At 42.7% G+C, this 121,896-nt stretch overlaps 4 protein-coding genes across 4 annotated transcripts; all 4 read right to left on the bottom strand.

Annotated features, from left to right (window-relative positions):
• Positions 1 to 1,651: 1,651 nt before the first annotated feature.
• On the bottom strand, positions 1,652 to 11,149 carry KGD4 (alpha-ketoglutarate dehydrogenase subunit 4). The gene is made up of 4 exons (XM_065406014.1): positions 11,058 to 11,149; positions 9,140 to 9,203; positions 3,346 to 3,548; positions 1,652 to 1,939 (listed from the first exon to the last, which is right to left on the bottom strand). The coding sequence occupies exons 1-4, from the start codon at positions 11,094 to 11,096 to the stop codon at positions 1,922 to 1,924; spliced, it is 324 nt and encodes a 107-aa protein (XP_065262086.1). The 5' UTR covers positions 11,097 to 11,149; the 3' UTR covers positions 1,652 to 1,921.
• Positions 11,150 to 17,890: 6,741 nt separating this feature from the next.
• On the bottom strand, positions 17,891 to 37,615 carry CENPH (centromere protein H). Its single transcript, XM_065405936.1, has 9 exons — positions 37,464 to 37,615; positions 34,347 to 34,402; positions 33,738 to 33,786; positions 31,973 to 32,047; positions 27,808 to 27,864; positions 27,148 to 27,211; positions 25,345 to 25,396; positions 24,332 to 24,495; positions 17,891 to 17,983 (listed from the first exon to the last, which is right to left on the bottom strand). Exons 1-9 carry the CDS (start codon positions 37,613 to 37,615, stop codon positions 17,891 to 17,893), a joined length of 762 nt encoding a protein of 253 aa, XP_065262008.1.
• Positions 37,616 to 41,075: 3,460 nt separating this feature from the next.
• Positions 41,076 to 45,480, bottom strand: CCNB1 (cyclin B1). The gene is made up of 9 exons (XM_065406356.1): positions 45,460 to 45,480; positions 44,954 to 45,109; positions 44,761 to 44,874; positions 44,116 to 44,298; positions 43,307 to 43,465; positions 42,565 to 42,801; positions 42,004 to 42,144; positions 41,554 to 41,664; positions 41,076 to 41,186 (listed from the first exon to the last, which is right to left on the bottom strand). The coding sequence occupies exons 1-9, from the start codon at positions 45,478 to 45,480 to the stop codon at positions 41,076 to 41,078; spliced, it is 1,233 nt and encodes a 410-aa protein (XP_065262428.1).
• A 21,945-nt stretch (positions 45,481 to 67,425) lies between these two features.
• On the bottom strand, positions 67,426 to 92,361 carry SLC30A5 (solute carrier family 30 member 5). Its single transcript, XM_065406013.1, has 16 exons — positions 92,288 to 92,361; positions 91,502 to 91,624; positions 89,533 to 89,599; positions 87,933 to 88,018; positions 86,558 to 86,645; positions 85,612 to 85,699; positions 84,220 to 84,296; positions 82,985 to 83,155; positions 81,963 to 82,251; positions 81,370 to 81,578; positions 78,528 to 78,685; positions 77,586 to 77,715; positions 75,243 to 75,474; positions 72,236 to 72,462; positions 70,411 to 70,539; positions 67,426 to 68,231 (listed from the first exon to the last, which is right to left on the bottom strand). Exons 1-16 carry the CDS (start codon positions 92,359 to 92,361, stop codon positions 68,061 to 68,063), a joined length of 2,319 nt encoding a protein of 772 aa, XP_065262085.1. The 3' UTR covers positions 67,426 to 68,060.
• Positions 92,362 to 121,896: the final 29,535 nt, after the last annotated feature.

Below are 121,896 nucleotides of genomic sequence, written 5' to 3'. Positions count from 1 at the left end.
AGTAGCAGCCAACCCCCAGTTAGAACTGTTCATATTGACACATTAAATAACTAAGGCCTTGTCTACACTTGAAAGTTATTTCAGATTAAAGTGTGAATTTAAAGCACAAAAGAGAATCCAGAATAGCTCACTGTGTGGACAAATTTATACTGGAGTAAGTGTTGATGTGGGGAAGCTATTCAAATTAATTCTCCCAGATAGACAAACCTAAGAGTTTAACTCTCTTTTCTTTGTCCATGTGTAGGTAATGCATAGTAATAATATGAACAAACTTCTCTCATCTTTGTCTACTATACTCTGCAGTATGTTCTGGCACCACCATTTTGTACTTTGGGAAAAGAATGGTCTGTGATGAGAGCTCATGACTGGGAATTAGGAGATCTGGCTTCTATATTCCTTGTTCATTCAACCATTGTGTGTCTCAACTCCCCTCTTCAGTACATTTATTAGTATTTTTCTGTCAGCAATATTACCATTATCACTGTGACAAAAAAAAAGTATTGTTGTACAGTGTACACAATTCACCAATACATTTAAAATTCTATGAGATAGTTGGGAGAGATGGGTCTCTAGGAGGACTTGAAGATGCATTAAGACCTGGTTGTAACTGAATATTTTATTTCCTGAACAACGTTGTCAGTGACAGTTTAAGTAGTAAGACAGACTGGTAGTGAGTTGTTGGGCTTTTTTTGCTACCCAAAGAGAGCCGATAAAGAATTGCCCATCCCTATCTGTAGATATGGCATATTATTTTAAAATGGGTCTTATTTGTCAGCAACTACATTTCAAGGCTTTAGTGTTTAAAATTACTGTGAAACATACAGAACCAGTTAATCTGATAGAGCACTCACTGGTCTAGTTGGCAACTGAACCTGAAAACTATACTCGGATACAATCTTGAAAAGATAGGAGGCAAGCCCTTTCCCTAGCATGAGCCTGCAACTTTGCAACTCTGCCCCTCACGCTGTTTTTGTATCTTCTAAGAAAGGACTGAAGTCCATTTTTAATAGGTTAAAAGGTATAAAACAAAAGCCTGATTTCTGCACTAGTAGGCATCAAGGGACTGAAGGGAAGTTCTCCACCTTACTGGGCTAGTGGTGTAGTTTAACCTATTAAAATTGCTCAAGGCACAAGGAGTACTTAACAGATGTGGCACTCAAGTTAATTTTTTAGTCTCCCTTGTACCCAGATTATGGTTAATTTGTCGAAGAGAAGTAAAGGCTACCTGTAGTTCTCTTCTTGAGGCCAAACCCATCAGCCCCATGATATACCTGAGCTCTAAAGCTCAGGAAAGCAAGAAACAGTTCTGAATGGTAGTTTTCTCTAAAACTGTAGGCAGATGAGTTTAAGATCTGTTCCAAACACAATTTTAATTACTAAAGTTAGTCCAAGAATAAGCTGATAACCTCTATCTTAATGCAGTTCTCACCCTAGGAAGCATTTAAACTGTCAGGGCAAGCAGCCACCATGCAGCTGGATGCCAGAATCAAAGCTTATTTTTATATAATATCTGTCTGAAGTTAAAAAGTAGGAACATTAAGATTGCTACTTTTTATTATAAGAACTTTACAATGCTCATCTTATGGGCTTGAGAGATTTTGCACTAGATCTGGACCTTTGTTCGTGGATCAACAACAGCTACAAAAGTAGATATTCTTGACAATTTTATTGCTTAAGTTACATTTTAATAGTGTAGGTTTCTAAAGGGGATTCAGACAATTACCTTAATCAGCCTTTAACAGAAAAGCTGGCCCAGAAACATAAATTAGAAGACAAGTGTCTAAAGAGTCAACTTTCTCACCCCTTTATACAGGGCCATTATTAAAGCTATTAAACTGTTTATAACATTCATAGAGTGAGGAAGGCCTTTAATGTGAATACAGTAATTCATTCAGCAGTGGTAAACAAGTATCTTCTGTAATTATTCTGGACCTCCACGCTGTAAAAGAAAAACAGACAATTACATGTCTTCTACTAAAGGAAAGGGAAGCTGACATGCTGGTTTGCACTTTGTTACTGAGTAGGGAAGTACTGTTTTCAATACAGGGTTATTTGCACATTTAAGAATTCTACTTTTTATTTCTTACTTTTATGAAGGGACACAAAATTTCTACTGGTCTTAGATGATGTAAAAAAACTCACAAAATCTGAGAAATGTTTGTGTGACTTTTTATATAGGTCAGTGTAAAAATTAACACTGCAGCATTACACTGGTGAATAAAAGCCTGCAAAAGAAACTGACTAGTTATTTTCTTTGTCCAAGTTCAAAAGTGCAAAGAAGACAGTAAAAAGCAAGCTTCCTGTTTAAACATTCTTTGTTTTAATAATCTAAGGTGTTCAGCAGATGTTTCCACTGTTTCCCCACTAGACTTTTACAGCTTAATACCTCTCATTGCTGGGAAACTTTTAGGCTGAATTTCACACCTTCTTTAATTCCATTACTCCTAGTTATATCCCTCTTTCCACCCTATATAAAAATTCCTCTCTGCCATCAATGTTTATATCCTTTGAATACTTGTGGACTTAATCATCACCTAATCAAGCTATACAGATTTAGTTCTTTTAGTCTTGCCTCAAACCCATCCCTCCAGCTCTTTAATATTTTTGATATTCTTCTCTAATCTCCCAATTTGTCACGATCTGGTGATGAAATGCTCAAAACTAAACAAATTACAAGTACAATGCCATTTTGTAGTCAATTAAATGTTCTGCCTCTCATGTACTTGCATAATGCTGCAATATTAGTTTGCAAACACTATAAGGGAGCATTTAAACTCAATTTGTTTTCAGTGAAATAAATCATGAATATTTGTGTCTGTAATTTTTATTCTTAAACACACAACCTATATTTTGGGCATAAGCTACCTGTTCAGCCTCTTCAGTCTATGAATAAACTCATAATTGAAAGGATCAACACTTTGTACATTGTATTTCTATTAAAATTATATTTATTTATATTTATTGCACATTCTACAATTGTAAATACAATAGGTAATGACATTGAAGCAACATGGTTTAATGGATTAAGTGTAGTCTAGCACTTCAAAACAAATTCTAATCCTGATTTTGTCACTGGCTTTCTGCGTGACTGTGGGCAAGTCACAGTCTCTCTGTGTTTATCAGTATCCCGAACTGCCAAATAGGGATACCTTATCTACCCAACTTGTGTGTTGAGGAATATTTAGTTTGTATTTACTGCAAATTAAGTTGTAACACTCGATGTAAGTGCAAAGTTAACAAGAGTTTAAAAGCAAGGATATTTATCATGTTGTCCAGAAGTTGTTTTGCAAAGTTTTCAACATAGTGAATAACGACAGAGGACATATGTAGTAACAGAAAACTTACTTGAATGTATTCCATCTCCTCATCTGACATCAGCTTTCTCCTGTACTTTTGAGGTAATGTTTTTACTAATTCTGTCGTGTCTGGTGTGCCTTGTACTCTACTAATGGATGAAATGTTTTGAAGGGCTGGTGGTCTGTCTCCTACAGACATCTGTGCTGCTGAAGCATGGAGTGGTGGTACCCTTGCTTGTAGAGATTCCTGCACTGAAACCCAGATTTCAAAACCATGTATAGAAGTACAGAGAATATTTTAATACCTTAACGGGCTTGAGTATAGTTATTCATTAGTGCAGTCAGTAGAAGGTACTGGTCGTGCAGTTGAATTTTTCACTATAAAGCTTGCATGAATTAAAATCCCTTCCTTCTCACCATATACTTTTATTTTCAATTTTAGGGACTAATGTATCAATGTTCTCATTGCTATAAAATTTTGAGAGTAGGAGGAAGCACAGATAGAAAGGGATAGGACCTAGGTACTGATGTTGCAATGGTACCTAAACCAGTACATAGTTTTACAAATACTTACATTGGGAAGCTATAACTGCAGATTAAGAACATACAGCGCCTCACAGTGTATTTGTATTTATAAAATGCCATAAGTGTGTGGGATTCTTTAAGGTTTGGTCATTATATTTCTACTCAAGTAGTTTACAATACAAGTTGTCCACAGACAAAGGGACAGGTCTATGGGAGGATAAAGGTTGTAACTGTGAAATATTACAAAATGTGGTTTGTATTATACCCATTTTTAATGTTTTGTTTGTATTTTTAATTAATTCATATACTATAGTTTGTAGATAACATCCAAAATGAAGGTCACAGGGAGGCTAAACAGGGAGTGGAGGTCAGTTGCTGAATGCTGACCAAAATGGGTGAGTTTTGAGGAATTTGAGATGCACAGGATCAGGAACAACATTTCAGGCATAGGAGACAGAGAAGGCATGGAATAACTTGTAGAAAAGTACAAAAACAGCCTTAAGTATAAATAAGCACTTGGGTCATGAGCTGGGGGAGTAGGAAACTAGGTGTCAGAAGGGCCTTGAAGCTGCAAGGATGGAAGATTTTGAACGTGATATAAGTCAGCATTGCACGGCAATGCAAGAACTTGATGATGAGGGCTAGATGGTCAAAACAGCCAATAATGAATTATTCTAGTGGCAATGTGTTTATATTTATATAGCATTCATCCCTCTGGACAAAAAAAAGAACGATAAGCATAAATGATTTAGACTTGACAACACAGTAGACTACAAAATTATAATATCCTGTGGAAGTAAAGATTCCTAATTGAAGTCCCAAGTCCCATGGGAGCAACATTTCCCAGCCTATTACACCCCCCAGCCTCAATTTGCGGACTAGAGTGAATGTAATGCAAAAGTCAAGGAAGCCAGAGATGAGGAGGCTGCAGTAGACCAACGTTTAAGCAGCAGTGATAAGACAGTTGCAGAATAAGCAGGTTTCAGAGTAGCAGCCGTGTTAGTCTGTATCCGCAAAAATAACAGGAGTACTTGTGGCACCTTAGAGACTAACAAATTTATTAGAGCATAAGCTTTCGTGGGCTACAACCCACTTCTTCGGATGCATATAGAGTGAACCATATATTGAGGAGATATATACACACACACATACAGAGAGCATGAACAGGTGGGAGTTGTCTTACCAACTCTGAGAGGCCAATTAAGTAAGAGAAAAAAAACTTTTGAAGTGATAATCAAGATGGCTCAGTACAGACAGTTTGATAAGAAGCAAGTGTGAAAATACTTACAAGGGGAGATAGATTCAATGTTTGTAATGGCTCAGCCATTCCCAATCCCTATTTAGCCCTGAGTTGATTGTGTCTAGTTTGCATATCAATTCCAGCTCAGCAGTCTCTCTTTGGAGTCTGTTTTTGAAGTTTTTCTGTTTTAAGATAGCCACCCGCAGGTCTGCCAAAGAATGGCCAGACAGGTTAAAGTGTTCTCCCACTGGTTTTTGAGTATTATGATTCCTGATGTCAGATTTGTGTCCATTAATTCTTTTGCGTAGAGACTGTCCGGTTTGGCCAATGTACATGGCAGAGGGGCATTGCTGGCACATGATGGCATATATCACATTGGTAGATGTGCAGGTGAACGAGCCACCGATGGTATGGCTGATGTGATTAGGCCCTATGATGGTGTCACTTGAATAGATATGTGGACAGAGTTGGCATCGGGCTTTGTTACAAGGATAGGTTCCTGGGTCAGTGTTTTTGTTCAGTGATGTGTGGTTGCTGGTGAGTATTTGCTTTAGGTTGGGGGGTTGTCCTCGCTTACAGACAACCCCCCAACCTAAAGCAAATACTCACCAGCAACCACACATCACTGAACAAAAACACTGACCCAGGAACCTATCCTTGTAACAAAGCCCGATGCCAACTCTGTCCACATATCTATTCAAGTGACACCATCATAGGGCCTAATCACATCAGCCATACCATCGGTGGCTCGTTCACCTGCACATCTACCAATGTGATATATGCCATCATGTGCCAGCAATGCCCCTCTGCCATGTACATTGGCCAAACCGGACAGTCTCTACGCAAAAGAATTAATGGACACAAATCTGACATCAGGAATCATAATACTCAAAAACCAGTGGGAGAACACTTTAACCTGTCTGGCCATTCTTTGGCAGACCTGCGGGTGGCTATCTTAAAACAGAAAAACTTCAAAAACAGACTCCAAAGAGAGACTGCTGAGCTGGAATTGATATGCAAACTAGACACAATCAACTCAGGGCTAAATAGGGATTGGGAATGGCTGAGCCATTACAAACATTGAATCTATCTCCCCTTGTAAGTATTTTCACACTTGCTTCTTATCAAACTGTCTGTACTGAGCCATCTTGATTATCACTTCAAAAGTTTTTTTTCTCTTACTTAATTGGCCTCTCAGAGTTGGTAAGACAACTCCCACCTGTTCATGCTCTCTGTATGTGTGTGTGTATATATCTCCTCAATATATGGTTCACTCTATATGCATCCGAAGAAGTGGGTTGTAGCCCACGAAAGCTTATGCTCTAATAAATTTGTTAGTCTCTAAGGTGCCACAAGTACTCCTGTTATTTTTGCAGAATAAGCAGTAATGGGATTTAGCAATCCTAAATGAGTCAAAATGTTCAAGGAGTCAAATGTGACACTATGCTTGCCAACCCAGGCGGATGATGAAGTTGCTGATAAGGTCAGAATAAGAAGCAGAGAAGATTAGTTTTTCAATTTTAGCCATGTGGAGTTTCATCTGATTCAAGTATATTGAGCAAGAGATGTGGTACTGAACACTGTGGGTGACAGCAGCAGCAGGGAGACATATTTAGGAGTTGACAGTGAAGAAACTATACTTGATACCCTCAGTATAGGTAAAGCTTCCCAGAGACTGAGGGACCCAGGAACAGAGCCCTCAAGGCCAACCAGTCAAGTATACAGCCAACCACAAAAGTATCATGTGATGGTAAAATACAGGCTATCATATTCTAAATCACTACAGGATGAATGGATTGAAAGTGTACAGAACAGTCTTGAGGTGACAAAGGCATGGATCAAGGTAGGAAGGTCTATATCTATCTATACACACACACACAAAAGAAAGAAAAGTCACAACCAAAGCTAGTCCAAAATTTTCCAGGGAAGCTGAAGAGTCATGCTGGACCACAGACCCTGGGAATCCCAGCAGGGGCTTAATGAAACTGACATTCAGTGAACAGCATTCTGATTAGTTTCCCATATTTCATTCCACAAACACCATGTTTCAGTGTCTCCAAATTGAAATTTTGGTTTTGTTGAAATATTTCAACAAATTTGGTTTGGTTATGATGAGAACAAACCCCAACTTCTGAAAAGCTGAAATTTCTCATGAATCAAAAATTGTGAGTTTCAGCTAGCTCTAATCAGAACTTGCACATCAGATTTAGAAGAATAAGAGATGAGAAATGAGTTGTTTATTCAATCATTGAAAAAGATTTTCAATAGAGTAGATGGGATGGTATGATGGGATAGCCTAATTTTGGCAATTAATTGATCTTTGATTATTAGCAGGTAAATAAGCCCAATGGTCTGTGATGGGATGTTAGATGGGGTGGGATCTGAGAATTCTTTCCTGGGTGCTGGCTGGTGAGTCTTGCCCACATGCTCAGGGTTTAACTGATCGCCATATTTGGGGTCGGGAAGGAATTTTCCTCCAGGGCTGATTGGCAGAGGCCCTGGAGGTTTTTCGCCTTCCTCTGCAGCATGGGGCACGGGTCACTTGCTGGAGGATTCTCTGCACCTTGAGAATCTTTAAACCACGATTTGAGGACTTCAATAACTCAGGCATAGGTTAGGGGTTTGTTACAGGAGTGGGTGAGTGAGATTCTGTGGCCTGCATTGTGCAGGTCAGACTAGATGATCATAATGGTCCCTTCTGACCTTAAAGTCTATGAGTGTTGGAACTGGATACAAATTAGATGGTGTGGGCAAACACTGACCAAAACACTGCACAGAATTCTGTCAATATACTTCATTTTTTAACAAAAGTATTCAATGGAAATTCAAACTCAGGTCAAAACCACCAATCAAGCCAACCAATAGATATTTTGTGGCATTAACAGGAAAACTAAACTCTCAAGTCTCAATTGTGATTTAACTGGTATTCGAACTCAAGAGAAAGGCTAGTTTATTAGCAAATATGTAGTACTACTACTCAAGTAAAAAATGTAAATCAGTTCAAAGTAATACAGGTGACAAAAATGCAGCTGCATAATTAAAGTGGCTTCCAACTATATTTTGCAGGAAGGCCATCAACTGAAGATCAATCTCTTGTACAGTCACCAAATTTATTTATTTTTTTAAATAAAAATATTTTTATGGAGTGCTTCCAACACCAGGGTTGAAGCATTAGATTCCAAGAATTAAAGTTCTCATTTTTCAAAATTCTATAGTATTGTAATGTTCATTATATCTACCTCTACCACCACCAGTGAAAAACCTTAAAATGAGTAGGTGAGCTCTGGGGACATCAACAGGAAGGGATCCTTTAATTTTAGATGCGCTGAACAGTTTTGACTCCAATATTTAAGAACAGGTACTGAATTAAAAGAGGAATGAACCAGGAATTATCACAGCCTCCAGACAAAAAGTGAAGTATTGGGCCAGAATTTCATAAAAACATCTCCTATTTTTGTTTCAAATACTTTATTGAGTCAAGAGGAATGTTAGTCATAACAATACACAATCCCATTTTAAAGGAGCAATATGACAACTTTGATGTCTACATATGACGGTGATTGGTATCCTGTAAGCATCAATGTAGTAATATACAGATATACAGTAAAGTCAGATTGAGTACTGTTTTTTTAAATATAACAACTTTTTTCCTGTATGCATAGTGGGAGTAAACTGCCCTCCCAGGTACCATCAGGATTTTAAATACGTCAGACAAAGCAAGGAAACTTCATTGAAAACTCATGCTGCTTAGAAGTGAATTTAGCACAGCCTCTCATAAATGGAGATTAGTGTTTGCAAAATGAGCTCATAGTATAAGATTAAAGTAGGAGGATAAAAATGGAGATCCTCAAAACTCTGCCTGAGCAATAGAGGAAATAAGGTAATCTCAGTTTTATGCATTAAGTATGGTCTGTTTTCTAAAGCGTAAAATCAGGCAGCTGCCACCAAACTAGGTCAATGCTCAGAAATAATTGAGCCATATAAGTCAAAAAGAAACAATGTGTCATGGTCCTTATGTAAATATTAAGGCAAATAAGTACGATATGGTATAAGTTTTATTTACAAATGAAATACTTACTTTTAGCTTTGGGACTATTTTTTCTGTCCGGGAACTTGATTAAGGGTGTATGTGGCTTGACTACCTAAAACAAGACACAGCAGTGGAAGGAGGCAGGGGAAGGGGAAGGGGGGGGAGAGAAAAAGTTTGGGTAAATAAAATGTAAAAGTTCATGAGATTTTCATGGCAAGAATGCTACACACTAAGCAATTATTTTGACCCTGTTGCTTTGTGCTTTCATTAACACCAGATTTGGGAGATTTACAATAATTTAAATTTTATTTTTTAATCAAGGCTAAGACTGTCCAAGTGACATTTCAGATTCAAAGTTGTACTAGACTGTAAAGCAAATGCAATGCTTTTTTAGTTTCCACACAACTAACTATGGCTTATAGAGGAGTAACTATAACTGCAGTATAAATTGGATTCTAATGTTTTTGTGCTATGATCATGGGACCTTTGGCTCCTTTCTGCCTTTTCACATTAGCTCAGATGGAGGGACAGAGTTAACTAGTCTCAGAAGTAAACAGTTATACATTAGTAGGTGTGGAGTTCAACCCCCATCTGCATTAAAATATTTTTTGCATTGATTTTTCAAAAAGTTTATTTCTTTAAAATAATTTTTTTAAAAGGGCTTTCCCTCATTCCCAAGAAAAGCAATTTTTGAGTTGCAAATAAGCATTTATGGGAAGGTGACATTTTGAGGGTGCATAATCTCCTTCTCATGAGGGCTACTGTAAGATAGGCAATTTGCTGGCATCCCTATAGCAGTAGGAATAATACCACAAGAGAAGCAGGCAATTGAGCACTGGGTCCAACAGACCAGGTGACTAGTCAACAGGGGTAGGGAAGAAACGGATGTGAGGACATCAAGACATTGGAGAGCCCCTACTTGCTTGGTCCATGAAGCAGAAAAGCAAATTCTACTACATATCAAGTGCTGTCAAAGGCACAAAGGAAACAAGACTGGAAAAAACAGAAAAGATTTTTTTTTCTCTCAAATCTCTTTCATGTATCTTAACGGTTACTTTTACTAATAACAGGTGCTTATTTTTGACAGAGGTGTGATTTGCAAGCTGGTGTCCCTTAAAGCGGAAGCTGAAGACAATTAGAGCAGGCTGTTGCCCACATAGCTAAACCAGAATGGAAAGAATTGGAATAGAGGCTCTTGAAGAAAGAGCAGCGAAGATTTATTTTCTCCCTCGGTTCTGCGCCCTCTCTCCACCAGCTCCTCCGAGTCTCTCGAGGAAGCTCTCCCAGGGTGATGAGGCGCCGCCGGCATCTCCACGTACCGCACCCGTGCGAGCCCCCCCAGGGGCTGCTGTGCGAGCCCTGCGCGCTTCCATGCACCGAGAACGAAACGACGGGTCGTGCGAGCAGAGCCTCGGGCCTTGCACCTTAACGCATTGCCGGGCTGTGGAGACAGGACAAGGCCCGCGCGTGGGGCGGCAGCAGCTCTGAAGGGAGCCTGGCTGTAGCCACTGCATGGCAAGTGAATATCACCCATGGAAGCCAGGATGAGCCCGTGGGCAGCGGCAGTCCGGATTCCGTTCCGTCCCGACTCCCTCCCGCCGCTGCGCGGAAGAGTCCCCGCCCCCGGGCAGGTGAGGCCCCCACTGCTGTCACTCACCCCCAGCGCGCGCCCGGCCTCACTCGCGTCCCCCCCCGCAGCGTCCCCCCAACTCAGAGCCGCTCGCCCCTTCTCCGAACTCGGGTCCAGATGCACTTCGGCCCGCCACTGCCCAGAGCCCCCGCCAGCGCCCCGGCTCCCCAACGGCACCTCCAGGCCAAGGGCATCAGCCCCGGCCGTCCACGCTCTGCGGCTGCTTCGGCGTCTCCAGCCGCCGGCGGAGGTGGGCAGACCCCACTAGCCTCCCCCCGGGCGGCCGAACGCAGAGCTCCGGGCCCGCCCCCTTCGCGGGGAAACAACTCTAGTTACCTGAACGACCCTGCTGGCAGCCGCCATCTTGCTGCCCATGGTGACCCGCAGCCAGTTACTGCATCCTCCAGTCCGCGAGCACGGCGCCGGCGCGAGAGGCGGGGCCACGGCAGGGGGCGGGGCTAAGCTGGAACTGCCTGGAGGGCGGGGCTGGAGTCAGGATTTCTGCGGGGGCCGGGCCAGAGCCTCTTGGAGGGCGGGGCTCTGCCGCCTCCTGGGTATTGGTAGCTCTCTGAGGCCAGCGTTGTCCGGTCTTTCTTCTACAATTGTGGCAGCCACATACACAATATTTATGGCTGTGTTCGTTCAGTTAGCAAGCAGAATACTACGCTGAGTACAATCTTATGCTGTACACAGAGATGCTGGAACAATTTGTACAGTGGGCTGCTGAGCGCCATTGAACCAAACTGTAAACCCTGTATATGACAGAAACCACTTCAAACCAGGGGGTGCTACAGCACCCCCCCTCCCAAAACCCCTACTTCCAGCACCGATGGCTGTACATTCCCTATTAGACCCGACCTAGGTGTTTAAATACACTGCTCCAAGGAGTTGTGAACTTTCTATCCCAGCAAGCTTGGCTTCCTTGTCTGAAGTATTATTAGAAGGCTAAGAGGTGATGTTATCATGTGCTTACACAGGGAGAGGCTATCTGGTAGTAGAATGCTTGTTAGTCTAGCAGAGTTAAGGTGACCATATTTTGCTGGGTACATAATTGGCATGTTAATATTTCCATAGCCACAATCTCCCATATTTTTGAACCATTCCTCTATAGTTGGACTATTTTTCTTTTTCCAATGAGATGCTATCAGTAGCTGAGCAGCTACTAGCAAACAAAAGATCAATTCATTTCCTTTTGTGTGATCATTTCCAGTAGGAAGCCCTAGGAAGTTTACCAAAGGATCATTTGGTAATATATCCACCAAATAGTGGTAGTTGGTTACAGATTGCATCCTGTTGCTCTCCAGTGACTGGACAAGTCCACCATATATGCATAAAATCTCCTCTTTTACCACAATTTCTCCAACAGTTATCCCTATTCAATCTCTCTCTACATTTTAACGTGACTGGTGAGAGGTACCATTGAAACAGTATCTTAAATAAAGTGTATTTTATTGTGCTACAAACTAAGGTTGCTGGCCCTCTTTTCCATGCCTCTGGAGTAATTTGTCTATACAGGTCCATTTCCCAGTGTCATATGTGGACTTTTGTTAGAAAAGTTGTAAAGATTATCAATTCAATATATAAATAATTGATAAGAACACTGTGTAGCTTGGCTTGACCAGACGGTATATGCCAAATAAGTTATAATGCCATCACTTCTGTTAAAGTTATCTTTCTGTATACAATTTTTTGCTAGAAAGTTGAGTCAAGCATTATGTCTCTCAAAAGTACTGGTGCTACAAAAGAGTGGGCCAGTTAATTTTGATCTCTAACTAGGTTAGAAAAGTTTCTTTACTGAAGAGCTGGCCAACCATATGTATTCTATGGCTCTTTGAATCTTTAAAATGCTCTAGTTTGTCACTTGGTTAAGATCTGGATTATTTAAAAGTGGCATGGGGAAGGAAAAAAAACAAGAGACAAGATGTAATATATCAAAACCATAGAGTTTTTGCCAAAAGATGTGTATAAATTTCTGGAGGGTGGTTGCTTTTTTAATTAATCCATGGTAGCCTAGTGAGGTTTACACTGGCACAACTTCTTTGTTCAATAAAGACCCAGTCTTTGGCAGTGTTAGAGTGCCACCAATCCACTACTGCTTTGAGCTAGCTGGCTTTCATAGTACCATAGAAGATTTGGAATAGCGAGTCCATCTGCACTTACTCTTGGTCTTCTCTTATTCCATATACATTCTAGCAACATGTTCTGTATTCCTGCTAGGGTTTTACCTGAGATGATTACAGGAAGATTTTGAAACAAGATACTTAGCAAAATGTTCATTTTGACTGCAGCAATTCTTCCCAACCAAGAAATTGCAGACTTTCCCCAGCAATACAGATCTGTTTTAATTTGCTGAAGTCATGGTTTGATATTTAAATCATAGAGCTTTTATAGTTTGTTTGAGATTTGAATTCCCAAGTATCTTATAGAATCTGTTACCTATTTGAACCCAGATATTTTCAGGAAGAGTGACTTTTCAGAGTCTGGAAAACTTATAGCTAGCATTTCAGATTTGGTATAATGTATTTTAAACCCAGACATTTCCCCAAGTTCCTGGATTTCTTTAGAAACTAATTTGAGGGAAATATTTGGCTTAGATAAAAATATTACATCATCTGCATATAAAACTATTTTCTGATGTGTTCCTGTCCAAGTTTTATTCTTATGACACATTAACTGTTCCTTAGCACCAGTGAAAAAAGTAAAGGAAACAGTGGGCCTAGTCCTTCTGTGTAATTCAAATAGGGGAGACTTAACCCGATTAACTCTCAGCTGCTTTTGGGGTGGTGTAAAGAGCAGTTATCCATTTAAGGAACTGAGACCAATGTCCATGTAGGACAGGACTTGAAACAAAGTTCCACGCCATTCGATCAAAGGCTTTCTCTGCATCAAGTCATAACAAAAGATTTCTTTTTGTTCTGGCATTATGGATGATTGCAAGTACTTTCTGAATGTTGTCTGACATGTGTCTATCCTTAATAAATCCAGTCTGATCTGGATTTATATAAGGTGAGAACACTGATTGCAATTGGCTAATTAGTAATTTTCCTAAAATCTTTGTCATGATGCAGCAATGATATGGGTCAACAGGAGCTGCATAACGATAGGATCTTTTCCAGCGCTAGGGAGAACCACCACAGTAGCTTCTTTCATAGGTTGTGGAAGTTCCTCCCCTAATAGAATGGTATTGAAGGTTCCTCTCAAGGGACCCACTATTACCAGGAGCTTTACCACTTTTCACACCTGCTACTATTAAAAGGGAGGTGATAATCAGTGCAGTGCTCATAAGGGTAAAAAAAATGCTTTGTTGAATTTTAATTTTAGCCATGTACCTTAGTAACATGAAGAACAGAAAAAGAGACAGTTACCTTTTCCATAACTGGTGTTCTTCAAGATGTGTTGCTCATGTGTATTCCACAATAGGTGTGCATGCTCGCCACGTGCACCAGTGTCGGAAATTTTTCCCCTAGCAGTACCCGTAGGGGAGCGCCCCTAGCAACCCTTGGAGTGGCGCCTCCATGGTGCGGTATAAGGGGCGCTGCGCGCTCCCCCCACCTTCAGTTCCTTCTCACCAGACAACTCCGACAGAGGGGAAGGAGGGCGGGATGTGGAGCTCCTTGATGTTTATGTGGAGGGCCAGGTCCTGTGCAGACCACAGACCTTGGGTCTGAAGGTCCCCCACATGGGCTCCCCACGCCAGAGCTGATGCATCAGACACCAGTTCCATTGACGGGGGCCTGCCTCTGAACGGGAACCTGTGTAGCATGTTCCCTGGGGAGGACCACCATCGTAGGGAGGTGATCACCGGTTCAGGCACAGTGAGGACTTTGTCCATCCTGTCTCTGGCCTGGGAGAACGCCATGGCCAACCACAGCTGGAGGGGCTGCATCCTGAGTTTGGCATGGTGGATCACATACGTGCATGCAGACATATGACCCAAGAGTTGGAGGCACGCTCTGGCTGTTGTCAATGGAAACCTTGTGACCGTGTCTATGAGCCCTTTCAGGGTCTCGAACCTGTCCTGAGGGAGGATCTGGCCGACGTGGCTTCCAGGACCACCCCGATTAACTCTATGCGTTGTACCGGGACTAACGTGGACTTGGTGTCGTTTACCAACAGGCCCAAATTGGCGCACATGAACAGAAGGAGCGCCACGTGATCCCGCACCTGCAACCGGGAGCTGCCCTTGACCAGTCAGTCGTCCAGAGAGGGGAAGATCTGGACCCCCCGGTGCCTGAGGTAGGCCGCTACCACCGAGTCGGAGGCCTAGAGGCCGATGGGGATCGAGGACTGCCCAACACGGGTCTAGCTCTGCCCCAGATTTACTCCAGTGCCGCGGTGGAGAAGGCCTCTTCTTGGCACTGCTCCCTGTCCACGGGGCATGCTGATTAGTAGCTGGCGCCCAGGGGTCGCCGCGCACCGACATCGTGGTGCCCGGTGCCGACTCGGAGCAGCGCGCCTCAGTTGGGGTCAACGCCAACTCCATGAGGATAGCCCGGAGCCTAATGTCTCTCTCTCTCGGTCCGAGGCTTAAATGACTTGCAAATCTTACAGCGATCACTGAGATGAGTTTCACCCAAACAGCATAAACATTCCGCATGCAGATCACTCACTGGCATCAGGCACCTACAAGTGTCACACGACTTAAAACCCGGGGTGCAGGGCATGCTCCAGCCCGGGCGCACTAGCTAAACTAAACTAAACCAAACCTAATCGAGTACTAACTACAGGTCACATACACTGAACGAACAAGAGTTCTGGGACAAGCTACAGCAAAGCTGGAGCAAAGCAGTTCCGAAGCACCTTCACTGGCGGCAAGAAGGAACTGAGGGTGGGGGGAGCGCACAGCGCCCCATATACCGTGCCATGGAGGTGCCACTCCAGGGGTTACTAGGGGCGCTCCCCTACGGGTACTGCTAGGGGAAAAGCTTCCGACACTGGTGCACGTGGCGAGCACGCACACCTATTGTGGAATACACATGAGCAATCACTCGAAGAATTTATCTTATGCTTGACAGATTTAACTTAGTTAACACTTCCCTCTTATGACAAGGCTTGTGCATTTCTTCCAGAGGAGCCTATGGCTAGAGGGTTTATGGCTTCTTCTTCTTCTGTGAAGCAGTCGCTTCCAGAGGGCTGAGAGAAGTGAAGCCTTATTGCCGTGAGCATTGGGCCAGTTTCCTTTCACAGGCCCTAACCAGCAGTAGGGTACTATACTTTCTTTCAAAGAAGGGTGCCCTGTTGCCACAAATGGTGACAGCTGCATTTTCTCTCTGATTTAAGGAGGCTATTACCACTGACAACAGTGTTTTCACTCTGAGGTGGCCTTGCTCTTGCAGGGTGAGAATGTTGCTGCTGTCCCTGCTCTGCAATCGTGCTCTTCGAAGGGGCTAAATCAGAGGAGGCAGATACCAATTTAGAGTGCACAGGCATGCTAGTACTTCAAAAAGAAGTGAACACCTGTCTATACCAGAGGCATGAACAAGGATACAGGTGTGGGATAGAGGGGAGAAAGACTGGAGGTGATGGGAGAATAAAGGACCATAAGCCAGACTGGTAAACAGCCTTTTCTCTCAACAGAAACAAGGTTGGTGACTGAGGTAATATATATTTTTTTTTACTGGACCAGCTTCTGTTGGTGGAAGGTATAGGCTTTTGAGCTACACTGAGCTCTTTTTCAGGTCTGGGATCTTTCACCAGAAGACACTGGTCCAAGAAAAGACATTTCCTCACTTACCTTTTCTCTCTCATATCTTGGGACCAACACAACTGTAACAATGGAAGATACTGAATTTTCCGTCAGCAGTCACTTAAATATAAACTAACATGCCTGTCTGAGTCAACAGAAGCAAGGACAGAAGGAAGTCAGTAAGCTCTAAAATAGCACCAAGTCTTCCATACATATTACTTCACATGGGAACATTAAAAAATACAGACCATTTTCTATATTATCACCAATTCTGAAGAACTCCAAGATTCATGAGAAGACAAAGGGAAGCAGTCAGCACAAGTCATTTTATTGAGGTTATTACTAAGAAAGACTTTAAACTACAGTATATAGTTTAATCTATTTTTGCATTTTGAAGCTTAACAAAAACAGAAGTCACATTCTCATCTTAAGAGTTTTGTCCCCAACTTCAGATCACCTTTGACTTTGTTACCTGCATTTTTATTTAACTAAATGCATTTCCCCTATCCAAAATGTTACTTTTTACTTAAATTTTCTTTAAGTGTGGAATGAAGTCCAGATACAAATCTGTCAAATTGTAAAGAATGAAGTTAAAACTAAGTTCAATTGTATAGAAACTCAGGTCCTGGCCTATATAAAAATCCCACATGCCTTCTGCACAACCCCCATTTTCTCTATATTGGCTGTTGTGATTCAGGATAGACAACTTTTATTGAAGCTGGTTTTAGAGAGCTGCAGTAGCAGATACAGCACAGATGAATTGGTTTTGATCATCATTTAGTCTTTTGAAGGCATACAAAATAAAATGAGCTCAACTTTTAAAGAAGTTTTAAATCATACATAACCAATGTAGCACTTTGGCCAAAAGTGTTATCAATGGTAGCCTTTGTAAATGACTACACAACCTTTGTACGATTACTATTTTCACAATGTGCAGTACTGGGACATGTCCTTAGGAAAGGATGCAGAGGAATAAGGGGAGTGAGATGCTGCCTTACTCTCCTGCACAGGCTATCCCACAGTGAGAGTCACACTTCAGGGAGGAACAGCACCAGGGGGACTGCTACTCCCACTCCCAGGCAGGAAGATGGGGGAAGAAAGCAGAGCCTTGTTTCCACCCTTCAATATGCCAGCCAGTAGCAGATCATTGTGCTCCTTGGTGTAGAGGTACAGACAGGACTTAGACAGCTGCAGTTCTTTCCCTGGACAGCTCCTGGGATTGAGCAACTATGCACTTACCTCAGGTCAGACTGTAATGTTATAATCTAAGTCCTTAAAATAATGATTCAGTTTTGCACTGTGTAATTGCACATCTGAATCACCATAGCAGAGGAAATGCACTTGTAGAAAGGTCCTGTTTTCAAAGTCTCTTAAGTTGTCTTGCTATTGTTACCATTATTTGTGTCAGTCTAGTTGAACTCCGGTTTATTGGTGCATATTATATAAAAACTATAGCTTTAAAAAAGAGAGTATTGTGGCTTATTCAGATACAGTTCACATTTTTCTCAAGCTGTAGAACAATTGCCTTCAAAACTGGATCCTCTGCCCAGTTGACTTTACTTCCAATAATGATGCCCTGTAATAAGACAGTTATCATTAAGTTAATGCCATAGGAAAACCAGTTTAACCCCCCCCCCTAAAATGTTAAAGCACTATTTTAATTGTCACTTATTAAGAAGTTGCCCAAGTTGTTGCCTTTTTTTTTTTAAAGTTTGAATCAGTACATAAAGTACATGAACTGAAAAAAAAATCTCTAGTTTTAGTAACTCCAAACACAAAAAATGTGTTGTTTTAACACCATGCATATGATTTTGGTGCTGAGAACAGGAAGTATTAATTTCAACCCAAAGGATATCTCCTCTCAAGAAATAATGACGTGCTTACAAAAATGAAGGTTACTTACATGTAACTTGTACCTAGCTCAGTATATTCACACTTAGGGGTACTGCGCCACCTTGTGGTAGCAGGTTTCAGAGTGGTAGCTATGTTAGTCTGTATCACCAAAAAGAACGAGGAGTACTTGTGGCACCTTACAAGACTAATCAATTAAGGTCGGCTATTATCTCCTGCTGATAATAGTCCACCTTAATTGATTAGTCTTGTTAGAGTTGGTTTGGCAACACCCATTTTTTCGTGTTCTCCATATATCTATATATCTATCTTCCTGCTGTATTTTCCACTGCATGCATCTGATGAAGTGGGTTTTAGCCCATGAAAGCTTATGCCCAAATAAATCTGTTAGTCTCTAAGGTGCCACAAGTACTCCTCGTGCCTTGTGGTAGAACCTTCTAGCAGTGTTAGCTAGAGAATTCTCATCCCATTCCCCCTCTCCCCCCACAGTGTCACTGATGTACTGAGGGCAAGGCTATATAGGAGGCTGAGCTCCCTCCCCACCTCAGTTTCTTCCACCACAAAGCCAGAGGGACAGAACGAAACAAGGACTCCAACAGAGAGGTAAGCTGGGTGGGAAGTGTGAACATGCAGAGCCATCTTGAACTCTGGTTACAAGTAATACAGAAAGGTTAGTAACCATTTAACTGTTTTTCTTTGAGAGGTGTTCCACTGTAGGAGTTTGTGTGCTCCAGTGCACAGCTGGAGAGTTTTTACCCTTAACGGTACCTGATGGGGAGGCCTGAGCACCCTCTGCTGTCTCACACACACTGCCCAGGCATAAAGGGCTGAGCTACCCCGACCCCCCTCAGTTCCTTCCTACCAGATCAGCTCCATTAGAGAGAGGACGGAGGGTGGGTTGTGGAATGGACATGTGCAACACAATTCAAAGAACAAGTTACAGAAAGATTAGTAACAGTTTTTTCTTGTTTGAGTGATTGCCCATGATCATTCCACTGTAGGTGACTCAAAAGGAGTCCCATCTGGAGTTGGATTTAGAGTCTATTTCAACAGGGACGGGTGGTCCACTCATCCAAATTTAGCATAGTCTCTAGGTTGCTGAGAGATTGCATAGTAAGAGGCAAACGTGATGTGTACTGACACAGAGGTGCTTGGTACCCGAACTGAGGTAGATGACTCAGATGGAGGACGTGGCACCAACGCCATCAGCAGATGGAACGGGGCTTAAAGCCCTTACAAATGTCACACCTGTCACTCACATGAGCCTCCCTCAAGCACTTACAACAGCTGAGGTGAGGGTCACTATTAAGCATTGCCTTATCACAAGAGTGGCAAGGCTTGAAACCCGGAGAGTACAGCATATCTTCAGTATCCAAACTAGGTGCTGGAACCACAGAAAACAAACAACTTAAAAAAAAAAAAAAACACCTAACCAACCAACCAACCCCCCACTCTAATCTACACAGGTACTATTTACAGATTTTGACTAAAGACTTGTAGAGGCAAGGATAGGGAGCTCCAACAACTGTCATGAGCAGTAGGAAGGAACTGAGGATGGTCAGTGACAGCTTGGCCCTTTATGCCTGCTCAGCATGCATGAGACAGCAGGAGGTGCTTGAGCCACCCTGACGGGTACTGCTAAGGGTAAAATCTCTCCAACAACTGTGCACTGGAGCGCACAAACACCTACAGTGGAATGGACATATGCAATCACTTGAAGAAGAACCTTCATTATTTCTTTGTCTGGCTCTGCACATTTCCATTTATAGGACAGACTAATAAGACCAGGCACAGAGAGTCCTAGCTGAAGAGAGGCTGAAGCACCACTTTGCCAAATCTGGCATCTGCCCTAAAAGCCAAGTGTGAACTGAAGTTGAGGTTGCAGCTTTGCAAATTTCAGCAACTGGCAAATAGCAGCAGGTACCGGAACTTTTGCCAGCATGTAGCATTCAGCAATACATTGTTTAATCCACCGAGAAAGTCTGGGAAGAAACTGCATCTCTCATGGGGTTCTTGGCATAAGACAATCTAGAAGAAGATTTACAAAAACTTTTAGTCCTGTCCAGATAATAGGTGAGGGCTCTCCAGGCATCCAAAGTGTGTAGGACAGATTCCCCCTTATTCGAGTGTGTCGTTGGGGGAGGGGGAGGGGGAAAGACAACAAAGTAACGGTCTAATTGATATCGAAATCAGACACTACCTCAGGTAAAGATCTGGGATCAGGTCTGAGAACTACCTTGTCCTTATGAAAAGAAGTTAAAGGTAGATTAACCATAATGGCATAGATAAATGGTAGAGGTTCAAAGGGCGATTTTACCAGTATGGCCCAACCTCAAATTGGGGTCCCAAGAAGGGGCAAGATCTTTAACAGAGGAATACACGTTTCATAAATCTTTTAACCCAACAATGAACAAACAACAATCTACCATCAGCTAGAGTGTAATACATAGAGATGGCTGTCAAATTAACTTTTAATGATGAGTTAGACAACCCCTGATTTTGTCCTAGGCAATTTGCCTTCATACATTGATGAAGTAGGTTAGTCTGTTCCCAAATTAAAGGATAGATTGGTCTTAGTTGACTGTTTTTTGACTCTTGCATATCTTGTCAAAACTGGGGCTTGAGGCTTCGTGATGAGGATGCTGATGATGCAGTGGATTGTTTAGGTTTAGACCTTGGTTTGAAAGGCCTTTTTTCATATTGACTCTGAGTCTAGTGTCTATAGTTAAGGATGAGGAATGGTGCCATGCATGCCTCCTAATGGTCACAGCAGACACCAATGCGCTTGCAACAGAGTCTGAAACATCAAAGGCAGCTCAAATGGAAAGTTTAGCTACATTTTGACCCTCTACTAAGAGGGCATTAGCCAACCTTTTTCTGTCATCCAGCAGGTCAAATAAAAATAAAGTAATTTCCCACCCCCCACCCAATAAATGGAATTGGTAATGGGCCATGGTTACTTGATAATTAATCACCCTAATACTGAGGGACGAGGAAGAACACTTTTCTCCCTAACGACTTGATCTTTTTGCCCTCTTTATCAGCTGGTATGGAGTGCTTCTGCTCAGTTCTTGCTCTATTGCTGACATTACCAGGGAAGTGAATACAGGATTGGCATGAAAGTAAGAAAAACCTTCAGAAGGTACCTGGTACAGTTTATCTGGCTTTTTGGAGCTGGGCTGATGATGTAGCAGTGGACCAAATGGATCTGGCTGACTGTAGCAGTCCATCTATGATGGGTAGGGATATCCTACTCTTAGCTGTAGCACCACAGATATTGCATACCAGGCAGGAAGTCTCTTCCAAAGATACCACAGGTAGATTCAAGACGGAAACCATGTTGTCCACCAGATTGTGGAACTGCATAGCGTCCTCAACTGGAGAGGAGGCTGAAGCCACCCCCACATGTTTGTCAGGTGATGGATTTGGTTCATAATCCGTGTCCATCTGCTTCTGATAAAAGAGTGGAGTCTACCTCCTCCTCCTCTTCTCCCTTGGACAAAACTTCAGGAATCACTGCCTGAATCATCAGTATATCCAGAAGAGTCGGATCAAAGTATCTCTGGGCTTCTGGATCCTTCGCAGATGAGACATTACCTCTCCATCCATGTGGAGAATAGCTGAAAAAATTCCTGAGGTGGTCCCCAGTACAATCATAGGCCCCAGGGCTGCCAGTCTCCCTAGCAACTAGGATGTGGGAATATGCCAGCCAGGGGAGGACCAAAGGCAGGTCCCAATCACACTGTCAGAAGAAGAATCCAGAGACTAGCTCCCTCAATAAAAATCTGGGTCTGGATCTGAGATAGAATGAACCAGGGACAACAACAGATCCAGCAGGAGATATGGGGAATTGGCTGTTTGTGGAGAACCTCAGTGGTCTTTGGAAGAGGGAGAATAGGAGGATCTGTGAAATGGTCCTCCCACGCCTTCTAGTATCTTCTTCCTGATGGGGAATGTGGAAGAGGCTCTCAGAGTTGGGGAAATGGGCCTTCTCTTAGAACACAAGTCCCTTGCGTTCACACTTGGATCTAACCCTAACCCCTTAAATCCCAGCTTCTTCTGTTTCTTTAGTTCCACCGTAACATGGAATGAAAAAGAATCGCTAACTGACTAAACTAACAACTCATACTAACTATTGAGAAAAGATGCTCCGGCGAGAACGAAGAGGTTCACATCAGTCTGTGGCATGCAGTTGGAAGGAACTGAGGTGGGGAGAACGCTCTGCACCTATAAAGCCTTGCCCTCAGTACATCAGTGATGCTGACGGGAGGGTCAAGGAGCAAAAGAGTGCTCTAGCTCAGTGGTTCTCAACCCTTTTTCATCTGCGGACCCCTAAAACATTTCAAGTGGCAGTGCAGACCCCTTTGGAAATCTATTGTCTGTATATATATAATTGAATTATGTTCAGTCAGTTTTCAGTCTAAGTGGACCCCTTCGACACAGTCTGCAAACCCCAGGTTAAGAACCATGGCTCTAGCGAACACTGCTAGTAGGTGCTACTGCAAGGCACCACAAGGTGGCACAGTACCCCAAGTGGGAATATGCAGAGCCACTCAAAGAACAAGAGAAAACAGGTACTTATGGCTAAGGCTACGATTTTGTCATGGATATTTTCAGTAAAAGTCAGGGACAGGTCACAGGCAATAAACAAAAAAAACAAAATCACGGAAGCTGTGACCTGTCCCTGACTTTCACTAAAAACATCCCTGACAAAATGGGGAGGGAGGAGGCTCCAGCACCCTAATCCCCCTCTCCCCTCGCTGGCAACAACTGAGAGGGGTCCCTCCACTGCCCTGCAGGACTGGAGCTGGGGGGAGGGGTCCCCCCACTGCCCTGCAGGGCTGGGAAGCTGCAGGGGGAGGGGCGGGGGCTGCCAGCACTGAGCTGCTCCGGGGTGCCCTCTGCCGCCGCCGGCTGGGAGCTGCGGGGCAGGGGACGGCCGCTCATGGTGGAGGGGGGGGGGGGGGGGGGAGGAGGGAGGTCCTGCCAGTGGCAGTGGCTGGGGAGCTGTGGGGCCACTGAACAGCTCTGGGGTCCCTCCGCCGCCGCCAGTGGCAGCAGCTGGGAGCTGCGGGGGTGCCCAGCTGCTTGCGGCAGCTGAGCCACTGCAGGGGGAACCCCGCCAGTGGTGCCGGCTGGGTAGCTCAGGGGATGCTGCTGCCAGTGTTGGCCAGTCAGTTGCAGCGGGTCCCATCACCCGCAGCTGCTGGGCAGTTGCGGGAGGGTCCCCTGCTGCCTGTGGAGTTTGGGCTGCTGCAGGATCCCCCGCTGCTGGTCAGCTGTGGGGCCCCCACTATCACGGAGGTCACTGGAAGTCACAGATTCCATTACTTCCACAACCTCCATAACATAATCTTAGCCTTACTTATGGCCTGATCCAAAGCCTACTGAAGACAATGGCAATCTCTATCTTTACTTCAGTGGGTTCTAGATCAGTCCCTTAGAATGGAAGTACCTTCTCATACTTAACTATAGAGTTACTAATGTAATGCTAACATCCACACCAACCTCTGGTAAACATATGATCACTCAACACAGAACTGTATGGAGCTTCCTTTTAAATTTTTCCCAGTGCCACTCATTTTTACAGAAGGTGATGATACAGCCATCAGCCCCACTCCTCTTAATATCCAAAACCTTCAAAACATGCTCCTATCCCTTCTTCCACCCTAGGCTTTCAATCCCATGTTCATTTCCAATTGGGATTTAATGGACATTCAACTAGAAGACCCATCATATCATTTAAGTACCTTAAACAGTGTAACAAATGGATAAAAATCTGGTAATCATCATTTCAAAAATAGTTTAAGACAGTTTAAGATTCTCAGTATTTGAAGTACCAAAATCATGATATTTACATACAGACTAGTTTGCAGTTATAAAAATTACAATTTTAAAAGAGTAAATTAATCAGACATTTTTAGAGATTCTATAAAGTATTTTTCTCAAGTAAATATCCATCACCAAAAAATAGCTGAATGCCTACAAAAGTTCATAAGTTGTGTTTGGTTGAGATACGATAGAAATGAGACTTACAAATCTGTCCTATTTTCAAAGCAACAGATTAAGTTACCTGGAAGATATTTTGAATTAACGTAGTCATCTGTGTTTCTTTTTGCAAGTTTCTACATATTCTCTTTAACATTTCACCTACTTCCATACCCTCTAGTTCCTCTTTTTGTTTTTTCTTCAGAGTGTGTATCTGTAGCAGTTTGTGTTCTCCAGCTTGCTTTAGTGCTATTCAATTCACAGAAAATGAAAGATTAGAACTAGACTGGATAAAATCCTAGCAAACATACTGCAAACAATTCCTGGACTTACAGATAATGTCCCATCTTACCTAATATATTTTGCTCTCTTTCTAATTTTTATGATTCTGTGAAGAGATTGTTCGAAGAAAAGTTTGGGTGCCCTGGATTTCTAAACACAGACATGCACTTTCCCTATGTCAAATTGACAGTAAAAGAACAAAGCTGATAGTTAAAACTACTGACAAAACAAACTATGCCATTCAAAAGGCTGGTACGATATTTGTAAAGATCTGCATATAATATAGTAATTTAGTTTTGAAGAATGGTTTTAAAGAATCCAAATCCAACCCCTGGCCAAGTCATGTAGGCATGTTACAACCATTCCCTCCCCCCAAAATATTATTCTTTACGAAGAGATCTTTATGAATCAGACTTTTCCACCAAAACATTACACAAAGGTACAGTATGATAAAATGGTATGTGAAGAGGGATTGTAAGATAGGGGTTTGTTGTACTAAAGGACTCTAAATGAGGTTTAGTAGGAAACAGTGGAATGAGACTGCATTCTTTTGAAGTTCTCCGGTCTCTTTTTCTAAACCATAGTGCCTGTCCTGTTTGCCTGCAGACATTCAACATACCAGCTCACTTTCATGTACACATCATACTTAATTTTTAGAAAGTTTTACATCTAGACCAGAGCTTTACAGGAATACAAGATAACGTAGTTGTCAGCAGACACTTTTTAAAGCTTGTCACAAAAGTTTGAGCTTACAATCTGAAAGATACAGAAGGTAGCAAGCCAATATATGCTTGCTAGCAAGTTATATACACTTACCGAATCTCCTTTTTTTAATCTCATTCAGTTTTTCTTCCAACTCACGTGCTTGCTGTGTTAAAGAAAAAGGGTTTGACATATTGATATTAATATATTGTCAATCTGTAGTACTATTTAATAGGTACTAATCCTATACACAAAATAAATTAAATAGAACAATATGCGGTAAAGTGCAGTTCTATGTAAAAAGGGACTTTACTGAGCAGACTCTCTCTTTGTATATTCAGTCACCTGTTTATTTTAGTGAAAAAGTCATTTTTAAAATAATTTTATTACTGTCAATGAGAACTATGGTTTTTTGGTTTGTGTATCATTAAGTTCCAAATGCAAGACCACTTGTGCATTCCCACTGTTTTCAAATTCTGCTCTTCATTACACATGTACAAGATCACTGAGGACAACAGACCTGTACAGTTGTAACTGAGGGCACAATTTGGCTTGCAGAATATTTGTTAAAGGTGATGATACCTGAACCAGGAAAAATCCAGCTTGACTTTCAGATCTTAAGATCAGTTTTGCATTTGACTTACTACTACACCATACTCTGATTAAAATAAATAGCACTATACAAAGTCAGTAAGGCACATGGACTAAAAACCGGCGGACAGATCTCAAAAATGTAATTCTTGAGGATTCTCCATTAATGAGTGTTTTCTAGTGAGGGTCTGGAGGGTTCTTGGCCCAAAGCTCTTCAATATTTGATTAATATTTGCAGATGACACAAAGATTGGTGGAGTGGTGAATAATGTAAAAAACAAACAGATTATTTACTCCGAGCAATCTGGATCACTTGGTAAATTGGATGCAGTCAAATGATATGCACTTTAATACAGCCAATTGCAAAGTTATATATCTAGGTATGCTGGTCACACTTACAGGACAAGGAATTATCCTGGAAAGCAGCAATTATGAAAAAGAATAAGGGGACATGGTAGAAAGCCAGCTGAACCCCCTATGTAAAGCTGTAGCTAGAAGAGCTAGCCTGATTCTTGGATGTATAAACATGGAAATCTCAAGTAAAAGTAGGCATGCAATACTAGCTCTATAAAAAGGCACTGATGAAGCAACTACTGGAATACTGCGTCCAGCTTTGGTGTCCAAACACTAAGAAAGATGTTTTAAAATTTGAGGTTTCAGAAAAGAGCTCCATGAATGACCTGTCTGGAAAACTTGCAGTCTTTAAATAATGACTGAATTTCTTTCTAAATGACATGCTCTAGTTCAACAACAAATTATTGGGACTATAGCAGGAATTATTGGGTGAAATTCTATGATCTGCATTATGCAGGTTAGACTAGATAGATCAGTTATCCATTCTGGCCTTAAAGTCTGTGAATCCACCACTAGCAGTCTTTTAAATTATAGACTAAATTTGATATAGACTACATCAAAACTGTAAATGTGGAACACACAATGCCTTGCAAAATAAAAACAACTTCCCTTTCTAGAGTAGATTTAAATGCATCATGTTTCAGGCTCCTCACAGCAGTTATATGCCTCTGGCTAATGTCCCTTCCGCTCTATAGCTGTCAATTAAATTGCTATAGATTAATTTCCAGCAGATAGACAGTCCCAAACATAAATCTACAGCATCTATTATCCCCATCATAATAGGTTCAATATCAACATAAACCTCAAACCTAAGATGTCAACAATATAGACAAATTAGCGTTTTCTCCTAAAAGAAATCAGACCACCTTTCAGAACTACATTTAAAAAAAAGAAAAAGAAAAAAAAAGTTATTTTGGCAACCCACTAAAGTCTGAAAATGATTTAATAATTAGTAATACCAAGGATACTTGCCTGCTGAGATTCAAGTATTGCAGTACTAAGCATTATGATGTGTTTTATAGTTTCCAAGATCAACCTAATGATGGAACAAATAATTAAATTACCAAACCGTAAATTAACACTATGAACATTTTAACCATAATGATTTGGATTAGGGAAAGACTGTTCCTTTAGCATCATTAAAAGCATAATGTGCTTTTAGCACTTGAAAAAGTATACATTTATTCCCTAGGTATATTATGCTAAATACAGTTCAAGAAATCAATTAAATATTCTCTATGCACCCTCATCAGATCATCAGGATTTAATTTTCAACAGTTCTAGCACTGTGCAAAAGGTACACAACTTGCTAGGCATCAAGGTGATAGTAGCAGCATCATGCAAAAGAAAATCTAGGTTAAAAAGTAAACTAGAACTTTTGCCTTCAGGCTAGCGGTAAAGGCATTATGGAGGTGGAACATTTTTAATTCCTAGAATGGGAAGGAAGGGTGTCCAAGCCAATTGTTCAGACAGCGTCCCTTAGTACCACTTTCTAGCTACCCAGTGGAACTGTGCTACAAACAGAAAGGGAAAAGCGTATTAAAAGTTACTGAGGTAGTTTGACAATCTCTCTACTCTGGAGTGTCAGGTCCACCTCCCCACCCACCCACTGCACACAAAAAAACACCTTACTTTGAGTCAGCATCAGTGTGTCTCAGTTTGGTTCTGAGGGCATCTATAAGCTGGATCCTACACATGGTGGGGAAAGAGGAAAAATTCTGGTTGATGAGAAAGCCAAAGGAAAAAAAAACAAAACCGTAGACGAAGCTGAAAGAAAAGCTGAGTTTGAGCATCTGTTTCTCCTCATGTATTTGGTGCATATGTAAAATACATGATGATACCCAAAATGTATTATCTGAGGATTCTCTTATAAATGGTCATAAAAAAAAAACAAAAAAACCCCCACCTTAATATGCTCCCTCCAGGTTCTGTGTGTGTTAAAGTGAGAATGTCCCCCAACCACTCTTTAATTCTTTCAGTTACTTCAGTAATCCTCCTTAATCCAAGACTATGAATGTGTGTGTGGAGGGAGGAAGAGGAGGAGAGAAGGTGTGCAGGGACATGGAGCTCTATGGGGAAATCAAACACCAATGCAGGAGAGCCACCACTTTCCATACATGCTGCATTTTTATATAAAAATAATAATCTGTCCCTATGTTCCAATGAAGTTGTTGTTAATTATTAACAGTTGTTAATTATTTGTATTACGATAGCACCTAGGGAGCTTAACAGATCAAGGTTCCATTGTGCTAGGCCCTGTATGTAGAATAATGGTCTCTAACCCAGAAGAGTTTGCAGTCTAAATAGACCAGACAGACAAAGACTTTGGGGGGAAGGATCTAACATACAAGCAGAGTGAACAATTTGATGGTCTGTGTGATGGCATGGAGGTCACCCCCTTTCAGTCAGACATGGTACCACAGGTCAACCCTTCCCCACTTCCCTTGGCTATAAACAAGAGTGCCCGTCTATCCCCTTTTAAGAGTCTCATTTATTGATAGCCATAAGCACAGGTAGAAGCTCACTCAGATATACCCAGGGACATTCATCGCCTTAGGTTAAGCCCAACTAACAGTTTTTGTCTCCTTCCTTCTGGAGACTCTTCTTTCCTGTGCCTGAAAACCATGTGTGGGCCAGGAATGCTTCCTGGTTCCTTTGCGAGTTACCCCTTTTCAGTACTTCTGTAAGCAGGAATCCCCAGCTCTCTTCTTTGGAACTGGGCTGTATTAGTTAGTTCCACACTTTCTCCTTAGCCAGGAGTCTCCCCAGCTCTCCTCCCTGGAGCTGGGTTCTGTTAGGAAGAACTAGACAATCTGACTAAGCAGAAGCCCTCAGCTCTCCTCTCTGGAGCTGAATTGTGGATTAGCCAGCTGTGGGACATTGGGAAGCACTGCAGTATTTAAGATCTGAAGAAAGCTGTCATTTTGTGCTCAAGGAGTTTCTGAAGCCACTGAGATCTCACTGGAGATGTGGTAGAAGAGTAGACAGGGGAGGGAAGGGGAGGGGAAGACAACTCTAGTGGAAATTAGGCCTGGTTTGCACTAGAAAACTATGCTAGTCAGGAGTTTGAAAAATTCACACCCCTGAGTGGTGTAGTTAAGCTGACATAAATCCTCATGTAGACCGTGCTAGGTCAATGGAAGAATTGCTACAGCAACACACCTGTGCCGCTATAGCATTCTGTGTGTAGACAAGCCCTTAGACTAAGACAACATTTTTGCAAGTGTTGCCACTTTCCTCAGCCCTCCCAAAAAAGATTCTTCTCTCTCTCTCTCATAAATTTTAGTCAAATCTAGTTTCTTTCTCACAAATTAATAAAGACTGTCATTTAAATCCATAGTAGGAAACCAAAGATATTTTTAAACTGATCATTCAAAAACAAATGCCTTTTTATTCAGTTCTGACCTTTCAACTGTATACCTAAAAAGCTGATAATGGGAGGGGGGGGGGGGGGAAGAGAAGAGATTTGGATTTATTATTTTATTTTGTGAACCTGTACTCCAGAACTGGTACCATATTTTATTCCTGTTAATTTCATTGATCTGTTGTATAATGAGCTTCCTAATAAATAGCTTAAAGAAGATCAACTCCTAGATAGCCAAGCTGGAAAAAGCAAGCTTTATTTTCTTAATTCCTGCTTCCTGTTTCTCTCATTGTATTTACTGTGCAAGAAATTCAGAGATTACTTCTTCAACTGAAGTGTTAAAAATGTACAGTTTATGGGCCTATGCCTGCAAAGACTTATGCATCTAAGTAACTTCTCATGTTAACAATCCTATTAGCTTTAGTAAGACTATTTGAATATAGATGAGAAAATGCATCTTTTCAGGATCGGGGCCCTTCCATGACTTAGGTTTGGAGTATTATTTGTTTTATCCTTTTCATTTCCTTTTATAAGGTATATTTGTCTACATTCTTTTTGGCCACCCATGACAGAGGCACATTGGTGGTTCATTATGCTATGTCAGCAGCTCTTGTCAAGCCTGACATACTCACTACACGTAACACACTGTTGTCAAGATATATACCCGCAAGATGACATCTAAGATATCATTGGAAAACTAATAACTCATTGATCATTAATGTTCTTGCATGATGTATGTATGGGGGTGTGTACAAAGTTATGGATATGTGCTAGAATTATGTTCTTAAAAGGTATTTGGCAAGCATCAGGTCATCAGGCAGAGACAATTAAGTTATATTTTCATAAAAGGTAAAAAAAGCCATCAGCTAGTGAGTGGAGACAGCCTCTTGCAGTAGTATGAACCTCAAATGATAAGCAATTGAATCAACTGACTGCATACAATATTACGGTATTATAAAAGTATATCAAGTAAAGTCTTTTATGAAAGCTAACAACACTTGTGATTAATACATACATTTCACAAAGATATTAACACTATATGAGGAATTATGGATACTTAATGATATTATACTTCAAAGCCTGTGACCAAACACAGGGAGAAACAGTTCCTTTCCTTCCTGTCTGGGGGAAAACCTATCTACCTGTCTCCAGTGAAATTAAGCAAGGTATGGCCAAAAACAATGGAAGCCCTATTTACATACAAATCAGCAAGGGAATGGGAAGTTCACAAGAAAGGAAGAATAGCATACGGTCATCTGAGTCTGGGGAAAAAACTGAGTTTGGGTAGATATAAGGAGAGAGAAGACAGCATCCATCGCTGGACAGACAAGGGGTCAGAGTTCTTGCAGCCAAGGTAATTGAAGTCTCTGGGAACTGAATATACCTTATATACTCATTCATTAGCCCGTTTGTTTATAAGCCGACCCCCCAAAATGGATAGGTAAAAATAGCAAAAACTGTAGGACCCTTTCATAAGCCGACCCTATATTTCAGGGGTTGGAAAACTTTGGCTCCCGGCCTGTCAGGGTAAGCTGCTGGCGGGTCGGGACGTTTTGTGTACTTGGAGCATCTGCAGGCATTGGCTGGGAATGGCAAACCGCGGCCACAGGGAGCTGAGGGGCTCCATGCCTGCAGACGCTCCAGGTAAACAAAACTACAATGCATTAGATCAGGGATCGGCAACCTTTGGCACGCGGCCCACCAGGGTAAGCACCCTGGCGGGCCAGGCGGGTTTGTTTACCTGCCGCGTCCGCAGGTTTGGCCAATCGCGGCTCCCACTGGCTGCGGTTCGCCGCTCCAGGCCAATGGGGGCGTCGGGAAGCGGCGTGGGCCAAGGGATGTGCTGGCCGCCGCTTCCTGCCGCTCCCATTTTTGGTGTAGACCCGTTTATAAGCCGACCCCCGCTCTTTGATGAGTCACTTTTTTACCAAAAATATTCAGCTTATGAACGAGTATATATGGTAAGTGAAAAACCTGCTGAGGCAAAGATCTTTCACCTAGGAAGACAAGAGAAACCAGCACCTTGTACTTCTGTGGAATGTCCTGACTGAAAGACTGCCATGGCTAGAAAGAAAAAGATTGGTAAGAAATTTACCTTGAACCGAGGCTGGTGGAGACCAGGGTGTGGCTGTTGTGTTGTAGGTTAGCTGGTGGGGTCAGAATGCTGAACCGACATTGTATACTTGTTTGCTGACTGTTGGTGTCTGGGCCGTGAGCCATAGCAGCAGAGCGTTTAAGGCACCCCAGAGTTATAGGGCAGGTACTGACACAACCTCACTAGTGTGGATTGCACCCCAAAACGTGACACCACCATTCTAACATTGTTGATGTTATTTGCAACTCTAACTTCTTGGTTCAACATTAATAAAGTCTTATGTAGTTCCATTACTATTTAAACAAAATTTCAGAATAAAACTTTAAGAAGAGCTTTACCTTTGTAACACCAGTGTTTTGTTTTGAAAGGAGACTTTCACTTGTTCCATTTCTCTTTCCAGATCTTCTGTGGCACTAAAAACAAATGCAATAGCAGAAGACTTTAGAATTCTACAGACAAACAAAAACTACACACTTTAAATAAAACATGGTTACACTGTCTTCTTTTGGAGTAAGACACTTTTCCAATATATTATTGATGAATTTCCCCTTTAAAAAGCAGAGGATGACTGATTATGGTACCATTGTACCACTGGTATCACAGCGCATGTGTTTTGCTGTGCTTTGATACCAACTTGGTTTCCAGTGCTATGGCAGAAAGAATATTTGTAAAATAATTTGGAGGAACAAAAGTTAAAGAGAACCACTAAGACCCACCAACTCACAGATTCAGGGCCCCCCATCCCCCAACTAATCATAGGGGGAGCGGGTAGCAACCCTTTCTTGTCTAAACTCTCTATTATGAAGTATTCTTGTGACCTTTTCTTTAAGAACCATCATCACCTCCATTGTCTGCAGCAGACCTTTAATACTCAGCAGGGAGAAATCCTCTAGTCTATAGAAGTTCCTTTTCTTTGTCCCATGAAATTCCATTCAGATTTAACTGCTTTGTAAAGTGTAATTGGGCTCCTCAGGAAGATGTTGGTAGCCTGCAAACCCAATGAACATTCTAAAGAGCCCAGTCCTGCCACCACCAAAGCGGCAACAATAGCCTATCCACTAGGAATACTTCGGAGAAGCTACAGCAGAGCAGGGAGAGAGAGAGAGAAGAAAGAGGCTCTCCCCAATACTCTCCTGACCCCAGCATCTGGTCAAAGCTCCTCCCCCTACTCTGGAGGCACCAGATGGAACAGAGCTCCCTCAGCTCCTAAGGTGGCAAATGGAGTGAGTCAGACCAAGCTCCCCTCAGCCCCCCCGCCCGCCCCCCGGATTCAGCACATGGTGCCAGCCCTCCACTATCCGAGTTAGTCTTGTAGCCCAAGTTGTAGAAGTTGGTGCTGCCGTATTGAAAGCTGAGGGTTCAAATCCTCATGATGAGACACTAATAGTTTTACTGAAGAAATTACACATGAAACAAACCCAAATCCCTAAATTAAAAGAATATTATTTAGCCTACAAAAACCAAGCACTTGAAATTTAAGACCAGAAAGAAAAGTAAGAACACATTATTTAGAGAATTCTGTATCTCGCACCGTTTGAATCATTAGGAATATTTGTTTGAAAACAGCATCTGTATTTGAGTTTCTGCTTCTGATGCTTATTTATCTGAACTCTAAGAAATATTAGAAATATGCTGATCACTACATCCACTTACAAGAGTGCATTCCCTTTTTTAAAGCATCTTTATTATAAAAGCATAATTAAAGAGGAACCAGTAACCTGAAAGTCAAATGTAGTTTTGGACCCTAAATGCAACTTGCTATCTGAATGCCTAACATAGGTAAAATACTTTAAGAGATGTACATAAGATTATATTCTCATTTAAAAGTGGAATTTAGTTTAGCACTTGGATATTTGTAGCTAAATCCCAGCCAACACTCTGAAGACTATGGGTATGAGAGAGCAGAGTCCACATCATATGAAAAAATATTTGAGGGGTGGAATAAAATTTCTCTGCTTACCCTTGCACACTCCACAAGTGAAATTAAAGCTCTGATAATTAATCCAACATTCTTATTAAAAGGAGAGCAGTAAGAATAGAACCTATGACAGCTTTCCCCTTACCCCTATTTTAAAAGTTAAAAATAGTTATCAGAAGACATACGCCTCAATTAGCTTTTCTTCTATGGCTTGGTCTGGAATGCTTTCTTCACCTGCAAATCAATAGTATTTTTAAGTTAACGAGATTGAAAAAAAAAATCTGTTTACACAGAATATGTGAGATGTCAGTTGAACAGATTTCTGAAAGCCTTTATTATAGTTTTAACTTGGTGATGATATTGAAAAGGGTCTAATTTGAAATTCCAAAAGCACACCATTGTCACAGAATTATAACTTTGCAAACAAAGAGGTTGTCTGTTCAGTGCAAGAACAAGGTATTCAATAAAAATCTGAACAAGCTTCTTGTTTGTAAAATAAAAAAAACTTTAAAATGTTTACATTTATTATTGGTTTCTCATCTTTTAATACTTTACTGCAATATCAGTCAAATTAAGATAGAGCATGCAGGTACATTATTTTCTGTTATGACAACATGTACATTTACTTGCATTGGATAGAGACAGTGAAGAATGACAGAGGAAAAAAAGGTTTAAAGATGAATGAAGCCAGGAAAGTGATACAAAACAGAAAGTGGTGGAAGACTTCATTTGGCTTCATTGTTGCTGTGGAGCTAATGGACAGGAATCAAAGAAAGAAAGACAAAGAGACTTACCTGCATGAACTGTTGTATTATATTCCATAAGTTGCTGTTTCATTTGTTCTCTTAGTCTATAAGAGGAAAGAAGAAAATTAAAATAAAAAGTATTTTATCATTTTATTTATTTGATTTAAAACAATAAAAAGACACCTAATCTAAAGCTCTAGACGCCTCCAAACATCATAAATACAACAAATAAAATCCCAGACACTTCAAAAGGAAGTCAGACACCTAAAGAAACTCCTTTCCAACCATTTGTTATTGTGGGAAGTATACACTCAGCCCTCTCCAAAAACACTATCAAGAGAGTATTTTGCAGCATACCCAGCAAAATATTTGCAAGTTGGGGGGGGGGGGGGGAGGGGTGGTTTGTTTTTTAACAGCATCTGTTATTCTAAAGGCATCCCAAAACCAGTAGTGAATTACAATAGCATAGTCACTGTGATAACAATGACCTCAATGGACTCAGGTGACATCTTCACTGAAGGGAAAAAAGGTGTATTTTCATCAAGATAGATATCTTGATGTAAAATCCTAGTGGAGAATTAACCCAGGTAATTCTTATTTTGATGTAGGTAGGCATGTCAATTCTATATCCCTCAACTACTTATGTTAAGGTTTACTTCAACTACTTATGTTAAGGTAAGAACTACACTGCCTTGCCTCCCCTAGGATCTCTCAGTGTAAAAACATATTTTTGTGTGCAATGCAGATGTAAGCGGGGGAATAGGCCCACTATTGTGGGGAACTTTCCCGGCTTATACACTACCCCAGTGAAATGGACTAGTGAAAGGATCGGAGTCCTCACTCCCACTTCCTTTACCCAGAGGCCTGCCTGACCTCCAGGGCTCCCCTTCCACTCTCCTGTGTGGCGGAATCCTCATAACCCCAACAAGGCTGGGCCCAGGATTCCTGGGGGACTCAACCCCCAACCTTGTTGTGCTCACTTAGGGCAGGGGCTAGGTGTCCTCACTCCGGGGTGCTCTCTCTGCACTGGACACTTACCTGACCCACTGATCATTACATACAGTTCAAAGCAAATATTATTTATTAAACAGCAATCAATTTAAAAAAATAAGGAAAAAATGGGAAAGGTTAAAGGAAAACACATAACCCTGATCTGTGGCACAGGGACACCACAACAGCATCTCTGGAATGTAAGGGAAGTTCAAAGTCTGTTCCTCACATGTCCCAGGCCTCCTTCTCAGGCCCTGGCTGTGCTGCAGGGATGCTGGGGGTTGGACACTTGCTCTGATGGTGGCCACACACTCTAAGCGATCAATCCAGCAGGGGTCGATTTATCGTGTCTAGTGAAGTCACGATAAATCGACCGCCGAGCGCTCTCCTGTCGACTCCTCTAGAGCGAAACGCGTACGCGTAGGCAGAGTCGAGGGGGGAGCATCAGCAGTCGACCTACCACAGCGAAGACACTGCAGTAAGTAGCTCTAAGTACGTCAACTTCAGCTACGCTATTTTCATAACTGAAGTTGTGTAACTTAGACCGACTTAGCTTCCCTTCCCTCCTCCCTCCCCCCCCCAGTGTAGACCAGGCCTCAGGCTCTAGGTGGCAGGACCCTTCTTTCCAGCATCAGCCTCCTCACACCCCCGCCAGGGTGTCGATCCCCCTCCAAGTCTGGCCTGCAAGGCCTCTTGGCTGGGGGCGTCTCCCAGTGCTGGGCCTGATGCCCAGGGTCCCCCCTTGCTCTCCCCAGCTGCTCACTGTACCCCGCTACTGACTGCTCCAGCCCCAGCTCCACCCTGCCTCAGCACTGATGCTGCTCTGGCTCCAGCTCCCTGGGCTGCTTTTTCTGGCCCCTCTGGCTCTGGTTGCTGCAGCTCTGCCACCAGCACAGGACGGCTCTCTGGGCTGCTTATCTGACTGGCACAGCTCTGCTCCCCAGCTCAACTCGGGTCCCTGCTCTCTCCTTAGCTTAGCCCCACTCTGTCTGACCCAGACAATTCCAGCTCACATGGAACACGGGACCGACCCCCCCCCAGTCTCCTGACTCCCTCATTATCCTGCTTGCCCTGCCCTGGAGCATTGGCCTCTCCCCATTTCCCCTGGGGACTGTCAGTCTCAGGGTTCTGATTTCCTATCGACCCTTCCCCTTCCTTTTGGTAGTGGGAACTAGCCAACCAAAAAAACCCCCCACTGAGTTTTAGTAAGGGAACAACAGTCCCCTTACACAGACATAACCTCAGCTACACAGACCTTCATATGACAATGTCATGGTGAAGTTTTACTGAGCATAGAAATAAAGGGCTCCAGGCTTGTCCCTTTACTCTTTCGGAAGGGGACCCCAGACTGATATTGCATCAGCAAAGCCACCAGAAATGGTTACTTTCGCCTACTGGTGCATCAGCAACCCTGAGGGGTTCAGATCTGGGCGGGCTGCATCCCTAGGTCAGGTGGGCCCATGGATCAGGGCTAGGCATGCGTCAGCTCCCCTCCCGTACACGCCAAGGCCCGGGCCGGAGAGTGCCAGGGCAGCAGCCATGGGGCTCCAGGAGCCGGGTGTCACAGAGAAAGGGCAGGGCTGAGCCTGGCCCAGGGGTCATTTCAATCCAATCCCCGCTCAGCCTGCTGCCGGTCTGGGGTCCTGGCCCTGCCCACATAGAGTGGGTACCTACCTTCTCCCTGGTTTTAGCCCATTCTCTTCCTCTCTCTCTGCACTGAGCTGAGGGTGAGAGTGCACTGAGCACAGGGCTGGGGGTGAAGGAGCAGACTGGGGGTTGAGGTGCAGGGTCTGGCCAGGAGTTAGGATGCAGGAGGGGGCTCAGGGTTGGGGCAGCAGGTAAGCTCTCCACACCCAAACCTCGGCAGCTCCTATTTGGTGTGAGGGGTGCAGGTGGGAATGTGGGGGGGGGGGGTGCAGGAGCTTCCGTTTGGGGCTGGGGTCGTGGGGGGTTCAAGAATCAGGGCTGGGGTCGTGGGGGGTGCAAGAGTCAGGGCTGGGGTCGTGGGGGTGCAGGGATCAGGGCAGGGGACTGGGTGTGTGTGAGGGGGGGTGCAGGGGTCCCTGGGTCCGGCTCTGAACTACCGGCCCGGCGGAGGGGGCCTGGCTGGGAGACCCGCGGGTTCGGCCGATGCTCTGGGGGCGGTGGAGAGACTCCCGCGGCCGCAGCACTGACCGGAGCAGGGTCACCAGGTCCAGCTTCTCGCCAGCCGCAGCTCCCAGCCCCGAGGCCGCCCCGGCCTCCACGGATCCACCGGCGGCAGCGCTGTGAGCCGCCAGCTTCCCCAGGGTTTGGGACGCGTCCTTCACTCGCTGCAGCGGCTCCATCCGGGCGGCAGCAACAACGCCCGACAGCAGCTCAACTGCCGCCGGGTTGCGCCTTCAAACCGCCCGCCGCCGTCCTGCACGTCACCAGCGCCATCGATGAGCGCGGCCGGCGGCTACTCCTGGCTGGATACCAGAAATCCTCACGGTCGCTTCCCGGGCTCGTAATTCGGCATTCTCCTCTCAGGCCTGATGAGAGGATGGTCCCCGCGGGAAGGGGCGAGAGAGGCAGCAAGGTGGTTGGGGAGAGCGTGGCTCCAGCAGACCCAGCCGGGCGGGGGGAGGGTTCACGGCTCCAGCAGACACAGGAGCGAAGGGAATGGCTCCAGCAGACACAGCAGAAGGAAGGTTGCTCCCTAGCATGGAGTTGGTGGACAAGGCCGCTCTCTGGGGGTAGGTGGTCCCCCGGCTCCCGGGGCAGGACGGGGCACTATTGTGCTCGGGCCCCGCACCACACCATGGCTAATCTGAACAATGCATTGCATATTTTACCCGCCAGTATTTTTGCCCTCACACTAGACTCCAGCCAGGCACAGAGCTGCTGTGTGACTTGGCCCGCCCACGTCCTTTTCTTTATCAACTTTCATACCCAGCTCATTTCACAATTCAGCCCTGTCCTGACATTTTACTGCACTAGCCAAGCGGATTCTATCTTAAGTACTCCTTTGCCTTCACTTTCCAAGCACAGAGGTGTAGCAATGTTTCACACTTGTTCCTGATTTTTAAGTGCATTTACAATATTACAACTAAGTGAAGTGATTTTGAACAGGCCCACTGACAGAAATTCCAGGCCCCAGGGCAGAACAATCAGTGGGCCCCCAAAAGCCGTGTGGATGCGGTCCACCTGACATTTGGGCGGTGCTGCGCCTATGCTAGCTGGTGCCCAGTGGGCTGCCGGCTGTGCTCTTCCGGCACAGCCAGGGCTTCCACATCCCTGCCCCTAGGATTGCCAACTGTCTAATCATGCAAACCCAAAGACTCGAGCCCCACCCCCTGCCCAGCCCCTTCTTTAAGACCATGCCCCTGCTCACTCCACCCCCCCTCCCTCCATCTCTTCCCCACCCTCACTCACTTTCACCAGGCTGGGGCCAGGGGTTGGGATAGAAGCTCTGGGAGGGAGTTTGGGTGAGGAATGCGGGCTCAAGGCTGGGGTTAGCGCTTACCTGGGGTGGTTCTTGAAACTGACCAGTCCACCCCTCTGGCAGCAGCTCCTAAGCGGGGAGCCCAGAAGGGTCTCTGCACACCACTGCTCTGCTGGCAGCTGTGGCTGGGGGCCCCTTTTATCAGGCCTGCTTTTGAAGATACCATGCACGCAATCCCTTTTCTTGAAGGCTTGTGCAAGACCAGCCTGAGGTCTAAGAGTGATGCGCTTACATATACAGATTTTTAAGGAAGCAATACATGTAATTCTCCTGCTGGCTGCTTTATCAGATCTCATTGAACAGATTTTTATTAAATGTGTTCCACATTTAATTTACATATAAAAATAATTTGAATATTGCCACCTCATAAAGTCCAATTTTGTGACACTGACAGACCAGCCAACCTGTATCAAGACAGATCACTTCTATGTGAATTTCAGCAATGTACTAGACTAGCAATTCATTTGTAATACACCTCTACCCCAATATAACACAAATTTGGATATAACACAGTAAAGCAGTGCTCTGGGGGGCAGGGCTGCACACTCCAGTGGATCAAAGCAAGTTCAATACAACACAGTTTCACCTATAACGCAGTAAGATTTTTTGGCTCCTGAGGACAGTGTCATATCAGGGTAGAGGTGTACTAGAAATTAAGGGTAGATACCAAGTAGATTTGTTTGTGTTTACCTATATTCTGTTAATTATATCAATGTAACCGAATAGCTTATAGATGCTAATTCCCTTTCATGTCTTAATTATGTATGGGACTGTGTCCAGTTAACCTTAAGATCAAGGGTGTAAAATACTGTAGGAAACTAATACCTACATTGTCTTCAGCTTAACTATCTCTTTTATAATAGAGGACTGGTTAATTGCCATATGTTAATCAAGCTAACTGAGTCTATTTACTATGCATACATAGGTAATGTTAGCATCAAAGTGATGGGACAGCCTGTGCACAAAGAATCCTGTCATATGCTGGGCTCATGCTTAACAGCTGCTTCAGGTATAAAAGTGAAACCTTGGGCCTGATGTTTTCATCTCTAGTCTGCTTAAACTTTGAAGAGCTAAAACATAGGATGGAGCTATTCCAAATAGTTATTTGGAATAGTCTTTCCAGGGTAACTTGACATCTAAGCTGCCTTTGCATTCTGATCTGTTGACATAATTTGAGAGAGAGCCTTTTACAAGTCAGCAGTTGATTCTTGCACTGTTGTGGTCTTGAACAATGAACACAGAGAATCACTTGTATTTATATTGATCTTTCAACCATAGGTAACTTTTCTTTTACTACTAAATCTAAGATCGTTATTAAGGTTTGGCTGACAGCAGGATGTTTAGATCTGGCCTCAGGGTGTGTCCACTCCTGGGGAATTGGTGAACCTCATATGATGAATCAAGTGGTCAGTAACTTGAGAGTGCAAGTATTACAGTAGTGAACTAGACAACTAATGGGCATTACAAGTCCTCCACATAAGGTAGTTTACTAGTAGTCAGCTATGTCCATTACAACTCTGAATGGATTTATGGTAATCATGAAGCCACTTAATATTCCAAGACAGGAGTAGCAGGCACACTGTCATCTCTTTGTAAGAGACACCCGTTAGACTGAGACAGACACCTGCCAATACTGTATCTCTTGTGGAGAGATACAACTTTTACATTGCCAGCTGAGGGATGCAGTGTATGGTTCACCTACCCAGGTGATCATTGCTCCAGGCTGACACCCACTGCACATTAGGTTAGAGGGGAAAAATGACTAGAGAAGCTGGACACCTGTAGCAAGACACAGTGGTAAGTTATTCTCCCACTGTTCTTAAGGATAAACCTATAGCTTGATGTTAGCAAAGCTGCCACACCACACTTTTACAGTGCAATATAACATTTCTGCAGCTATGATGGGAGAGCTGTCCTTGCTCTAACAAATACAGTTGGTACATGTGGGGTCTGTTTTGCTATTGACACTTTGACACTATAGGGCCCATTGACCCTCTGCTCTTAGTGCAAGAGTTTATTTAAAAAAAAAAAAAAAAAAGTTGAGAGAACACCTGGCCCCCTGAGCACCCCAGGTAAATGTACTAGAGCTACAAGGTGGGTAAGAATAAGCAATCAGCCTCTTATGTTTTAAGATTTGTCACTGGAAAGTGATTATACTTAGACATGATAGGAAACATGATTAGAGTAAGAAGCATAAAATGCTTTATTAAAAGCTTTAGGTCAGTGACAAGATATTATATATACACACACATGCACAAACACATACAATGGCACATGGTGCCAACTTCAATCTAATTCTGCTAGTTTTATATAAAAAAAAGTTATACCACTTTTGACACAGGCTTAGCCAGATCCTGTATGACTGTAGAGTTTAGCTGTGGAAGAGTGCTAATCTTAGCATTTTTGCTGCTGGCATATTTGTTCTTGACTGTCTGAAATGAGAAGAAAATGAGGTTAAGTCTTGCATATTATAATGCCAGATGTTTGGAGGGGGTCTCAGTTTCCAACTACACATTGGACAAGAGCTGAAAATTGGTCAGCTTGTGCCATGACAGGCCTATGAACAGCTAATATCCAAAACCCACATTTAAGCAAGCTTTTCCATGAGCTCATACCAGAGACTATCTACACTAGGCAGGTAGACCAGAGTGTCTGTATTTACCCATTAAGCTTCATTAGCAGCCAAGTTTAACAGCAAGCAGTTTGTTGGGTTAAGTGTTGTGCTGCACCAAGTGTTTTGTATTACTTGGTTCCCACCTTCACCATACCCATCCTGTAAAAGGAAAGTAAGTTCCTTACCATGTGCTTCGTAAGGCCCCGGTTCACTAGGATCACATTCTTTGCCATATGTTGCATGACAGGGTGAAGAGCACTCTCAGTGTAAGACATGTAGTGTTGTAGAGTTAGTGTCTAAGACAAGGAAACTAGAGTTATTCAGGAGTTTACACCAATCCTATTAACCATCATCTAGAGGCAAAGATATGCTCCTTACTTCAAGGAGCAGGATCTACACTGGTGTTCCCTTTCCAGAGTGGGAAAGATATCATGCTTTCCACAAGCCCATCTTATTTAGGTGGAACTTGCTTGGTACTATGCCCAGAGTTCCCATTTTGGGAAATGGAACCATGCACCCTCGGCTGAGTTTAGCGTAGTTTGCTGCAGAATTCAATGGGGGTACTCCTGCTATGTTAATTGTACCCACTTGCTCAGTTTAGTCTCAAACTAGAAGGCACCAAGCTAGAGACTTACCCACTCTCCACCATCAAGAACCTTTAGAGCCAAGCAAAAAGCAGCTGCAGCAATCTGGGATGGAGGGTAGTGTACCATTTCATAATCCACCAGGGATAATTCCATCAGATATTTGGCTAGAGTGTGCTGTTCTAGGTCCACCTAGAATGAGAAACAAGCATTAGTTGTCTCTCAGTAAGCCCTGATGGGGGGGAAAACAAAGGCATTCTACTTCTTTTCTACATCCCCTGGAATAGGACTGTCCCCAGCCCCACATCTCTTGTTGCATAGCGTATACAAGTCTTGTCCCATTATTAGTGCACCTATTTCTGCCATTTGTGGGTTCTCCTTTAGACTGTACTAGCAACAGTCTAGTCAGGTCTGCAAGAACTCCATTCCCCTGAATACCAGTTGTGTTTGTGCATAGCTCTAAAGTGGCAGCTAGCTACCAGCCAAGACAAGAGACTTGCATTTTGGAGAAGCTAGCACAGATGGAATTTTTCATTTATGAATAGCACTTTTGCAAGTAGATCTGAAGGTAAACTGATAAGTTGCCTTTAATAAAGGCTTCATGAATTTTACCTCTCCAATCTTTGATGCCCTCCTTAGAAAGTGTAGTGGTAGAGGGCGGCCCAAGGCAAAGTCTAGAGCTTGTAGAATCTTCCTTTCCATTTGTTTGATCTGGGACTTGGTGTAAGTGTGGTCTGTTACAAAGGCAAAGTCCCCAATTTCAGGAGGATACATTTCCTCATACTTGCTGGCAATAAACATGGCTGTGACGCCAACCAGCTGCAACATCTTCTTGGGCACACTGTTGTCCTATAGTACAAAAGTGTTTAATACAAGAATTATACAAGCCAATAAGCATGTTTGTCACAGGACAGCTGGCTACCATGCTGATGAAGTCAAGTCTTTATACTACATTTAGTTTACTGCCAGTCACTGTCAAACACACAAGTTCCTGGCCAGTTAGGAGGTAATGTGAGTTTTAATGCTCTATAGTTAGACAGCAATTTATGAAGGGGTTACAGGAAATGCAAGAAGGATTGTTATTAGCACACTAAGCCACAATGATTCATGTCAAGTACAAAGTTAGGTCCACAAATGTAGTGCTCAAAACTACATTAGTCCAGTCATGATCCTAAAGTCTGAATTTTAATTTCAAGAAGATTATTAAAAGCAATCAGCCTTTGCTATAGTGAGTGCATAACATTAAGTAACATTCAGCTTGTGCTGGGTTCAGATTTGTCACTCTTATCTGCTATAGGCTAGAGAGAGCAATGGAATCATGGCAAAGGAACAAGGTGCCATGTCATGCCCTTACCTGCAGGAAGCGATCAATGATGGCAGCAGTCATGTACATAGTTTCTGGAAGTAGTCTGAATTTCACCTGAACCTGCACAAGCCAGTCAATTAGGATAGCCCGCATATTTCCTGTAACTTCCTGGCCTGCCAGGTATTTTGGTCTGACATCTTGTTGCTTCTGCATGGAAGGAATATTTATTACTACAGCAATTTCTGCATGTGAGGAGTATTGGCACTACTACAGACCCTTTAGAAAACTGGAGGTTGCTAGTCTTGACCAACAGAAGTGCAGAATCTAGCTTCTTTGGCCAAGAGATATTTGAAGGCAACAGCTAACAATTGCCATGTACTACTTTGCAATAGTAGAGTAAATGCCAGTGCTGGTAGTTTTTAGCATGCTAGTTCTGCTGATCACTGTTTTCAGAGTCTGTTAGAGCTCTTATATGCAGTGTATTTGTAGCATGTCAGTCACAGGATATTAGAAAGACCTGGTGGGTGAAGGAATCTTATTGGACCAAATTCTGTTGGGGAGAGTCAAGTTGAGAGACAGCACAGCTCTGTGTAGCTCAAAAGCTTCTCTTACCAACAGAAGTTGGTCCAATAAAATATATTACCTCTAACCACCTTCTAGTGACAAGGTGGGCGATTAAGAGAAATGCTTGCCTCAAGGAGTTGCTGAGACTCCTGCACCTTAGGAGTACTACAAGACAAGTCTAGGAATAGAGGTCTAGTTTCCCAAATAGCCATTGCACCAAAGATATGGAGACACACTAGAGTCAGGGTACAGTAGAATGGCAGCAGATCTGTTTCTTTGTTGTTCATACCAACCTCAAGGTCTCTCAGATAGCCATAGATGTCCTTTACATATTCACTGCAGAGATTTGGGTCAGCACCATCATCTACATCTACATCTTTCACTTCAAGCAAGACATCAGAAAAAGCCTGGCACAGCACCTCCTCTGCTGGCACACATCCAGAGGTCTCCATTGGGCTTGGGGATGGAGACTCCAACTGGGGAGAAAGTTTAAGATTGAGCACCTATAGCTTCTACTGAAGACTCAGGGAGGTGGATTGCCTACACCAATGGGAGAACCCCTCACATGGGTAGGGTCTACACTGAAGAAGAAGAAAGGCTACAGGTGCACCTGTAGCCTTTCAAGTGTAGGCAAGCTCTCGAATACTGCACAGATGGGGCCATATAGATACCTTATTTATTTACTACTGATGAGTTAGTCAAATAATCCACTCACAGACTGCTACTTGAATTGACCACTGCTTTTATCCTTCCCCCAGGGAAGGGAGCTTGTAGGTGATGGGAGAAGGAGGCTCCAAGCCATGCAGGAGTCAGTGAGGTCATGGTAGGTGTAGAGTGTGAAGAAGCGTGTTCCTCCTCCAGGCTCACCACGAGCCCTGCTGGTTGTGACCAGCTCAGAGCAGGGGCTGCGTGCCGGGGGACTGGCACCGCACAGATACCTTAGCAGGCTCAGGGATTGGCTTCTGCTCCTTAGCCGGCTCGATCACCTTCTCCGCGGCTCTCGTGGCTTTCCTGGCGAGGGGCTTCACCGCAGCGCTGGGGGGCTTCGTTTCCTGAGGAGAGAGAAGGGGGCGTGAGCGGGCCAGGCTCGGGCTGCTCAGGGCTCCGGCGGGGGCAGGCTCCAGGCCTTACCTTTTTGGGAAGCGCTTTGGGCGGCTGCTCGCCCACTTTGTTGCCGATGTCGCCCAGGGCAGTTCTCGGCCTGAGGCCGGGCTTGGCAGCAGCCGCTCCCCGCTTGGCAGCGGCCACATTGCTCTTCACTTGGTTCTCGGCGTTGACTCTGGTATTCTGCGGAGAAAAGCGCCGGTCAGCGCGGCAGGCCTGGACGGGAGGGGACACTACGGCACCTCCCGGAGCCCTCTGGGCGGCAACTTGCTCGGGCGCAGCAGGGGCGAGCCCATTAGCCGAGCTTACCCGAGCCTGCTCCAGACGAGTAAACAGCGGGAGGGGGGGGAGCGTCGCTCCCTGCAGCGGGCCCGGGGATGGAGCCGTAGCAGCATCCCGCGTGGAGGCGCATAGGTCCCCACTTATACGGTCACTATCTGCCCCCCGCCCCGGAGAAGGAAGGGCTGCAGCCACCCATCCTCCTCCATGGGGGAAGCCCGGCGGGGCCCCGACCTCTTCTTCCCCCAACTTACCCTGCTGATCCGCAGCGCCATGGCCCCCCGCGCCTTCTGCACCACAGAACCCCGGCTCCTCCGCTGCCGCTTGAGCTGCCTGGCCTGGTACGAATGACTCCTATCCCGACAGCTGCCCAGCTCACGAATACGCGATCTCCCAGCAGCTGCCGCCGCAGGTTTAAACCACGCACCGAGCTCCGCTCATTGGCTGTCCCCTTGTCTTCCCTCGATCGTCATTGGCCGCTCCTCGTTCCACCCCGAATGCGTTTCCGTGGAGACCGGGCGCTGATTCCTCAAGACGTTCGAAAAGGGGGCGGGGCGATGGGGGTAGGCTGTTTGTACTATGTGACGCCTTGTTGCATTTATAATTTCATCTCTGGAGCGTGAGGCTGCGTAGGTTGGAGCCTGGGGATGGGAAGTGGAGCTTGGCTAGATCCGTGGCTGATAGTCTTTTAATGATAGTGTACTGTGTCCATTCTCATTCATTAACCCAGGAATTCTTAAAAGCAAGCTTCGCCTTGGGGAAGCATTATAAAGGGGATTGCACTCAGAGGCTTGCTGTGTGAAAGGGGTCACCAGGACGAAAATTTGAGAACCACTGAGTTAGACATTTGTTGCATTTTACTTTTATTTTCTTGTGACTTTTATGCCTCATTACTTGAGTCACTTAAAACCTATCTTTCTGTAGTTGATAAACTTATTTTATTATTTTATCTAAATCAGTGTGTTTGGAGTGAAGTGTTTGGGAAAATCCATTTGAGATAATAGGATTTGTGCATATCATGTTCTATAAATAAAATGGCAGATTTTATATGATTTTATATGTATTGTCCAGGAGAGGACTTGGTAATACCAGGCATACACTTCTGGGAGAAAGTCTGGGAGTGGTAACTCAGGGCATGTCTGTACTACAAACTTAAGTTTAAATTTAAATTAATGGAGATATCCCATCTCCTAGAACTGGAAGGGACCTTGAAAGGTCATTGAGTCCAGCCCCCTGCCTTCACTAGCAGGACCAAGTACTGATTTTGCCCCAGATCCCCAAGTGGCCCCCTCAAGGATTGAACTCACAACCCTGGGTTTAGCAGGCCAATGCTCAAACCACTGAGCTATCCCCCCCCCCATGTTGACCTATGTTAGGTCGATTTACAAGCACCACAGTAATTACTGTGTTTTTCATGCCCATGCTGCCATCCTTCTGTTAGTGGTGCGCATCCTCACCAGGAGTGCTTCCACCAACTTAAGAGGGACAGTGGGGGGAGGGGCCTGAGAGCTTGGCTACCACGGGGCTTTCAGCTCTGCAAGGAGTTCCCTGCTGGGAGCCCAGCTAGGAGTCAGGGGGCAGGGCAGCAGGGCTCCCTGCGGTGTGCCAAGAGTCTGGGTGGCAGCCTAGCTGGGAGCCCCCCCCACCTACCCTGGGGTGATAGGTGGAGTTGTGAGCCAGGCATGAGGTTCACAGCAGGGAGCCTACTAGCCTTTCTTGTGAAGAATGTCAGTCAGTAACAGATGTAAGTAACACACTGTCTACATGGACATCACCCTAACTACACCAATATAAGCCCTAAGCAGTGTAAAAGGCACCCCAAGCTGGAAAATTGAGGGGACACAGCATCAGCAAAGGTCTCTTGTAAGGTATCATTACAAAGCTTATAATCTACTGAGTGTAATCATCCTATTTGTATAAATGTACCACTCTTGTATCTGCAACTAGAAATGTGAAATATAACTCTAAGGGCCTATTGTAATTATGTAAAGTGTGGGCCATTAATGGTGGTTTGGAATCTTGATGACTCCCATTAACTAGGACCATTGTCTGCAAATGGCTGTGTTTTACCTGTAAGTCTTCCTGTATACGTGTATGCTGGCAAGTGGGTAATGAAGTCTTGCAGTGACGTGTGATCGTGTCACCTGAACTGGAATCCATCTGTAACCTGGTGTCTTTCTGTCATAACTATAAAGGGAAGGGTGACAGCCATACTGTGTACAGTACTAAAGTCCCTCCTGGTCAGAGACTCTAAAATCCTTTTACCTGTAAAGGGTTAAGAAGCTCGGGTAACCTGGCTGACACCTGACCCAGAGGACCAATAAGGGGACAAGATACTTTCAAATCTTGGGGGGGGAAAGGCTTTTGTGTGTGTCCTTTGTTTAAGGGGTTGTTCGCTCTTGGGACTGAGAGGGACCAGACATCAATCCAGGTTCTCCCCATCTTTCTAAACAAGTCTCTCTTATTTCAAAATTGTAAGTAAAAGCCAGGCAAGGCGTCTTAGATTTACTTTGTTTTCTCAACTTGTAAATGTACCTTTTACTAAAGTGCTTATCTTGTTTGCTATACTTTGAACCTAAGACAGAGGGGATTCCTCTGAGCTCTTTAAGTTTGATTACCCTGTAAAGTTATTTTCCATACTGATTTTGCAGAGATAATTTTTACCTTTTGCTTTAATTAAAAGCCTTCTTTTTAAGAACCTGATTGATTTCTCCTTGTTTTAAGATCCAAAGGGGGTTTGGATCTGTATTCACCAGGAGTTGGTGAAAGGAAGGAGGGGGGAAGGGTCAATCTCTCCTTGTTTAAGATCCAAGCAGTTTGGATCTGTATTCACCAGGGAATTGGTGAAAGGTTTCTCAAGGCTTCCCAGGGAGGGAATCCATCGAGAATGGTGGCAGCGGGACCAGAGCTAAGCTGGTAGATAAGCTTAGCAGTTTTCATGCAGGCCCCTACATTTGTACCCTAAAGTTCAAAGTAGGGATACAGCCTTGACATGGTGGCACAGCGGTGGGATCGTTTTAAACCCAAAAGCCAGTAAGAGATTTTTTTTCCCTTCCAGCTGCTTGGAAAGCAGAGCTGAAGGTAGATGCATATCTTATCTCTCCTTGCCTGAAGGCAGAGGTGTTAAGTTTTTTTTAACAAGGTCCTTTGTTAAGAGAACGGTTCAATAAGTGAGCAAACTTTGATCTAGTAAAGGTAATTTACAAGGTGAATTGTTTTTTTTTCTTTTTCTTTTTACATCCTCGGGAGTAGCTTGTTAGAAAGTCTCTGTTAACTCAGCAGCACTCAGCAGGAGCCTGAGCTAAGTACATCCCAGTTTCAGTCAACTGCAGAGGGGTGTGACCCAGCACAAGAAAACCAGGAAAATGACTACCAAAGAAGAAAAAGCTATAGAGGAGGCCCACAAGAGAGCTATGGAGCTGAAAGAAAAAGAAATAGAGCTGAGAGACAGAGAAGAGAAAGCCAAAGAGGGGGCCCACAAGAGAGAGATGGAGCTGAGAGACAGAGAAGAGAAAGCCAAAGAGGAGGCCCACAAGAGAGAAATGGAGCTGGAAAAAGCCAAGCAGGAGGCCCATAAAAGAGAGATGGAGCTGAGAGAAAGAGAAGAAAAAGCCAAACAGGAGGCCCATAAAAGAGAGATGGAGCTGAAAGAAAAAGAGATGGAACTGGAAGCAGCAAGGACTAGGCAGGGTGCATCAGACCATCCTAACAACTCCTCTCCAGGTACCACTTCCCATCCCAGGAAATTCCCCACCTACAAGGCAGGCGATGATACTGAGGCCTTCTTAGAAAATTTTGAAAGGGCCTGCCTTGGATACGACATCCCTCCAACCCAGTACATGGTAGAGCTGAGGCCGCAGCTCAGTGGACCCTTAGCAGAGGTGGCGGCTGAAATGCCTAAGGAACACATGAACAGTTATGAACTTTTTAAAAACAAGGCCAGAATCAGAATGGGGCTAACACCTGAGCATGCCCGTCGGCGGTTCAGAGCCCTAAGGTGGAAACCTGATGTGTCATTTACCCGACATGCCTACCACATTGGGAAAAATTGGGATGCCTGGATATCAGGAGCAAATGTTAAATCTACGGAAGAGTTGCCCTTCCTATTGCAAATGGAGCAGTTTTTAGAGGGTGTTCCTGAGGAAATAGAAAGGTACATCCTAGATGGGAAGCCCAAAACTGTAACCGAGGCGGGGGAGATTGGAGCCAAATGGGTGGAGGTGACAGAAAAGAAAAAAGCTAGTAGCAGTTGGAGCGAATATCAGAAGGGGCAAGCCGAAACAAAACCTTATCACCGGGGACAACCCAAGGCCCCACCCACATCCCAAGGGAAACCCCAGACGCCTTCTCACCCCACCACACCAGTCTCCATCAACCAACATCGCCCCGGTGATACCTTAGCAGGGCGATGTTTTAAATGTAATGAACTGGGGCATATAAAGGCTCACTGCCCCAAGAACCCCAACCGATTACAGTTCATTACACCCCAATCACACCAAAGAACCCCAGACCCAGATGCCTCTCTCATACCCTCGGAGCGAAGGGAAACCTTGAGAGTGGGCGGAAAGAGGGTTATCGCTTGGAGGGACACTGGGGCACAAGTGTCAACTATCCACCAATCCCTAGTGGACCCCAAACTCATCAACCCTGAGGCTACAGTGACAATTCAACCCTTCGTGTCACAGTCTGTAACCTTGCCTACAGCCCAGTTGCATGTCCAGTACAAGGGCTGGTCAGGAATGTGGACTTTTGCAGTCTATGACAATTATCCCATTCCCATGCTGCTGGGGGAAGACTTGGCCAACCATGTGAAGCTAGCCAAGAGGGTGGGAATAGTCACCCGCAGCCAGGCTAAGCAAGCTTTCACCTCCATCCCTGTTCCTGAGCCGTCCACCAGGGCCCCGTCTGTGTTACCGGAGACCCAAACACAGGTGGTGGAACCGGATCCCCTGCCAACGACTGCAACAGCCGTAGTGGATCCAATCCCAGAGACCCAGCCAAAGCCAGTCCCGGAACCGGAACTGGCAACGCACCCAGCACCAGAACCATTGCCAGCACTGAGTCCAGCGCTTGCAAGCCCGTCTACAACTCCAATGCCAGAGGGCACCAGCGAGTCTGAACTGGTGGAAGCAGCAGATAACCCTACCCAAGAGGCTCAGCCAGAGCCTGAAATACCACATAGTGCACCAGCGGACAGCGGTTCACAGTCAATGGAAACAGCCCCAGCACCTGCATCGCTTCCAGAGGGACCAAGCCTCAGTCCACAGTCCAAGGAGGAACTGATGTCTCCAGCATCAAGGGAACAGTTCCAGGCCGAGCAGGAAGCAGATGACAGCCTTTTAAAAAAGCTTGGGCGGCGGCACGGAGCACCCCACCGCCTCTCAGCTCTTCTAACCGATCCCGGTTTGTTGTAGAAAAAGGACTATTATACAAGGAGACTCTTTCTGGTGGGCACCAGGAAGACTGGCATCCTCAAAGACAGTTGGTAGTTCCCACTAAGTATCGGGTAAAGCTCTTGAGCTTAGCCCATGATCATCCCAGTGGCCATTCTGGGGTGAACAGAACCAAAGACCGGTTGGGGAAGTCCTTCCACTGGGAGGGAATGGGCAAGGACGTTGCTAATTATGTCCGGTCTTGTGAGGTGTGCCAACGAGTGGGAAAGCCCCAAGATCAGGTTAAAGCCCCTCTCCAGCCACTACCCATAATTGAGGTCCCCTTTCAGCGAGTAGCTGTGGATATTCTGGGTCCTTTCCCAAAGAAGACACCCAGAGGAAAGCAGTACGTACTGACTTTCATGGATTTTGCTACCCGATGGCCGGAAGCTGTACCCTTAAGCAACACCAAGACTAAAAGTGTGTGCCAGGCATTAGCAGACATTTTTGCCAGGGTAGGGTGGCCCTCCGACATACTTACAGATTCGGGAACTAATTTCCTGGCAGGGAACATGAAAAACCTGTGGAAAGCTCATGGGGTGAATCACTTGGTTGCCACCCCTCATCACCATCAAACCAATGGTCTGGTGGAGAGGTTTAATGGAACTTTGGGGGCCATGATACGTAAATTCGTAAATGAACACTCCAATGATTGGGACCTAGTGTTGCAGCAGTTGCTTTTTGCCTACAGGGCTGTACCACATCCCAGTTTAGGGTTTTCACCATTTGAACTTGTGTATGGCCGCGAGGTTAAGGGGCCATTACAGTTGGTGAAGCAGCAATGGGAGGGGTTTACGCCTTCTCCAGGAACTAACATTCTAGACTTTGTAAGCAACCTACAAAACACCCTCCGACACTCTTTAGCCCTTGCTAAAGAAAACCTAAAGGATGCTCAGGAAGAGCAAAAGGCCTGGTATGATAAACATTCCAGAGAACGGTCCTTCAAAGTAGGAGACCAAGTCATGGTCTTAAAGGCGCTCCAGGCCCATAAAATGGAAGCGTCGTGGGAAGGACCATTCACGGTCCAGGAGCGCCTAGGAGCTGTTAACTATCTCATAGCCTCCCCCACCTCCAACATAAAGCCTAAGGTATACCATGTTAATTCTCTTAAGCCCTTTTATTCTAGAGAATTAAACGTTTGCCAGTTTACAGCCCAGGAAACTGATGACGCGGAGTGGCCTGCAGGTGTCTACTATGAAGGAAAAAGGAATGGTGGCGTGGAAGAGGTGAACCTCTCCACGACCCTGGGACGTCTGCAGCGACAGCAGATAAAGGAGCTGTGCACAAGCTTTGCACCGATTTTCTCAGCCACTCCAGGACGGACCGAACGGGCATACCACTCCATTGACACAGGTAATGCTCACCCAATTAGAACCCCACCCTACCGTGAGTCACCTCATGCCCAAGCGGCTATACAAAGGGAGATCCAGGACATGCTACAGATGGGTATAATCCGCCCCTCTACCAGTGCATGGGCATCTCCAGTGGTTCTAGTTCCCAAACCAGATGGGGAAATACGCTTTTGCGTGGACTACCGTAAGCTAAATGCTGTAACTCGTCCTGACAACTATCCAATGCCACGCACAGATGAGCTATTGGAAAAATTGGGACATGCCCAATTCATCTCTACTTTAGACTTAACCAAGGGGTACTGGCAAGTACCCTTAGATGAACCCGCTAAGGAAAGGTCCGCCTTCGTCACCCAGGCAGGGGTGTATGAATTCAATGTACTCCCTTTCGGGTTGCGAAATGCACCCGCCACCTTCCAAAGACTTGTAGATGGTCTCCTAGCAGGATTGGGAGAATCTGCAGTTGCCTACCTCGATGATGTGGCCATTTTTTCTGATTCATGGACAGAACACCTGGAGCACCTGAAAAAAGTCTTCGAGCGCATCCGGCAGGCAGGACTAACTGTTAAGGCTAAAAAGTGTCAAATAGGCCAAAACAGAGTGACGTACCTGGGGCACCAGGTGGGTCAAGGAACTATAACTCCCCTACAGGCCAAAGTGGATGCTATCCAAAAGTGGCCGGTTCCAAAGTCAAAGAAACAGGTCCAATCCTTCTTAGGCTTGGCCGGATATTATAGGCGATTTGTACCACACTACAGCCAAATCGCCGCCCCGCTGACAGACCTAACCAGAAAGAAACAGCCAAATGCAGTTCAGTGGACTGATAAGTGTCAAAAGGCCTTTAACCAGCTTAAGGCAACACTCATGTCTGACCCTGTGCTAAGGGCCCCAGACTTTGACAAACCGTTCCTAGTAACCACAGATGCTTCCGAGCGAGGCGTGGGAGCAGTTTTAATGCAGGAAGGACCAGATCAAGAATTCCATCCTGTCGTGTTTCTCAGCAAGAAACTGTCTGAGAGGGAAAGCCACTGGTCAATCAGCGAAAAGGAATGCTACGCCATTGTGTACGCGCTGGAAAAGCTACGCCCATATGTTTGGGGACGGCGCTTCCAACTACAAACAGACCATGCTGCGCTACAGTGGCTTCATACCGCCAAGGGAAATAACAAAAAGCTTCTTTGGTGGAGTTTAGCTCTCCAAGATTTTGATTTTGAAATACAACACATTTCGGGAGCTTCTAACAAAGTGGCTGATGCACTCTCCCGGGAAAGTTTCCCAGAGTTAACTGGTTAACAATTGTTCTTGTAATGAAACATATTGTTAGTTTTTATATAATCAGTAGTATGTCTAAAGGTACATGTGTCTTGTTAACTCTGTTTTCTCCTAGAACTCCAGGAAGAAATCACAGCCAGTGTGGAACCGAACGTCCAACACTATCTGTGATTTGGGGGGCGTGTCATAACTATAAAGGGAAGGGTGACAGCCATACTGTGTACAGTACTAAAGTCCCTCCTGGTCAGAGACTCTAAAATCCTTTTACCTGTAAAGGGTTAAGAAGCTCGGGTAACCTGGCTGACACCTGACCCAGAGGACCAATAAGGGGACAAGATACTTTCAAATCTTGGGGGGGGAAAGGCTTTTGTGTGTGTCCTTTGTTTAAGGGGTTGTTCGCTCTTGGGACTGAGAGGGACCAGACATCAATCCAGGTTCTCCCCATCTTTCTAAACAAGTCTCTCTTATTTCAAAATTGTAAGTAAAAGCCAGGCAAGGCGTCTTAGATTTACTTTGTTTTCTCAACTTGTAAATGTACCTTCTACTAAAGTGCTTATCTTGTTTGCTATACTTTGAACCTAAGACAGAGGGGATTCCTCTGAGCTCTTTAAGTTTGATTACCCTGTAAAGTTATTTTCCATACTGATTTTGCAGAGATAATTTTTACCTTTTGCTTTAATTAAAAGCCTTCTTTTTAAGAACCTGATTGATTTCTCCTTGTTTTAAGATCCAAAGGGGGTTTGGATCTGTATTCACCAGGAGTTGGTGAAAGGAAGGAGGGGGGAAGGGTCAATCTCTCCTTGTTTAAGATCCAAGCAGTTTGGATCTGTATTCACCAGGGAATTGGTGAAAGGTTTCTCAAGGCTTCCCAGGGAGGGAATCCATCGAGAATGGTGGCAGCGGGACCAGAGCTAAGCTGGTAGATAAGCTTAGCAGTTTTCATGCAGGCCCCTACATTTGTACCCTAAAGTTCAAAGTAGGGATACAGCCTTGACACTTTCCATTGAGAAGGAGGGGGTGGGAACTCAGAGAGGGACAAAAGGATTCCCGCCTTATGCAAAAGATATATAAAGGGGTGGAAGAGAACAAAGGGGGAGAGAGGAGCCATCATGAAGAATCCCCTAGCTACTGTCAAAGTCAGATTCAGGACTCACAATTTGTTAGACCACTCTGTTTATTAGCACAGCGCTCTGCTAATACACCCAGAAAATGTGAGCACCATGCAAGACCCACACTACCTTATTTTGTACAGATAAAAAGGGCGCAAACTTAACAAGAGGACAAAGAAAGCAGAACTGACAAGTTTACCTGAGGCTAGACATACATATTTAATTTCCTTACTAACTTTTACCGATCTCCGGTTAATGTTCCACCATTAGCTTAAGTGGACTCATTGTTTATGCCTTAATGTTTCTTTTCCTGACACCTGTATTTCAGCATTCCTTATTTCTGCTTAAAGGTACATACAGCATTTCTTTAATCCATTCTATTTTTACAATATAATTCATTCTACTTGCACAATCCCTCCTTTTGGTCAAGCTACGCAATGACCAACAATTACTGGGTTCCACATATTAACTGTTCTTTATCTCTTTGTTCATCAGCGATATTCAAAATCATCATATTAGCACTCTGTCTTGGGGCAGTCACCTGGGTGGCATGCCTTACACAATTCTGGATACAACAGGAGATTAACTGAAAACATACAAAAATCATTAGGATTCCAAACAGGATAGTCAGGGCTCCCTGAAACAACCAGTTTCCTATGTCAGAGAAATTGAACAGGTTACTTAGCCACTTCCATAAAGAACTCGGCTCTTCATGGGGAAGATATGCGATTTGTTCTAAGTGGCTAGCGCGATCTATTACCTCATTGGTGTCGTCAGGGATATACACACAACATTCTTTTCCAATGAGAGCACAGGTCCCTCCTTTGGCCGCCAGCACTATGTTCAATGCCTGACGGTTTTGGAGGGCCATCTGTTGGATCGCCCCTGTTTCTTTGGCCAGGGCTCTTAAACTCTCTCCGGTTTCATTTGCCATTATTTCGACTACTGCTTGTAACCTCAGGAGCCTTTTTGCATGGTGTATTACTCCCCCAAGTGGGATAAGGGAACCGCCAATGGCCTCTTCCCAGGTTCAGGGGCTTATGTTATTTACATACCATTGGGCATCTGGTAAGTCCCTTCTTCTTCGCCTGAAATTACGGAAGCGTTCTCATGGGAAGGACCCTAGCACTCGGAATTGTGGGAAGAGTCGGGCGGGATAACAGATACCTGACCAGTTAGCTGGTAACGCAGTATAAGCTTTGGTCCCACAAACCCAATGATGACCTATTAAGGCCGGAAAGTGTCGGTTGCAGCCATTTGTCATATAGGTGCCTGCAAAGGAGGAGTAATATCCCCCAGGGCACAGGATAATTCTCCTTATGAGGAGTAGTGTTATTTGCATGGCATTGAAAGATTGTATTGTTTTCACTAAGGTTACTGTAGGGGGAATATGAGATTGATTTTTCTGTTTGATCCCAGGTCGAGAAAAAATTCATATCCCCATACCCGGCCGGCCACTCTTTAGTTTTGTTCGAATAATCCCATACACCATTGGCCACAATATGCTGAAGGCAACGGCTTTTTCCCAGATCCAGCTCTGTCCCATTACACACCCAACACCAATGACCTTTTCCCTCCACCACACTTATCCATTTAGATACATTTACTCCCACCGCTTCCCAAGTGTCATTGCTGTTCCATGTTTTGTTAAACGGACGAGGTTCTCCAGTGAGGTCTGGGGAATTGAGTGGGATTGCCAGGACAGGAACACCAGTTTGAGAGTGGGCTGGGATGTGGCTGCAGACCCAGCAATTAGAAATATTAAGGGTCTGAGCTATCCACCCTTGCTGCTGGATAAAAGAATTGTCATTGTGGACTCCCCAGACCTTAAGACACCAGCAGCCGAGGAACAGGCACCACCAGAGGCGCATGTTGGAGGCAAGGCCCTTCTGGTTCTGACAACCTCAACTGAGGGAACCGCAGTCACGGTTTTATGTCCATCAGGCAGCAGGTGCTAGGCTTGCTACTGCTTCTTCTTGGGCCTTGCTTTAGGTCGTCGTCTGCTTCTGGCAACCCTTACGAGAGCATAGATTGTAAGGTATTGCAGGCTGTTCCTCTACGTCTTCTTCTGGAGTAAAAATTGACTCTGCGTGGTTCTGAGGTGATGATTGGTTCGCTGGGGATGGTGCCTTCTTACACTGCGAAGCATGTATCCACGCTGTGATGCCAGATAGTTTAACAGCCATCTGGGTAGTAAGCAGTACCTGATGAGGACCCTTCCACCAGGGCTCCAAGGCGTGTTTTCAATGATGGTGCCGTACATAGACCCAATCACCCGGCTCGAGGTCGTGGCAAGCGTCAGAGGTGGGTTCTGTCGGCCAGGCGGCTCAAACCTGTGAATGGAAGTGACTTACGACTTGCATTAATCCCTTGCAATATTGAAGGAGCATACTGTGAGTCAAGTTCAAGTCTGGGACTGGAGTAATGGTAGCCATAGCTCGCATAGGGCATCCCATAACAATTTCAAAGGGACTCAATTTATGCCTTTGGGATGGAGTGGATCGCATTTCCATAAGGGCCAACGGTAAAGCTGCTGGCCAGCTTAATCCTGTAGAGTCACAAATTTTAGCAAGCTTATTCTTAAGTACACCATTTCATCTTTCAACTGCACCTGCGCTCTGTGGGTGGTAGGGACAGTGCAACAGGTGTGTGATATGTAATACACGATCCAGGTGTTGAACAAGTTGTCCAGTAAAATGTGTACCCCGATCACTGGACAGAGTGGCAGGAATTCCCTTGGCAGGCATAATATGATTTAACAAACAGTTTGGCAACAGACAGTGAGTCAGCCTTGCGACAAGGAAAGGCTTCGATACAACCCGAAAATAAACATACCATAACCAAGATAAATTCATATTGTTGACACTTAGGCATGTGTACAAAATCAAGTTGCCAATGCAAGAATGGTGCTTGGGGCAGGCCCTGGAACCCCTGAGCCACTTGTACAGGTTTACCAATATTGTGGCTTTGGCAAGTGGTACAGGCGGCACAGTGTCAGGCTGCAAAAGTACTGAAATGGGGGGCCTACCATCCTGCCTTAGTTACAGCAGAGATCATCCCCTCCTTTCCGACATGCGAAACACCATGTAGCAGGGCGGCCAGTGACGGGTAGAGTGAAAAGGGGGCCACATAGACGCCAGTAGGTGAACGCCAAAGGGAATCAGGATGTAGAGAGCAACCCTGGGCAACCCAGGAGTCTTTTTCGGCTTCTGGGGCAGAGTCTTGGAGCAGGGTGAGGTTAGTGAGGGACGGCGGTGGTATAGAAACAGAAAGGGAACCTAGAAATGCATCTGGGGAAGGTTCTATGGCAGCAGCATGTTTAGCAGAGGTGTCAGCAAATGCGTTACCCTTAGCAACATCAGTATCCGTCATCGAGTGGCCAGGGCACTTAACAATAGCCAGTGCAGACGGAAGTAAAACTGCATACAGGAGAGCAGCGATGTAGGGGCCATTTTTGATAGGGGTACCAGCAGGGGTGAAAGTAATCTACAGGATTTACCGGTACTGCTGGAGTCCTGAGGGGGCGTGGCCTCATCCGGAAGAGGTGTGGCCTCAACCGAAAGAGGAGGGGCCTCTCCAGATTTAAAGGCCTTGGGGCACCGGCTGTGGCTGGGAGCCCCAGGGCCTTTAAATCAGCTGGGGGCTCGCAGCTGCACAGGTGGCTGGGAGCCCCCGGGGCTCAGGGGCAAATTAAGGGGACCGGGGCTTCGGCCGTCGCGGAGCTCCGGACCCTTTAAATCCCCGCCCGAGCCCGGCTGTCGGGCCCTGCCGCTGCGGGGAGCCCCGAGCCCTTTAAATCCTGGCCCCAGCATGGGCGCCGGAGCTGCGGGTGGGGACTCTGGGCTCCCTGCAGCGGCAGGGAGCTCCGAGCCCTTTAAATCCCGGCCCCAGCCCAGGTGCCGAGCTGCGGGCGGGATTTAAAGGGCCCTTTAAATCCCCGCCACGGAAGCTGATGCGGTCCGGCATGGCATACTGGCTCTTGCCGGTAAGCCGTACCAGACCGTACCAGCTTACTTTCACCTCTGGGTACCGGCAGAGGTAAGGAAACCCCGAGCTTGCCAGAGGGTGCCAAAGTCATGTACAACCCCAAAAGCATAGCGAGAGTCAGTGTAAATGGTGGCGGAGCGTCCCTCCGCCAAAAAGCAGGCACGGGTGACGGCAACTAATTCGGCGACTTGCGCTGAGGTTACAGAAGGTAAAAGCGCAGCTTCTAGAGTTTCAGAGGGTGACACTACAGCGTATCCTGCAAGGAGACGACCTTGGTTGTCTCGAAAACAGGAACCATCAGTAAACAAAACAAGGTCAGAGTTAGGGAGAGGGACATCAGAAAGGTCAGAGCGCAGGACCGTAACAGCAGAGTCAGTTGCAAGGCAGTCGTGGGGATCACCGTCATCAGACAAAGGAAGGAGAGTGGCAGGGTTTAATTGAGAACAACGCTTTATGGTGATATACGAAGCCGACAGCAGTAAAAGTTCATACCTGGTAAGGCGGGCGGAGGAGAGGTGGCTTGTGTTACGTTGTAGCAGGAGAGTTTCCACAGAGTGAGGTACCATGAGGGTAAGAGGAGAGCGGAGGACAAGGGATTCGGACATTTCGACTAGGCGCGCTGCGGCAGCCACAGCACGCAGGCAAGGGGGTAAGCCTTGGGCAACAGGGTCCAAAGTGGCAGAGAAATAAGCCACTGGGTGGTTTTTGTCTCCGTGCATCTGAGTGAGGACTCCCAGTGCACACCCAGATTGTTCGTGGCAGAAAAGGGTAAAAAGTTTTGAATAGTCAGGCAGCCCTAAGGCGGGGGCAGAAGCCAAACCCTGTTTGAGGGAAACAAAGGCAGAGTCGGCCTCAGGGAGCCACGGCATGGGGTCAGGCACAGAGACTCGAGTGAGTTCCTGAAGAGGTTTTGCAAAGGAGGCATATTGGGGAATCCATTGCCTGCAAAATCCAGCCATGCCCAAAAACTTTCGGACCTGACGTGGGGAGCGGGGTCGGGGAAAGCTGAGGATAGCTTGGACGCGGGCGGGAGAAAGTGTACAGGAACCCTGGGAGAGGAGAAAGCCAAGGTGTGTGACAGGCTTGACAGAGCAGTAACAGAGCAAGAAGCCTTGTGACCCTTCTTTGCTAGGGCAGTAAGGAGCACTAAAGAATCAGTTTCTGAGGCAGACAACGAAGGGGAACAGAGGAGTAGATCATCTACATATTGGACTAGTGTGGATCCGGACGGAAAAACAAGGTCAGCAAGGTCTCAGGCTAATGCTTGGGAAAAGTAAGATGAGCTTTCAGTATACCCCTGAGGGAGCGTGGTCCATGTGTACTGCTGCCCCTTGTAAGAAAAGGCAAAAAGATACTGGGAGGCAGGGTGAACCGGGACAGAAAAGAAAGCAGAGCACAAATCAACAACAGTAAAATGAGTTGCACCTGGTGGGATAGAAGCCAGAATCGTTGCTGGGTTAGGGACAACAGGAAAGGCGGGTATAACAATGTGGTTAATGGCTTGAAGATCCTGAACAAACCGCCACGATTTACCATCAGCTTTTCGAACTGGGAGGATAGGGGTGTTACAGGGGCTGGAGCAGGGGACAATAATGCCTTGTTCCTGCAGGGCAGTCATGACCGGAGCAATGCCAGCTTCTGCTTCGGGGTTTAAAGGGTATTGAGACAGGCGAGGCAGGGGTTTGGAGGAGTCAACAGTAATGCAGAAGGGGTCAGTATTTAAGCAGCCCACTTCAGATGGGTGGGTTGGCCACAGAGAGGATGGGATCTGCGAAAATAGGTGTTCAAGGGACGGGATCAATGGGAAACAGGGGACTGGAGTGGAAAGGGGAGTTTCAGACAGCAGGGAGGCCACAGAATCACTCAGAGAGGACTGAGGGATTTGTAGGTAGACACCATACGGGGAACAATACATGGTACAGCCAAGTTTACATAACAGATCCCGACCCAAAAGGTTTTCCGGAGTGGAATCAGAGAGAAGGAATGCATGATCCACAGAAAGGGAACCAACCTGGACCGGTAGAGGTATTGATAGGGGATAAGGGGTTGGGATTCCCGTAATAACCACAGCGGACACGTTTTTTCCGGAGCGGGGAACCGCAGGCAGATCGGTAATACGAACTGCAGAGAGCGAAGCTCCCGTATCAACAAGGAAAGGGAGAGAAAGATCATTAATAGTCAAAACACACTCACCCGTGGGAGTGAGAGGTAGTAAAGGAGCTAAAATTTACTGAGGTTCTCCGGCGTCCCGTCATTGCTGTGGGACAAAGTAAGGCTGGGGATTGTCGGGCTGTGCCGACAGGGGGTCTAACTGGTTATTTACAGAGCTATCAGGCTGGCTCGAACACTCGTTCTTCCAATGTGCGGGCTGCTTACAGTAATTACAAACATCCCCAAAACCCAAAAATCCAGTTCCACGACCCCTCCCTCGACCACGTCCCCATCCCTGGAACCTTCCCCGTCCCCAGTACTGTTTGCCCTGCCCTGAATAATGTTGAATTTGCTGGGCCATTAATTTTTGAGAGGACTGTTCCTCCTTTCCTTTCAGAGTGTGTTGGCAGTGCTCTGCCACTGTTTGCAATTTGTCCATGATTTCGGTCTCCCACCCAACACTTTTTCGCTTTAGCATACTGCCAGTAGCAGGTAGGAGGCCATTAACAAACGCATGAGCCAGGGCGCCCCGGCAATTTTCACCTGGTTGCTGTATACCAGAATGTTGCAGAAAAACATCAGTCAGCCGGGTGCGATAGTCGCCCGGGTTTTCTCCCTGTCGCTGATTACAGCAGTGTATGGCCATCCAGTTGGTTTTAGGAGTCCATACTCAAGGGATGGCTTCAAGTAGACTTTTAGCTCAGTCCTTACACTTTTTCCGGTATTCAGCGTCAGGACCGGTGTCTGGCAAATTAGAGTGGCGCTCAGTGACAGGCCAATTTGCTGCTGTGAACCATTTTTCATGTTCGCTAGGGATTACAAGTAGCTTACACAGCTGCAGGAGGTCTGCCTCAGAGGGTTCATAGGTGTCGCATACTAACAAAAATTCCTCTGCAAATTTGGTAGGATTTTCCAGGGGCTTTGGAAAGCCTTTTACAATTGAATGGAGCTCTGTGTGAGTCCAGGGTTTATAGCTCCAAGTGGGACCCCCTTCTTGGCCCCCAGTATGCAGGATTCGGAGGGGAGCCTGGACAGTTTTAGAGCTAGAGCGCAAGCAACTGGCCCAATCCTTATTCAGGCTATCTTTGCATGTATAAGAAAAAGCAGAGAAGTCAGGCAGACTGGAGGATTTCAGGGGAACAAGGGATTTTTCTTTACAGGCCTGAGCGGTACCAGAGGAATGGGCCTGGGCGGCATTGGATGGTCCAGACTGGTCTGAACTGGTGACCTCTGAGAATTGTTCGTGAACTGGGGAGGCTGGTGATCGTCTATTGATCTGACACAAGGCTGCCAAGCCAATTAATGCGTCTTCCTCATCGTTGTCCCCAGAATTTAACAAGGGGGTTTCTTTGTCCTCTTCCACAATGAGATGGGAGTATGAAGGGGTTGGGATCGATCTGAGTCTGCTCGAACGGGGTAAAGGGGAGCGCTCAGTCTGGTGGTGGGAGAGGAGGCTTCCAATAAAGCTTTTAACTTATCATTTGAATCTTTGAGAGAGGCAAGTTTCAATTCTGTCCACCTACGATTTGCCTCTTCCCACCACTGCATGAAACAATCAACCTCTCCTCTGGCCAATTTAGTTTTAGGTTGGCCAGTTTGTCTTTTAAGACGTCCACTCAGTCTTTGTCCCAAGATCCTAACAGTGGCCACTGAGTTTTGGGATCCCCCTGAGTTAACCTAGACCATTTTCCCAGAAATTTACAGGAGTCCGGACCCTTCCTAAAATACATAAAATGAGCCGGCATTCCTTTAGAGAACTTCCCGACTTAGACGTCTGGTTACCCATACAGGAGGACTTTACACACACCAATCACACAAGAAGGAAATTCGGATTTGTCAGAGCGATGTCCGGTGTGACACACAAAAGGAGCCCACAGGCTACTGCCTCAATCGCCCTTGCTTTCACACCAAGGGTTTTACTCAAGGTGCGGTGCGTCTGCGATTGTGCAGATTTCACTCACTCAGACTGGGGGGACAGGAACCCCTTGGTCGGCCGATCCCTGGACAGAGACGGCACCCAGACTCAAACACTCCACAGGGAGGACGGATAGACACAGAGACAGGACAGTCCTCAGTCCGGACAAAACACAGAAATAATTACCTGACCAGATACCTGATGTCAGATCCCGGGATCCCTACCAGAACAGAGTGGGAACCAACAGGTTCGATGGTGTAGACTTCACTGTGGTCATGCGCCTTTCCGTTCAGGTGGAGGACCGCTCGGACCAAATGCCCAGGTGCCGGCTGCCACGGTTGTCCTACAAAAACGGTCAGGAATCACATGGCCCCAGTGAAGACGGTTGCCATCTGGGTAGAACCTCCAAATTGTCAAAGTCAGATTCAGGACTCACAATTTGTTAGACCACTCTGTTTATTAGCACAGCGCTCTGCTAATACACCCAGATAATGTGAGCACCATGCAAGACCCACACTATCTTATTTTATACAGATAAAAGGGCGTGAACTTAACAAGAGGACAAAGAAAGCAGAACTGACAAGTTTACCTGAGGCTAGACATACATATTTAATTTCCTTACTAACTTTTACCAATCTCCGGTTAATGTTCCACCATTAGCTTAAGTGAACTCATTGTTTATGCCTTAATGTTTCTTTTCCTGACACCTGTATTTCAACATTCCTTATTTCTGCTTAAAGGTACATACAGCATTTCTTTAATCCATTCTATTTTTACAATATAATTCATTCTACTTTCACACTACCACCTAAGCTGGGACAAGAGCTGTACCAGGGGAAAGAATTGTGCCCAGGCCTGGAAGGTGTCCAGTCTGAGAAAAAACTTACTGAAACATCTGAGGGTAAGAACTGTATTCAGTTTTATTAGACATAGATTTGTGCGTTTTATTTTATTTTGCTTGGTGACTTACTTTGTTCTGTTACTACTTGGAACCACTTAAATCCTACTTTCTGTATTTAATAAAATCACTTTTTACTTATTAACTCAGTATGTATTAATACCTGGGGGAGCAAACAACTGTGCATCTCTATCAGTGTTATAGAGGGCGAACAATTTATGAGTTTACCCGGCATAAGCTTTATACAGGGTAAAACGGATTTGGGTTTAGACCCCATTGGGAGTTGGGCATCTGAGTGCTAAAGACATGCGCACTTCTGTGAGCTGTTTTCAGGTAAACCTGCAGCTTTGGGGCAAGTAATTCAGACCCTGGGTCTTTGTTGGAGCAGATGGGAGTGTCTGGCTCAGCAAGACAGGGTGCTGGAGTCCTGAGTTGGCAGGGAAAACAGGAGCAGAGGTAGTCTTGGCACATCAGTTGGCATCTCCCAAGGGGGTTTCTGTGATCCAACCCATCACAGATGCATCCCAACTACTGTTCTTTGGAGGCACTATAAAAAAAATTCAATTTGGAAATGCTGCCAGTTTTCAGTGAAGTTTCAAATTTTTTCTTGGAAAAACTGGCGAATTATTTTTATAATTTTCTATGGAAAACATTGTATTTTCTGATCAGCTCTAATAATTAACTTGTGATTCCCCAACGACAGGATAGAGCACAGTGAATACAACGTCTTACAGAAGTTGCCTGAGACGTAAGGAGATGGGGAATCCCTGACCTCCACTTACTCCCAAAGCGAAGCTCTGCTGCAGAAGTCCTGCCCAACCACTGACAGGGCAAAGTTTGCCTGTAGAGCCAGCTGCAGGTTTTTGCAGAATATTAGAGAGAAGAAAAATCCTAGAGGGTAATTGATCATCATTGTGGCTCCCAGAACTGAGGAGGAACCCACTGCCTGCATTGGCACAGGCTACCACAAAACATGTAAAGATAATATACTTTTACAGAAGAGGGGCATCTTCCCACCACATTAATTTTGTGGTATAGAGATATGGACAAAAATAAATACACCGTATTGTCTTAATTTTCACATGCTACAACCAGTTTTAGATCAAAAAGCAATGTGCATTGTGAGTTATGATGGATTTCCATGAAAAGCTGCAAGTGTTTTCAGAAGAAAGTCTATGTCAAGGTCAGTAAGATAGTATCAGACACCTACTAAAACTACAAATTTTTACACTTTACAACAGGTCAGTATGTTTCTTTGAAACTAGTAAGATTTAAGTGTACATTACAAGCAGTAGTAAAGCTCATGATCTAACATACCATAGTGCTGTAGTAGTGACTAATATGAGCAGTAGCAGTCTGTGTTCATCTTCTGCAACACGAGCATGTTGCAAAAGGTAAAACTGAACCTTCTATAGTTCAAATCTGCCCATTTATACATCTCATGAGATGAAAATAAAATCTTTAAAAAAATTGCACAAGTCAAGATGCAGTACATGATAAACATTCACAAAATATTTGTATTTTTTTGGCTGCACTATACATATACATTACTTGCTGCCACATATACAAATGAGATAGTTGCCGTTTCAAAGATGAAACTGATTTAGAACATACAATGAAACACTATCTACCTGTACACAAATTAAATTACTAGAACAGGAACTTGTGTGAGCTGAAAAACTATCTTATAGTCCAATTCTGCTTGATAGTGCAGTGCAATCTGAATCCTTTGCTTAAAAATATGGTTATAGCCTGAAGAGGGTTTCTATGGAAGCGGCAGAATGTCTCTCTTTGACTCTATCCTGATGGGCAAAAAAGCTGTGGTTTCTAATTTTTAGCCTAAAACAATTGAAGAGCCCTCTTAATACTTATTAAAATGCAGGGTAATATGTTTGAAAGCCTGATAGCTGGTCCTATTATAGGCTAGAGTGAGCCTAGGCTACACCACCACCACATAACATTTTAAATGCGCTCACCTGGGTCTCAGACCTTATCTAGACAATTTAAGGTGTGATGTTAGCATGCTAGACAAGACCTTAATATGCATTAAGAGGTCTTTTCAATTGTTAATAATTTGAATGAAAAAAATAATCATACCTTTTTGCCTATCAGGACATGCCAGTGGCTTCCTGCTCAGGTTGGTCAGTTTACAGTCACAACTGCCAGTACTGCAACTCAAACTTGACCATGATGTGTGAAAGTGGTCCCAAACATTTTGTCTGAAAGACCTGTTCAACAGTTTGTCAACACATTACTCTCCTCCTCTGATAATCAGGTTTAAGTTGCATGATAGCTGTGAACACATAAGATTACTAGTTCCATAGCTGACCAGAGCCATCCAGAAAAACAACTGGACAATGAAAAAATAAAAATCTAAGCAGAAAAAAAAATCCCCTTTGCACATTGAATTTGTGTTAGGATCTGCAAGTTAGTGGTTTTCTTTCTAGCTCACACACCATCAATAAAATAAATGCAATCAGAACATTAGCAATTCTGTTGATGTAGTCAGAAGACCATCCTGATCACACTTCCAGGGCTGTATTGGTTCTGTAGTGCTTACAGAAGTAAAAACTTATTAAAGTTGCAAACACAACTGAATACAGACACGTAAGATTGGTTGAGTAAGAAAGATGCCATTTTTACAGACTTTTTTTCTGGACACAACTACATTTTAAAAAAATCAGTCCAGTGGCCGTAGAAATTATTCGAATTCAGCACTATTGGAAGAGAAGGGAATGGTATGGAACATCCTTGTTTAAACACGCATATACTGGAAATTAATACAGAAGGCAAGAAAAATTCTGATCACAAAAGAAGTTGGTTTGCTAAATGATATTTTAAATATTAAATTTGATATGATACAGTAGTTACTAGGTCATTGTATGCTAAATTCCACCAACACTAATTCAAGTCTTTCATAATTAAGATCAAAATATAAGAATTCAGGTATCTTCCCCAAACTGTATAAAGAGGACAAGCTTTGTGCCACAATAAAAACAAACAGTGAGCAAATATGTGGACTAAATGATGAAAGCACTACTCAGTTACATTAAGTTAACCATTGCATTCTGTGATTGCTGATTTCAAAGGACACATTTAAGTGTTTTTAATATAGGAAGAGGAAAAGCATGAGTGTGGCACAGGGAAATAAACTGATAGCTTTAAAGAAGTCTGTCTCCAACAACACAGTAAGAAACACGTGTTCACTTAACTACTGTAGATAATCTTATTACCAGGCTTTTGCTAACAGAATAGTGAGTAAGGCTTTTCTTCTGTTGTGTGTATATATTGGCTAAAGTAAATATTTTTCACTTAAATTTACACATTTTGTCTTATCTTGTAAAGCCCCAGACTGTTAATATGGATTACAGGGACATTTTCCTTAGTACTGTACAATGGTATAGTTTACATAAGTAAATCTGTTATAACAAGAGACATAATATACTAAATCCAGTCTATGGGTAAGTTTTTTGAACTAGATGACAGATTTAGGGTAGGCTCCATTACCTAGCCACAATAGAAAGTGTTTTTTTGTCTAGACATGGTACGTGTTCAGTTGATGGAAAGATACTGTTCAGCTGCTCCTGAACAACATTGTGAGCTTCTTCACACCTATTCCAAAGAGTCTTCAATGATAAATAAGGTACTAAGAGTTCACTACCAGCTCATTCAGCTGCTGCTCCTCCCTCCTTATGAATTAACTTCAATTGACTATGAAATAACTCTTTTCACAATACTGAGATATTCAATGCCATAGAACTTACATATATCAATTGCATGAAATTCCACAATTAGTTACCCTGTCAAGGAGAAAAATCTAGGCATCTAAAAATAACTGGATTATACCATTTTAACAGGAAGAGCATGGCTAGAGGAGAGAGAGAGTTAGGATGTTCAGGGATGAAGTACTTTACACTTCAAACAATAATATTTCACTTGCAATTATCATAAAAAAGTATAAAATGTTTATTTTACATAGTGGTTCAAATTGATTTTCAGCCTCCCCAGTAAACAAGAACACAAAATAGTGCAAGGGCAAAACTTGCAATTCTGTTCTTCCCTACATCCACACTGCTAGCATGTGTACCAGTTGATTTTTTCTTACAAAAATTAGTCATTTTGATATAAATTTAAAATGATAGCATCTATTTGCCTTGGTGTACTAAAATTATGGTTAGAAATCAGTTTTATACAGAGTGAATAAATATAAAATTGTATATTCCTTTTTGTATCTAAAACTCTGCAAAAAACCTTGACTTCATATGCAGTTTAAGTTTTACTCTTCATAATAAATGTGTAAACATGCACGCACACACAGATTCCTCAAAATCATTTTGAAGGAAATAAAGTATCTTTGGAGGCAATTTTGTTTCTCTTGCAAAGCGTTTTCTTTTCCCTTTAATTTTGACATGAACATGATTCTTGATTTGATGTTCCATACTTTAGGGAAGGTATGGAATACATTTGTGCTCATCCACACACATGTAGCAAGATTTCTGTTTAATAAACACCAAGTACAGTATTTCAGATTTACATTATTTCCACATATACAGCAAATGTTCTAGTCCATCTTATTTCCTTTATAAAAGCACCCTGATCCAGTCTCAACATATTAAGCTTTTATAAAAAAATCAAATATATACTATATTTGTTTCTGTACATTTATGTGCAAGATCTCCTGACAAAATAATACAAATATTGAATACTACAGTTTATATCCCAGTGGTGAATGTAACTTCACATCACATGATGTAAGTGCCATCTTTGTAGTATTTCATGGATTCCATTTGTTGTGTCATAGCAATGACTTCATGGAATCCTGTACTGAGGCCAGACATATGTTGAAAATAGGCTTCTTTCTCCACCTGGACAGTTAAATTGTTCACTCCAGCATCTTTCAGAACTGCTGTTACCTGAGCATAACAGAAATTCAATATTAAATCTCTTTAATTGTAACTTGTGATTATACTCAGACACTAGAACGGTAGTTACAGACGAGCGCAAAAGGTCACATCAAATCTAGATACAACATTTATTATGGCCCGGAGAGGAGCCAGTCAGAAAATTAAAATGACTCAATTTGTAGCTAGAATTTTTTTGGGGGAAAAGTCAAGCAGTCAAAAGTTAGGAATCGCACAGGCAACCTTAATGCTTAATTGAGGGGGCTGAATTATGATATAGTCTAATATGACTACATATTTATTCCCTCAGGAATTCTGCCTCATTCATGCAAGAATGGACATTATGTTTTATCCTCACTGTTCAATGTGTGTCCTCAAGCCTTATTTATTGCAAACTATTCAAATCCTGCTCTGAATACAGAATTATTAATTTCCTCATAGGCTTTACTATGGTACTCATCACTATGGTATCTGAGTGCTTCACAAAAACTATCTTTACAACACCCCTATTTTACAGATGGGGATCTGAGGCACAGAGATCAAGGTAAAAAGTATCCAATAGTTTCAGATGCCCAATTTAAGATGCCTAGGATCTGATTTTTTTTTTTTCAGAGTACTTAGCATTGTATAAGGACTTTATACGTTCAAAGCACAGCTCCCATAGACTTCAACTGCACCGTCAGTGCTCAGCACTTCCACAAATCAGACCCCAGGGTCTCAAGGCAAGTGGCACCCAGAAAATGAGGAACACACAATTAATAGTGACTATGAAAGTTTGGTTTAAATCAGTGGTTTTCAACCTTTTTTCATTTGCGGATCCAAATAAATTTCAAATGGAGGTTTGGGCCCCTTTGGAAATCTTAGGCATAGCATGTGGACCCCAAGCCCCAGCCTCACACCCCAGCTCCTGCTCAATTTCAGTCTTGCTCCCATGTCCTTCCCACACACCATTTTATTCATGGCTCCCAGTTTCCTTGCACGGCCTTACCCAGTCAAAAGCCCCACACCCAAGCTCACTCCCAGTCTTCCTCCCTGCCCCCTAACTCTACTCCTTCCATTACCCACACTGCCCTTCCAGGCCCAGCTCTTGTCCCTCCTGAATTAAACTGCTCCCTCCTCCATGCTGCCTGGGTGCCAGAAAAGGGAGCATCAAGAACACTCCTGCTCTCAATTCCTAAGCCTAGTGCAACAGCAACTCCTGGCAGCTACGGGCACCAGTTGCAGGGAAAGTACAGGGAAGGGGCAAGGGCAAACCATGGTGAAATCATTTTTGCTGAAACTTAATTTTTTTTTTAAAGTTGGAGGAAAACATCCAGCATGGAAAGTTTCAGCCCTAATCGTTAAAGTTTGGTAAAGTTATAAGTGGCTAAAAACAGGGTCTTTATAATGAGAAGTGTCTGACAACGTCAACTACAGGCAGAGCTGGTAGCAATGTCTAGAACATAAAAAAAGATGGCCTGGAAAGGTTTCCCCATTTTTAAAAAAACATTATTAATTCAGGTCTCATCTAATTTGGAACAGTGAAAAGAGAACCAGTGAAATTGTATTTACAAGAGTAAAAAACTGAGCTGTTGAAAAAGTAAGGGATTTTTATTCAGACTGTTTAAAACCTTTGTTTCTTTTTATTAGTACCTATTTAACAGCACTGCATTAATGAACATTTTGGAGAGAATGTCATAAAAAACATGTCACTCTTGCCCCTTCATTTAAGGTGAGAGTTCCTAAAATACATCTCAGATCCCCAGGAAGTCCTCCAGCAAAACAAAGGAAAAATAGGCTAAACACTTCTGATATTTCGAAGATTAAAAACAAGCAGAAAAAAGCCCCACACCACCACCCTGAAGAATTTGTTCAGGCTTTTGTTATACCATGAAAAAAAAAAAAAAAACTACAAAACTAGGTTCCCCCAAAAAATCCTTTTGGCAGGTCACCTCTAAAGCAAGACAAAAGAAACTGGCTGATCTGTTTTCAAATGTCAAAAGCCTACCACCAAACAAACTTTTTATAGGACAACAGCAGAAGGAGGAGCAGAGCAATACTGAAAAGGCTTGTCCTGGAACATCAGCTACTAGCTATGGAAATCATTACAACAGCAGCTTCAAACTTAAGCCTATGATTGAAATATTCAGGGTTAATCAACAGGGCGTAAAATATGAAGAGCCAACAGATTCTGAAAGTGTTATATGGTTACCTGCTGTATAATTCTCTGTTCCATCACATCTGACATCACCTGTACATGTATAGTACCTGCCACAACACTAGCAGAGTGACACCAGAAATGAGGATCTCTGTAGGATATTAAACCATCTATTTTCTGGATCTGTAAAAAATTGCATTAACAGTAAGAATTACTTTTGCAATATTCTACTTTATGCCTTCCTGCACACTTAGATAGCTACTGGTGGCAATTATTTCATGCAGCAGATACTATTATACAGTAAAATAAACTGCCATCATTTTACGTTATATACAGAAATTGTTATATAGAGACATTTTTGGAATTGGGACAGTGTTCCATCATTGCCAAAAATAGAAGGCAAAATGAAAAATTTGTGGGTAGGGGCTAAAAAGGAGGGACAAAGACACTGAAGTGGAGTCCCCAACTGGTGGCCAGACTATAGTAGCATCAAAAGAGAGACTAGCAGAGAGGCTGGCTTTGGGCACCCAAGCATTTCTAAGGACCTATCCCCATGATAACCAAGATAAACAGATACTTCAATATCCTAGTTGGACTTAATATGTTCACATTTCCTCTCCCTCCTTGTCCACGTGAGGTTTTTTTTTTTTTTTTTTTTTAAAGTGAACTTTATTAGGTTATTTATTGTAATATTTCTTTACTAAGTTTCATACTGGTTAATTTTTTTCTCCCCACTCCTAGCATTTGGATTATTTTCCGGTTTTGTTTCTGGTTTTTATTTATCCCACCTCAAGGTCACTCACTTCCATTCCCTCTTCTGCTTCGCCCAGTTTCCTTTTGCATCTCCTTTCACTAAATCACGTAAGTCCACAATCCTCACCTTCCTCTTCTTCTTCCTCTCCACGGATCTCCCTCATCCAATTTAATTCCATCCTGTATTCCCTGGTGGCAAGAATCTATTATCCCCATTCCCTGGTGACAAGCAGTGTTGAATACCCTTGTTGCTGGAGTCCCCCTTCTACTCTTGTTGATGGAATCCTGGAAGTTCCCACACCAGTTTCCCGATTTAGAAGTATTTAGCAAGCACGCCATGTACTTCAGGACTATGCCCATTGGGGTTCTGGGCAGGGCACTCACAAGAGCTAACACTGGGAGCAACAATTAGTGGATAAGAGTTAACAATGGGAGTGGAGTGCTGCCATAGACTTCAGGCCTTGACTGATTTAGTAAGAGCAGAAAGCAGCCTAGACTGAAGGGGAAGGAAAAAATCAGCAATAGAGACTGCAAATGGGAAGAAGAGAACTAGCTTCAGTTTTGCAGCCCCATTCACTACAAGCCAACCTGTCCCACAGTAGACTGGAAGACTGGCCAAACTGCAACTGCATGCCCAGGAAAGAATACTGCAGCCAAATGAAATCTGGTCATGCTAGAGTTAGAAAGAAAAAAAAAAAGCCTGTCCCGCTTTTATGAGATTTATCGGATTTAGTAATTACAATTAAGTATTAAATAGTCCTCTCTCATTCTGCTGGATAGGTTTACAGAGTTACCAAGTTAGTCCAAGGTTGTGAGCTGTCCATAAAAGCAAAAGCAACATATGGCTGTCATTGTTATTTAAACAGTCTATTCCGGAAAAATCATGGATTTTTAAAATTGTAAATGTTAAACTAATAAAACCAAAAAGACTCATGTATCTCTATAAAAACTGATGAACTTAGACAAGCAATTTGGGATGCCCAAGAGTCTTAGACAAAGATAACTGGCACAATGAGGAATGATTGCATGTAAAAGTTAATAAATGCAGTCAGAAACTCATTATAAATCTAGACTGTATATAAACAAAGAAATTAAAGTAAAACAAAATACAAGTTTAAGTTCCGACCTTTTCTAGCGCAATGTGCAGATCTTTGTCACATTCTGGTGGTAGCCTCAGCAAAAGTACTTGACAGGCATCTTTTATCAGTGGGATAACACTGAGAAAAATTAATGTAGCAATAAAGAGAGAGCACAGGGGATCAGCTATCAGCCATCCAAACTGTTGAATAAATATCGTAGATATGATCACACCAACACTACCCAGGGTGTCTGCCAACACATGTAAAAACACACCTGAAACAAAATAAGATTTTGAATGATTGAGTGCCTGCATTTAGTTGCCATCAGCACATGGACTATATAGCATGAGTATTAAAATAAAATTTCTCAGTACAGGGATCAAAATTCTCTCTTGGATCACTGGTCTTGGACCTATGGTAGAAAAGCTTACTGATGTGCTAAATTGTTTCTAATGCTGGCAAGTATTAAGATAGACCATTATCATTTTGTGTTTTTACTCCAACTCTGGTGCGATTTACATCTCTCATAACCTGCTGCTGCTAGGATTAGTGTTTTAGATCATTTGAACTCTAGTACTCTCAGTTTGCATTTAGAAGGTACAAAATATTAACCTCTTAACACTAATAGTTTGTGAGATTAATCCTGATACTTCAGCTCCCACTAAAGAATATGCAAGTAGTGAGAAGCTGAGCAGACTTTACCAAGGAAAAAAAATTCAGATCGGTAGAATAGTCATCTAAGCTATTTGATTGCATTCAACTTCTCAATTAAAATAATATAGCATTGTGATAGTTAAATGCTTGAAACAATACATTTTACATACTAAAATTTATTGTAATAGACTTAATGTGACAAATATTTGGTAGATTTGCTATATATTGTATTTTTTCCATACTATCAGGAAGATTCCAGCAAGTAACCACACTTTAATAAATAAATATATATATATTTATTTATTAAATAATGCTGCCAGCTTTGTGTTTTAGGTTAGTCTGGTCTTTAGCAGAACTGACGAGAAGTATTATTTTATATTATGAATCAGTGACAAACATGGTTTACAAAGTTTTGTAGAAACTGTGTTGCATGCTGGTTTGTAAAGGAAAACTATGAACAACTATGTCAGCCTCAATGTCCCATTGGTCTACTTAGCTCACAACCATCTCTATGGCTTTGTTCAGACTACTACCAATGTTACCAACACACAGAATGACTTCCCAGTCCTGGCCCACCCAGTCACTACTCTCTTCCCTCAAATCCTCTCAAAATTCACTTCTTCCTTACTGACCATAAATAGCAAGTTAATTATTTTTAAAAACCCAAGACTAACTGAACCAGAAGTTCAAGCCTATAGATGCTATCCCAGTGTAACAATCTATACTATTATGGTCACCACTTTTCATAAAATTATGATAACTCTTGTACAAAGTATGCCTTGTGAGGTGCAATTTGAAAATTTATAATCTGCTGAACATTATTGTCCTGTTGATGTGTGTAGCAACAATGTGTATGAAGTTATAAGATTCTATTGTATGATTGTTACTGTAACATGCTGTACACTTCTGGGTAACATCCACAAACGAGTTTTTCAGAGTAAAAGGCACTCTGGCTCCAGCCAGGTGTGAAAGAGCAATCATCAGTTTAAGCAGTCGTTCTTCAGCAACAGGAATTGTAAGCAAGAAATTTACAATTCACCTGAAGGACAGCTGGCAGAGCATGTATGCAATACAACTGTTGACCCCAGCACCCAGCAAGGACTTTTCCAGTAAAAAGGGTCAGGATATATGAAGGGGGAAAACAGGCCCCTGACCACCTCTCCTCCCCCATCTCTTCTCACTGCAGCAAGATTGTTTGAAAGACAAAGAATCATCATTGAACTGGGGAGAGTGGTCCTAACGAAGGCTTTCCAGTTAGGACTGCTGAAAGTTTTGGGTGAGAAACCCTTTTGCTTTCAAATCTTATTTAGCTTGGTAAAGTTTAGGATTTAGCTTGGTAAAGTTTCCGTGTTTATCTTTTATTTCTCTTGTAACCAATACTGACTTTTATGCCTTTACCACTTATAATCACTTAAAATCTTTCTTAAAAGAATAAAACGTTTATTAACTAATCTAAACCAGCGTGTTTTGACTGAAGTGCTTGGGGAATCTCATTGTTCCCTTTGATAGAACGACGGACTTTTAATGAGCTTACACAGCTCGGGGAGAAGTGGGGGAGTCCGAAGCAGTGCAAGACACACATTTCTGGGATGTAATGCTAGGACTGGGGGATTTGCGGGTGTCACCCTATATATAGTTCATGTGTGGCTGGGAGAGCATTCATATTTTCAGCTGGGTTTGATTTTGCATGCTGACGGCTGCGTGAGCAGGCCAGGAGCGGCTGTTCTGATAGCAAATCAGAGTAAAAGGCACCCCAGGCTGGAGAGTTAAGGGGACACAGTGGCTCCACAGTCTAGACTATACCCTGGGGGATGTCATACCATAAGTGGCAAGTTAATTATTTTTAAAAAAGCTAACACTAACTGAACCAGAAGTTTGGGCCTATAGATGCTACCCAAGTACAAATAATTAAATAGGTGAATGTGTCTAAATAGAGTAACTGTTTAAATGTATTGCTGTTAACCTTGGTTCTTCCACTCCCCATCCCTTTCCTAGTTATTTTAATTGATCAGCTGTCATATGCCATCTAAAATTAGATACATCGATGTTGGAGTTCTACTTGGTCTTTAAGACATATAGTACATTTTAGGTACTGTAAAAATATTATGGATCAAATAATAATAAAAATAAATCAACATTAAGTGCCTCTAGGACCCATACCATCACAAATCTGAGAACATTAAGTGTGAGGGAAGAAGCTAGTGGAATATCCCAAATTATGTTTATTCTTTAAAACATTTTAGCTAGAAAAAGTGTTTCCAAAAAGCTCTATATGTGCTATATAAAAAGACTGCCAGAAAACAAGTTTTAGAGAGATTAAGAAAAGTGGACAAGGGATACTTTGATTTAAAGGTTTTTCGACGGCTAGTTTACTTTTAAAATTAAACTATTTGTACTTACCTCTCATGTTGGCATTCATGCCTCCTCCTGAAAACCCATGAGAGTGTCCATGACTGTGATTGTGTCCATGGTCACTGTGGGAATGGCCATGACTGTGTCCATGTCCATGACCATGGTGTGAATGGCTGTGATCATGTGAGTGACAGCCTCCACGAGAAGCCCCATGGGAGTGGGCATGGCTAAAGGCACAGATACCAACAAGGTTTACTATGAGCCCTCCAACTGAGACTGGCTATGAGAGGGAGAAAAGAAAGAAAAAAAGCACAACCTTTAAATCCAATATTTCTTCCTTAACACTCAGATTAACTTGTTTGCTAGAAAACGACATTTTTTCTGTTAACAGCATCTAACATACTTCCGTGGCATGTCCAATTAGCTGAAGTTAACAATGACAATAGCAGGAGGATTCCCTTGCTGCTGAATGCTCACAAGTGAAACGTCTCTTCATATGAAGGACTTCTCTTTTCCTCTTTAAAAAAATCTAGTATCAGCAGGTACAGACATAGACAACTTTGCTTTCAACAAAGTGAGACTGAGTTCGTCTACTTCTCCCACAAGAAATAAAGCTCTGAGGATAGAGCGAAAGTTCTCTCTCAACTCCCCAAAATCACTTATCAAGTAGAACATACAGGAACAGTTAAAAAGGACCTGCACACTTCATCTTAAATTGTAAATATTTTGGGGGTAGTGACCATGTCGCCTTATGGGTTTAAGTAGTACATTGTGGGTGCTACCAGAATACAAATAACTCTCCACCACTCTTGCATGAAGAGACTGGAAAACTAACAGGAAAATGCCAGTTAGGAAGGAGACAGAAAGAACCCCCACCTCCTAGCAGAGGGTATAGGAATAGGAAGCTCATATTTGGAGAATGTGGCCACAGAGCTCAGTATGAGATATAGGATAGCAATGTTTTTAAAATAGGCCTTAACTCCAGATGAGTGTCTCTTAAATTACACTATTAAAATTTAGTATTTAAGTGTCTATATAAGCACTGGAGTTCAATGCCTTCAATGGGAGGAAAGAGGTAATTTCACACTTGTTTGAAAGACAAACAAAAAAAACAAAAGTAAAATTTATTTTTGTTTAAGAAGTTAAGGCTTAGACTTAGGGAAAAAAAGCAAAAATTGTGAAAAGACAGGATCTACAGTTTTGATTCCATGATTTAGCTGTACCCATACATACATCAAGGACGGTTTTAAGACTACCTGCGGTAATCAGCACCAGTGTTCCCTCGAATTTTTTACGTCCATGTGTACCGATATGGGGCAGAGGGTTGGAGTGCGGGGCAGGGCAGGGCTCTGGCTGGGGGGCAGGCTCTGGGGTGGGGCCAGGGATGAGTGGTTCCGGAGGGGGCTCAGGGCTGGAGCAGAGGGGTGGGGGGGGGGGGGGAAGAGAAGATGAGGGCTCGAGCTGGGGGTGCGGGCTCTGGGGTGGGGCTGGGAATGAGGGGCTTAAATTGTTTGTTTAAAACTTATAGTGTGTGTGTGTATATATAACTTTGTTACCCGGGACAACACACACACTATAAGTTTTAAACAAACAATTTAATATGTACACAGCAATGATGATTGTGAAGCTTGGTTGAGATGGTGAAGTAAGAGAGTGGAATAGCCTTACTGCTAAATGATGACCTAGCGCTCGACTGAGCCCTCAAGGGTTAACACGTTGTTAATGTAGCCTCACACTCTATACATACATACATATATATATATATTAGTCTTTTTATGGCAATTTCCCCCCCCCCCCCCAGAACCTAACCGCCACCCCCTTTACATTAATTCTTATGGGGAAATTGGATTCACTTAACTACTACTTTAAGCAAAACGATGTTATGTTCCTGAAAAATGCAATGTTAAGTTACTGTATTCAATAGTTTATTTTGTAGATAAATGGAACTTCCTTCCATGTATGTAACAGGAGGATCAAATAATTAAAGCCTTGTTCACAAAGCTAACCACACCCTATCCCCCTTTCCAACAGACAAATGCCATTCATTATAAAACTAGGATTGTAATATAAGAAATTACTTCTGTAATTTAACTAACTTTTGAATAGGTTTGGAGAGAATTTTTTTTCTCTTTAAAATAGGAGAAGGTAACATTTAGAAGCCGGCAATATAATGAAGTTTTTATCTTTAGACGTATGGACTTTTAATCCTGTTAGTCACTATATAATAGAAAGCAAAGAAACATTTTGAAGTCATACTGAAAACAAATGCTTGACATTATATAATTTGAGTCCCCACTATTCAGATAAGTGGATCTTAATTTCAATTACGGAATAAATATTCTACAGGAGTAACTAAAACTGTTTTTAACAGAAGAAAATGACAAAACTTACAGTTAACATATTTGTATCTATGTCTGGAGGATCTACCAGTCTGGCCACAGACTCCATGAACACGAAGAAAGCTATTACCATTAGAAAAAGGCCATTAATAAATCCAGAGAGAATTTCTACACGGCCATACCTGAAAGTGAACAAGTGTAATGTACATTTAAGAAAGACTGAGGAATAGCTAGATTTATCATATTTGAAAATATTATTTGGCTTATTCATGCATTTAATACAGTATTTCCTTTTCAAGTCAGTTTGATTTTTCACGTTAGAACAAACTACCATAACAAATATGTTACACAATTATTTTCTGCTCTGTCCTGTGGTAGCACTCACGAAGTGGTAGGTGCTTTCCCAACACAGCACAATCTCTACCCCAAAAAGCTTACAATCAAAGACAAAATAAAGAGATGGTAGGTAAACAAAAGGGATGAAAGATGGCCATGTGGTAATTGGCCTTGTCCTCATAATACAAAGTTATAGTGATACAATTAAAAAAGTTAACTATACTACATATATTACAGCTGATAGTTGACAAGCTGGCTAGGGAATTTAGCCACATAATTCTGCTAATTTCATTGGGAGTTATATGGCTAAATACCCCATTAAATTCTGAATATCTCAGCGTGTACACACACATTTCCAAATCCCTTCCTGCAATCATGCTGACATAACTGCTTGTATTTTTCACATGTAATACCTCATTTTCTTTTTGAAAAACTGACTGATCTAGAGTAGCACAATGGGTTCATAACACTGACAGACATTTTTGAGGGGCAGGGAGAAAGAGGAGGAGTAATAAAGTGTTGAAATAGTAAGTGCCATGAAAAGATTTCATAATAGGAACATACCCCAAGTCCCTTGTGTTTAAGAGGAAAAAATGAGGACCTACAACTAACTAGCAGCATCTCTTCAAAATAATTATGTAAAAATTAGTGTACATACCCATATGAAAATATGCGGGTTGCTTTCCATCTAGTCATTAGAGCTGCGAAAAGTCCCATAACTAAAGCAGAACAATCAAAAAGCATATGAAATCCATCTGAGATTAGACCAAGGCTATTGGTCCACACTCCATAGAAGAGTTCCACAAAAGTGAAAGCCTAAAATGAAAGAAAAATTGATTTTTTTTCTTGTAACATGTTCTGAGATGAAATTGTGCTTTTATTTTGCATATGCAGTTGGCATGAAGCTCTGCCATGAAGGGCGCTACTAATTTTAGAGGGTTTAAATATTTCTGCACCAATTTTACTCTATTCTCCTACAAAACAAAACTATGGATTGTAATATTAAGTTTTGTATTAAAAGTCAATGTAAATGCAGACATTTTAAAACTCCCCCTCTCTTCTGCACAAACAAACGTAATTTCTATAAAAGGGACAGCATCTATATGGGAAACTAGAATTCTTTATTTACAAACAAATCAATATAAACAGTACTGAGCAGGGAGTTTCAAGCACATTGGCATGGCAATGTAGCTCAACTGTGATCTGATCTCTTGGGCTGAAAGGACAATATAATTTGCAAGCCCATCTAGTCTACAGTGTGTCTATCAAAGCAGTCAACATGGGAGACAGTTCTCATCAATTATGATGGTAATAATTATCTGGAACCAGGCAGTTTACCAATTCATTTTGCCAAGGCAATGGTGAACAGGGAGATGAAAAATTTAGATGAAAAATTTCCCTAGAGATGAAAGCTTCTGTAGCCATTTGTTTACATGTTTTGGTGGGTGCTTTTTACAGATAATGACTGGTCCATCCTGCAGGATTATGAATATCTGAAAATTGGACAGCTGCTGTTCATAAATGATTTGTATCAAAGCTAGAGCACTCCTTAAGTGGTTAGCGAGTACCTCAGATATCTGATATGACCAACCAGCATATATTGGTTACATTAAACTCCTGCAGAAAAAAGTACTCCTGTTAACAAGTCTTTACACAAGCCCCCTTACTCAGTAACATAATTGTCCCCAACACTGATTTTGAATTCCTCCCAAACAAGCATTACTTGTAACAAATCAAAAGGCTGTTTACTCAAAGACTGTCACCTAATGGATGGTTTCTTATTCACTGAGCAGGTTTCAAAAAGCCATTGCATTAAGATGTAGTTTAACGAAAGTGTTTTTCAGTCACTACACATTTTATTTATGGAGGTTGCTTTATAGAAATTACTTCTGTTTTCTTTGCTAACTAAAGGTTTTAAGTAGTTTAGGAATTAGTCTTGAGAGGAAGATGGTACCTACCTCATATCTCCTCCTGCATGACCCATCGTTATCTATAAATCTGTGTCTCTATAAAAATCAAGCTTTCTTCCTAATCCTTCTCCAGTTCCTTCTTTCTCCATTAACTTCCCCATCCTCTACATTCATACTTTTGAAGTCATCTTTGGGTAGATCTACACTGCAATTAACAACCTGCAGTTGGCCCATGACAGCTGACACAGGCTTGCGGGGCTTTAGCTGTTGGCTGTTTTATTGCAGTGTCCAGTTCCAGACTCCTGCCTGAGCTCTGGGACCCTCCCACCTCGCAGGATCCAAGACCCCGGGCTGCAGCCCAAGCCCAGAAGTCTACATTGCAATTAAAGAGCCCCTCAGCCAGAGTCCCGTGAACCTGAGTCAGCTGGCATGGGCCAGCCGTGGCTGTCCAATTGCAGTGTCAACATACCCGTTGACACTTTACTCCCCTCATACCCAAACTTTCACACTCCTGGAAAATTACTAGAATCTTCTTTGCTAACATTTTTGTGCATTCTTTCATCTCCCCCCTCAATTACTATAAGTCAAGTCCATGCAGCTTCCCCATTTCTCACCTCTACTCCTATCTATTCCAAAATGACACTAAACTGATCTCCCTCTACTTCTGTTGTCATCCCCCTTTGAATGCCTTCAACTAACTTCCCACTTTCTATCTTATCTGCAGGCACTCAAGCTCATTGCTCATATTTCTAGGTCTTATGTGATCTCCCGTTCCCCCACTACATCTCTGATTTTGTTCCTACTGCCAATTACTCATTTTGTTTCTCAGTCATCTTTCATCTCCATCATCACGTGCCACACATTTGGAATTGTTTCCCAATTCTTGTCCACCAACCACCCTCTCCATTTCTTCAAATAGATTTATTTCAGAAATCCTTCATACCTTGATCTCTGTCTTTCAACACTCTTTCCTGAATTACTGTTGAGTGTCTTGTGTGTATTGGATTGTACGGTCTTCAGGGCAGGAAACAGGTGCCAGTCTTTGTAAATGCATTCAGTGCTTTGTCAGAGTATATTTACATTGCAGTAGGGCCCAGAAGAGTCAATAATGAGTGAGGCCCCTTGTGCTAGTCGCTATACAAATACATACAAGGTGCCATGACTATTCATATTAACCTGACAAGTACAACTGTAAGTCAAACTATCCTGTCTTTCACAGAAGACCCAGCAAAAATGTATTCAATCTTAAGATTCCATTAAGTTAACTATGCCAAAACTAACTAAGTTTTGGAAAAACTTCCTAACTGTCATAGTGGTTAAGCACTGGAATAAATTGCCTAGGGAGGTGGTGGAATCTCCATCACTGGAGATTTTTAAGAGCAGGTTGGACAAACACCTGTCAGGGATGGTCTAGATAATACTTTTTAGTCCTGCCATGAGTGCAGGGGACTGGACTAGATGACCTCTCGAGGTGCCTTCCAGTTCTATGATTCTAAGTTAAAGGTCATATTAAAAGTTGCCAGTAAATTTTAAAGAGATTGACCCTTTTTCTACTATGATTTGTCATTAGAGTTAAAAAAGTGCACTTACCAGATTTAGGCACAAGAAGTAGAAAATCTGTCTAGAGTCATACTCCTCAAGGATTTGTTTCAGTGACTCTTTAATAAACCGGGGTAACGACTGAGAACTATGCTGCAAAGCATCACCCATAAAATTATATAGAGGAATACCTTCAGGAGAATAGCCAATAAGAGTGCCTTTCTGCCCTTTCCTGGAGGGGGAGGACAGAATATTGGCAGCTGCAAAGAGAGGTAGATGTTTTTGTTGTTGTTTTTAACCTTTATGGATGATTGATAATGCAAGTGTTTTATCAGTGATTAAAACTTCCACCAGCATATCAAGGTGGTGAAAGTCACCAGCTTCATTTTCAAGGCTAACGTTTTATTGTTATACTAGACTGGATCATCATTTCCACAAGCAGAAAGATTTACTGTATCCTTTTTTGTAGGCAATGAATTATGAATGTAGCTGTGGGTCTACAATACTGTGCTGTTCCCCCTCACCCATGGAACCTACAGAAGCAACTGTGGTGGAATTCTACAGAGAATGTGTGTGACCTTCCAGTAATATATAATTATTTTTAACTGGTTTATCATTTAAAGGGGAAAAAAAGGAGTACGTACATAAAATGAAGAAAATGGCACTCACTACCACTCCTCCAGAGAGAACGTGCTCTGTGATTTCATGGTGTGCTGGCTTGTTCATAGCTCGAAGCTGATCTGTTATCGGATGTGTCCAGAAGCTGCCAAAGAGCAGCGCACTAATCAAAATGAGCAGCGATCCATAACGGGCACACTTTGAGGCTTCCATCTTGACAGAACATATGGACTCCACATAAAAATCCAAGATCACGACGAAAAAGATAACAGTTATAAAAGGCATGATGAGAGAGGACCAGGATTCTACTTTACTCTGTGATAAAAAGAACAAATTCTTAGCAGTATTGATCACAGGTTGGCAGAAGTGTCACCTACATATAGTACCAGTTTATGTATCTAGTATTTAATCTATTGCACGTTTGCTATACTTTAGACACTTTAAATAAACAGGTATTCACAGATTCATAGATTATAAGGCCACAAGGGACCATCGTGATCATCTAGTCTGACCTCCTGTATTAACATAGATCACAGAACTTCCCTGAATTAATTACTACTTCAAGTCCAATATCTGTGGTTGAACTAGAACAAGTCTTCTAGAAAAACCATCCAGTTAGGAAATTAATGAAGTTGATTTGCTATAAAAATGTTTTCTATTGATTTAATTCTCTCTATATAGAAAGATAGTGGTGTAAAAGCTGCAAATTTAGAACAAACATGTATTCCCCAAGAGAGACAATATCTTCATCATCACTGCCTGTAAGGTTAGTAGAGAAACCAAACTACCGCACACAGTCCAACATATCCTCTTCTTATGAGTCTTGAGAGAGCAAACCCAAACAAACAAACAAAAATCAAATCACACATATGTACGTATCAGAAACACTGTGCATATAAAACCAATCTATTTTTCAAGCAAAAATCTCAAGAAAAGTTCCAATAATGTAAAATAAATTCTTGTAAAGGAAAGGTATATGTTGCAGTTTACAAATGCAGTTGTTCGAATATCAGTCACTTTTGCTGATGAACCCTTGCTATGCTGTTACCTCAGTTGTCAGAGATAGGACGATGACCCATGGGCACAACAGAAGGACCGAAACAAGATGAGACAAAGCTTGAAGACGCTTGGCTCCACCTACATCTACAGAGAGCTTTCGGGAAGCCATATGAAAACCAACCTTGCAACACAATGCCAGTACCAGCAACAGCACTCCACCCTGCAACACAGATAGATCCTATTAGCAGTACTTAAGTCAACTACCTCACTCCAATATAAGTAGTATTTACATGACAGAATATTAATATTCTTTTCCTTATTTCCTCCTTTTACTTATTAACATAAGACACAGACAAGGTATTCCCCCGTCCCCTCCAAAGATAAGCTTTATTTGCTAACGCTAACGTTCTATGACTTAGTTTGCAACTCCCAGTATTTCTAACTGGAACTCCATCTTCAATTTCTCTCTTGCCATTCTCCCTTCTTCCACCCACAAAGTAGCACATTGGAAATGTTTGAAAATAAAATGGAATCATCTTATATCATCCACACTCTTTGTATTTATTTATCTTCATTCAAGCCCTGTGTCATTTCTCCCCAACCTTTTATTTAGAAATTGTTCCCTAATCTTTACAAAATATATTTACATATACAAAATTAGCTTCTCATATTTCTTAGGTCTAATCTACCCTGTGCTAGGCTAACCAATTTAAATCAGACAGATGAGTTAAGTTATTTTTAAATAAGGCCAATGTTTTCTAGCGGTGTCACAAATTCAGTATTTTCTTTTCGGCTTTTCATTTGCCAGTGCAGCAGTTCCAGCAACAAGACTAACTAGCTGGAGCGTGACAGGCAGTTCCAATCAAATACAGCAATAAGCCTCATACAGCATGATTCTGATACTTTACTCAGTAAAAAGCCGCACTAATTAAAATAGGGCTACAGAGAAAATTGGGGTATCACCCAACTCAAGTGAGGGTATCAGAATCTGGCTCTTAGGCTCCAAGTAGCGTGGGAAAGAGACAGACACACAAGACAATGACTGATAACACTAGGGAACAGAGGGCTTGTCTATTAAGGGTCATGAATATCTAAGTCACAGTTGAAATGAAACTACTTCAAGTAAAAAAGGAACAAATTTAACAAATACTTTCAGCTTATGTATTAAAGTAAAATGCTGCTAATAGTTGATAGGACATTTTGAATTAATGCAGCTCTCTTCTCAGAATTTTTATGAACACATTCAATAATTCAGCATATAGATTACAGAAGAAAGCAATTTACCTTGTGATCTGCAACTCCTAGGAAAGCAATGATTGTATGAAGAACATGGGTAAGAGCACTGTCATGATGGCCCTCAGCTAAACAAAGTTAAGGAAGATTCTCCAAATGAACCCTCTTCCAACTGCCCAACCACATCTCAACAGCACCTCATTCTCATAAGGATCACAAGTGATTTACTGATGTTATTTAAAAAATAATGAAAAACACAGCTACAGGTATATAAGAGGACCAGAAACTGTAAATACCATAGGAGAGCAATAGAGGAAACATTGTACATTTAAAGAAAGTAAAATTTGAATCAAATTAAGCTTTGAAGTTTGGATAATTCTAAAATTTTAAATTACAGAAGTCCATAAGTCTATTGCTTCCTTAGGTAAAATATCTGAAATGATGTTACTCAATGAAAGAACTTGAAACATTTCACATAAGCTAGTCTTAACATTGATGTTAAATCTGGTAATTATTTGGACTTAAGAGGAAGAACTGGATACCAGAAATAAAATTTTAGATCAATTTTCACTGGAAGCATTACAATATTTATTTATCAATGAAATGTCTAAAGTATGAAACATTCTGTTAATAGACAGCTTTTGAAGAGTTTCCGAACAAAAATTTAAACTTGAGAAAATTAATGAAATTGACAAATAAAAAAGAGAGGTGCAATCAAGATAAAAAAATTTAAAAAATGATTCCTTCTGAATAGACAAAAATTATATTTTAACTTAGAAGCAAGTGAAATCGGTCTAACAGAAAATGAAGGAAGACAATTGGTAAGATTGGGTGTGGATGAGCCTGCTAAATCAGTCCTCTAATGTCCTTCCCACAATTCCTTCCAAAGGACAGATAAGCTCTCCTGCAGCTACCACAAATGACTGACAAAGAATGAGTACCTCAGCACAAGAAACCATGGGATGTACCCCAGACACACATGGGATTGCATAAACAGGGAGGATACAAAAATGTGGGTACAGCTTTGCAGTGGGGATTCACACCAGGCTAGGCTAACCCACGTGTCAATCCACCCAGGTTAACTGCACAGTAGAGACATATTATGAGGTGCTGAGCATCCACCACTCCTGGGACATAGGCCTCAAGCTTTCTCTGAGAGGGAAACTGAACAGAGAGGCTTCTAGTTAGTTGAAGGGGCCTGGTAACTAAATTGGGATTTTTCTGTCATTATGTTCATTTAGATTGTAATTGTTTATAGCAAATGTATAGCCGATGCTGTTATCCCTAAAGTGACTAATAACCTGCATTTGACTGGATTAGTTGCTCGGAATGACTGTTTCCTCTTTTCTTTCCAGTCACGAGTACAATGCTCTGGAAAGGAAAATGCAGTTGAAACAAGGCTAACTTACACTTTTACTCCAAACACATGGTAAGAAAGGATACGATGTTCTGCAATTTTAGCCATGAGATCATCATTATCAAAAAGCAATAAGCAGATCACAGCAATGATGAAAAACGCAGCACCTCTTGTCTGGAAAGACAACAAAAGGGCATCAATATAAAATGGCTTACTTGGATGGCAAACATTAAAAGTTGCACAAAAACCATGCAAAGGGCTTTTCCCTTCCCCACAGGTGTGTACATGTAAGAAAAACAAAGTCCAAACAAAATCCTTAAAGCAAAAATTACATTTGGAGAAACTGATCTTGGTTATAAAAAAAAACTGTTTTCAGCTTTTATCAGACTTGTTAGGTGACTTTGGACAAGTCACAGCAGTTCTGTGCCTCATTTCCCCCTTCTGTAAAATGGGGATAATCATATTTGCTTCCTTTGTAAAGTACATTGAGATCTATAGATGAAAGGTATTATCAGAATTATTTGTTTTGAGAATATGGCTATGGTTGCTATATATGACCCTGGGAATGTCACCTAATCTCTCTGTACTTCAGTTGAAACATCCATAAGATGGGGATAATATTTCCTTGTTTCTCTGCTCCCAGAAATATGAAGTTTAATTTACTAATGTTTGTAAATCACTTTGAAGTCCTTGGGTGGAAAGTGCTATACAAGTGCAAAATACTATATTTTAAGTTTCTTCTGCATACAAATGATAAACTCCTTGCATCTCTTCATCATTGTGAATCTCAAACACCTTTTCATGTTGTTACTCCTTGTATGTGTGCCTGTTTGCATATTTATTTCATTAAAAAAGGAAGTACAGATTGTAGTTTCACCTACATTTAAACTTAAAATATACATAATTTACCTATCCCTTTTATGAATTTGAGTCAGAAACAATTAGGTTTACCTCTTCTGTATTCCTGAATACCAGTTACATTTTAAAGTTATACATTATAATGGTCTTTTTCAACAAAAAATATTTAAATACCTTTGCTGGTCCTCCTCCTGAACTTGTGAACAAAACACTAAGCAGTGACACAACAACCACATCACTGTGCTCAAACAGCAACAATGTCCTACAAAACAAGAGAGAAACCAATTTTTATCACGTCCATTTCAATATGATGCACTAGCTTGATATACCTGGTTTCAACTAAAATTAAATGGAAGGGAGGTCAAGAATTTAATCTATGGCTTCAATAGGAACATTGTGCAATTCAAAAGAATGGTAGGGAACCTGAAGTGTAGTCCAGCAATCCAGCTGTTGATAGACTCTGCCATGATGACAAATCACATAAAAACACCTATTTTCTAGCTCAAACCATAGATCATGTACAGTAATTGAGTAGTAGTAACTACCTAAACACTTTTTAAACAGTAGCGTGCTTTATTAGAGCATCAAGAATCAAATTGCTCAAGATGGAATTAATGTTCATATTACAATAATGTCTGATAAATCTGAAGTTCCCTGTTCTCTGGCTGGGAAAAGGACCTTTTCTTTTCCTGTTAACTTCTGATTACTGAGGAGCTGATTTCCACTACTCTCCTTCTCATACAATCGCCTCAATGCAGACAACGTATAGTTCTCACTTTTGGATCCTCATCCACCATTCATAACTCCAGTGACTTCCTCTACTGCTGGTAGCTTTCCCAAGCAGCAGAAGTTTGAAAGTGTCAGTTTTACAAATGTGCATAGTTTTCTTAATAGCAGCAGTAAAAGTGACTACAAGACATATCATTTTCACTGCTTCTGCTTGGGAAAACATCGATCATTCACAAAGGCACTGGAACTTTCAGCTGACCTGAGAAAACAGCAGTAAATTGATTCGCATTTGGACATCTTTGCTATCATAAGAGCTAAACCTCCCCCCTCCCTTTTTTTTTTTTAGGCAAACTAAAGCTTAACCTTTGCAGAATTAGATAGCTTTAAGCCCTATCTCCACACATTAACTATTCAGAGAGAGGCTTTCCCGAAGCTCTTCACCTCTGGAAGTCCAATGTTGTCATCTTTTTTCTGATCCTTTCTGAATCAGTCAAGATAGTCCCTTGCATCACTCAGTGATTGCCACTTAATGAACTAAAGGGACTTTTTCTCTACACAGACCTAAGAGTATTACCATCACCACAGTACGCTCAACCCCTCCACACTAAAAGAGTAAACTAGGATGTCCTGTAGCAAACCAGGAACTGAATAATGGCTGCTCATCTGAGGATTTATTTTTATAAACAAACAAAAGTACATTTCTATCAAACACACTTAATTTAAAAAGAAATTAAGTGTACAGACTTGCTATTTCAAATAACTATAAAACAAATTAAGTTAGTGTATACAAATAAAGTATGCTTTCAGGCATGTACGTTACCTGAGAGGTCCACAAAGAGTGAGGCCAAAAAACCACAAAAGTGAAATGATACAGCCAACAACCGCATGTTTAACTATTTTGATCCACTATAAAAGAAAAACATTTTATTAACATTTTTTGCCTGCTTTCCAAACAAACATCTTGCATTCAGTTCACATACCAATCATTACATTAAAGGAACATTAAAATGTATGCTGTAGAGCATCTTCAGAAATTAAAACGATCTGACTTGTCTTGACTACTTCACAATGACCCATTATGTTTACTTTTGGAAATACATTTTATGGCTGAAATTCTTTACTTTTATCATTTTCTATCACAGCAGCAAGTTCTTTTGATGTAGTTTTAGTGCCTTTTTTAAAAAAATCCATGGGTTACAATAGTTAGGCTGAAGTCAAATTTACTTAGTGGTCAAAAAATGCTAACACTCAGTGTATTACACAATAAAATACATCTGACAGACATTCACAGTGCTAGATAAAGTTGTTCAACATTATAAAACTAAGGCCTTGACCCTACAAATATTTATGTACTTAATTTTAATCCCAGTCAACTGGGACTACTTACGTGCTTACAATTAAGCATGCACCTAAAATTTGAAGGATTATGATTTAAGAAGTCTTTATCAGGAGATGCAGCTCATTTTTATTAAAATAAAACTACTTATGATATATTTTAGTGAGACAAGTGGGTGAGAAGTTCTGTTGGCCCAATAAAAGATATTACCTCACCCACCAGGTCTCTCTAATATCCTGGGACCAACTTGGCTACAACAACACTGCAAATAATAGATGTATTTTCTTGTTTTAAACCAGACAAACAACTAGATAAAGTTAGATGCGATTTTTATTTTTTAAATAATCCACTCAAGTTATTCTTACGCCAAAAATCTTAAAAATCCAACATTTGAGTTAAGACCAAATTAATACCTTTAGCAGACAGAAAGATAGATTTTTCCTGATGTATGACAAAACCAAGAAATTTGGTCCCCCTCTCACTTTCTTTTAAATTCTGCCATGAGCTTTCTCAAGCCAAATTTACCTTTAGGACATTTCCTGGTTCAGATCCTCTATACTAAATACATTCCAAATTACTATGTAGTGGCACAATCAATTATTTTATATAAAGATGAATGCAGGGAAGGGATGACGACAAAAGTTCTTCCTCTCCATATTTCAGGCTCCATTCTGACAACTGCTCGGACTCCTCTGCACTGTGGGATCAGCACAAAGGGGCTGAAAAGCTGGTGGCCCAAACCCTCCCGCACAATACAATCCTCTGGGCCACCCTCCTCCTCTTGGTCCCTGGTACAGGAGGCATTCCCCAGGGTGCAGCTCAGGACTGATCTCTTCATATTTACAGCTATTTGCATGTTAGTTGGTAAAGAACAGAGTGCTCATGCAGGATGTAATTTTCCATGGGACTTGAGCTCCTAAGTCACTTAGGTCATTTTGAAAATCCCAGCCATGTTTTCCAGATGAAACCAGAAACATCCCTTTCACTTCCAGCAAGCAACTAAACATTTTACTAGAGCCATTATTCATATTGTCCCAGAGTATCTAAAAGTGAGTGTTCAAGCATTAGGTATAAGTCAACTCACCTGGCGCTTGGTCACAGTTTTTCCAGAAGAAAATGGCTTTTGAAACAAAACCATAAAAAATGCAGACCTGTTAGGGGAAATATTCTCCATTAGTGTACTAGTTCAAGTGCACTTTCAGTCAAAGTTCAAATGTAGCTATTTTATTATTCACACTAGTTCTAGGCAATTGTTTCTCCCCCGTAACAAGTAACTATTCTACAGCTCCACTTGTATCTTAAATGAATGCTACCTGGCTTTAGCGGGAGGGAAAAAACAACAGTGGCTCAATATGTTTCTGTCACCCATAGCCCATTTCAGCTATTCAAGTAGCCATAAGCTTCAGTAAGCTTTTTGTAGCAAATGAATTTTAGTCCTGCCTATTTTGCCAGCCATACAAGTCTGGCAGAGGATAGCCAAATGGTTGTTAATTCACACTTAGCAGGGATCAAAATAAGTGAATGTGTAGAAAAGAATAGAGTTTTAAAGGGGAGCATGATTATATAATACTACTGTTACATTTTCATTTCTAAGGTGCCCCTACCTGAAGGCTTCTGAGTGCATAAAAACTAAATAAAGCCACTCACCCACACACCTGTACTAGAACTGGCCTGAAAGAGTATACAAGTCTGTCGCATCTTACGCGCATTTAACATGCGCGATTTCAACTTTACGCGGTCGGCAAAAACAAAACAAAACAAAAAACAAAAAAAAGAGAAAAACAACAATTTTAATACTATACCTGTAGTGCGGGCGATTTCGCCCGCCATTGAACTCAATGGGGTTTTGGCTATACGCGGTTTTTGCTTTACGTGCTAACCGTGGAACAGAACCCCCGTGTAAGATGAGACAGACCTGTACCCTATATCCTACCTTCCCAACAACCATAAAAAATAAACTAAAAGGAAAAAAAAAAAGATTATGTTGTTTGGAAATAGCCAAGTGAAAAACCCAAAAGTGGAAATAAAATGGGAACATAAAGCTAATTGATATTAGTCAATGTTATCAAGTTAGTTATAGCACAGCTTTCACAACTCATTATGAGCTAAGCTTAAATTAGTATTGGTCCAGCTACCAACAAAGCTATTAATGATGACAATAGATGTAGAAAGTAAGATTCTAGAGTGGAGGGCAGCTTAGCTTCCTTCCAAAGAAGAGAGTAGCATAAGAAGAGACCACACTGATCTTACTTGTAATTTTTACTTAAATGAAATATTCTAGATACACATTTATTCTCTTTACTCAGTATTTGTCATTACATCATCTGTCTAAAAGTAGCAACTACAAGCACTTTAATGAATTAAAATTTTTTTTCCTTCTTCCCTATAGTTTCTCAAACTACAGTAAGTATGCTTAAAGATTAGGGTTTTAGATACTATTGATTCTAATAAGATATTCTTCCTCTTAAGTACAGGGACTATTACTAGAACTGGGGATGATCATTTTAAATGCATCTACCATTGTATTTCTATTATCAATTAAATGGTTAGTTTTGTAGCATCATACAGCTGTGCATTACAACACAAATTCTTTTACCATCCATGGCAAGAGGATGCTTAGACTACCCTTTATCTAATAAAGTCAAAGCACAAAAGCTACACTCTAACCATCACTACATCAGTACCTACAAATTCCCCATTGAAAATAAAAATCTGAAAAGGGGTAAAGGAAAAGCAGGCCGAGTAGCTGGATAGGACAACAAAGCATCTCAACTTTTTTCTTGCACATCTGTCAGGAGCTGTTATCCTTTGTCAAAATGTACATCCCATCAGAAACAAGGAAGGTTTTTCCCTTTAACAACCGGTCATGCAGCACACAAAAGGCACAAACGCCCTTGACTTATTATGAACGAAACTTTTCTTTCCTTTCCTTTCAGAATGAATCTTTTACAAACCCAATGGAAAGAAACCCAGGCATTCATTGCCACAAAACTATTCTCAAATGAAAGAAGCTGCAGCAGTGTTATAAAAGGCTTAAACAACAGCACACTTACCCCAGCTGTACTATAAAGATAAACTGGACAAGGTGGACCACTTTCAGGAGATCATAGGATTCAAAAAGTCCCAGAGCCTTTAAAAACTTGGTGAAACACAGCAGCACAATGTATCTGGTCAGCCTGCAAAAGAAAAATGATCACAGGCATTTCCTAAGCAGGGGGCAACAGGGACCAAGATCCACTCGGGGACGCAGGCTGGCTCAGAGGCCCTCTGCCCGCCTGGGCACTGGGTGAAATACAGCCTGAGCAGGCGGCGCAGGGACTCCGCTCGCCCCCCTGCTGGCAGCCTGAGTAGAGACCCCGGTAGGGTGACCAGATGTCCCAATTTTATAGGAACAGGAGTACTTGTGGCACCTTAGAGACTAACAAATTTATTAGAGCATAAGCTTTCGTGGGCTACAACCCACTTCTTCGGATGCATATAGAGTGAAACATATATTGAGGAGATATATATACGTGTGTGTATATATATCTCCTCAATATATGTTTCACTCTATATGCATCCGAAGAAGTGGGTTGTAGCCCACGAAAGCTTATGCTCTAATAAATTTGTTAGTCTCTAAGGTGCCACAAGTACTCCTGTTCTTTTTGCGGATACAGACTAACACGGCTGCTACTCTGAAACCAATTTTATAGGGACAGTCCCGATATTTGGGGCTTTTTCTTATATAGGCACCTATTACCCCCCACCCCCATCCCGATTTTTCACATTTGCTGTCTGGTCACCCTAGACCCCGGAGAGGGTCCCAGTCCCCCCTTCCTCACGCTGGGAGCTGCAGTTACCGGGCGCTGGGCACATCCACGGGCCCCAGCCCCCCGCCTCCGGCCAGGGCCTCGCCGCTGTAGGGCGTCTCCATGCCGGGTCTCAGGAGCCGCGGAGGCCGCCTCCCCCGCCGCGGGACCTCCTCATCCTCCGCGTGCTGCGAGCTCGGGCCGGGCGCACTCACTCGCCGAGCTCGGGAGGGAGGCAAGGCCCGTAAGCCGCGGCCCGCAGCGGAACTTGCGGAAGCTGAGCCGGGCCAGCCACGTCCTCAGCGGCCGGAACCCCGCACTACAGCGCGGCGCGCGGGGGAGCGCTAGCGCCCTCCCCCTCTCCGGCCCAATGGACCCGCCCGGCTAGGGACAGGGCCCGGCTCGCGGCAGCGCCACCTGTCGGCCTGGGGCGGCCGCTGAGCGCAGCAGCGACCCTCCCGCTAAGGAGCGCGGGGGAAGAGCAGGGAACGGGTCACTGGCACTGCCCGATGCGGCGCAGGCAGTGAGCCGGGCCTCCCCTGACCTCTGCCCCTACGGAATCCTGTCTCCCCCCCCTTACGGAATCCTGTCTCCCCCCCCCGCTTTGCCCCTTCTCCCCCTTTGCGCACTGGCCCCCTTGGCCTTGCCCCTCCCCTCAGTTCCCTTTACCCTGCGCCGCCCCTTCCTCCTCCCCCTTTCCCCCCACTGCCCTCTTGCCCTGCTCCTTCCTCCTCCCCCCGCAGTGCCCCCCTTGCCCTGCCCCTTCCTCATTCTCCCCCTCCCCCGCACTGACCTCCCCTTGCCCTGCCTCTTCCTTCCCCCTGCACTGCCCCCCTTGCCCTACCCCTTTCTCCTCCTCCCCTTCCCCCACACTGCCCCCTTGCCCTGCACCTTCCTTCTCCTCCTCCCCCACACTGCCCCCTTGCCCTGTCCCCTCCTGTGCACTGACCCCCCTTGCCCTGCCCCTTCCTCCTTCGCCCCTTCCCCTGCACTGACCCCCCCCTTGCCCTGCCCCCTCCCCAGTACCACTTGGGACCCCCACCCCTGCCCTGAGCCTCTCCCTGCCCTACCTTGCCTCTTCCTTCCCCCCACATCCCATGCAGACTGGGACCTCCCTGCCCTGTGCCTTCCACCTTATGCCCTGGGTGGGAGCCTGTGCCTCCCCCACCCTGTGTGCCCCCTTCCACTGTGCAGCCTGGGCTGCCTCCTCCCCTGTGTCCTTCCTCCCAGGCTGGGCCTTGTCATGCTGTCTGGTCCGTGAGTGCAAACCTCAGGGAAGACTCTCAAGACGCAGGGCAGACACCCCAAACTAGTGGTATGTTCTGTAATTAGGTTTCACCAACCCAGTAACAGATGTGAACTTCTAAAGTCCTATAACAGTCTGTGTTGCCAACTCTCATGATTTTGTCATGAGTCTCATGGTAATTATTGTTTTCCTTAACGCCCCAGCTCCTGGAGTCAAGTGGATAGATGATGGTTTCTGCCATCATTTATTAAAGAAAAAGTAAGATTCTAAGTCTCTTGTTTGTGAAAAAAGTTTCAAAATGTGACCCCAGTGCACCCTAAAGTCTCAAAAAGCAGAAGGCAAATAAAAAGAACTCCAAATCTATTATTTTTACACAATCTCTTGATTTTAAAGCCAATCTCCTGATTTTTTATGAGCCTGACTCATGATTTTTGAACATTTGGGGTTGGCAATACTGCCATGGAGTTACAGACCGTCCCTTTGGGCATTCCAGTTTTTCCCACCCCCCAGGCAAGCTGGATTTTGTAATAGATGGTTGCTATATTCCAAAATTCACAAAATATTCAGGTTGCTCCCAGTCATTTACCCCAGGTCAATTTGTACCTCAGATTTCACACCAAAGACAACGCTTGTAGCAAATCCTATAGTAAAATACTAAGAATTTATTAACTAGCTAAAAGAAATGAGAGTTATTTACAGATTAAAGCAGGTACTATATGTACATAAATGGGTTACAATCTATATGGTTCCAAAAGATGACATCTGAATGTCTTTTTAGGGCTAACCCAGGTTGACCCTGGGGATCTGTGCTTTTGTTTCCTTGCTCCAACCCTGTGAGAGTCCAAACAGCAAAGTGAGATGAAGAACTTTCATGTCAGCTATCTTTATTTCCTTCCTTCAGAATTCAAACTGATGCAAGGAGGAGCTTCCTTGCATGTAGTGTATGTATTATGTGTGCTGCCAGCCCCAACATAACAACATCCCCCCCATACTCTGTATATTCCCCCCAATGATCGACAACTGACTTCAAATCTTTTGTACCGTTTATTTTTAAATATTCTCTAATAAAAATTTAAATCTTCACGGATGTGAGGGCCATTAGCCCAGTCTTTGTATCATGGTGCTTCACAATGGCCCACTTAGTTTTGATAGTCCTTGATGGGTGGGGTAACCCTCCTGCAGCCTGGGTTCACAAGTTCAGAGCAGGCATTTTGACAGTTATAAAGTAAAACGTACATATTACCTTATAGCATGGGGTACAGACATTACAATAAAGAGTAATGCATGCAGCAAGTTACAAACATTTTATAGTAGCTAAACACATCTTTATAAGTCTAATACCTAACTGGAACAATACTAACATACAGATGAGCTGGTCTAGTTTCCAGCTAGAATTTGTCAGTGCTCAGCTGATGCCTACAGCCTTGGCAAAAGCTGGCCCCTGGTCTATCAGTGTCACAGGCCTCCTCATCCCTCTCACCCGTGCAGCCTGAGTCTTCCCCTGCCCCGTGCAGCCTCGGCCTCCACTTGCCCCTGTGACCCCTCTCCCCCGTGCAGCCTGGGCCTCCTGCTGCCCTTGTACCCTCTCTCCCCTGTGAGACTGGGCCTCCCCCTGCCCTGTGTCCCCTCCTCTCCATGCAGCCTGGACCTCCCCCTGTGCACTTTAAAGCCTGGGCTTCCCACTTTCCCAACAGCAGCCTGCCCTATGCCCCCCAATAACAGCCTAGCCTCTGCCTCCCCTTATCTGCCCCTCACGGCAGCCTGGCCTCTCCTTCCCATCTGCCCCCCAGTGGCAACCCAGGCTGTCCATCTCCCCTGGGGATCGCCCTATCAGTCAATCTTCTTTCAGCTTTTCCTAGCAACCTCTACCTCCCCTCCATTTCCCTGTGGGTCTGGCCTTCCTGGCGTGCCTGTCACAGAGGAAGCATGTGTAATTCGCAGCAGTGTGGTGCTCAGACCAAGGCACTACCAGACTCAAGTTGAGCACCAAGGGCTCTCTCCTATGCATGTGGGCCAGGTGTGCTCACAGGGCTCATTTACATTGTGCAACATAACCACCATCAGACACAGTTGTGGAGGTTTGAGTGAGCTGACACAATGCTGACCATGTCAGCGTAGGCCAGGGCAAAGAGTGTGCAGCATGGTATCAGCTAGTCCTGGTTAAACCCTGGTCCCAGGGAACTCAGACATGTTGGGAGAGGGATGTGTATGTGGGACAAAGCTGCGCTGAACAGCTGGTGGGCCGGTCAATGTACGATTATGTCTTGGCCTTACACATGCTATGGAGCACTTGCTTGAGCAAGGATTGACTACTCTTCTGATTATGTTTTGATTTAGGACCTGATTCAGTGAGGTGATTAATTCTAATGCCAGTTCAAATGTCTTTGTAATTTGACATTACATCAAATCAAAGAAATCAGCATATAGTTTTCTCATGCAGGGATGATACTTTAACGTCTGAGCATTCAAAATCATAGTCCACAAGCATTAAATTCTTCTCTGTCTTTATAAATAAGGTTACAGTTTTCAAAAATTAATAGAAAGGAAAAGCTGTGGGGTCAAAAACTTCATTAATCTTTTTTCAATTAAGATTAAAAAAAAAGAATATCTAACTGCACAGTGACTTATATTTGGTTAACCTGCTAACACAGAAAAATCCTGTTATGTTAGGCCTTTTCACCTTTTCAGATGGGTGTTTGTTCTTTACTTCCATTTACTGCTTATTATATAGATCTATTTCTGTTGATTTTTGTCTGTGCAGATGCTTATTTCTCAAGGCTGCCAACTGATGCTCTGTATCATTGTGTTTGCTGACATTTCAGACATACTGTTAGACTCTCAATCCAGAGATTTGAAATAACTGCCAGGAGTGTGGCAACATCTACTTGTTTGTGGGAAAAGGAGGTGTACTGGTACATTTTACCAAACTTTTAATTAGTGCCACCTTCAGTCTGGCACCCATTGCCATATTCTGCAAAGATCACTTTCACTTACAGCCTACTGCCAGCATGCTGATGTACAGCGGTCCTGTGTCCTACTGCCTCAGACAAGTATGAGAGCTGTGCCTGCACTGACTGATTCTTTCTCTTTCAACCAGTAAGCACAGGACTAGCCAGAATACTGATTTTTCTCAGTGACCTGATTGATATCACCCTGCTTCTTGTGAGCTTGGCAACTCCTGTAAATGAGCAGCCTTTCCAATGGTTTTGATACCATTCTTCATGTTATACCATGCTACCACTAACTATACCCACTGCAGCCTATGCACATGGGGTAGGACTGTAATTTGATCAATGGTACAGTGTAGCAAGAGCAACCCTCCTGTAGTGCAGTTTTGTGCATATCTTTCCCCTTACATTTTTGGGGAGCACTTTTATTTGATTTAAAAGGAATGATCTGGCCCTGTGCTCATCTCTGTCCTCTTGTCTCCTGGAATGAATAGAAATTGACAAGAATCACATAAATAAGGCACTGGAGATAGCACTTCAGATAAATTGATTTTAGTCATTTTCCATTGCTGCAGCCACTTCACCTCACCTAATGCTACTCAGAAACAATCAACCTGCATGTGGAACAGGCTGGAAGGAAAAAATCACTTGAGCTATTAGGGCTAGTGTGTCTCTTTTGTGTTTTCTAAAAGGATGTAACAACATTGAAGGGGACGCTTCCAAGAAGCACTTGTGAAGCATCTATGCATGTTTAATCAGAAGGCAGTTGACCTGATAAACATGTAGATAAGTCAAACTAATGCATTTATTGTGCATCAGATTATAAATTCTCCTTTCTTTTGTCTACAGGATTATTTCATTTAAATGTATTGCTAATTAGGATACCTCATAATTGGGCTTTGCAGAATTTGATTTTTTAAAATGATTTTGACCTATAATATTGATATTTTATTTGTATCTTAAAATTTTTACAGTTGCACAAAATTATGGTGTTTATGCATTTTTGATTTTTATCAATTTAAATTTTCACAATTGCAGGAAAATTTTGTGGGGAGGGGGGAAGTCAGTCAATTATTTAATGACAGCAGACACTGAGATTCAAAAAGTTAAAGCTTTATAACTGTTAAAACACAAATTGTCGACATCACATGTCAAAATATAAAAAGGAAATAGCCTTAAATCAACAAATCATACCTGTTTTTACTGTTCATTTGCTAGTAGTCCATTTGTAACAAGCCTAATTTAAAAGTCTAAATCATTGGATTTTGACTCTAATAAGTTCTCAGGCAGCATTTTTCTTTCTTTGCCTATCTGTATATTTTGATGATTATTGATAAAAATATTTGTTATTGGTTTGTGTGCATACAGTGACATCAACATTTAGCGACATTTAGTGATAAAAATCAAAACCTTCCAAGCTTACTCATAATATAAACGTCTCATTTTCATGAGGATCCCAAAAGGGGTGGTAGAAATATATATTGTCTGTTGCCAGCATTATAATACAAATGATATCAGGCAGGACACTAGGGTTGCCAAGTGTCCGGTTTTTGACTGGAAAGTCCGGTCTAAAAGGGGATCTGGCAGTGTCCAGTCAGATGTGCTGATCGGACACCAAAAGTCCGGTTACCGCAGGGCCGGGGGAGGCACCAGGTCACTAACCTGTCCCAGCCCTGGAGCAGAGGAGCCCAGCTGGGGGACAGTGGAGATGATCCAGCAAGCAAGGGGGGACGCTTGTGGGGAGAGATGGGGTCTTGGGGGTCTGGTTACCAGCAATTGGAAAGGTGGCAACCCTACAGGACACCTAGTCTAAAATAGCAGACAATACTGAATTGTCACATTTACAATCATAATGGAGAATACTTATGCAAATCTTAGGGCAGTAAAAGGAATAGACTGCAAGCTCTTTGGGGCCGGGACTTTCTTTTAATTGTTTTTGTGTATAGTGCCTAGCCCCTGATTGAGGCTTCCTAAGTGCTACTGCAATGCTAATTAACCATACCAATAATTAATAATGCATTTTTGGAGCACCATATTATCTTGTTTGGATCATGACAAATTGTACCACAGTGCTAGCTCTGGGACACTTAGAGAAATTGCAATTTACAGGTCAAAAACATCAGCCCTTGTCTCTTGACACTTCAAGCTTTAGAAAATCTGAGATTTTCAACACCGCAACTTGATTGGTGTTAAAAAGAAACATCAAGATGTCCAGTTGTACTGTTTTCTGATATGTGACTTTTTCATTCAGTGAATTGCACTTTTAAAACTTGTTATTGTTCCTGGCGTTTTATACACAGCACCATAAAGCAGAGGATTTAAGTCACAAGCTGTTCTTGTAGCAAGACTGAGAATGAAACTGTGATTCACTATATTTTAAAAATGGTAAAAGTATGCAGCATTTAGGATGAACATTTTTTTACAGAATTTTTTTACACTTTCACTACTTCTTAATTAGATCTTCTGTTCTTGCTTTTGAGTATAAACTTCTTTGTCTTTAAACTTGAACATGATCCATACCGCTTTCCTTATCAAGTTTCTATGCATTATGTGATGTGGTCTAAGTTACAAGTCCCCCCAGTGCTCAGCTGGCTTTAGATTTTTGATTTTTTGATTTGCGGGGGGAGGGATAGCTCAGTGGTTTGAGCATTGGCCTGCTTAAACCCAGGGTTGTGAGTTCAATCCTTGAGGGGGCCATTTAGGGATCTGGGACAAAAATCTGTATGGGGATTGGTCCTGCTTTGAGCAGGGGGTTGGACTAGATGACCTCCTGAAGTCCCTTCCAACCCTGATATTCTGTGATTCTAAACAAGACTAGAATTTAGTGCATCTTATGAGACTGGAGGGATTTTCTGTCTGTTTCTGTGGTGTATCTGTTGCTTGTCTCTCACGCACACATCTCCATCAAACAGCCAGCCAGCCCCCGGGTTTGCATTCAGCCTCCAGTCAACTGTCTCCACCCACACAGCTCAGATTCCTGCCATGTGACTTGTGATATGAGTAGTGGTATCTATTGTTTCAACTATCTTATTACTTAAAGGAGTTTAATTGTTGTTTACATTTATCCTGAATGAAGCACAGCTGTTATTCCCACCAGCTTCACCAAGGTTTTACTCCCAGCATAACAATTAAATCTTCTCACAGGGAGTACTTCATCCACTAATGAAAAATAGTTACATCTTGGAAAAGAAACAAAGTATTTATTAGATTACAGCAGTGGTGGTTCTTAACCTATTTACCATTGTGGGCCACATCTCTGGCCCACAATGTGTTATGTGGGCCGCATCCAATACTACCTCTATGGCCCTGAGGATGTCACATGGGCTGCAGCTCTGTGCTGATTGGGCTGCATGTGGCCCACGGGCCGCAGGTTGAGAACCACTGGTTTACAGCACACTATAGAAGAGTTTAGGACAAGAAGGGAAGATTACAATAACCAAATGAAACTTCAGGGGGAATTTAGTGAGTAGAAGGTAATTACCCAAACTAGATTTGGGCTAACGCCCTGCATTAACAACGCTAACTCTTGCAAAAAGTGATGTAGAATTTTTAATGATCACAAGAGGTGAGGATCTTGGTTTTAGCTCATCCATATGGCATCTCCAGCAGTGTGGGACTTTCTAACACCATTTTGAGGCATTGGGTCAGTACTGATTCTGGGAAAAGCATCCAAGAATAAATTTAAGATCAATTGATTAATGAACTGGGAGAGGGGCAATAGTAGGGATATTGATTAAATATCTCTCAGGGCCCTTCAACAGGTGAGGCACGTGGAAAGGTCAGAAAAAGAGAGATTCCAGTCTGCATTTGTTTATCTTACCCACCCTTAATTCTGTTCCTGTGACTACCACCTACTGAATCACACTCAGCAGTGTCCAGTTGTTTCTTGGAGGTCTTCTACCCAAGCAGCAACCCAGCACAATACTGTTTAGCTTATGAGGCATGATGAAGGTATCAGAGTACATAGCAGTATGGCTGCTGGAAAATGAAAGCATTAGGGTTTTGCTTTACAGAAATAATAGCAATAGAACCTGATCATCTTGTTGCATTCATAAACAGGGACATTATTAAAATATATGTTACTTATGCAAGGTGCAATTGACATGTCACGAGTCCTATGTCCAGAAGGGGGAGATGTTAACAAACAGCACAAAGTTTAGTTAGAGAATTATAAATTAGACAGTTGGAAGACAGCAGCTGGAGAGTTTAAAAAGTTGGTGAATGATTGGGGAATTGAAGAGAGACATGCTGTGGAAAGGTGGGGGAAATGGAAAAAAGGAAGAACAAACATCCTGTTTCAAGAAAGTGAAAATGGGGAAAGGAAATTGAAAGGAAGTAGATAGGTACAGGGAGTATTTTAAAAGGACCAAAAATAGGAGAAAAATCCATACCAGCAATAAAGGCAGAAATATTGAAAATAAAAGCTTTTAAAACAGTGAAACAACAACATTATAAAGACAATGGAATATAGGAATTCATTCACAACATTCCATAAGGATTATAATAGATGGGTATGTATTCCAAGTATAAGTTGTTCAGTCAATGCAATCATTAAGTATTTTGTTCAGAAAATACCTTTATAGTTTTGTGTTTATTGAATAATGGCAATTTGGACATCCGTTCCACAAAAACTTGCTGGGATTAACTAAATAACCAGAGTGGCAGAGGATGTCTGTGTCTCTCTTCCCTCTGATTCAGTATGAGGGGACACAGAGTTTGCTATGACTTCACTTCTTATTTTTCTTCCCATTCTAATGCAACCACCCACACTTGCCTTTTTTAGGTATGAAAGCACAATAAGCCACTGCAGAGAAGCATGCAAAGGACTACATTCCAGGGACCTTGGTTCAGTTCTTATTGCCTGCATTCAGTAATGAGATCTACAGCAAGTAGTGGAGAATTCCAGGATTGGCATCTGTTCTGGGGGGGAGGAGTGGAAAAGGGGGGACCGTTTCCAAAAAAGGATTATAATGACTTGGTTTACTATGCATCTGATTCTCCTCTCACTTACACTGTTGTAAATAGGAGTAACTCTGTTGAAGCGGGTGGAGTTATACTATAAGTGAGAGAAAAATCAGGCCCTATATATTTAATTTGTTTAGATAAAGGAAACCCTTTAATAAGAAAGCTTTACTGTTACTTTAAAATCTGACATTTTCTGCTTTATAAAGCTCCAGTATTGACTCAGAAGCAATAGCAGATTGAGAAGGCAAAAGATTTGATGCAAAATCAGGAAAGCTCCTGAAAATCAGTCACTTGAGAGGCTTTTGTGATTTCCTGTAATGTGACATAACCCATTTATTGTGGTTTTACTGGGAAATTATCAGTTGAGGTCAATGTAGCAGAAAATAAAACAGTAGAGAAAACATGTTCAGACTTGCTGAGATGGTGTGTGAGCTCCGTTCCTTATCAAATCAGTAGCAGACTATAGTGCCAGATCAAATTTACATAAAGCAAATCCTGCAGCATCTATCATTCCACACTTTAACATGTGTCAGAGTAGCAGCCGTGTTAGTCTGTATCCACAAAAAGAACAGGAGTACTTGTGGCACCTTAGAGACTAACAAATTTATTAGAGCATAAGCTTTCGTGGGCTACAGCCCACTTCTTCGGATACAGACTAACACGGCTGCTACTCTGAAACCTGTCATTATGCAAGGCACTGCATTTAGCCGTATGGAGTGGAAATCCATCAAGTTCATGAAAAAACTTGATATATGCATCCGAAGAAGTGGGCTGTAGCCCACGAAAGCTTATGCTCTAATAAATTTGTTAGTCTCTAAGGTGCCACAAGTACTCCTGTTCTTTTAACATGTGTGTTATTTCCTGTCAGTTTAATTTCATATTATCAGAAAACTTTTGTTTAACAATAAACCAATCTTGGTACTTGATTGTATAAATACAGGACTCTACCACTGATTTTCCTTTCTATCCTGCCTGCTCATATACAGCATGATGCTCAGCAGTACTAAGCCCAAATCCTGCCTTCCTTGCCTAGAGGAGCTCTGATACTGACTGGGCCTAGTGGAAGGCACAGAGAAAATCCTCAGCTACTCTGCAGTCTGGACCTGCTGCATGCCGGAAGGGGGGGCAGATGACCTCTCTGCCCCTCCACCTACCTTTTGAGGATCCTGCTGCTTTCCCTGTTACAAAGGAGCCAACAGACTCCTAGAGTTGCATGCAGTGCAGCCTCCACAGGGAAGGCAGAGGGATGAGGAGGGGCTCAGACACAGCATCCCCCCCAAAACTGGTAACCGTGAGTGAGGATTTGGTGGTTCCTAGAGGCGCTGCTGCTCTCCCTTCTAGTTGTAGTGTCCTGCGAAAGTGGGTTCCCTTAGTTTCAATGGGCAAACTCCAATGAGAAACTGCAGAATTGGAATTAATTTGCAAACTGGACACCATTAAATTAGGCTTGAATAAAGACTGGGTCATTACACAAAGTAAAAACTATTTCCCCATGCTAATTTTCCCCCCTACTGTTACTCACACCTTCTTGTCAACTGTTGGAAATGGGCCATCCTGATTATCACTACAAAAGTCTTTTTTCTCTTACTGATAATAGCCCACCTTAACTGATTACTCTCGTTATAGTTAGTATGGCAACACCCATTTTTTCATGTTCTCTGTGTGTATATATATCTTCCTACTGTATTTTCCACTGCACGCATCCGAAGTGGGTTTTAGCCCACGAAAGCTTGTGCTCAAATAAATTTGTTAGTCTCTAAGGTGCCACAAGTACTCCTGTTCTTTTTGCTGATACAGACTAACACACCTACCACTCTGAAACCTGTTCCAGGCTGACAGCTCTGGTTTGGAGCTGCCAGATGGCTTTGCTGGCAAAGGACAACAGTATTTTCCTGATTCATAGTCATTTGGAGAGAGCCTGAACCCTATGCAGAGCCATCAGAAGAGGTATTGCCTCTGTTAATTCACTCCTTAGCAACCTCCATGGATATGTAGGACAGTGAGGGTGGAGTTACAGACTCAGAGGGGTGGGGCTGGGCATCTTTGAATCAGCTTTGCTGCTGAGAAAACCTGCCCTCTCAGGATGGAAACTTGCAGACATGCAGGGCCCTGGCCACCAGCCTGCACACCTGCTCAGCAACTGCTTCTGGATTTGACTACTGATGTCAATGTGAGATGTAGGAGCTCAGCACCTCTCAGGATCAAGTGCTCAGTTTATTAAGAAAACATTAATAATTGTCTTTAGCCAAGGCAGGAACTCATGAGCTTGTGCTAATAAAACACAGAGCAATTAAGTGACTTTCCAGAGGTCACATGGGAATTTATGGCTGAGTTGGCAATTGAATCCAAACCCCTGGGGCCCAGCCCAGTGCCTTAACCATGAGACCAACTTTCCACTACGTACCAGTTTTTGATTTGATGTATAAACTGTAATAACTAATTGAAATCACCTCAAGTATTTTTGCACTGTAAACTAACTGGGTTCTGAGACCAAAACTCCTACTCCTTTTCTCTCTGAGTACACCTGAACCATTAGAAATGTTTTACTTCTCCCCTTAGAATTTACAATATACATGTTTTATAATACCCCTTTTTGCTGACAGAGCTGAGTGCTGCTCTAGGAAACCTGTGAAGCAAGATCAGTGTCAGCAAAGACAAATGACACTAACTCTGAGTATTAAGGCTGCAGCTTTGCTTTGGTTGTATCTTACATCATCTCTCCATTGTGATATTTATAATTCCAAAAGAATGAGGAGCACATGCTGTCTAGAAACTGAACCTCATGGGCCTGTCTGCACTAGCTTTTTACTTCAAATTTCTCACCCTTCCAGTATCACTGGCTGTGGCAATGGTGGGAACATTAGAGTAGGACAGCCACTGGCGTTGTATACAGCAACTTCTCTAGACGTACTCTGAGCAGGGTTCAATGACTTGGTAGTTAAAATGCCAGGGGTCAGCAGGAGCGGTGCCAGGGTTTTTGGCGCCCTAGGCGGGGGTCCTTCTGCGCTCCCGGTCGTCGTCGGCAATTCTGCGGCGGGGGGGTCCTTCCGCACTCTCGGTCTTCAGGGCACTTCGGTGGCGGGTCCCAGAGCGAGTGAAGGACCCGCCACAGAATTGCCGCCGAAGACCCGGAGCGCGGAAGGACCCCCCGCCGCCGAATTGCCGCCCCCCCAAATCCTGGTGCCCTAGGCAACCGCCTAGGTTGCCTAAATGGAAGCACTGGCCCTGGGGGTCAGTCTACACTAGTTCTCCCACAGTTACTACCCCTGGTTGCACTGCACTGGTGGGAAATTTGAAGGAAACTAACAGGGTAGACATAGCCACACAGAGTCTATTGTCAGGACACAGAGATAAATGAAAGCTGTAGAAAAGAGATAGAAAGCAGAGCTCAGACTACAATCTATTTATGATATTCCTGTTCATATTTTATTTCCAATTATTTTAATATTAAGCCATAAAATGAAGTCAGAGTCCATGTTACACATTCTTCTTCCGTTCCGCAGACCTCAAGGGGATCAATGCTGCTTTATCATGATACATAGAGAATAGACGACCATTATCCATCATATGAGCTCTCTCTCTCCTCTGTATATATATGAATGAGCTTGGGTCCAGATCCTCAAAGGTATGTAAGTGCCTAGCTTCCACTGATTTCAGTGGGAGTTAGGCCACCTAAATGCCTTTGAGGATCTTGACCTTGGTTCCAGTGTAAGCAGGACATATACTGAGGTCACACTTCTGTCCCTGGCAGAACATGTTCATTGGCCTTCGGAAATATCTTCATGAAAGCACTTAAAGTGAGAAGAAGGAGAAGGAAGGCGAGAAATATTGAGGCATTGAGAATAAGGGAACATTTTAGTATCAAATAAATAAATAATTATTAATAATACTTTGGCTGTCGAGAATGACTTTGAGATCCTCAAAGTCTTTCCAAGCAATTAATCAATTAATTAAGCCCACAAGCCTCTGAGGAATGCAAGGGATATAGGGATCACTTTACCTGCCACTGAAATGCAGCCCCCTCTGTGGTGGAATATGGCAGCTGTTTAATAGTAAATAGCAGCACTTCACAATAGGGCAGGATGTGAACTGCATACAACTGAAACTGCCAGGCAGATTATAATGACCAGAACTGGATCCTGAGAAGGACATCCCAGTTCTTCTAAAAAGTGCCATGGGATCAAAGTGGTTAGGACATGGGTTACATTTCATTTAAAAATTACACCTCCAGCAGCTGTGTGCTCCCTAATACCATTCTGGGACGTTGGTTTGGTTCTGACTCAGAAGGGAAAGTGATACATAAGAACACACCAGCATCACTTCCTCCAGCACCTCCGTGTTCCTTGGAGGTCTCCCATCTCATTGCTGAGGCCAACCATACTTAGCTTGTGAGATTTAATGGAATCAAAGTAGGATGGAATGGAAAGCTTGTTTAAGAAAACAGGGTGAATTGTTTAGGGAGAAATGGGAATAAGGAAATACAGGGGTTGTTAGGAGAAGCAATTATAGGGAACTGAGGCTGTGGTTGAAAAAGGAAGTAATGCAAATGAAATCTGAGGGAAGAGATGCTGAAACATGGAAGGAAACAAGAGAAGAGAGAAATGTTAAGGAAGACATGGATATATAGTGCTAAACTCCATCTCCTCCCTTCAAAGCCTGATGTGCGTCTCTGATCTTATTTTCTTCTACTCCTAACTAGCTCTATATGCTCCCATTTTCTCAATGGTACTGTATTAGAGAGGTAGCATTTTCATGCTTGGGCCTTCAGAATCTATGCCACAGACAGTGGCTGGGATTGAGCTTTCATTACATTTTGGCTTGACAGGCTCTATTTCCCCCTCAATTCAAATAATTTTTCCTTTTGCCATCGAGTATCCATCCAGGCAGGTGACAGCCTCTCTCTATTAGACCAATGCTGCAGCAGTATCCTACAGCCAATGAGCCAGACCTTTATAAAGCATAGCTTCTTACTCAAATTTGCTAATAGGACAAGTGTGGGAATGGCCAGAAGCAATTCCTTTTTTATATGACAAAAAAAGCCCTAGTAAAACTTCCTTGAATTTATGTGTGTAGGTGTGTTTTTGTGTGTGTGTGTGTGAGTGTGTGTGTGTGTAAAGTGCCAGTGTCCATTTTGCATAACTATCTAAGGTTTTGTATTTGTAACATACTGTAAAAACAAGACAGGACATAGCCAGCAAGATGATGCCCCAGATAATTGTACAAATGTGTTAAATCATATGTCCCTGTGAAACAGTTTGTTTCTTGCTAGTGGTCAGGACATTTATCATAACTACCCTAAATTGTCTCAGCGTGCCATGATACTAAACATGGTGAGCATCTCGCCTTGAAGCGGCTTTTCTTGCAGTAGGTGAATTTTTTAAAAAAGGATTTAGTCAAAGGATATTAGAGCAGTCCAAAAATCACTGAGATCAGAAGCACCACATACACTACTAGGTAGATAGTTACTTTTTACAGAACTCATGTGCAATGAGACAATTACAGTCTAGGTGCCATCAGTGTTTGTTTTTAAGAGAGCTAATAGTGAAAGGCAAATTTCACCACTGGCATAAGCATGTGCAACTCCTTTGAAGGTTGATAGGATTTACCTGTTTATGCCAGAGCTGAATTTGCCCCAAAGTGTTAAGAAAGATGGGAATGGGAGAGAAGGGGATTGATAGAATTTAGAAATGCCTGCAAGCTGCAAAGAAACTATTTAAAACCACCATAACTGAGGTTTAAACTAAATGTATACCCCAAATAAATAAAAAAAAAAACAGTAAGAGGACCAAAAATGCCACAATGGCTAAACAATGGAGTAAAAGAGGCAGTTAGAGACAAAAAGGCATAATTTAAAAATTGGAACTCAAATCTTACTAAGGAAAACAGAAAGGTACACCTCTACCCCAATATAACGCTGACCTCGGGAGCCAAAAAATCTTACTGCATTATAGGTGAAACCGCGTTATATTAAACTTGCTTTGATCCGCCGGAGCGTGCAGCCCCGTCCCCCCAGAGCGCTGCTTTACCGCGTTATATCCGAATTCGTGTTATATCGGGTCGCGTTATATCGGGGTAGAGGTGTACATAAACTCTGGCAAGTCACATATACAAGTATAATTATGCAGGCCAAAAAAAAAAAAAATTGAAGAGCAAGTAGCAAAAGACACAAAAACGAACAGCCCATTTTTTAAAGTACATCTTAAGCAGGAAGCCTGCCAAATAATCAGTGAGGCCACTGGATGATCAAGGTGCTAAAGAAGCACTCAAGAAAGACAAGGCCATTGCGGAGAAGCTAAATGAATTCTTTGCATCAGTCTTCACTGCAGAGGATGTGAGGAAGATTCCCACATCAGAGCCATTTTTTTAGGTGACAAATCTGAGGAACTGTTCTAGACTGAGGTGTCAATACAATACATTTTGAAACAAATTTATACATTTAACAATAATAAGTTACCAGGATCAAATTCTATTCACCAAAGAGTTCTGTAGAAACTCAGATATGAAATTGCAGAACTATTAACTGTGCTAGGTAACCTATCACTTAAATTGGTCTCTGTACCAGATGTCTGGAGGATAGTGTAATGCCATTTTTAAAAAAAGTCTCCAGAGGTGATCCCAGTAATTACAAGCCAGTAAGCCTAACTTCAGTACCAGGCAAATTGGTTGAAACTATAGTAAAGAAGAGAATTATCAGACACATAGATGAATGTGATTTGTAGGGGAAGAGTCAGGAAGGCTCTTGCAAAGGGAAAACATGCCTCACCAAGCTATTAGAATTCTTTGAGGGTTTCGACATACATGTGGACAAGGGTGATCCAGTTGATATAGTGTAGTTGGATTTTCAGAAAGCCTTGGACAAGATCCCATACTAAAGGCTCTTAAGGAAAGTAAGCAGTCATGGGATAAGAGGGAAGGTCCTCTCAGGGTCAGTAACTCGTTAAAAGATAGGAAACAAAGGATAGGAATAAATGATCAGTTTTCCCAGTGGAGAGAGGTAAATAGCTGGGTCCCCCAGGAGTCTGTACTGGAACCAGTGCTGTTCAATATATTCATAATTGATCTGGAAAAAGGGGTAAACAGTGAGATGGCAAGGTCCAGGGCTGGCTCCAGGCACCAGCGCAGAAAGCAGGTGCTTGGGGCGGCCAATGGAAAGGGGCGGCACGTCCGGGTCTTTGGCGGCAATTCGGCGGCGGGTCCCTCAGTCCCTCTCGGAGGGAAGGACCCGCCGCCGAATTGCCGCCAAAGAATGAAGGAGCGCGGTAGAGCTGCCGCCGAAGATCGCGGCTTTATCTTTTTTTTTCCCCTTCGCCGCTTGGGGCGGCAAAAAAGCTGGAGCCGGCCCTGGCAAGGTCTGCAGATGCTACAAAATTACTCAAAATAGTTAAGTTCAAAGCTGACTGCGAAGAGTTACAAAGGGATCTCACTAAACTAGCTGACTGGGCAACAAAATGACAGGTGAAATTCAATGTTGATAAGTGCAAAGTAATGCACATTAGAAAACATAGTCCCAACTATATAGGTACAAAATGATGGGGTCTAAATTAGCTATTACCATCCAAGAAATATCTTGGAGTCATTGTGGATAGTTCTCGGAAAACATCTTCTCAATGTGCAGCAGAGGTCAAAAAAGATAGAATGATAGGAACCATTAGGAAAGGGATAAATAAAACAGAAAAAAGCACATCTACACCTGGATTCTGAATGCAGTTCTGGTCGTCCCATCTCAAAAAAGATATGCTAGAATAGGAAAAAGTACAGGGAAGGGAAACAAAACTGATCTGGGGTATGGAACAGCTTCTGTATGAAGAGAGATTTAAAAGACTGGGACTGTTCAGCTTAGAAAAGAGATAAATAAAAGGCAATATGATAGAGGTCTATAAAATCATGAATAATGTGGAGAAAATGCATAATACAAGAACCAGGGATCACCCAATGAAATTAATAGGCAGGAAGTTTAAAAGAAACCTAAGGAAGTACTTATTCATCCAACACACAGACAACTTGTGAAACTTTTGCCAGGGGATTTTGTGAAGACCAAATGCATAAAAGGATTTAAAAAATAATTAGATAAGCTCATGGAGGACAGGTCCATCAATGGCTATTAGCCAAGATAGTCCATGACACAACCCCATGCTTTTATATTCTTAAATACATTGAGAATAAAGCTAACGTTTCCAAACCTCAGATAATCAATTTGTTCCCTGACTCCTGAGGCAGTTATCAGCAATCACTCTGGTATCAGAGTATTTTTTATGGAGAGATGTGTTGTGTCTCTTAGATTCATAGATTCCCAGGCCAGAAGGGACCATTGTTGAGTATTTAGTTTGACCTGCTGTATAACACAGGCAATAGGACTTCTCCATATAATACTTAGAGTAGATCTTTTAGAAAAAACATCCAATCTTGATTTAGAAATTGTCAGTGATGGAGAATCCACTACAACCCTTGGTAAATTGTTCCAATGCTTAATTACTCTCACCATTAAAAATTACACCTTATTTCCAGTCTGAATTTGTCTAGCTTCCACTTCCAGCCATTGGATCATGTTATACTTTTGTCTGCTATATTGAAGAGCCCATTTGTTCCCCATGTAGATACTTACAGGGTGTAATCAAGTCAACCCTTAATCTTCTCTGCGTTAAGCTAAATAGATTGAGCTTTTTGTGTCTATCACTCTAAGGCATATTTCCTAATCCTTTAATCATTCTTTTGACCTTTCTCTGAACCCTCTCCAGTTTATCAAGATCCTTCTTGAATTGTGGCTACCAGAACTGGACACTCTCTTCCAGCAGCGGTTGTACCAGTACCAAATATAGAGGTAAACTAACCTCTCTACTCCTACTTGAGATTCCCCTGTTTATGCATCCCAGGATTGCATTAGCTCTTTTGGCCACAGCATCACACATTTTGAGACTTATCCGTTAGCCAGCTTTTATCCATTTTGTCTCAATAGTTCTGGTTGAGCCTGTCATGAGGCTTATTTTCTCACATCTCTAGCTTTTGGATACAAACCAGAAACCATTTGACATCCACAAAGCCACATCTTAACGTGACATAAAAAGTTTGATTCTCATGTCCACTAAGTCAGCTTTGTGCCGCCCTCTGTGCAAAGCAGTCATAAGCTTGGCATACCCAACTCCCTGAGCATTCTTCTGGTGTAGGGGAATCTTTGGGTGGTCTAGTCCTACATCTCCCCCTGTCTACATGGGAGTGGGGGGCATAGCCAAGGCATTCCTGGGCTCCACTGATCCCTGGATGTAGGATGAGCCCCTGGGAGCTATGACAGCTGGGCACAAAGTAGGCCTGTAGAGTAATAGATAAGATGGGCAAAGTTAGACAGTGAAACATTCAAAGTCAGCGTAATTGGTTGTACTGAAGAGATGGGAACCATTTCAACTAGGAAGACAATTACAGTGCCCTAGGAAAGCTCCATGATGAAGGGTGCGTTATGGTGCATGGAGGAGCATGGAGAGGCACGGGTGCTTATAATAAAGGGGAGTACTCTGGGCCTCGTTCTGCCATTCTTACACTCAATTGCACCTTACTAGGTGAATAGCCCCCTTGAAATTGAGAGGATCTTGTTCTTCTCATTCCCTCTCCAAAAGCTTTAATGGCATATTGCTACCCCATTGCACGTTGCCCTAGTACTTGCTACTGCATCCTACAGTCACGGATAAGCCCTTTAGCTGGATGTTTCTGCTAAAAGGATCAGAAGTGAAATACTGACATTTAAATGGTCATAGCTGGGCTTCAGAGTTAAAACCCCAGAGCTATGTTTGAAGCAGTTCAGACCTCTCTTACAACTATTATTAGAAGCTGTTTGCAGAATCGGGAAGACAGCAATGCACAGGTTTGCAGAGAATCCCTGTTGGGAAGGTTAGCTCTGCCACAACATTGAGTAGAAACCATATTTTTTTTAATGAAAGCTTAGATTCTGGAGCATAATTCTGTGGCAAGTGGTAGATTCTGCAGCCAAGGAATCACTGAACACATGGGGTCTTGGATACTGGTGTTTGGCAACCACTGTTCTAAAACGTAGGGTCAGAGTCTCTGTTCTGATCTGACCCCTTTAACATAGACAGCACAAATGGGATGGATTCTGGCTGTAAAAAACTAGCAGAAAATTCCTCTGGCAAGGGGAATTCCCTATTGGCATAAAGCCAGCAGAACCACCTCCTAATGCCTGCTGTCCCATCTCCCTCTAGGCATAGGGATATGGATGGGTGGGTTTTGGGAATGGAGAGAGGGAATCATAGTTGAACTCAGCTCTGCTAATCCCCCACTGATATAACTCAGAGCAGTCCCACAACTGCTTTACATCATGCTGGTACTAGGCCAATGTAGAATCAGGGAACTATATAACCAGCTCAATGAAAGTCATCCTCTCCTCCGTGTGCTGAGCAGAGGTCAGAGATGTTCTAAAGGTGAAGTAGGTTTTGCTTTCTAAAAAACATCACCCCAGACTTGGTATCATCCTACTGACAGGCTTCATCCTTCAGGGACTCTCCTATAAAACACAGTTCACTGAAGGGCACCATCACATTTATGTGTGTTGACACTGTTATAGAGTATCATTTTTTATTTACACTATTCAGAGTTTTATTGTGTTACAGAGACTAAGGTTTCAGGGCATAGGGAAGGGGTATGAGTTAGAAAAACAAGCAGCACCACAGTGCAAGTCACGTTTCTTTACTGTAAACACGAAAATACTTTGCTAACAACACAATATGGTAAAAGCAAACTTTGATAAAACCAGAACTCAGGGATGGTTGATCCACTGCAGATAAAAGAAAAGCTATGCTGAATCTTCAAACCATACTCAAACCAGACAAAACCCAAAGCTTTCTTGGCTGTACTGCAGGGATCAGGTACATTGCAACCATGAAGGCAATTATATCTTCCTATTTTCTTGAGCTGTGAAAAAGATTTTGGTTAGCTTTTTTTTTTTTTTTTCTTTCCATTTTTGTATCCCCGTGCACTTCCTGATTTCAGACATTACCAAAGTGGATCAAAAGTTCTATGAGAAAGACTGTTATAGTGGTATTTCCAGCATAGCTGAAACACGGAAGTATTGGAAAACTCCTGAGAAAATCTGATCCTGTGAGGGTCTCAGTCTCATTTCCAGGCCAAAGAGGCTTGGATACGTTAAACAATGTTATAATTTCCCCCCCAAGTTAATGGCAGCTCCATGAATACAAACACTGAATCTTCTCTACTAGACTATTGAGTTAATAGGTTTATTGAATGTATCTACATTACATGGGTATCTAAACAGCAGTGATTAAAATCCTATGGTCTCATTTACATGAAGGCCCCTTTATATCACTCTGGCAGTGTAAACAGGTTCTTAAAGTGGGAGTAGATTACATTTATATAAGGGCTAAACATTACTACATACAGATCAGTGTGGTAAATGCAATATTTCTGTTTTACAAATGATAATCAATATAACATTTTTAATTTCCTAGTGAAGTCAATGCAAGTTTTGGGTGTGCAAAGAATGCAGGATCAGGCTCTTCTTTTGTGATATCTATATTGTAAATTCAGGTTCAGCTGGTACCTGAGGGCCAAATTCTGATTACATGGAAGTCAATGGTAGTTTTCTCATTTACTTCAGTGCAACAAGGCTTTGGCTCTCAATCTCAATATGCACTGTGTCTTTAATAGTTTTGTTTCTTTCATATGTTTAAATCATAAGATAGGCATGGGGGGAGGGAAAACATAATAGGGATGGTTTAATTTATTTCTGGGTCTACCAAACATTTGTGTTGATAGTATTTTTATGTTCTTAGTTTTCATTATAAAATAAACAATAACACTGTGATGGGAGATTTCCTAATTTCCTGTTAATAGAATTTAAATTGAAATGCATTTTTCAATGGGAATGCTGCCCATTTAAATTATAGATGGCAATTTTGTTGCATTTGTTTTTTTTAGCTCTTCTCTTCTGGCTGGAGATCCTTGAGTCATAAGGCATTTATAGCTTCTGTAACAATATATAGCAGTGATAGGGCTGCCATTTTTGCATCATATTGTATATATGTATAAAGATGTTAACAGCACGTTGTGATTATAACAAAATAACTCTGCAGCAGTGCAGAGGAGGCAGTGCAACACACTTCATGGAGAGTTGTGTCTACAGTGCAAAACACAACTCTTAGGGGGAAATCCTAGCCCAACTGAAGTCAATGGCAAAACTCCTATTGACTTCAACACGGCCAGGAACTCCCCAAGTACAAAAAGGAGAAAACCTAATGACCAATGTCCATAGGAAAAGTACATGATAGCTTAATGAGGCTTTAGTTTAGCAACACATTTTATTCTGTTCAGGTTTGATGTAGTGTGGCAGTGATTTTTCAAATCTGAATTTATTTGCTTGTATTGGTTTTGTGTCACTGTCATAATGTTATAGATTTTTTTAAATGGTAGTATAATTAAAGGCCTCCAAAGGCCAAAAATCTAGAAAGTAAAGTTTTATTATTCCTTTTACTTTGTGAGTCAGACATCTGTGTTTCAGTCCTGCTGTGATGCTTCAAGGGGTGCTATTGTAACACTGACAAACCCCAGTCGTCGGCGGGCGGGATCGAACCTACGATCTCTGGAGCTTAGTGCATGAGCCTCTACAGCATGAACTAAAAGCCAACTGCCTATTAGCTAAGGCTGTAGTGCAAACTCATTTTCTCTCCCGCTCTATGTGGTCTCAGTGCCACTAGATGGGACAGAACACCACACCCAGGAGATGTGTCGGTTAGACTATGAAGCTTGATGCAACTTAATAAATGTTCAGCACCCTATGGGTGACTGAAAATGGGATAATCTGGATATTCCTGTATTGGTTCATTTTTGGTATAAAGGATCCCTTAGATTACTGATGCATTATACTTATTGATAATGTATCCTAATTGCTCATATGGAGGTGGATATAGAGTACATTACCAAACTTGTTAGGGTGCCATTAAGCAACAAATCATTGACAAGGTAAATACTAATGTCTCTTCTTGTGCCTTTGGATATGAAGGAAAAAGGATGAATGTTACAGAACTGTTATAGGGGGAATAAACAAGCATTGCTGACTTCCTGGGGAGTGTATATATTTTATTTGTGATAGGGCCACATTTTCTTTAATTTGCCCATGAAGTTTAATAGGCACGTATCAGAGAACATTTTGCTGGCTGCATACCAATTGCCAAAGCAATTCACAAGATGCACATTCAAGATTTTATGGAAAGAAAAAGAAAAATTGTTTGGGGCAGTCTGGGTGGATCCTGGGTTTGGATTGCAAATGGAATCCTAAACTTGCTTGGAGAGCAGACTTAAAGACTCAGTCTGCTCTCTTAGGACAGAAGTAGCAGCTATGCGGAACATTTGACTGTTGAGGCTATCAAGGGTTAACACATCTTCCATTCTCATGACAGAAACTGGGGTAAATGGTATGTATCATTTTACATAGGGATATGGTTATCATTTATAATCCAACATAATTGTAATTTGGCATTCTAATGCAGTATGCACTGAAATGTTGGCTGTTTTAGTGGTTTTCTTAGTTACATTTTCAAGCTTGGTTCAATCTTCTTTTCCTATAGGGGTATTTAGCCTTTTGCTAGAGTTAGAGACTTTTAAATAAATGTTCTCTTTCTATATATTTTCTCCCACTTTGTGAGACAGCTTTGTTTGAGCTAACAGAAGCAATAGACCAGAAAGGAGTAGGGGACAGGAGAGAAAAATGAAGCTAACGATCACATTTGAAGCATGTTACTCAATATTATAGAATGATGCAGTGAAATGTGCTTAACCCTGGTAAATTTAAACACTGACTCAGGGACAAAGCCTTAGCTGCAATATATTGGTTCAGCTCCACGTACTTCAAATTTACACTACTAGAACATTTTACCCTAAAATCTGCTCATCCCTGGTGAACTTCAAGCAATCACCTGGTCAGCACATCCCAAATCCTTTTGTCTCTATTACTCTACACTGCTACCAGAGCCACTCATATTCTGTGTCCACTTGCTCACAACAGCATACAGTGCAATACTGTAGAGGCACAAAGGCCCTTAGACACAAAACTTAAAGGCACTAACGCTCTTTACCCTACTGCCACTCATGTACGTGCTCTAACTTTAAAGGTGACAGACTAGTCCCATTGATATTAATGATTACGCAAGGGCTTAAAGGTAAGCAAATGCATAAATGTTTGAAAGACTAGGGCCTAAGAACCTCACAGTATTGGACCTTAAATGAAGAAGGAAAATGCATCACAAGCTGTATTTTATTCTTTTGACAAATATATTTTAGTTTTAATTATTTATAACATTTCAGAGGTTATTAGTACAGATGTTAGGTGCTGCACAAAGGCATAGTGAAATACCCCTGCCCCAAAAGCCTATAGTCTCACTGGGCAGGTAGTAGTAAAATCATGTTTTATCATCCCTGTTTTACAGCTGGGGAACTGTAGCACAGTGGCTACTTAATGCTAGGCACTCTCATGGCCAGGTCTGATGTTACAGCTCTCTTGCTGGGCTAGCACCCCCTGACAATGATCCCTCCTGCCTGGTGGCAGTTTCTCTGCCTGCTAACTCCACCCTCTGGCCAGGTCACCAACTTTAGTCCACCTCTTCTGGGGTCATAATTGTCCCAAATTAAAAGTCCAAAAATGCTTTAACAGAAACAAAAGAATTTTTCTGCCCTCTCTGCGGCTCTTTCCTAGCCAGTCTTCAGCTCAGCCTGCTGCCCCCTTGCAGGACTTGACAGCCCTGACAATGGGTATGTATGCCCCCTTCCATGGCGGTGGTAGGGAAACCAGTCTCATTCCCCAGCCCAGGGCCTTATATCAAAGAGCTAGGTCTGCTTCTTTACCCGTGGCTGTGATTTTCCCTGGGCCATTTCCTACCTCTCTTCTCAAATTCTCCTCTGGGTCTCCCAGTCACTTCTCTGGTTCATCAGGGTCTCCCTCAGGCCTCTCAGCCTAGAGAGCTTTCTTCCCCTCACTCTCTTCTATGCAGTTTCCTTTCTTGCTCTGAGCTTTTCCCCCTGTGGGCTCAGGGCTCTGCAGGAGCCTTCTTGCTCCCTTCAGTCTCTATAGACACCTCTGCAGTCTCCTTTTATACAGAAATCACCTGAACCCTCACAGGTGGTGCTCCCCCTGTAATCAGGATTGGCTTAGTCTCAGGCTCTCCAGCCCACAGGGCAAATAGGAACCAAGGCACAGAGAGATGAAGTGACAAGGCCATTGCCAGTTACAGGACTAAATCGACCATAAGGATGCAGTACAGCAGTTCCTATGTCCTAACTGAGCCGAGCTCAGTTCAGTGCCTTAACCACAAAACCATCCTTCCTTTTGGCTTCAGTTAAATTCAGTGGAGTTACTCTAATTCACACCAGCGCAAATGAGAGCAGACTCAGGCCCTTTGTAGCTGGCCCCACTCTCTATAACAGGCGGCATTAACACTCTGGATACAAATTGCCCTAATCTTTAGGAAAATTCAGATTCAGAACCAGATCTGGATATGAACTTTGGCCCGTAGGCCCATCTTTAATATGCACCAAGAAAACAGGCATTTTGAAATCAGGATGGGGGCTTGCTATGTCATTCTATAATAAATTGCTACATATTTCTTCTCTCTATGCTGCCCAGTGGATGGAAACATACAGCTATCTGTGGGTACTGCAGTGGCAGTGAAGTTGAAGGTCAGAGTTGATTGCCGTCTACCAGCAAGATTTTAAAAGGGGTCTTATTAATGAGTTAGGGTTCCCCATCAGCTAGAAAAATTTCAGTGCTACCACATTAGGTAAATATCTGGGGGGTTATCACCAGGGTGACGTAGATGCCAGAAGTGGTGCAGTTTTTCTGTATCACGTAAACATTACTGAGCACCTAATCTGAAAAAAAAAAGTCACAAAAAGGGCCATAACTTGAAGAAACATAGTCTAATTGTGACCAAAATTGGCAGATCGGTTCTAGATATAATTGATAATACAACTATGTACTCAAAATAGTACTGTTTTGGAAAGTTTGGGAAATATTTAGCTTCAGGTGATATAATTTATGCATTTTCCCGTACTTTTTTGCCTTTGGTTAAAGCAACAGTCTATAGCCACATGACAGTATGAACTTGTTTGTACCATGTAACACATGAAAATATTTGTCGTTATTTGTAGAATGGACTGATTTGAGAAAAGGTTTTCTATCTACTATTTTTTACAGAATTATGCAGATAAAAAGACCCCTACCTCCTAATTATAAAATTATAAAATGGCAGACTTTCTGACCCAATCACTCCACCAGCTCATGGTCATTTATGTTACCCAAAGAAAAAGCTGTTCAGATATATAGTCTTCCCAGAACAGAAATGTAACGGATTTCTCCCAACTACTGATGGATTACATAGTGGAAAGAGAGACAATAACAAGTCCCTGGAGCTTGAGACATTTGCAAAGGGGATTTCACTAGACTTCCAGGGTGGTCATGTGAATTGTGCTAGATGGGGTTATGTAAATGTAGCAGAAGCCAGACTTCTGGAAGAGGAGAAGCTAGATATATATCAGACCCTAGATGATAGTCAGGGAGCAGTGGATCAGAATGCCGGGCCCTTCAGTGATGTACGGCATGATATGGTCATCAAGCAATCTCTTATCAAGGACTGTGGGAAGCATGAGCACTTTTGCACAAAAGATAAGGCTCTGACCAAGTATTACCTGACTGCACATATTACGGCAGCTGTAACAGCTATGTATGACAAAACAAATGTGTGGAATGCTACTTTCAGCAACACTCTCCACAAAGAAGCTACTGCCAAGTGGATAGCTGCAGAGTTGTGACTGAAAGAATAACAAACCCTTTTAGCATCGAACCTGGAACAAGCCCAGGCAATAGACATTGCAACATCTACTGCAGTCCTACCTGAAACTGCAGAAAGTTTGTGCATGATGAGAGAGAATGACACACAGAAGTTTGCAACCAGTAGGCTACAAAGGGGTGAAATGCAATTTTCCCCGTGGAATTTCAGTTTGTGGGAAATTTAGAATTTTTTTTTGTTTCATTCTATTCCAGAATGGAAGAAATTTTGAAATTGTGAAACTCCAGAACTAAAAATCTAGTTCCTGCACAGCTCTAGAATTAAGTCTCATATAATCCTTGAGTAGTAAATATTGCTATCTCCATTTTACAGATGGAGAAATTGAGGCATGGAGAGGTTAAACCCTACTTTTTTAGTATCCACTAACTTTGGGTGCCTAAATTTGGTCCTGAATTTCAGAGGGGCTCAGCACCCACAATTCCTGTTGAAGTCAGAAGGAGCTGTGGGTTTTCAAGGCCCCTTAAAATCAGGCTCTATGTGTCTCAGACTGTGTACCAAAAAATGGAGGCATTGAAAATTAGTGGAAAACTTTGAAATTTTAGACCTAAATTACTTGTGCACATCACCCAGGAAATCTATGGAGGACTTCAGAGTAGAACCCAGGCCTCCTAATGTCCAATGCCTGGGCTGTACCCACATGACTGCATGTTCCAGAACCCTCCCTGACCTTCCATCTGCACTGATCATGTTCCTCCATTGGAGAAGATTTTTGGAGTGGGATGCCACTAAGAGTTTTAGTCTCATCTCTTCTGCTGGCTGTTGTTAATAATGCTGTGTTCTTCACAGCACTTCTTACTGAGCATGGCCTCCTACCCTTGCCTTAGGAGAAACCCAACTAAGGGATATTTGCCTAACTGAGAGGTTGAACAAGATCACTTCTGGTTGTTCAAGCCTCTAGAAAAGTGTCTTTTGCATCCCCCTTTAGCGGTTGGTCCAAAGAGGATGACAGCCTACTACTTCTAACAGTTAATTTAGCTCAAGAGGTAGAGGACACAAAGGGCCTTAGTTCATACCCTGGTGCTGACCCTTGCAGGGGGGTACGATACGTTCCATATGATGGCATTTCTGTCCTCTTTTTCAAAAAATGAGGAAATTACATAAAACAAGAAAAAGCTATGTTAAAAGAATGTTAAAGTTGCAAAGTCAAGCACTTGAAAGCTAAGAAATGCCAAGATTTACAGTGACTGAGGGTAATGGGAAGCGAGAGGATGTTCTCTCATGGCTAAGGCACTATACTGGAACTCAGGAGAGTTGGGTTATATTCATAGCACACACACACACTTCTTATTTAATGGGTAAGATTGTAGCAAAATGCATTTTACAAGGGCGGCAAATGAAAGTTGCAAGGGCAATCTTAATTCTGGCATTTCCTATCTTTTCAGGGCTTGACGTCGCTATCTTAATATTCTCTTAACACTTGTTTTAAATATAATATTATATATAGTAACTCCTCGCTTAATGTTGTAGTTATGTTCCTAAAAAATGCGACTTTAAGCGAAACGATGTTAAGCAAATCCAATTTCCCCATAAGAATTAATGTAAATAGGGGCGGTTAGGTTCCAGGGAAATTTTTTTCACCAGACAAAAGACTATATATATATATCTATATCTATACACAGTATAAGTTTTAAACAAACAATTTAATACTGTACACAGCAATGATGATTGTGAAGCTTGGTTGAGGTGGTGAAGTCAGAGGGTGGAATATTTCCCAGGGAATGCCTTACTGCTAAATGATGAACTAGTACTCTGCTGAACCCTCAAGGGTCAACACATTGTTTTTAATGTAGCCTCACACTCTACAAGGCACCACACATGGAGGGAAGGGAGACAGCATGGCAGACAGAGACAGAGACACACACCCTGTGTGTGTGAGAGAGATAGAGAGAGATGAGCATTGCCCCTTTAAGTACGCTGACCCCACTCTAAGTACACTGCCTTTTTAAGTAGATCAGCAAGTTGAGACAGCAGCTGCTGTCAGCAAACTCCCTCTGTCCTGAACCCTGTCATGTCCCGCCCCTGCTCTATGGAGTTGGGGTAAGCGGGGGGCAGGAGCAGGGGGGAAGGGGACACCCTGACATTAGCCCCTCTCTTCCCTGCCCCTGCACAGCAAGCAGGAGACTCCCGGGAGCAGCTCCAAGGCAGAGGGAAGGAGCAGCACATGGTAGTGGGGGGAGGGACAGCTGAACTGCTGGCAATTGATAACCTGCTGGGCAGCTGCCACATAGAGAACTTAGGGGAGTGGGGAGCTGATGGGGGGCTGCCGGTCCACCCTGGTTCCAAGTCCCCACCAGCGAGCTGCAACGGGCTGCTCTTTCTGCAAGCAGTGGACAAAGCAGGCAGCTGCCAAACAATGTTATAAGGGAAGATTGCACAACTTTAAACGAGCATGTTCTCTAATTGATCAGCAATGAAACAATGTTAACTGGGACGACTTTAAGTGAGGAGTTACTGTATTGTTAAAAAAAGTATATGGGCCAGATTATGGTTCCTTTGCGTTGTGGCTCTGTTTTAACCCAATTTAATTGAGTGCCAATTAACTCAAGTTAACTAACATGAGTGTAAATGTTAGTCTGGACCTCCACTAAAGTTTGTTGCAGAACACAAACATTTGATGTTTACCCTCAGCAGTTTGCTGGCTGCCAAAGTCTATGAAATTCCACCTGATGTGGCCAGCGTGATGAAAGCTGTGATAGAAAGGCTTTAGCATCATCAAAGAAACAAAAGGTTTTTTAAAAAGGCTACTCTCCCTGATAGTTTTTCCTACCTGGTTATCTGATTACCAACATGATGGAAGCAGGTAATGTGGCTAAGTAGCTCTGAACCCTGACAGTCACTCATACATTTATATGCACAATCGGGAACTGCTGTAACAATTAGATCACCTGGCACCTCCCAGTCTTGCCTATTTTGTAATGCTATTTTCACTCCTGTTTAATATTCTGATAGAGTAATCACCAATATGTACAAATTATAAACAGATCAGTATACCATAAAAGATGACCATTAGGAAGATAAGACCTCCCTAGCTTGTTGGCAATTATTTTATGATATTTCTGATTAATGATTTCATTTTAGCCATTACAGTGTTCAGCAGTCTTCATTTGTTAGTGTTGATTATGGGACTTCATGCCTTGCCTGAATCTGAATAATTTCGACCAACAAATGTGAATTAAAATCAATAGGAATGTCATTAGCATCCCAGTACCATGAAAGATAATGCAACCATTTCTCATGCATTCAGTTTATTAAAATCTGCTAAAGTGTGAAGTATGTACGACAAGTAATGATATTTTAATCTTTCACCAAGGTAACAATTTAAAGCTGATTGATTCCATTCAGTAATTATAAAATCAAAATGATGGAAGATTGTAATCAAGACGGATTCTATCTCACACTTTGTGATGCCTCCATGCAAGACAAAATTCTCATTTGCATCATTTCTTTTATCTGAAAAGAAATCAAACTCCTATTTGCTCCAGTTTAAATCTCATGAATGGGTAGATAATAGCCTTTTTTGACTCCAATGAGAAAAGAAAAGCAGCCTGTCCCCATTGACTGAGAGATTGTGTCCCCATGTGTGCCAGAGTTTCTTAAAAACAGCTCATTTCTATTTTCACTAAGTACAGGGTTGCACATCTCCTC

This window comes from Emys orbicularis, chromosome 6 (assembly GCF_028017835.1).
Source record: "Emys orbicularis isolate rEmyOrb1 chromosome 6, rEmyOrb1.hap1, whole genome shotgun sequence".
NCBI lineage: Eukaryota > Metazoa > Chordata > Testudines > Emydidae > Emys > Emys orbicularis.
The sequence above is the reverse complement of the archived record's forward strand: the minus strand, read 5'-3'. Positions and strand labels throughout refer to the sequence as shown.

Excerpts from the sequence above, each read along its gene's own strand:
- KGD4 (XM_065406014.1), bottom strand. The coding sequence starts at position 11,096 with ATGGGCAGCAAGATGGCGGCTGCCAGCAGGGTCGTTCAG. Across the intron at positions 9,204-11,057 it reads CTGCCAGCAGGGTCGTTCAG|GTAGTCAAGCCACATACACC; the intron begins GTAACTAGAGTT and ends GTCTTGTTTTAG. Across the intron at positions 3,549-9,139 it reads AAATAGTCCCAAAGCTAAAA|TGCAGGAATCTCTACAAGCA; the intron begins GTAAGTATTTCA and ends TCTGGGTTTCAG.
- CENPH (XM_065405936.1), bottom strand. The coding sequence starts at position 37,615 with ATGGAGCCGCTGCAGCGAGTGAAGGACGCGTCCCAAACCCTGGGGAAG. Across the intron at positions 27,865-31,972 it reads AAAACACTGGTGTTACAAAG|GATCCAGCTTATAGATGCCC; the intron begins GTAAAGCTCTTC and ends CACCATGTGTAG. Across the intron at positions 27,212-27,807 it reads CACACTGATGCTGACTCAAA|GTTGATCTTGGAAACTATAA; the intron begins GTAAGGTGTTTT and ends TTCCATCATTAG.
- CCNB1 (XM_065406356.1), bottom strand. The coding sequence starts at position 45,480 with ATGGCGCTGCGGATCAGCAGG. Across the intron at positions 41,665-42,003 it reads TTCTTGATGGTGGAGAGTGG|ACACTAACTCTACAACACTA; the intron begins GTAAGTCTCTAG and ends TCCTTGTCTTAG. Across the intron at positions 41,187-41,553 it reads GGGGCCTTACGAAGCACATG|ACAGTCAAGAACAAATATGC; the intron begins GTAAGGAACTTA and ends TTCTCATTTCAG.
- SLC30A5 (XM_065406013.1), bottom strand. The coding sequence starts at position 92,361 with ATGGAGACGCCCTACAGCGGCGAGGCCCTGGCCGGAGGCGGGGGGCTG. Across the intron at positions 84,297-85,611 it reads GGCTAAAATTGCAGAACATC|CTGAGGGCCATCATGACAGT; the intron begins GTATCCTTTCTT and ends AACTTTGTTTAG. Across the intron at positions 78,686-81,369 it reads ACTTCTTGTGCCTAAATCTG|GCTTTCACTTTTGTGGAACT; the intron begins GTAAGTGCACTT and ends CTTTCATTTTAG.